The sequence below is a fragment of the Phyllostomus hastatus genome, unplaced genomic scaffold, assembly GCF_019186645.2.
Source record: "Phyllostomus hastatus isolate PE091 unplaced genomic scaffold, TTU_PhHast_1.1 phas_contig_17, whole genome shotgun sequence".
In the NCBI taxonomy this organism is placed as follows: domain Eukaryota; kingdom Metazoa; phylum Chordata; class Mammalia; order Chiroptera; family Phyllostomidae; genus Phyllostomus; species Phyllostomus hastatus.
In genome coordinates this window covers 38,267,410-38,401,976 of record NW_025333664.1, presented here as the reverse complement: position 1 = coordinate 38,401,976, position 134,567 = coordinate 38,267,410, and the positions used below count along the sequence as shown (strand labels likewise).

The window sequence follows — 134,567 nt, the reverse complement described above, 5'->3', positions numbered from 1 at the left end:
CATAAAATTTTTTTTTCAGGATAGAGTTGGAAGAGGGTATAAGAGGGATAAATGGTAATGGAAAAATACAATAAAAATAAAATTTTATTTTTATTTTTAAAAGATTTTACTTATTTTTAGAGAGAGAGAAAGGGAGGGAGAAAGACAAGGAGAGAAACATTAATGTGTGGTTGCCTCTTGTGTGCACCCAACTGGGGGACCTGACCTACATCCAACCCAGGGATGTGCCCTGACTGGGAATCGAAGTGGCGACCCTTTGGTTCACATGCCGACATTCAGTCCACTGAGACACACCTGCCAGGGCAAAAATAAAATTTTAAAAAATATTTTTGTTTGATAGCATATTGAAATCTATTTCTTTATTAAAAAACTAATATCCTGAGTTTACTCCATGTATCAAGAAATGTGTTACCTAGAGTGAAAAGAAGAAATGGTTTCCTATTCTCTTCTTTCCTGAAATTTCTTGACAACAGGATCAGCTTTTACAAGTAAACCAAAGTTATCCAGTCAAAAGGTATTTAGTAAGCATTTAGTGGGGATAGAGTGAAATAAAGCATGACCCTCATCTGTGTGTGAAGATTTGCTGTGACATTTGGAGAGACCATAGCATGCACAGAGAGTTGGGTTATGGGTTACTCATGTATCAGTCTGTGTTCATCCTCTGCGCAGTAGATCATGAGGCACCCCTAGAAGAAGGATAAATAGAACTACAACCAAGTTCAGGCATTTGTGTACAGTCAGTCCTTCAATATTGCATGTGGCTTTGACCATCTCCCACTGTATTCGAATGCCTATAATATCTTCTCAATACAACATGGTCATAAGTGCACTGAAACGCAAGACTACTTACACAATAGAAAGTCTCTCTCCAAGGCCTAACGAAAGCTAAAATTTCTTACTCAAGCACTTCTCATGTTTCTTATGTTACATCTCTTATATTTTGCCCTCTGAAATAGGAACCCACCATGACTTCACATTTAACTGAAGTGTGCATTAATCACAGTGATTTCCACATTTATACCGTTTTTGAGAACCTGGTTAGATGGCAGCACATCCAACCTCATATTCCTACATTTCTCCATTCTCTAGGGAACAGGGCAAATAGAACCATGAAACTGCATTATTTTGTTGCTAGTGTTTTTGTTTTTTTTTTCATTTTATTCCCCTCCCACCCCTCCCTCTTCCCCCTCCCACCTTCATCCCTCCAACCCCATCAGAGCAACATTTTACAAGCAAATGTGTGACTTTTTCAGCCAGGAGGTTGCTTAGAGGCTGCAGGGTAGGCAAAATTCCTGCCTCTTTGGGTTAACTGCATGTACTGAATCTAAGTCAGTGGGATTCATTTATTACGGGGAGAATCATAAAGCTGTAGTTTCATGGGTTTACAGTTTAAAAAGTTAAACCAAACTATTCAAAAACTTTGGTAAATTTTGGAAAAGAAATCACATACAGCTCACCCTGATAAACTGTGTCCCTGGGGTGAGCTCTAGTGCAAAGGCCTTGCCCTTTTCCTTATTCTCGGTCTCAGCTGGTAGCACCTAAGATATCCAAGCATCCTCCCTGATGTCAGTCAGCCTCAGCTCCTTTCTCTCTCCCACTTGTATCTAAACATCAAACCCTGTGACTGTCTTCTAAATGGTTTCTGTCTCCTTTTTCTTCTCTTTCTTCCTGCAACCACTGGCTTAGCCAAATGGTTTTGGCTGTGGTTAGTTTCTCAGTGACCCATAAGTCACCAGTGCTCACAGTGTTGCAGAAGCTCCTATCTTGTTGACCAATATGCCTAAAGGTCACTGCATTCTGAGTTCTACTCAGCTAAGACTCTAGGAGCACAAACACTCCTGGCTGCTTCTGTGGATGGTGGAACTCTCTCTGGCTCGATCCAGTAACAGAACATCTCTAGCTGGAACGAGTGCCCCAGCTTCCTTGGCTTTAAGGTTGAAGGCAAATCTCTCTCTTGCTCAGGTAGAGGCAAAGCCTCATTTTAAATTTTTCTTCAATTTATTTCTAAAGGGTGACCCATGAACTCACCCCTGTGGTTTTTCTTCTATGTCTACTGTGAATGTGTTAGACCCAGGTTTCTGCTTGTCCCTGGTCAACTACAAGGTTGAAAAGAGCCTCCTATTGCCTCCCAAAACTCCCATCCCACAGATACATTCATAAAAACTTTAGGTCCTGGCTGGTGTGGCTCAGTGGATTGAGTGCCGGCCTGCAAACCAAAAGGTCACTGGTTAAATTTCCAGTCAGGGCACATGCCTGGGTTGCAGGCCAGATCCCCAGTAGGGGGAGCTGCCAGAGGCAACCAATCTCTCATGCATGGATGTTTCTTTCCTTCTCTTTCTCCCTCCCTCCCCCCTCTCTAGAAATGAATAAATAAAATCTTTTAAAAATAAAATAAAAACTTTAGAAGTTTTCCTTTACATAAAAGACATGGCAAAAAGAAATAGGGGGTTACTTCCCAGGTTTTACTCTAAGAATGAGGCTATGGAGAGGCTGGTAGATTACTCCCTCATTCCAGACCATGGAATGGGTAAAGGAATTTAGCTTATTTCCTCCAGGGCAAAACTGATTTGGCATTAGAGCTCACCCCAGGGGTACAGTTTAGCCAACTATGTGCTGTGAAGTGGCCCAGAGTGCCACATTACTCATCCCTATGCCTCTGAGATCCTTATATCCATATTAGACTTTTTTCTATTATTTTATCTTTTGTTATATATCTGTTCAGATTTTCTTTTCTTCTTGAGTCAATTTCTTTATATATATTTATTTACATATATATTTACATATATATAATTGATTATGCTATTATAGTTGTCCTATTTTCTCCCCTTCACTCCCCTCCACCCCACACACCCCCTCGCACCCACATTCTCCTCCTTTAGTTCATATCCATGGGTCACGCGTATAAGTTCTTTAGCTTCTGCATTTCCTATAATGTTCTTACCCTCCCCCTCTCTGTTTTCTACCTACCATCTATGCTACTTATTCTCTGTACCTTTTTCCCCTTTCTCCCCTTCCCACTCCCCTGTTGATAACCCTCCATGTGTTCTCCATTTCTGTGGTTCTATTCCTGTTCTAGTTGTTAGCTTAGTTTGTTTTTGTTTTTGTTTTACGTGTGGTTGTTAATAATTGTGAATTTGCCATCATTTTACTGTACATATTTTTTATCTTATTTTTCTTAGATAAATCCCTTTAACATTTCATAAAATAAGGGCTTGGTGATGATGAACTCCTTTAACCTGACCTTATCTGTGAAGCACTTTGTCTGCCCTCCCATTCTAAATGAAAGCTCTGCTGGATAGAGAGAGCAATCTGGGATTTGGGTCTTTGCTTTTCATGACTTGGAATGCTTCTTTCCAGCTCCTTCTTGCCTGCAAGGTCTGTTCTGAGAGGTCATCTGACAGTCTGTTGGGAACTCCATTGTAGGTAATTGCCTCCTTTTCTCTTGCTGATTCTAGGATTCTCTCCTTAATTTTAATCTTGGCTAATGTAATTATGATGTGCCTTGGTGTGTTCCTACTTGAGTCCAGCTTCTTTGGGACTCTCTGAGCCTCCTAGACTTCCTGGAAGTCTATTTCCTTTGCCAGATTGGTGAAGTTCTCCTTTATTATTTGTCCAAATAACTTTTCCACTTGTTGCTCTTCCTCTTCTCCTTCTGGTACCCCTAAAATTCGGACATTGGAACGTTTAAAGATGTCCTGGAAGTTTCTAAGCCTCTCCTCATTTTTTTGAATTCTTGTTTCTTCATTGGGTTCTGGTTGGATGTTTTTTTCTTCCTTCTGGTCCACACTGTTGATTTGAGTCCCAGTTTCCTTCCCATCATTATTGGTTCCCTGTACATTTTCCTTTATTTCACTTATTGTAGCCTTCATTTTTTCATCTAATTTGCAACCAAATTCAACCAATGCTGTGAGCATCCTGATCATTGCTTTGAACTGTGCATCTGATAGGTTGGCTACCTCTTTATCACTTAGTTGTATTTCTTCTGGAGCTTTGATCTGTTCTTTGGTTTGGGCCATTTTTTTTTATCTTGATGCATCTGTTACACAGTCACAGATGCATCAAGGAGCGGAGCCTTAGGTGTTCAGCAGGGCGGGGCAACCCAAATTGCTGGGTTGTGACATTGTATGTGGGGGAGGGGTCCGAGAGGGAACAATGGCGCTTGCTCCACTCTCTGCCAGATTTCAGTCATTTCCCCCGCTTCCCACAAGCAAATTGGGCCCTTCTGGTGCTGATTCCTGTGTGGGTTGGCTTGTGTACATTCTAGGACCCCGTGAGTCTCTCCAACGAACTCTCCTATGAGGCCAGGTTTCTCCTGGCACCTCAACCCCCACAGGTGTTTTTAGTCAGTGGTGTCAGGCTTTATTTCCCCATGCTGGTACCCTGGGTTGTGCAGTCTGTCCCGCTACCCAGTTTTGCCTGGTTTATCTGGGCACAAATGCGGGACTGCCTGGTCCACCAGCTGCATTGCGCACTGTGCCTCATTCCACAATCTGCCACCTTGCTAGGTCCGCCAGCCACTGCTTTTCCCTGAGCCCTCTCTGCCCCAGCTGCCTGTTTCTGCCCCTCCTACTGGTCTGGATGAAGAGGTCTTCTTTAACTCCTTAGTTGTCAGACTTCCATACACTTTGATTTTCTGTCAGTTCTGGTTGTTTTTCATTTTTATATTGTGGTTTTCCTTCTATTGGTTGTGCAAGGAGGCACAGTGTGTCTACCTACACCTCCATCTTGGCCAGAAGTCTTGAGTCAATATTTTTAGGTCACCTTTTTTTAGAATTTGTCAATTTCATCTAGCTTATCTAATTTGTTGAACGGCATACAATTGTTCATGGTATTTCCTTATATTTGTTTTTGTTTCTGTAAGGTCAATACTCGTATTCCCACTTTCATTCCTGATATTACTTTCATCTCTCATGTTTTTCTTAGTTTGCTAGACATTTGTCAATGTTAATTTTTTCAAAGAACCAACTTTCAGGTTCATTGATTCTTTCTGTTGTTTTTATTCTCGATTTCATTTATCTCCACTCTAATCCTCATTGTTTCCTTCCTTTAGTTTAGTTTACATTTTCTAGTTTCATACGGTGGAAGCTTATGTTTTGAAATGTATATACTTATAGCTATAAATTTCCCTCTGAGCACTGGTTTTACTGCATTCCATACATTTTGGTACATTGTGTTGCCATTTTCATTCCTTTCAAAGTACTTTTAGGTTTCCTTTGTGATTTCTTCTTTGACCCATTAGATATATGAGAGTGTATTGTTTAACTTCCACAAATTTGTGAATTTTCCACTCTTTCTTCTGTTATTGATTTCCAGTTTATTTTATTCCATTGTGATTGGAAGATATACTTGGCATGAGTTTTTTAAATTTATATTTCAATTACAGTTTACATTCAATATTATTTTGTATTAGTTTCAGGTGTATAGCACAGTAGTTAGACAATCATATACTTTACAGTGGTCCCCCTGATATTCCAAGGACCCACCAGGCACCATATGTAGTTATTACATTAGTACTGACTATATTCCATATGCTGTGCTTTACATCCCCAGACTATTTTGTGTTTTGTGATTACCATTTTCTTCTTAATCTTTTCATCTTTTCCACCCAACTTCCCAACCCCCTCCTTTCCAGCAACCATACAGCCTATTCTCTGTATCTGTAAGTCTGTTTCTATTTTGCCTGTTCACTTATCTTACTCTTTAGACTTCACATATAAGTAATGTCAAATGATATTTGCCTTTCTCTGTATGACTTATTTCACTTAGCACAATAACCTCTGGGTTCACCCATGCTGTTGCAAATAGTAAGATTCCATTCCTTTTTTATGACTGAATAATGTTCCATTGTATATATGTGCCAGCACTTTTTAAGTTTTTTAATTAATTAATTTTTTTATTTTTTATTGTTGTTCAAACACAGTTGTCTACACTTACCTCCCACCACTCCCCCGCACCCCAGCCAAACCCACCTCCTTTCCTTGCTTCCACTTCTCCCTTGGTTTTCTCCATGTGTCCTTTATAGTAGTTCCTGAAAACCCTTCTCTCCATTATCCCCTCCCAACTCCCCTCTGGTTACTGTCAGATTGTTCTTAATTTCAATGTCTCTGGTTATATTTTGCTTCCTTTTTTCTTTTGTTGATTAAGTTCCTGTTAAAGGTGAGATCACATGGTATTTGTCTCCTACTGCCTGGCTTATTTCACTTAGCATAATGCTTTCGAGTTCCATCCATGCTTTCACAAAGGGTAGGCACTCCTTCTTTCCTTCTGCGGCATAGTACTCCATTGTGTAAATGTAACACAGTTTTTTGATCTACTCAAGTAATGATGGGCACTTAGATTGATTCTAACACTTGACTATTGTAAATTGTGCTGCTATGGACATTGAGGTGTATAGGTTCTTTTGAATTGGTGTTTCAGGGCTCCTAGGGTATAATCCCAGCAGTGGAATTGCCAGGTCAAAATGCAGTTCCATTTTTAGTTTTCTGAGGAAATTCCATACTGTTTTCCACAGTGGTTGCACCAGTCTGCATTCCCACCAAAACTGCACTAGGATTCCCTTTTCCTCCACATCCTCTCCAACACTTATTGTTTGTTGATTTGCTTATGATGGCCCTTCTGACTGGTGTACGGTGATATCTCATTGTGGTTCAAATTTTAATCTCTCTGAGGGCTAGTGATGCTGAGCATCTTTTTGAATGTCTCTGGGCCCTCTGTATGCCTTCCTTGGAGAAGTGTCTGTTCAGGTCCTTTGCCCATTTTTCAAATGGATTGTTTGTCTTCCTGGAGTGGAGTTGTGTGAGTTCTTTATATATTTTAGAGATCAAACCCTTGTCTGAGGTATCATTGGCAAATATGTTTTCCCATATAGTTGGTTCTCTTTTCATTTCAATGCTCTTTGGCCATGCAGAAGCTTTTAATTTGATGAGGTCCCATTTGTTTATTCTTTCCCTTATGTCCCTTGCTTTAGGGGACATATTAATGAAAATGTTGCTGTGTGAAATGTCTGAGATTCTCCTGCCTATGTTCTCCTCTAGGACTTTTATGGGGTCAACATTTACATTTAAGTCTTTTATCCACCTTGAATTTATATTTGTGTACAATGTAAGTTGGGGGTCGAGTTTTATTTTTTTTTGCATGTGGTTGTCCAGTTTTCCCAGCACCATTTGTTGAAAAGGCTATTTTTACTCTGTTTTATGGTTCTTTCCCCTTTGTCAAATATTAATTGACCATAGAGACTTACAGTTATTTCTGGGCACTCTATTCTCTTCCATCAATCCATGTTTCTGTTATTATGACAGTTCCAGGCTGTTTTGATTACAGTGGCTTTGTAATACAGTTTGATATCAGATATTGTGATCCCTCCTACTTTGTTCTTCTTTCTCAGAATTTCTGTAGCTGTTCAGGGTCATTTATGGTTCCATAGAAATTTTTTAAATGTTTGGTCATATCTGTGAAATATGTCATTGGTACTTTAACAGGGAGTGCCTTGAATCTATAAATTGCCTTGGGTAGTATGGACATCTTGATTATGTTAATTCTTCCAATCCATAAGCACTGTACATGCTTCCATTTGTTTGTGTCTTCCTTGATTTTTCTTCAGTGTTGTTAAGTTTTCTGAGTACAGGTCTCTTACCTCCTTGGTTAGATTTATTCCTAGGTACTTTATTTTTCTTGTTCCATATCAAATAGAAATTTTTCCTGATTTCTCTTTCTGATATTTCATTTTTGGTATACAAAAGTGCCTTTGATTTCTGAATATTGACTTCGTATCCCACTGTTTTGCCAAATTAACTCATTAGGTCGAGCAGTGTTTGGGTGGAGGATTTTCTATGTGTGCTATCATGTCATCTGTAAACACTGACAGTTTTGCTTCCTCTTTTCCTATTTGGATGCCTTTTATTTCTTTTTCTTGTCTGATTGTTGTGGCTAGGACTTCCAATGCTATGTTGAATAGAAGTGGTGAAAGTGGACAACCTTGCCTTATTTCTGATCATAGTGAGAAAGTTTTAAGTTTTTGCCCATGGAGTATGATGTTGGCTGTAGGTCTCTCATACATGGCCTTTATTATGTTGAGGAATGCTCCCTCTATTCCCACTTTGCTGAGTGTTTTTATCATAAATGGGTGCTGTACCTTATCAAATGCTTTTCCCACATCTATTGATATGATCATGTGATTTTTGTCTTTGCTTTTGTTTATGTGATGTGTTACATTTACTGATTTGTGAATATTGAACCATCCTTGCATCCCTGGGATGAATCCCACTTGGTCATGGTGTATGATGTTTTTAATGTATTGTTGGTTGTAGTTTGCCAGTATTTTGTTGAGGATTTTAGCATCTATGTTCATCAGCAATGTTGGCCTGAAGTTTCTGTCTTTGTTATGCCTTTATCTGCCTTTTGGATCAGGTTGATACTGGCTTCATAAAAAGACTTTGGGAGTCTTCCATCATTCTGGATTTTTTTGGGATAGTCTGTGAAGGATAGGAGTTAGCTCCTCCTTAAGTGCTTTGAAGAACTCTCCTGTGAAACCATCCAGTCCAGGGCTTTTGTGTGTTGGGAGTTTTTTTTTATTACTGCTTCAATTTTGTCAGCTGTTGTTGGCCTGTTCAGGCTTTTTGCTTCTTCTTCATTCAGTTTGGGAAGATTATATTTTTCTAGAAATTTCTCCATTTCACCTAGGTTTTCAAATTTCTTGGCATATAGTTCTTCATAGTAATGACTTACAATCCTTTGTATTTCTGTGGTATCAGTTGTAATCTCTCTTCTTTCATTTCTGATTGTGTTTCTTTGAGTACTCTCTCTTTTTTTTCTTGATGAGCCTGCTTAAAGGCTTGTTGATTTTGTTAATCTTTTCAGAGAACCAATCCTGGTTTTATCGATCCTTAGAATTGTGCTTTTAGTCTCTATGTCATTTAATTCTGCTCCAATTTTGGTTATATCCTTCCTTCTACTTGCTCTGGGCTGTCTTTGTTGTTGTTCCTCCAGTTCTTGTAAGTGCAGGGCTAGGTTGCCTATTTGAAATGTTTCTACCTTTTTTGGGTAGGCCTGTATTGCTATGGACTTTCCTCTCAACTGCTTTTGCTGTGTCCCATAAATTTTGGATTGTTGTGAGTTCATTTTCATTTGTTTCCAGAAACTTTTTGATTTCTTCTGTAATCTCATTGTTAACCCATTCATTGTTTAATCACATGCTATTTAATAGCATGAGTTTAAGTGTTTTTGAGTTCTTTTCCTTGAGGTTGGTTTCTAGTTTTAGTCATTTGTGGTCAGAGAAGATGCTTGGTATGACTTCAATTTTCTGAAATTTGTTGAGGCTTGTTTTGTGTGTACCAGGTGGTCTATCTTTGAAAATGTTCCATGTGTATTTGAAAGAATGTGTATTTTGCTTCTTTGTGATGAAAGGCTCCATGTATATTAGTTAACTTCATTTGATCTATGGTATTGTTCAATACCACAATATCTTTGTTGACATTTTTTTGGAAGATCTATCCATTTTTGACAGTGGGGTGTGAAAATCCCCTACTATAATTGTGTTGCTTTCAATATCTTTCTTGAATTCCTCCAAGATTTTCCTTAGGTATTTGGGTGCTCCTATGTTGGGTGCATATGTATTTACAATGTTTATGTATTATGAAGTGACCTTCTGGGTCTGTTTTTATGGCCCCTTTTTTGAAGTCTATTTTGTATGATATGAGTATTACTACTCCAGCTTTTTTTTTCATTTGCTGGGAATATTTGTTTCCAGCACTTCACTTTCAGTCTGTGTAGGTCTTCTGTTCTTAGATGAGTCTCTTGTAGGCAGCATACGTGTGGGTCATGATTTCTTATCCATTCTGTTGTTCTTTGTCTTTTAATTAGAACATTTAAAACATTTCCATTTAAGGTTATTATTGATAGGTACTTCTTCATTGCCATTTTTTCGTACCTGTGTTCCTCTCTCTCTCATTGTTTTCCTTCCTTTTCTTAAAGCAGTCCCTTTAGCATCTCTTGCAGAGCTTGTTTGGAGGAAGTGTATTGTTGGAGGCTTCTTTTGTCTGGCAAACTCCTTATTAGACCTTCCAATTTAATTGAGAACCTTGCTGGATACAGTAGTCTTGGTTGCAGGTCTTTGTTTCTCATTACTTGGAATATTCTTTGCCATTCCCTTCTGGCTTGGAGCATTTCAATTTAGAAGTAATCTGCTAGTCTTATGGGGCCCCCTTGTATGTTACGCATGTGTTTCTCACTTGCTGCCTTTAAGGTTCTCTCTTCGTTTTTGAATTTTGCCATTTTAATTATGATATGTCTTGAAGTGGACCTCTTTAGGTTCCTCTTGATTGGGACTCTCTGTGTTTCTTGGATTTGTGTGACTTTTTCTCTCATCAAATTAAGGAAGTTTTCCATCATTACTTTTCAAACAGGTTTTCTAGCTCTTGCTGTTCTCCTTCTGGTGTCCCTGTTATATGGATATTATTGCATTTCATGTATACTGCAGTCCCTTAACACCTCTTTGTTTTGAGTCCTTTTTCCTTTTCTTGTTCTTTCTGAGTGTTTTTTTCTACCTTACCCTCCAGCTTGCTGATTCAATCTAGCCTGTTTTTTATTCCTTCTACTGTGTTCTTCAATTTAGAGATTGTATTCTTTATTTCCTCTTGGCCCTTGTTGATAATTTCTATTTCCTTTTTCATGTTGATATAGTTTGCAGTGAGTTTATTCTAGTTTCCCTGTAGTTTTCGGTTATTCTTTGTGAGCTCATTGCACTTCTTTATAACCATTGCTTTGAACTCAATATCTGATCATTGACTTGCCTCTATTTCATTTAGCATTCTTTCTGAGGCTTCCTCCTTTCCTTTAGTTTGGGAATTGTTTCATCTTCCCATTGTTTGTGAGACTCTTCTTGTTAGTCTCTGCTTCTTAAATCGATCTGTTCTGATTCCCTAGGTCTGTGGTATGAACTTCTATGGTAGGAGACCTGTGAGATTCAGTGGTGCAGTCTCCTTGATCTCCTGAACTTGCTGCTCTTGGGCTGTTGTGTTGGCTCTCTGTATATCTTTGAGTTTTGATTGTTGTTGGGTCTTTCTTCGGTGGGTCCTTCCCACCAGCTGGTTAACTGAGGGTCACTCTGCCCACCATGTCTTATATACTGTTGTGCAGGTGTGGACAGCTTGTGCTGAAGTTGGTTTTTCCTTCTGTCCAAGGTTTTGAGGCTTCTCTTTTGCTCTTGTTCAGTTGTTTGTTCTGGATAATTTCTCCACCATTTAGTTGCAATTCCAGATTGGCCCTGTAACAGTGTGCCACCAAGGGGGACCCCAAATAGGGATTTGTAATGGGGACCAGAACTCAGGGTGTCCAGGAAATATTAGTAGAAATATATACATGACGTCCTCACCCCCACAAGTATGAGCTGGAGGATGGGACATATGGAGCAGGATCATTGAGAGCTGTTTTGCATAGCCACAGATTTGCAGCTAACCTCTGGCATGGTCATTTAACATATCTATAACCTTTAATTGGTTTCATAGATATGCTAAATAGCTGTGGCCATATTTTGAACCAGGGGATTTAAGTGACTTCCACCCAAGATGTAACTGGGAGGCAACTCCCCCTGGTTACAGCACCTGCATGAGAGCTTGGAGGTGATTGGCTCCACACAACAGGGCCGCACCTGCCTGGACTTATTATGGCAGCCCAGTAAAGGTAGAATAATATGGGAATGCTGGCAGGTGTAATTGATTGTGGTAGGAGTTGGAAATGGGGCTGCAGAGGAAGATTGGTGCTGGGATCTAGGCACAGCAGCCACGCCTGGTAGGGACCATGCAGCTTTGGCGAGAATCATACCACATGGCTTGAGGGTGCTCCCTTTTGCCACATGGCTTAGGAAGCAGGAAAGTCTTTGCAGGGAAGAAAAAAGGTGAAAGGACTCTTGCTGGTGGGCCATGAGAAGGTGCCACATGGTTTTGTATTAACTGGAGATCACAATGGTGACACAGCTGATAGTGCTGGTAATCTTGTTACAGGGTGCAGCCAAGAGGGGGGACCCCAAATGGGCATTTGAAATGGGGTCCAGAACTCAAGGTATCCAGGAGATTTTAGGATGTCCTCACCGCGCCCCCTACCCCCTTCCAGGGTATGGGTTGGGGGAAGGGACAAATGGAGCAGGGCCTTTGAGAGCTGTTTTGCATAGCAACAGCCTTGTAGCTAACCTCTGGTGTGGTCATTTAACATATCTATAGCCTTTGGCTGGTCGCTTAGATATGTTAAATAGTTGTGGCTATGCTCTGAGCCAGGAGAATAGAAGTAACTACTACACCAAGATGTAACTGGGGGGCAGGTCCCCCGAGTTAACAGCGCCTGCTTGGGAGCTTGGAGAAGATTGGCTCCAGGACATGGGGTCACACCTGCCCAGACCCACGATGATGACCAGAAAAGCTGGAGAAGACAGCAGATTGAGGGCAAGTGTGCCTGAGTGTAGGAGGAGTCGGAAATGGGGCTGCAGAGGAAGATTGGCACGGGGATTTAAACCCAGACACGGCAGCCATTGAGAAAGAACCACGCGACCTTGACAGAGTGGAGACTCCCGCAGCCCTACAAGAGAGAATCACCACGCGGCTTTAGCAGAGAACTGCCACTCAGCTTTGGCAGAGTGGTGACCCCCCACCCCCCACAGCCATTGTGCAGGGGGAGAAGCACGCGGTTTTGGCTGAGTGGGGAATCCCATGGCCCTGGGAGAGAGGACCACATGCCTTTGCCAGAGTGGGGACCCCCGCAGCTTTAGAAGGGGGAACCACCACCTGGTTTTAGCAGAGATCCCGGCGACACAGCTGAGGGTGCCAGGAACCCAGGGAGGTCTCCCAGTTGAGATGGAGTACTAACTGGGAATATCCAGAGGACTGCCTGAGCCATGGACTTCTATTTCCTTTTCCTGAGATACGGTACTCTGGACTGGGCAAAGGGGGAAGGAAGGAAGGAAGGACTGTGTCTGTTTGTGGGTGTTTTAAGGGACTTTAGGATTTTTGATAAAGACATTAGGTCACTACTTTAAGTTTGTACAGCATTAAATAAATATTTCTTTTCCTTTTCACGAATCTCTGGCATTGACAGATGTCTTTCCTCTGGCGGCAGACATAACAGACCTGGGGGCTTCTTTCAATAATAGTATATCGTCCCAGGCCCCCTTTGTTTGTTCTGTAACAATCTGAGCCACAGACTTCTACTTCTTTTCCTGAGATATGGTACCCTGGACTGGGCAGAAGGAGAAGGAAGAACTGTGTGCATCTGTGGGTGTCCTAAAAGACTTTAGTATTTTAATGAAGACATTAGTTCATTACTCTAAGTCTGTATAACTTTTAAGTAAATAATTCCTTTCCTCAAATAATTGAGAGACGTCTTTCCCCTGTTGGCAGGAAAGCAAACCTAATATAGGGCCAGGGGGACCCCCGGAGAAAAAGGGGGGTCATTTGGGTAATAGTATATCATTCATTCCCATCCCCGAGTCTGCTCTGTAACAGTCCTGGATGGAAGTTAGTGTGGCTTCCACTCACTCCTTCACCATCTTCCTTTATTATTTGTTGGTTGTTCCTTTGTTGGTGGGTTCTCTCTTCCAGCAGGAATACTGGTGTTTACAGCTCCCACCTACTCTTTTATGTGGTCAGTTGGAGGGGGAAGGCAAAATTGATTAAGACTGCAGGAGTTTATTCTACGGGATTTAAAGTACCAACATGTAAAGAAGAGATAAGAGATCCTTTGGATAAGTATAGTGTTAACCGTTATATTGCACCAAATGAGCCACTTTTTATTTAGAAAGAATGGAAAAAGGTAAGACTCTTTTTGGAGGGGGGAAGGATTGTGAGTTTGATCGAGAAAACAGTGAGCTTGTGGGAGGTCAGATTATGTGATATAGTGAGAGTAAAGGATAGAAAATATGTGTAGCTTGTGAGAGAATAGAGTTAACCACAACAGTAATAAAGTTCCAGAAGACAGTGAACTGGGCCAAGATCCAGGAGGGGTGCTGTGTAATATTTGTAGTTGTATGGAACAACAATTATTTACAATAATACTGGAACAACATTCATATGACAGAATCTATGTGATCTGAATAACAAGACTAGGAAGTACACAACCTAGAGTAGTGTGATATTGGAACACAAGTGAGGTGAAAGAAGGAAAATTAAAGATACACTATGAAAAAGAAAACAAGGAAAACCAGTCAAACAATGCAATTAAACAAACAAAATGAAGAAAACTAAACAGAAATAAGAGAAATAAAAAATACTAATAAAATAAAAGAAGTAAAAATAAAGAAAATATACAATAACTTGCAAGTCATCTGGAATAGCAAAGTGAAATTTGCCTCAGTTTCTCAGTTGTTGGGATGACCCCTCTTTGGTTCTGAGTCTGGTCCTTTCACAGCACCAGGTTTTATTGTCTCATTTGTGGGAAAAAGAAAAAAGAAAGAAAAAAAATAGTCTCCTGCTGGCTTTAAACCAGTCAAGCCAGTTTTGTTGATCTTTCTGGCTGCAACAGGCTGAGGCAGGTTGGGTTTCACTTTTCTCCCTTTCTATGGTTTTGCAGGGATGGTGCCAAGTCTGGGCCACACTCTTCACAGTTGCCTAGCCTTCTGCCTAGTTCCTCAGTTCACTGCTGCTGGGCCCCCAGTGCCCTTCTGCACCAGACCTACACCTTCAGTCCACCAGTTGTGCTGTCCTTGAGGTGCACCAATTAGGGGCACCTCACACACCACCTTCCAGCTCTTTGCTGCCCTAGGTGCTAGGGACTCTCAAAGTTTTTTTAGGGTAGTTCGGCTCCCCTACTGAGTTAAGTCTTAGGACTGCTAACTCCCTGAGCCCTGCTGCTCTCCTCTGCAGGGGGTGCCTCCTCCTTCCTCCTAGCGAGCCAGTCCAGCCCCATGGGCTAGGAGCACTGCTGCTGTGGTGTGTGCAGGTGTGTGTGCCTCTGGGGCAGTATGATGGGTGTGTGGCTTCTGTGGCTGTGGCAGCGGGGGCAGGGGCACAGCCGTGGGAGTGGTGGGGTTGGGCATGGGCCACTGGGGTGGCAGGTGTGGTTGCGCAGCATCTGCTTCTGTGGTGGTGGAGGGTGTGGTGCGGGGGCACAGCTGCAGCAGCTGTGGGGAGGGGAGGGGCATGGCTGTACCTGTGGTGGCAGAGGTGGACCCAGTCAAGGCTGTGGTGGCAGCGGGGGCACAGCTGGAAAAGCGGGGGTGACCACTGCAGGAGAATTCCTTAAATAGCCACAGAAAGCCTTTTTTTTAAAACAAATTCCTCCTGTTCAAGTGTGCCGCTCCTAACAAACACCCGGCCTCTCACAGAGCCCAACTTTCCAACCAGACCAGAGACTATCTGGGTCAGGGTCCTTCACAGTCCAACTCTTCTCCCTTCTCCAGGCGTCACCCAGCTCCTTAATTTCTCTGGTAATGACCCAGACAACATCCACAGTGTCAGCAGGTGAACACCGCCCTGTGTGTTTGCCACTTCAGCTTTATTCCCCGCAGTGACTTCAAGTATCCAGGTCTATCCTGGTGCTGCTCAAACCTCCCTGTTTGGCAGGGAAGGGAGCCGTTGACCTGGCTCTCTTCCAAGAGTCCTGAGGCAGGCCCAGCAGGCAAAGGGCCTGCAGCTGCAGCTGCCCTGGTCCCTGCGCTGGTCTCAGGGACCTTATCGTCCCAAAGCAATCAATCTCCTTACCATCTGATTTTTCAATGTCCTCTACAATTTTGGTCTCCAACCTCAATATATGGTGGGATACTGTTGGCTGTTCACTCTGTTCCTCAGAAGATCGGCTAGGTATTTCACCTGTGTGCAGGGGAAAGTGGACTCTGGGATATTTGATTTCTTTCTTGATTTCATTGTTGATACATTCATTGTTTAATAACATGTTATTTAGCTTCTGTGTTTTTGTGTATTTTCAGTTTCCTTTCTGTGATTCTAGTTCCATAGCATTATGATCAGAAAAGATGCATGATAAGATTTCAATTTCCTTAAATTTATTGAGACTTCTATTGTGTCCTAACTTATTGTCTCTCCAAGAAAATATCCCATGTGACTTGAAAAGTATGCACATTTATTGCTTCAAGGTAAAATACTCTATAGATATCAGTTAAAGCCATTTGATCTAGTGTGTTGTTTAAAGCTGCTGTCTCCTTATTCATTTTCTGTCTAGAAGATCTATCCATTGAAGTCAGTGGGGTGTTAAATTGACCTACTATGACTGTGTCTGTCAGTCTCTCCCTTTATGTTAATCTATATTTGCTTTATGTATTTAGGTATTCCAACATTGGGTACATAAATATTTACCAGGGTTATATTCTTGTATGAATGTTCCCTTTATCATTATATAGTGACCTCCTTTGCGTCTTATTATAGACTTGGCTATAAAGTCATTTTGTCAAATATAAATATTGCCACCACACCTTTCTTTCCCTTTCCATTTGCATGAAATGTCTTTCTCCATCTTTTACCTTTAGTCTGTGTGTATCTTTCAATCTGACTTCCGTCTCTTGTAGACAGCATATATCTGGGTGTTGATATCTTATCTCTTCATCTACTCTAAATCTTTTTATTGAAGCATTTAAGTCATTTACATTTAAAGTGATTATTGATAGTTACTTCTTTAGTGCTTTTTAATTTTTAAATTATTTTCCTGTGCTTTATTTCTTTTTTTCTGATTTTTAAAAGATTTTCTTCTAATAGTTGTTCAAGTACAGTTTCCTGACCTTTACTCCCACCCCAGTCCACCCACCCATTCCTCCCCACCTTCCTCCCATTTCCACCCCACCACTAGTTTTTGTCTATGTGTCCTTTATATTTGTTCTTGTAAACCCTTCCCATTCTCCCCTGAAATTCCCCTGAAATTCCCTCGCCTCACCCCTCTGGTTACTGTCAGCCTGTCCTCTATTTCAGTGTCTTTGGTTATATTTTGCTTGTTTGTTTGTTTGTTTTGTTGACTAGGTTCCTGTTAAAGTTGAGATCATAAGGTATTTGTCTTTCACTGCCTGGCTTATTTCACTTAGCATAATGCTTTACAGTTCCATCCATGCTGTTGCAAAGGGTAGGAGCTCCTTCTTTCTTTCTGCTGCATAGAATTCCATTGTGTAAGTGAACCATAGTTTTTTGATCCATTCATTTGTTGATGGGCACCTAGGTTGCTTCCAGCACTTGGCTATTGAGAATTGTGCTGCTATGAACATTGGGGTGCATAGGTTCTTTTGGATTGGTGTTTCAGGGTTCTTAGGATATAATCCTAGCAGTGGAATTGCTGGGTCAAAAGGCAGATCCATTTTTAGTTTTCTGAGAAAATTCCACACTATTTTCCATAGTGGTTGAACCAGTCTGCAATCCCACCAACACTGCACTAGGGTCCCCTTTTCTCCACAGCCTCTCCAACACTAGTTGCTTGTTGCTTTGTTTATGATGGCCATTATGACTGGTGTGAAGTAGTATCTCATTGTGGTTTTAATTTGCAGCTCTCTGATAGCTAGCAATCATTATAAAATTTTTATAATTTTAGAGATTAAACTTTTGTCTGAGGTATCATTGGCAAATATGTTTTCCCATACAGTTGGATTTCTTTTTATTTTAATACTATTTTCCTTAGCCATGCAGAAGCATTTTATTTTGATGAGATCCCATTTGTTTATTCTTTCCCTTATGTGCCTTGCTCTAGGGGACATGTCAGTAAAAATGTTGCTGCATGAAATATCTGAGATTTTCCTGCCCATGTTCTTTTCTAGGACTTTCATGGTGTCAATGGTTTATATTTAAATCCTTTCATCCACCTTGAATTTATTTTTGTGTATGGTGTAAGCTGGTTCTCAAGTTTCATTTTTGTGCATGTAGCTATCCAGTTCTCCCAACACCATTTGTTGAAGAGGCTACTTTTACTCCATTTTATGTTGCTGCCCCCTTTGTCAAATATTAATTGACTGTAGAGACTTGGGTTTATTTCTGGGCTCCCTGTTCTGTTCCATTGATCTATGTGCCTGTTTTCATGCCAGTACCAGGTTGTTTTGATTACAGTGGCCTTGTAATGTGGTTGGTATCAGGTATTGTGATCCCTCCTACTTTGCTCTTCTTAAAATTGCAGCAGCTATTTGGGGTCATTTATGGTTCCATATAAATTTTTGAAGTGTTTGTTCTACATCCGTGAAATATGCCATTGGTACTTTAATAGGTATTACATTGAATGTGTAAATTGCTTTGGGTAGTATGGACATTTTGTTGGTGTTAATTCTTCCGACCCATGAACATGGTACATATTTCCATTTGTTTGTGTCTTCCTTGATTTCTTTCTTCAGTGTTGTGTAGTTTTCTGAATAGAGGTCTTTTACCTCTTTGCTTAGGTTTATTCTTAGGTATTTTATTTTTCTTTTTGCTATATCAAATGGGATTTTTTTCTTGATTTCTGTTTCTGCTGTTTCATTGTTGGTGTAAAAAAGTGCACTTGATTTCTGAATATTGACTTTGTATCCCACTGTTTTGCCAAATTCATTTATTAGGTCAAGCAGTTTTTTGTCTGAGTCTATAAGACTTTCTATGTACACTATGTACATCTGCAAACAGTGACAGTTTTGTTTCTTCCTTTCCAATTTGGACGCCTTTTATTTCCTTTTCTTGTCTGATCTCTGTGGCTAAAACTTCCAATACTATATTGAATAGAAGCGGTGAAAGTGGACAACCTTGTCTTGATCCTGATCTTAATGGAAAAGATTTTAGTTTTTGCCCATGGAGTATGATGTTGGCTGGCTGTAGGTCTCTCATACATGGCCTTTATTATGTTGAGGAATGGTCCCTCTATTCCCACTTTGCTGAGTGTTTTTATCATAAATGGGTGCTGTACCTTATCAAATGCTTTTTCTACATCTATGGATATGATCATGTGATTTTTTCTTTGCTTTTGTTTATGTGATGTATTACATTTACTGATTTGTGAATATTGTACCATCCTTGCATCCCTGGGATGAATCCCACTTGGTCATGGTGTATGATGTTTTTAATGTATTGTTGGTTGTAGTTTGCCAGTATTTTGTTGAGGATTTTAGCATCTATGTTCAACAGCAATGTTGGCCTTAAGTTTCTGTCTTTGTTGTGTCTTTATCTGGTTTGGGATTAGGATGATGCTGGCCTCATAAAAAGAGTTTGGGAGTCTTCCATCATTCTGGATTTTTTGGAATACTCTGTGAAGAATAGGAGTTAGCTCTTTCTTAAATGCTTTGTAGAATTCTCCTGGGAACCATCCAGTTGAGGACTTTTGTGTGTCGGGAGTTTTTTTATTACTGCTTCAATTTTGTCAGCTGTTGTTGGCCTGTTCAGGCTTTTTGCTTCTTCTTCATTCAGTTTGGGAAGATTATATTTTTCTAGAAATTTCTCCATTTCACCTAGGTTTTCAAATTTCTTGGCATACAGTTCTTCATAGTAATGACTTACAATCCTTTGTATTTCTGTGGTATTTGTTGTAATCTCTCCTGTTTCATTTCTGATTGTGTTTATTTGGGTCTTCTCTCTTTTTTTCTTGATGAGTCTGCTTAAAGGCTTGTCAATTTTGTTTATCTTTTCCACGATCCAGCTCCTGGATTCATTGATCCCTAGAATTGTGCTTTTAGTCTCTATGTCATTTAATTCTGCTTTGATCTTGGTTATTTCCTTCCTTCTACTTGCTCTGGGCTGTCTTTGTTGTTTTTCCTCAAGTTTTTGTAGAAGTAGGGTTAGATTGTTTGTTTGAAATGTTTCTACCTTTTTTAGGTGGGCCTGTATCGCTATGAACTTCCCTCCAGGACTGCCTTTGCTGTGTCCCATAAGTTTTGGGTTGTTGTGAGTTCATTTTCATTTGTTTCCAGAAACTTTTTTATTTCTTCCCTAATTTTATTCTTGACCCATTCATTGTTTAATTGTATGCTATTCAATCTCCATGAGTTTGAGTGTTTTGGGTTTTTTTTCCTTGGGGTTGGTTTCTACTTGCAGTCCCCTATCATCTGAGAAGATGTTTGGTATAATTTCAATTTTCTTGAATTTGTTGAGGCTTGTTTTGTGTCCTACCTTGTGGTCTATCTTTGAAAATGTTCCATGTGCATTTGAAAAGAATGTGTATTTTGCTCCTTTGAGATGGAGGGCTCTCCATATATATCAGATAAGTCCATTTCATCTAGGGTATTGTTCAATGCCCTAGATATCTTTGTTGAGATTTTGTTTGGAAGATCTGTCCATTTTTGACATTAGAGTGTTAAAATCCCCTACTATAATTGTGTTGCTGTCAGTATTTTTCCTTAAGTCCTCTAAGATTTTCTTTATGTATTTGGGTGCTCCTATGTTGGGTGCATATGTATTTACAATGTTTATGTCTTCTTGGTGGATTCTTACCTTGAGTTTTATGAAGTGACCTTCTGGGTCTCTCCTTATAGCCCTTTTTTGGATGTCTATTTTGTCTGATATGAGTATTGCCACCCCAGTTTTTTTTCCTGTCCATTTGCTTGGAAGATTTGTTTCCAGCCCTTCACTTTCAGCCTGTGTAGGTCTTTTGTTCCGATGTGGGTCTCTTGTAGGCAGCATATATGTGGGTCATGCTTTCATGTCATTCAGCTCTTCTGTGTCTTATGATTGGAGCATTTAATCCATTAACGTTTAAGGTTATTATTGATAGGTGCATATTCATTGCCATTTTTGTACCTGTGTTCCTCTCTCTCTCTCTTTTCTTTCCTTTTCTTAAAGCAGTCCCTTTAGCATCTCTTGCAGAGCTGGTTTAGTGGAGGTGTATTCTTTTAGACTTCTTCTGTCTGGGAAGCTTCTTATTTGGCCTTCTATCTTGATTGAGTGTCTTCCTGGGCAAAGTAGCCTTAGTTGCAAATGTCTGGTTCTCATTACTTGGACTATTTCTTGCCATTCTCTTTTTGCTTGGAGTGTTTCCATTGAGAAGTCAGCCCCTAGCCTTATCAGAGCTCCCTTGTATGTTACTTCCTGTTTCTCCCTTGTTGCCTTTAAGATTCTCTCTTTGTCTTCAAATTTTGCCATTTTAATTATGATATGTCTTGAAGTGGGCCTCTTTGGGTTCCTCTTGATTGGTACTCTCTGTGTTTCCTGGATTTGTGTGACTTTTTCTCTCATCAAATTAGGGAAGTTTTCCATCAGCACTTTTTCAAATAGGTTTTCTCTCCCTTGCTCTTCTTCTTCTTCTGGTATCCCAATTATACAGATATCATTATGTTTCATATTGTCTTGTATTTCTCTTAATCCCTCTTCATTCTTTCTGAGCCCCTTTTCCTTTTCTTGCTCTTTCTGGGTGTTTTTTTCTACTTTGTCCTCTAGCTCACTGAACTGATCTTCTGCTTCATCAATCCTGCTTTTGATCCCTTCTGCTGTGTTCTTCAGTTCGGAAATTGTATTCTTCATTTCTTCTTGGCCCTGTTGATAGTTTCTACTTCCTTTTTCATGTTGATATAGTTTTCAGTGAGTTCATTCTTGTTTCCCTGTAGTTTCTGGTAATTCATTGTGAGCTCATTGAGCTTCCTGATGATCATTTCTTTGAACTCAATATCTGATAGTTGAGTTGCCTCTATTTCATTTATCATTCTTTCTGAGGCTTCCTCCTTTCCCTTCACGTGGGGCTTGTTTCTTTGTCTTCCCATTGTTTGTGAGCCTCTTCTTATTAGCCTCTGCTTCCTTAATTGATCTATTCTTGTTCCCTGGATTTATGATGTGAACTTCTGTGGTAGAATACCTGTGATATTCAGTGGTGCAGTCTCTTTCAGGTATCCTGGTGTTCACTGCTTCCCCCTACTCTTTTTTGTGATTAGTTGGAGGGGGAAGGCAAAATGGTTTAAGACAGCAAGAGAGTATTCTATGATATTTACAGTAGCAGCCAGTAGAGAAGAGATAGGAGATTTTTTTACTATGTGTAGGGTTAACCATGATCTGCCACCCAACTAGCCACTTTTTAGAAAGGATGGAAAGAAGGTAAGAGTCTTGTTGGGGAGGGAAGGATTGTGAGTTGGATCTAGAAAGCAGTGAGGTTGTGGGAGGTCAGATTCTGAGGTAAGGTGAGAGTAAAGGATGGCAAATAGGTGTATGTGTGAGAGAACAGAGTTAACCACTACAGTAATAGATTTCAGTAAACTGTGAAGTGGGCTAAGATCTGGGAGGGGTGTTGTGTAGTATTTACAATTGTGTGGAATAGGTATTATTTACAGTAATATTAGAGCAACAATCATTTGACAGAATCTATGAGATCTAGATAACAAGAATAGGGAGTATAGGACCTTGAATAGTGTGCTAATGGAACACAAATGAAGTGAAGGACAGTAAATTAGCAATACACTATGAATGAGATAACAGGGGAAACCTGTCAAGCGATACAATATAACCAGCCAAGCAAAGAAGACTATACAGAAAGAAAAGGAATACCAAAATACTATTAAAATAAAAATGTAAGAATAATGAAAAAGTGATAGTACCAATATACAATAACTTGCAGTTTAAAAAAAAAGAAAAAAATCAGAAGATGGAAGGAAGAAGAGATAAAATTAGAAAGAAAGGAAGAAGAAATGACACTAGAAAGAATGAAAAAGAAGCAAAAGGAATTGAAAGATATGAAAATAAGAATTAGAAAATAAAAAGTTACTTAAAAATAAAAACACAAAATCAAACAATCAAACAAAAAACCTCTTGTGTTCAAACTGGCCAAACCATTTTTTTCTGGTCTTGCTGGCTTCAGCAAGGTGAAGGGCGATTGGTATCACTTTTCTCCCTTCCTTTTCAGCACTCAGTCAGCCTTGTGCACTCTCTCCCCAGATCCAGTCTGGTGCCTCTCTACAGGGCCCTGGGTGTGGGATCTGGGGCCTCCTAAGCACTCTTTCCCAAGTTCACGGCTGAGGGCTCCCAGAATCCTGCAGAGCGTATGTGTGTGTGTTTTCCCCGGGTTCATGACTGTGACCTCTGGGTCTTCCACAAAACACACTCTTCTCAGGTTGCAAGCATGGGCACATCGGCAGGCCTTCCTTTGTCGCACTGGCTCCAGCGCACACTCTTCCCAGGGCTTTGTGTGGGTGCTCATAGCCCTTGAGTGATTGCCACTCAGTCCTCAGTCCCCTCTCTGTGCCTTCAAAGAACCAGGCCTCCCCTGGTGTTGCTCAATCCTTGTTTGGCCGGGAAGGGAGCAGTTGACCCAGATCTCTCCCAAGGACTCTGAGGCAGACCCAGGAGCACTGGGCCTGGGGCTGCAACCTCCCTGGTCCCCTCGCTGATCCCTGGGCCCTTATTATTCTGAAGCACTCTCCTTACAGTCTGGTTTTTCAATGTCCACTATAATTTTTGATCTCCTATTTTCATAAATGTTGTGATATTGTTGGCTGTTTGCTCTGTCCCTCCATAGATTGACTAGGTTTTTCTCCATGTGTAGGGGAAGTGGAATGCATTCCCTCCTACCACACTGCCATCTTCCCTCCTGTGTTTTATTTCTTTTTCCTTTTCTCCTTCTCCTCCTCCTTCTTCAAGCGTACCTTTTAACATTTCTTCCTGTATTGGTTTGGTGTTAACAAACTCCTTTAGCCTTTTTTTTGTCTGCAAAGCTCTTCATTTCTTCCTCAATTTTAATAGATAGCCTTGCTGAGTAAAGTAGCATTGACTATAGATCCTTGCTTTTCATTGCCTTGAACTTCAAGCCAATTGCTTCTTGCCTGAAGTGTTTCTGCTGAGAAATCAGATGACAGTAATTGGAGCTTCCTTGTAGTTAACTAACTGCTTTTCTTCTCCTTGTCTTTAAGCTTTGCCATCTTAGTTATGATGTGTCTTGGTGTGGACCTTTTTGGGTCCCTCTTGTTGGAACTCTCTGAACTTCCTGGACTTCTGTGCCTTTTTCATTCATGAAGTTAAGGAAGTGTTCAGTTATTATTTCTTGAAATAAGTTTTTGATCCCTTTCTCACTCTCTTCTCCTTCTCGTATTCCCATGATGTGAACTTTGTTATGCTTCATGTTTCCCAAAATATCTTAAACTCTCCTCATTTTTTAAAATTCTTTTTTCTTTTTGTTCTGCTTGGGTGTTTTTTGTACATTGTCTTCCAAATCACTGATTTGATACTATGCTTCTTCTAACTTACTGTTTATTCTTTCTGGTGTGTTCTTTATTTTAGAAATTGAATTCTTCATTTCTGATTGGTCCTTTTATATGGTTTCCATGTCTTTTTTTTTCATGCTGTTGAGTATTCTTATAATCACTACTGTAAACTCTATATCTGATAAATTGCTTTGCCTCCATTTCGTTTAGTTCTTCTTCTGGAGAGTTCTCTTGTTCTTCCATTTGGGGGCCTTTTTCTTTGTCTTCCCATCCTGGTGGTGTCTTTGTGTTTGTTTCTATGTATTAGATATATCTGTAAAGGCTCTGGCACAGGCCTGTGTCAGGCACTGCCTGTGACTTGCCTTGAGAAATATATTTGGAACTATCAGAGATCCAAAGCTCACGGCTCCCTCTGCTAGTCCTGTGTGTGTGCAGAAAGAACCAGGCTGCACACAAAGGCTGTTTTTTTGTTTTGTTTTGTTTGTTTGTTTGTTTGTTTGTTTGTTTGTTTTACCAGCACTGGGCCTGCAGGAGGGTCATCTAAAATCTCAGAGCTCTCAGAGATCTGCCTTCATCTGTAGGCTTTCTGTTAAGCTTAAACACTGAAATTGCCTCCAGCTGTACTCTTGTGCAGCTGGGCTTAAGCTCCACAGGTTGGGGTGAGAAGGGTTCCTGGTGCAGGGCTATTGCTTCCCCCCAGACTGATGTTGCATGGAGTGGAGTGCTCTGCCCAAGAAAGATAGCTTCTGCAGTATGGGGAATAACTCAACACAGGGATCCTGGTAGCTGATCCTTCAGCTCTCTCTTCGGAGCCACCATCCTCAGACTATTCACACATTTCTAATTACTCTGTCTTCCCTCTGCCAGAGACCACAGTAAGTGGCTGCGAACAAATTTTTTTGTGTTGGCCCTTTAAGAGGACCTCTGCATCTCTAGCTGTCACTCCCTGGTGGACAGAAACCCCTCTGCTTTCCACAGCCAGATGAACTTTGGGTTCCTTTCCAGGTTCTGTTACACTAGGTTGAGCAACTCAACTTGGGATTTAGACCCACACTACTCAGGGGAACCACCCCAGCTGCTGAAATATTTCTTCAGAACTTCAGCTGCTGCCCATGGGATCCCAGCCAGCTCTCTTGCTTCTCTGCACTGCCTACCATTCTCATTGTGGTGAGGTAGTTTCTTCCATAATTCCTTAATTATAAGGCTTCTCTGCAGCTAGTGTTCAGTTGGTAATTTAGGATGATTTTTCTATAATTTAGTTGTAATTCCAGTTTGGTTCTGGTGGGGGGGTGGCTAGGGTAGCTTCCACTTACTCCATCACCACCTTGGATCACTGCTTCATGTATTTTGAAGCTCTGTTGTTAGGTGCATATTATGCTTACAGAAAGAATCTTTGGGAAAGTTTAGGCAATCCTCTTTATTTCATTTTCTCTAAAAACTCTTTGTCAAACATACTAGCAATGACATAAATTCAAAACTCAGGAATACTGGGTGAAAACAAATCTTTAGTGGTGCCAGTCCCACCTTTAGTTCCTCTGAGTCATTTATCAGTGAGACTGTCTCTTTTTGAGAATCATATTCACAATGGTCACTTGCCGCAGCATCCTACAAATGCCCGCTTACTGCCTTACTAATGGTGTTCCAGAATGCCCTTCTATGAGGTCATGCCTTCTAAGTTCCAAGTTCCCTAGATACAAGGACCATATGTACTTCAAAGTGCATGCTTCCTCTGGAGAGGTGGTGGGAGTTTTCCAAGCTGTCAGACAGTAATGGTGATTTCCTCAACTTGCAATAGGGTTACATTGTCAAATGCTTGGTCTCATTTCCTGTTACCCTGTCCTTCTAGTAATACCGGAGTCATTCATTACTCAGTTATCCCTGAGACCTCTTTAGTGGTACTACTTAGTAGTTTTAGTAGGAACCACAAACTCACCCTCCCAGAATTTAAGCTGGGGAAAGCTATAAAGTAGACAACCTAAATTATAAGCTATAGCTAGTAAGAACACTTAAAAAATACTTTCTTTCTTTGAAATTAAGTATGTGTCATAAACTTAATGCCCACAGAACTCTGTCTTAATTATTATGGTTCTCTGGTACGCTTTCTAAATCTTGTAGAGAAAGTTTCTCATTGGTTATCAAAATTTTATTTGCTTTTCTCAGAAATTTTCTCTTCTAGATGAACTTCTGAATACAAGATGGCCTGCTAAAAATCTTATTATTTTAATTTTGTAGATCAATATGTGTGGGGGAAGAAGGAGAGAACTTTATACCTCTAAAACACACACTTTTTTTCCAGATTTCATATTTGTATCTTTTTAATTATATGTACCTTTTAAACTATCTTCAGTAAAATTTTATAGTGTTCCTTTAAATCTTCAATATTTCTTCACAGGTGAATTGCTTAAAGTATATTTTGATGTCTAAATGATGTATCTTTAATGATATTTTCTTAGTGGATTTTGAAGATACATGAGAATTTTTGTTTATTTATATGTTTCTTATGTGGTTTTTCACTAAAACATCTTTTTGTTTTTCAAAAAAATTAAGACATTTTTAAAGAGCAGATTTAGGTTTACAGAAAATGTTGGCATAAAGTAGAGAGTTCCCATCTATTTTTTTTGGCCAGCCTCATCACATGCAATTTCCCCTACTATTAACATTTTTTATTAAAGTGGTACATTTGTTATAACTCATGAACCACTATTAATACATTATTATTAACTTAAGTTTGTATTAAGATTCATTCTGTTTTTGTACAGCTTTATGGGTTTTGGCAAATGCATAATGTCATGTATCCACCATTGCAGTACCATACAGAATAGTTTTACTACCTTAAAAACCTCCTGTGATCCACCTATTCATCCCCCAAATCCCTGGTCTTATTATTGCTTACAGCTTTGCCTTTTCCAGAATGTCATATATTTGGAATCATAATATGTAGTCTTTTCAGCATGGCTTCTTTTACTTAGCAGTTTTCACTGAAGACTTAAACTTCATTTTAACTTGTAATATCTTTTCAGTTTGTTTTATCATATTTTGGAAAGATAATTTACAAAAATTGATAGATTTGTTATAATATAACTTTATAATAATTATAAACCTCATTCTTTGTCTTACCATATTTTGCCATATATAAAGTACACTTTTTTGCCCAAATTTTTGAGGAAAAAAATATGGTTGCATATTATACATGGGTAGTAGTAATTCTGTATATATATAAATGTTTTAAATTATTTTATTTATGTTTATGCATTAAAAGTGTGATTCTACAAAACAATAATGATATCTCTATGCAGAATAATACCCTGGAATACAATAATCAATTTTGTTTCTACTTATAAATAAATAAATAAATAAATAAATAAATAAATAATTGCATTAAAAAATTAAAACAAAGGGTTTTTTTCCTGAAAGTTTGGGCCTACAACGTGGGTGTGCAGTATACATGGGAGTACATTATACATGGCAAAATATGATAATTGCCTGAAAGGGATAATAACAATGCAAATTCTTCTAATAGTTTGATTGTATTATTATTTCACTTTTAATTCATTTTGGGGTGGCAGTGGTTAATAGGATCATATAGGTTTCAAGTGTACATTTCTATGATACATGAACTGTACATTGCATTGTGTGCCCACCATCCAAAGTCACCATTTTCACCATATATTTGGCTCCTTTTGCACCCTACCACCCCTACCTGTTTTCCACTGGCAACCACCATACTGTTTTGTGTATCTATGAGTTTTATATCCCACACATGAGTGGAATCATATGGTCTTAGTTTTTTATGACTGACCTATTTCACTTAGCATAATATTCTCATGGTCCATCCACGTTGTTGCAAATGCCAGTTTTCATCTTTTCTAATGGCTAAGTAGTATTCCATTGTACATATGTACCACATCTTTTTTATCCAGTCCTCTATCAAAGGACACTTTGGTTGTCTCCATGTCTTGGCCACCATGAATAATGCTGCAATGAACATAGGGGTGAATATATCTTTATGAATAAATAATTTTGAGTTTCTGAGGTAGATACCCCTGAAAAAGTACCATACTGTTTTCCAGTCTATATTTTCACCAGTAGCAAATGAGGGTTCCCTTTTTACCACAACCTCTTCAACACTTTTATTATTTATCTTGTTGATAATTGCCATTCTGACAATTGAGAGGTGATATCTTACAGTTTTGATTTATAATTCTCTAATAGCTAGTAAAGTTGAACATCTTTTCATACATCTGTTTACTATTGGTATGTCTTCTTGGGAGAGGTATCTCTTCAAGTTCTCTGTGCATTTTTGAGTTGGATTGTTTGTTTTTTGGTGTTGAGTGGTATCAGTTTTTTAATATATTGTAGATATTAACCCTTGTTGGAGCTGTTGTTTGCAAATATGATCTCCAATTCAGTTGGTTGCCTTTTATTTTGTTGTCAGTTTCTTTTGCTGTACAGCATCTTTTTAGTTTGATATAGTTCCAATCATTTATTTTTTCCCTTTACTTCACTTGCCTTTGGGGTCAAATTGATAAAATATTCTCTATGACAAGGTCCATAAGTATAGTACCTATGTTTTGTTCTATGTAATTTATTGTTTCACATCTTATATTTAGGTCTTTAATCCATTTTGAACTTTTGTACACAGGGACAACTGTAATCTAATTTTATTCTTTTACATGTGATTTTCCAGTTTGCCCAGCACTGTTTATTGAAGAGGTTTTCTTTTCCCCATTGTGTGTTTTTGGTTCCTTTGCAAAAATTATCTGCCCATATACATGTGAATTTATTTGTGTGCTCTCAATTCTGTTGCATTGGTCTGTGTGTGTTTTTCTGCCAATACCATGCTGTTTTGATAATTGTAGTTATGTAGTATAATTTGAAGTCACATAGTGTAATAACTCTGGCTTCATTAAATTTTTTTTGTCAGGATTGCTTTGGATATTTGGTATCTTTTGTGGTTCCATACAAATCTGATGATTTTTTGTTCTATTTCTTTAGAAAATGATATTGGGATTTTGATGGGGAGTTCATTAAATCTGTGTACAGCTTTGGGTAATATAGCCATTTTAACTATGTTGATTCGTTCAATCCATGAACATAAATTATCTTTACATTTTGTTGTGTCTTTTTCAATCTCTTTTAATAATGCTTTGTAGTGTTTAATATATAGGTACTTCACATTCTATGTTGTTTATTCCTACATGTTCTATTCTTCTGGTTGCAATTGCAAAAAGAATTATTTTTTCATTTCTTTTTCTGAAGTTTCATTGTTAACAGAGAAAAGCAATGGATTTTTGTACATTTATTTTGTATCCAGCAACTTTACTGTATTCGTTTATTGTTTCTAATAGTTTTTTGGTGGAGTCTTTAGGGTTTTCTATATACAGAATCATGTCATCTGCAAAAAGTGACACTATTACTTCTTCCTTCCTGATCTGAATGCTTTTTTATTTCTTTCTCCCAACTGATTGCTCTTGGTAGGACTTCCAAAACTGTAGAATAAGACTGGAAAAAGTGGACATCCTTGTCTTGTTTCTGGTTTTGGAGGAAAAGCTTTCAGTTTTTCACCATTGATTATACAGAACCTGGCACAAATAATACCCCCTTTTTAATGCTAAATATTTTATTATAAAATCATAAGCCTGTAATTCTGTAACATAACAATGTTACACTCAAGTGCAACATATGACATTTTAGGTGGAATGTTCAAGTTAAAAATTATAACACCCATATTGTTGGGTGTTGTAACACCTATAAATTATTACACCCATATTATTACCCTACCAACCATATTCAAGCAGGAGTTATTTCTGCCAGACCCTACATGTTAGTTGAGGGTTTGTCATATATGGGCTTTATTATCTTGAGGTACTTTCCTTCTATACCCACTTTATTGAGTATTTTAAATGGACATTTTATCCTATCAAATGTTTTTTCTGCATCTATTGATAAAAATCATATAATTTTATCCTTTGTTTTGCTGATGTGGTGCAACATTTGCAACATTGAGTAATTTGCATATGTAGAACCATACACATACATTGTGCCTGGGAATGAATCCTACTTGATTGTGATGTATTATATTTTTACTGTATTGCCATATTTGACTTGCTAGTATTTAATTTAGGACTTTTACACCTGTATTCATTAGAGATACTGGTCTGTAGTTTTCTTTTTGTGTGTATATTCTTGCCAGGTTTTGGTATCAGGGTTATGTTGGCCCCATAAAATGTTAGGAAGTGTTTCCTCTTTTTCAATTTTTTTGGAATAGTTTGAGGAGGATAGATATTAAATTGATTATATTATTACTTCTAGCATTTTAGGATGCAAAAATATTTCTACTAGGGTTTTGGTTGATGTCATTAATTATGATAAATGTCTTCTCTTCCTGTACTTCTAAAAATTTTGGAGTTCAGGCACAGAATTATTTTGTAAGGGATGTTTCAGCATCTATTAAACATTTTATTTAAAATCAATTTTTTATTAACTGTATTTGCTATACAGCATAGTGAATAATATTGTAATAACTGTACAGTGCCAGTGGGTACTAGATTTATTGGGGGGGGAATCACTTCATAAATTATTGGGTTGGTCAAAAAGACACATTTTTCATTTTCACCAATAACTCTATTGATTTGGATATTTTGAGTATGTCTACTCTCTCCCATGAGGTATAACATTGATTGTTCTCAATTAATGTCTCAATTTGACCATTATCAACCTCAACTGGTCTACCTGACCATGGAACATCTATCATCCAGTGGGAAACCTCCAGCACAAAATTTCACAAACCACTTTTGATACATTCTATCAGTCACAGCACCTTCTCCATACACTGCACAAATCTGTTTTTGCATCTCAGTTGTGTTTTTACCTTTCTTGTAATAATAAAGCATAATATGCTAAAAATGTTGCTTATTTTCTTCCATCTTCAATATTAAAATGGCCATGCAAAAGTTCAGCAATTTTTATTAAGTTTTTTAAAATGCATGCTGATATAACAGCTGTCACAATACAAATTGTTTTGAATGAAGTGTAATGACAACTAAACACTACTAGAGCCATCTTACGGGGAAAAAAATTGAACAAACCTTTTGGCCAACTCAGCATATAAATGTCTAAACTCTATGCTGTACACATGAAGCTAATATAAATAACATTGAATGTAAACTATAATTTCTAATGCTGCACTCTCTTTTTATTTCTTGGTAAATCTACTTGTTCTTGCCATTTTCCCCTTCCTTCCTTCCTCCTTCCCTCCCTTCCTCCTTCTTTCTTTCTTCCCTCTTTCCTTCCTTCCTTCCTTCCTTCCTTCCTTCCTTCCTTCCTTCCTTTCTTTCTTTTCTTTCTTTCTTTATTCTTTCCTTCCCTCCCTCCCTCCTTCCTCCTTTCCTTCCTTCCCTCCTTCTTTCTCTCTCTCTCCTTCCTTCCTTCCTACCTTCCTTCTTTCCTTCCTCCCTTCCTTTCCATTTCAGCATTTGTTTCTCTTCTATTGTGGTATATCTACCATTATGCTGATAAGTTGGATTTAGTTATTTTTGTTGTTCTTTTTTTTCATTTTTTTAATTTTAATCATTGTTCAAATACAGTTTTCTCCTTTTCACACCCAATCCAGTCCCCCTCCCACCCCTCCCCACTTCCCTCCCAATACTACCCTCCTCTTAATTTATGACCATGTATCCTTTAAGTTTGTTCTTGTGAACCCTTCACACTGTCCCCTTAAATTCCCTCTACTCTCTTCTGTGAGCACTGTCAGCCTGGCCTCTATTTCAGTGTCTTTGGTTATATTTTGCTTGTTTCTTTGTTTTGTTATTTAGGTTCCTGTTAAAGCTGAGATCATAAGGTATTTGTCTTTCACTGCCTGGCTTGTTTCCCTTAGCATAATGTTTTTCAGCTCCATCCACACTGTTGCAAAGGGTAGGAGCTCCTTCTTTCTTTCTGCTGCATAGAATTCCATTGTGTAAATGTACCATAGTTTTTTGATCCATTCATTTACTGATGGGCATCTTGGTTGCTTCCAGCATCTAGCTATTGTAAATTGTGCTGCTATGAACATTGGGATGCATAGGTTCTTTTGAATTGGTGTTTTAGTATTCTTAGGATAGAGTCCCAACAGTGGAATTACAGGGTCAAAAGGCAGATCCATTTTTAGTTTTCTGAGGAAGTTCCATACTGCTTTCCATGGTGGTTGTACCAGTCTGCAGTCCCAACAGTGCACTAGAAATCCCTTTTCTCCACAACCTCTCCAACACTTGTTCGTTGCTTTGTTTATGATGGCCATTCTGTCTGGTGTGAAGTGGTATCTCATTGTGGTTTTAATTTGCATCTCTCTGATAGCTAGCGATATTGAACATCGTTTCATGTGTCTTTGGATTTTCTGTATGTCCTCCTTGGAGAAGTGTCTGTTCAAGTCCTTTGCCCACTTTTTTAATTGGATTCCTTGTCTTCTTAGAGTACAGTCTTGTAAGTTCTTTATATATTTTGGAGATTAAACCCTTGTCTGAGGTATCATTGGCAAATATGTTTTCCCATACAGTTGGTTCTCTTTTAATTTTGATACTGTTTTCTTTAGCTGTGCAGAAGCTTTTAATTTTGATGAGGTCCCATTTTTTTATTTTTTCCTTTATGTCCCTTGCTCTAGGGGACAAGTCAGTAAAAAAGTTTCTTCGTGAAATATCTGAGATTTTCCTACATACGTTCTCCTCTAGGACTTTAATGGTGTCACGTTTTATATTTAAGTCTTTTATCCACCTTGAATTTATTTTTGTATACGGTGTAAGCTGGTGCTCAAGTTTCATTTTTTTTTGCACGTGGCTGTCCAGTTCTCCCAACACCATTTGTTGAAGAGGCTATTTTTACTCCATTTTATATTGCTGCCTCCTTTGTCAAATATTAATTGACCATAGAGACTTGGGCTTATTTCTGGGCTCTCTGTTCTGTTCCATTGGTCCATGTGCCTGTTTTTATGCCAGTACCAGGCTGTTTTGATTACAGTGGCCTTGTAGTATAGTTTAGTGTCCAGTATTGTGATCCCTCCTACTTTACTCTTCTTTCTCAAAATCACAGCAGCTATTCAGGGTCGTTTATAATTCCATATAAATTTTTGAAGTGTTTGTTCTATGTCTGTGAAATATGCCATTGGTACTTTAATAGGAATTGCATAGAATGTGTAAATTGCTTTGGGTAGTATGGACATTTTGATGATATTAATTTTTCCAATCCATGAACACGGTATATGTTTCCATTTGTTTGTGTCTTCCTTGATTTCTTTCCTCAGTGTTATATAGTTTTCTGAATACAGGTCTTTTACCTCTTTGGTTAGGTTTATTCTTAGATATATTATTTTTCTTTTTGCTATTTCAAATGGAATTTTTTCCTTGATCTCTGCTTCTGCTGTTTCATTGTTGGTATACAGAAATGCCTTTGATTTCTGGATATTGACTCTGTATCCCACTGTTTTGCCAAATTCATTTATTAGGTCAAGCAGTTTTTTGGTAGAGTCTATAAGATTTTCTATGTATACTATCATGTCATCTGCAAACAGTGACGGTTTTGTTTCCTCTTTCCGATTTGGATGCCTTTTTATTTCTTTTTTCTTGTCTGATTGCTGTGGCTAAAACTTCCAGTACTATATTGAATAGAAGTGGTGAAAGTGGACAGCCTTGTCTTGTTCCTGATCTTAGTGGAAAAGATTTTAAGTTTTGCCCATTGAGTATGATGTTGGCTGTAGGTCTCTCATACATGGCCTTTATTGTGTTGAGGAATGCTCCCTCTATTCCCACTTTGCCAAGTGTTTTTATCATAAATGGGTGCTGTACCTTGTCAAATGCTTTTTCTGCATCAATTGATATAATCATGTGGTTTTTGTCTTTGCTTTTGTTTATGTGATGTATTACATTTACTGACTTGCGAATATTGAACCATCCTTGCATCCCTGGAATGAATCCCACTTGGTCATGGTGTATGATGTTTTTAATGTATTGTTGGATGCGGTTTGCCAGTATTTTGTTGAGGATTTTAGCGTCAATGTTCATCAGTGATATTGGCCTGAAGTTTTCTTTCTTTGTTGTGTCTTTATCTGGTTTTAGAATTAGGATGATGTTGGCCTCATAAAAAGAGTTTGGGAGACTCCCATCTTTTTGGATTTTTTGGAATAGTCTGTGAAGGATAGGGGTTAGTTCTTCCTTAAATGCTTTGTAGAATTCTCCTGTGAACCATCTGGTCCAGGGCTTTTGTTTGTTGGGAGTTTTTTTTATTACTGCTTCAATTTCTTTTGTTGTTATTGGTCTGTTCAGGCTTTCTGCTTCTTTTTCATTGAGTTTTGGAAGATTATATTTTTTCTAGAAATTTGTCCATTTCACCTAGGTTTTCAAATTTCTTGGCATACAGTTCTTTGTAGTAATTTCTTACAATCCTTTGTATTTCTGTGGTATCTGTTGTAATCTCTCCTGTTTCATTTCTGATTGTGTTTATTTGGGTCTTCTCTCTTTTTTTCTTGATGAGTCTGCTTGAAGGCTTGTCAATTTTGTTTATCTTTTCAAAGAACCAGCTCTTGGATTCACTGATCCTTAGAATTGTGCTTTTAGTCTCTATGTCATTTAATTCTGCTCTGATCTTGGTTATTTCCTTCCTTCTGCTTGTTCTGGGCTGCCTTTGTTGTTGTTCCTCAAGTTCTTGTAGACATAGGGTTAGGTTGTTTGTTTGGAATGTTTCTAACCTTTTTAGGTGGGCCTGTATCACTATGAACTTCCCTCTCAGGACTGCCTTGGCTGTGTCCCATAAGTTTTGGGTTGTTGTGAGTTCATTTTCATTTGTTTCCAGAAACCTTTTGATTTCTTCCCTAATATCATTCTTGACCCATTCATTGTTTAATAGCATGCTATTTAATCTCCATGATTTTGAGTGTTTTTGGTTTTTTTTCCTTGGGGTTGGTTTCTAGCTTCAGTCCCTTGCGGTCTGAGAAAATGCTTGGTATGATTTCAATTTTCTTGAAATTCTTGAGGCTTGTTGTGTGTCCTATCATGTGGTCTATCTTTGAGAATGTTCTGTGTACATTTGAAAAGAATATATATTTAGCTTCTTTTGGATGGAGAGCTCTGTATATATCAGTAAAGTCCATTTCCTCAAGGGTATTGTTCAATGCCCCAATATCTTTGTTGATATTTTGTTTAGGAGATCTGTCCATTTTTGACAGTGGGGTGTTAAAATCTCCCACTATAATTGTGTTGCTGTCAATATCTTTCTTGAAGTCCTCTAAGATTTTCTTTATGTATTTTGGTGCTCCTATGTTGGGTGCATATATATTTACAATACTTATGTCTTCTTCATGGATTCTTCCCTTGAGTATTATGAAGTGACCTTCTGGGTCTCTCTTTATGGACCGTTTATGGAAGTCTATTTTGTCTGATATGTGTATTGCTACCCTGGCTTTTTTTTCCTGTCCATTTGCTTGGAAGATTTGTTTCCAGCCCTTCACTTTCAGCCTGTGTAGGTCTTCTATCCTGAGGTGGGTCTCTTGTAGACAGCAGATATGTGGGTCATTTTTTCTTATCCATTCAGCTATTCTGTGTCTTTTGATTGGAGCATTTAATCCATTTACGTTTAAGGTTATTATTGATAGGTACTTATTCATTTTCTTTTATGTATGTGTGTCCCCCCCCGTCTCTCTCTCTCTCTCTCTCTCTCTCTCTCTCTCTCTCTCTCTTCCTTCCCTTCCTTAAAGCAGTCCCTTTAGTATCTCTGGCAGAGCTGATTTGGTCGAGGTGTATTCTTTTAGACTTCTTTTGTCTGGGAAGCTTCTTGTTTGGCCTTCTATCTTGATCGAGAGCCTTGCTGGATATAGTAGCCTTGGTTGCAGACCTCTGGTTCTCATTACCTTGAGTTTTTCTTGCCATTCTCTTCTGGCTTGAAGTGTTTCCATTGAGAAGTCAGCTGTTAGCCTTATTGGGGCTCCCTTGTATGTTACTTCCTGTTTCTCCCTTGCTTCCTTTAAGATTCTCTCTTTCTCTTGAAATTTTGCCATTTTAATTATCATGTGTCTTGAAGTGGACCTCTTTGGGTTCCTCTTGATTGGGACTCACTGTGTTTCCTGGATTTGTGTGACTTTTTCTCTCATCAAATTAGGGCAGTTCTCCTTCATTACTTTTTTCAAACAGGTTTTCTATCCCTTGCTCTTCTTCTTCTCCTTCTGGTATCCCTATTATACAGATATTATTGTTTCATATTGTCTTGCATTTCTCTTAATCCCTCTTCATTCTTTCTGAGCCTCTTTTCTTTTTCTTGCTCTTTCTGGATGTTGTTTTCTACTTTGTCCTCCAGCTCCCTAATCTGATCTTCTGCTTCATCGATCCTGCTTTTCATTCCTTCTACTGTGTTCTTCAGTTCAGAAATTGTATTCTTCATTTCCTCTTGACCTTTGTTGAGAGTTTCTATTTCCTTTTTCACGTTTATATAGTTTGCAGTGAGATTGATGTAGTTTCCCTCTAATTTCTGAAAACTCAATATGAGTTCATTGAACTTCCTGGTAATCATTGTTTTGAACTCACTATCTGATGGTTGAGTTGCCTCTATTTCATTTAGCATTTTTCCTGAAGCTTCCTTGTTTCCCTTCAATTAGGGGTTGTTTCTTTGTTTTCTCATTTTTCGTGGGTTTCTTCTTTTTTCTTCTTGTTTGTTAAATTGATCTGTTCTGATTCCCTTTAATAATGGTATGAACTTCTGTGGTAGAATATTTGTGAGATTCAGTGGTGCAATCTCCTTCATGTATCCTGGTGTTCATAGCTTCCCCCTACTCTTTTTTGTGATCAGTTGGAGGAATAAGGCAAAATGGTTTAAGACAGCAAGACAGTATACTATGATATTTACTTTAGCAGCCAGTAGAGAAGAGATGGGTTATCCTTTGGCTCCTCATAGTGTTAGCTGTGATCCTCCACCCCGCTATCCACGTTTTAGAAAGGATGGAAAGAAGGTAAGACTCTTATTGGGGACGAGAGGATTGTTAGTTGGATCTAGAAAGCTGTGAGGCTGTGGGAGGTCAGCTTCTAAGGTAGGGTTGGATTAAAGATTAGTATATAGGAGTAGTGTGTAAAAGAATAGAGACAATCCCCACAATAGTATAGTTCAGAAAATTGCAAAGTGGGCTGAGATCAGGTAGGGGTATTGAGAAGTATTTACAATTGTATAGACTAGGTCTTACTAACAGTAATAGTAAAGTGACAGTCTTGTGGCAGAATGGATGAGGTCTAGATAACAAGAATAAAGAGTATAGAACCTTGAGAGGTGTATTAATGGAACACAGATGAAGGATAGTAACTTATCAACACCTTGTGACTGAGATACCATGGGGAACCTATCAAATGACAGTATAACCAGCCAAGCAAAGAAGATTTTACAGAAAGAAAAAGAATACCAAAATATTATTAAAATAAAAAATGTTGGAAAAGTGAGAAAAAGATAATACAAATTTACAGTAACTTGCAAGATTAAAACAAAGGGAAAGAAAAGCAGAAGATGTAGTGCAGGAGAGATAAATTTGGAGTGGAAAGAATAATATTAGGATGAATGGAAGAGAAACATAAGGGATTGCGAGATAAAAATAATAAGAATTGAAAAATAAAATGTCACATAAAACACAAGATAAAATCAATCAACTAACAACAGCCACAAAAACCAAACCAAACCAAACCAAACAAAAGAAAAAAAAAGAAAAAAAGAAAACAAACAAACAACAACAAAAAAAACCCTCTTGTTGGTTTCTAACTGGCCAGACCAGTTTTTCTGATCTTGCTGGCTTCAGCGGGCTGAGGGCCCTCTGAAATGCTTCTCTCTCTGCCAGCCAAATCTCACCAAGTCTGTCGGGTACCCTGGGCGCTCCTGAGCACACTGACTCTCTGGATCTCACTTCCATGTTCTTCTGGACTCCGGGGCCCTGCGGGGTTCCAGCTCTATGAGCTGAGGAGGCACCCGCGAGGTTCTGGGATTCACTGAGCCCTCCCTGGGAATCGTAAAATGGCATGCCCCTCCCCCAAACTTTTGAAATTTGGGGTCTAGGATCGCCCTAAGCTGCGACCCTTCTGGGTTCACAGCGAGCGCGAGACAGGCTCCCTGATGGTGCGCGAGCCCAGCCCTTTCCATCTCTGTGATCCCTGCCGAACGGCACTCCTACCAGATGTTGGCGCCTTTCCTGGCTCCCCTGGTTGGGCTGGCTGGAAATTTCTGAGCCACTACTGTGTGAACGCACCAAGCACCACGTCCCTCCCGGGATCACTGCACGCAATTCAGGCCTCCCTGTGGGGCGCGAGCCGAGCGCACCTGGCTCTGTGCTCTCCACCAATCTGCACTTCCACCGGGCTAGGGGTGCGGGCGCTCTTCCAGGCTGCCCCTGGTGCTGTTGGCTAGAGGCCCTCACTTCTCCCAGGTCTCTGGGCAGGTGTTCATAGTCCCTGGGCGATTTTTTCCCAGTCCAACTGGCCAATCTGTTCCTTCTAGCAACACGTTCTCCCCTGAAGTTGCTCACCCCCACTATTCGGGGGAGGGAGCAGCGACTCCCCTCTCCCGGGAGCCCCGAGGCAGACCCGGGAGCACTGGGCCTAGAGGCTGCACACCCTTAGTCCCCGCACTGATCCCTGGGCGACTTTTGTCCTGAAGCAGTCCCCTTACCATCTGGTTTTTCCGTGATCGCAATAATTTTTGATGTCCTGCTTTCAAAAGTGATTCGGTAACCTAGTCCACTTGCTCTGTTTCTCCACCGATCCGTGAGTTTCCCTCCTCTTCACAGAAGCCCAGATAAACTCTGCCTAGAGTAAAGCCGCCATCTTCCGCCCCCCCATTTTTGTTGTTCTTATTGTCTTTCTTTAACAAATGTTTTATGAACTTTCTTCCCTTTCCTCCATTCTACTCATTGATAAAATAAAATTAAAAATGTTACTTTAGAGATAATTTTGTATCTTTATTATTTTAATTTTTAGCTTGTGGATGCCCTATTAACCATTACTAACTGGGTCTGCTTTTTATTATATTAATTTGTATAATATTTTTATTTATTTATACATATTTTTGGTGGGGGTTATTTGGCTGATTTTTCTTCTAGGTTCTTGACTTATTTACACACATTTTGTTAATTTTTAGTCATTTCTTGTGTTTATTTACGGCTAAGAATTATTTTTTGAGGACACTTGGCTAATGTTATAAAATTTTAATTTAGAATGTTACCAATATCTTTATTTTTAACATTAATTTCTGGTGTGATTTATTATTAACCCAAGAGATCACGAGAAACTTCCATTAAATTTATGTTTGGATAGATTTTTTTTTTTTACTGATACTGATTTCCAATTTGTTATAGTTTTCTTAGACAGCATGGCTGTAACAGGTTCTTATATAGATTTAAAGCAGAGATTTAGATTTATAAATTTTCTTGGAAGGCCTTGGTATTCAAACACAAGTAGCTGTTTTTTATTTTTTAATTAAGATTTACATTATATAAAATTTAGCATTTTGATCATTTTAAAGTGTACAATTTAATGGCTTCTAGAAGATTCACAATCTCTTGCAATCATTATGACTATTGAACTCCAGAACATTTTTAACACCCCAAAAGGTAACCATTTATAATTTAATGGAGAGCAATTACTCTCATTTCCTCCTCCTCTTATCCACTGGCAAACACTAATATACTTCTGTATCTGTGGACTTGCCTGTTCTGAATATTTTGTATAAATGGAATGTGGGTTTCTTTCCCCTTTCATTCTGTTAATGTGTATTACATTGATTTATATATGTTGAACCAGGAATGTGCTTGGTCATGGTATAAAATCCTTTTAATATTCTGCTCAATTTTGTTGCTAGTATGCTGTGAAGAATTTTTCCATCTATACTTATAACAGGAATTGTCCACTAGTTGATTTTTTTGTAATGTTTTTATTAGACTTTACCATCAGGGTAATATTGGCCTCATAGAATGAATTTGGAAGTGTTACCTCTTCTACTTTTTGGAAGACTTTGAAAAGGATTGGCATTAATTCTTTAAATGTTTGTTAGAGCTTTGGCTGGGTAGTATAGATGGTTGGAATGACGTTCTGTATACCAAAAGTTTATGGGTTCGATTCCAGATCAGGACACATGCATAGGCTGTTGATGCCCAGTTGGAGTGCATATGGGAGGCAATCAATATTTCTCTCTCTCCCTCTCTTTCTGAAATCAATAAACATATGAATTAAAAAACATTTTTTAAAGAAAAATAATTTCTGGTAGAATTCACCAGTGAAGCCAAATTTTGGGGGAATGGGATGATGCTCCAATAACTAAGCCATCCAGCCAGGACACCGAAACAATTTTTGACCTAAAGACTGTCATGTCTGATATTGGTATAGTCATCTTAACTCTGGTTACCATTTGCATAAAATATATTTTTACCACCACTCATTTACAACCTGTTTGTGTTTTTGGACCTTAAGTCTCTCAGAGGTATCATATAGTTGAATCATTTTCTAAATTTAAATCTTTTCTATAGGTCTGTTGGTCTCTTCTTTTTAATTGGAGAGTTTAATCAATATGTATTTAATGTAATTACTGATAAAAAAGGACATATTTCTGCAAATTTTATATTTGTTCTCTACATAAATTACATATTTTTTGTTTGGTAATTCTTAAAATACTGCCTTATTTTGTGTTTAATTGATCTTTTCAAGTGTATATTTTGACTCCTCAAAATGTATATACATACACACATATACACAATATACAGAAAATATTTCAGTATATATTTTTAGATATTTTCTTCAGTGTTACCCTGGGGATTACAATTATCATCATAAATTTATAACGATCTAGTTAGAATTAATACTAACTTAAACAGTATGTAAAAATTCCTCTCCTATACATTTCTATCTCCCCTTATGTTGTTATTGCCACAAATTACATTTTTATACATTGTGTGCTCATTAACAGGTTTATTGTCAGTCTTTAGTCATTTTCCATTTAAATCACATTGGGGAAAAAAAGAGGAGTTACAAGCCAAAAATATACTAATGCTGATTTTATACTTAACTATGTAGCCACCTTTACTGGCATTAAATATTTGTATGGCTTCAAGTTGCTGTCTAGTGTCCTTTCCTTTCAACATTTCTTGGAGGACAGGCCTGCTAGTGATGAACTCCATCAGTTTGTTTATATGAAAATGCCTTAATTTATCATCTACTCTTTCTATAGAATTTTGGGTTGACCCTTTTTTCTTTCAGCACCTTAAATTTACAATCCTACTCTCTTCTGGAATTCATGGTGTCTCGTGAAAAATTGGCTCTTGCCCTGACTGATGTGGCTCAGTGGATTGGGCATCATTCAGCAAACTGAAAAGTTGCTGGTTCAATTATCAGTCAGGGCACATGCCTGAGTTTACAGGCCAGATCCCCAGTCAGGGACCTGAAAGAGCAACTGACTGCTGTTTCTCTCACACATCGAACTTCTCCCCCTCTCTTTCTCCCTCCCTTCCTCCACTCTAGAAATAAAATAAAATCTGTTTAAAAAAGAAATCTTGTCTCTTAATTTTATGGAAGATCTTATATGTGAGAAGTCTTTTTTTTCTCTTGCTGTTTTCAAGATTCTTTTTCTTTTTTAAATCATTTTAAAACTGTTATTCTACTACAGTTATCCCAATTTTTTCCCCTTTGCTCTCCTCCACCAATTCCACCCCCCACTCCCACAGTCAATTCCCTTACTATCCATGTCCATGGGTCATTCATACGTATTCTTTGACTAGTCCTTTCCCCTTATTTCCATCATTATCCCTCTCTCCCTTCCTGTCTGTCCATTTTTCCATGTCTGTGGTACTATTTGTTTGTTAGTTTACTTTGTTCATTAGATTACTCTTATAGGTGAGATCATATGGTATTTGTCTTTGACTGACTTTCTTCACTTAGCATAATATTCTTCAGTTCCATTCATGCTGTTGCAAAAGATAGGAGTTCCTTCTTTCCTACTGCTGAGTAGCATTAATGTAAATGTACCACAGTTTTTTAATTCACTTATTTACTGATGGGAACTTAGGCTGCTTCCAGCACTTGGCTATTAAATAGCACTGCTATGAAAATAAGGGTACATAAGTTCTTCTGAACTGATGATTCAGGATTCTTAGGGTATATTTCCAGCAGTGGAATTGTGGAAATGGCACTTCTATTTTTATGTTTTTGAGGAAATTCCATTCTGTTTTCCACAGTGGTTGCACCAGTCTGCATTCTCACCAACAGTGCACTAGGGTTTCTTTTTCTACACATTCTCTTCAACATTTGTTCTTTGTTGATGTATTAATGATGGCCGTTTTGAAAGGTGTGAGATGGTATCTTATTGTGGTTTTAATTTGCATCTTTCTGATACCTAGTAATGTTGAGCATCTTTTCATATATCTGTGGGCTATCTGTATATGGTCCTTGGAGAAAAGTTTATTCAGGTCATTTGCCCATTTTTTAATTGGATTGTTTGTCTTCCTGGTGTTGAGTTGAATGGGTTCTTTGTATGTTCTGGGGATCAAACCTTTGTCTGATGTATCATTGATAAATATGCTCTCCCATGTAGTCGGATCTCTTTTCATTTTGATGATGGTTTCTTTAGCTGTGCAGAAAATATTAATTTGATGGAGTCCAATTTGTTTATTTTTTCTTTTATTTCTCTTGCCCTAGGAGATATTTTGGCAATAATATTCCTATGTGGGATATCTGAAATTTTCCTTCCTATGTTTTCCTCTAAGACTTTTATAGTGTCATGACTTATATTTAAGCCTTTTATGCATTTTGAGTTTATTTTTGTATATGGTGGAAGTTGGTGGTCTAGTTCCATCTTTTTTGCATGTATCAGTCCAGTTCTCCCAAAACCATTTATTGAATAGGCTATTTTTACCCAATTGTATTCTCATGGGCCCTTGTCAAATATTAATTGACCATAGAGATTTGGGTTTATTTCTGGTTCTCCATTCTCTTCCATTAATCTGTGCCTGTTCTTTGCCAATACCAAACATTTTGATTACATTGACCTTGTAGCATAGTTTGACATCAAGTATTGTGATTCTTCCTACTATGTTATTTCTCCAGATTGCTGAAGCTATGTGGAGTCTTTTTGGTTCCATATAAATTTTTGAAATATTTGTGCTAGATCTATATAGATCTCCCATTGTTATTTTAATAGGAATTGTGTTGAATCTATAGATTTCTTTGGGTAGTATGGACATTTTAATGGTGTTAATTCTTCAAATCCATGAACATGATATATTCAACCATTTATTTGTATCTTCCTTAATTTTTTTTCTTCAGTGTTCTATAATTTTCAAAGTACAGGGTCTTTTACCCCCTTGGTTAGGTTTATTCTTAGGTTATTCATTTATTTATTTATTTAGCTATAGTAAGTAGGATTTTTTCCTAGTTTCTCTTTCTGATATTTCATTGTTGGTGTACAAAAGTGCCATTGATTTCTGAAAATTGACTTTGTATCCCACTATTTTGCCAAATTCATTCATAAGGTTGATTAGTTTTTTGGTGGAGACTATAGGGTTCAATATACGCTATCATGTCATCTGCGAAAAATGAGAGTTTTACTTCCTCCTTTCTGATTTGGATGTCTTTTTTTTTTCCTTATCTGATTGCTGTGGCTCAAAATTCCAGTACTCTGTTGAATAAAAGTGGTGAAAGTGGATACCTTTGTCTTTTTCCTGAACTTAAAGGGAAAGCTTTTAGTTTTTGCCCATTTGAGTATAATGTTGGCTGTAGGTTTCTTATTTATGACTTTTTATTCTGTTGAGGTATACTTCTTCTATCCCACTTTGCTGAATGCTTTTAATCATACATGGTTGCTGGATTTTATCAAATGCCTTTTTAAAGTATATTTTATTCATTATGATATTATAATTCTCCATTTTCTTCTCCCCTTTATTCCCCTCTTCTCTGCACCCCCATGTCCCACCAGCATTCCCCCTACCCTTAGTTCATGTTCATGAGTCATATATATAAGTTCTTTGGCTTCTCATTTGCTATACTATTCTTAACCTCTCCCTGTATGTTTTGTACCTACCATTTATGCTTATTCTCTATACCTTTCTCCCATTCTCCCCCAACCACCTTTCACTGATAACCCTCAATGTGATATTCTATTTCTGTGATTCTGTTCCTGTTCTAGTTGTATGCTTAGTTTCTTTTTGTTATCTTTTGAGTTCAGTTGTTGACAGTTGTGAGTTTGTTGTCATTTAACTGTTCATAGTTTTGATCACCTTACTTTTCTTATATAAGTCCCTTTAACATTTCATATAATAAGGGCCTGGTGATGATGAACTCCTTTAACTTGACTTTATCTGGGGAGCACCTTATCTGCCTTTCCATTCTAAATGATAGCTTTCCTGGGTAGAGTAATCTTGGATGTAGGTCCTTGCCTTTCATGACTTCAAGTATTTCTTTTCAGCCCCTTCTTACCTGCAAGTTTTCTTTTGAGAAATAAGCTCATAGTCTTATGGGAACTCCTTTGTAGGTATCTGTCTCCTTTTCTCTTGCTGCTTTTAGATTCTCTCCTTATCTTTAATCTTGGGTAATGTAATTATAATGTACCTTGGTATGTGCTTCTTTGGGTTCAAGTTCTTGGGCACTCTCTGAACTTCCTGGACTTTCTGGAAGTCTATTTCCTTTGCCAGACTGGGGAAGTTCTCCTTTATCATTCATTCAAATAAGTTTTCAATTTCTTGCTTTTCTTTTTCTCCTTCTGGCACCCCTATAATTCCAATGTTGGAACATTTCAAGTTGTCCTGGAAGTTCCTAAGCCTCTCCTCATTTTTTTAAAATTCAAATTTCTTCATTGTGTTCTGGTTGAAAGTTTACTTCTTCCTTCTGCTCCAAACCATTGATTTGAGTCCTGGTTCCTTCACTTCACTTATGGTTCCCTGTACATTTTCCTTTATTTCATTTTTCATAGCCTTCACTTTTCCCTCTATTGTGTGACCATACTCAACCATTTCTGTGAGCATCCTGATTACCAGTGTTTTGAACTTTGCATCTGATAGTTTGGCTATCTCTTCATTGCCTTATATTGTTTGGTTTTGTTTTTGGGTTTTGATCTATTTCATTTTGGCCAATTTTCTTTGTCTTGGCACAACTGTTATGCAGTAAAGGATGGAGTCTTTGGGTATTCACCAGGGCAGGGCAACCCGCTTTGCTGAGCTGTGGTACTGTATGTGGGTGGGGCACTCAGAAAGGGAATAATGGCTCTTTTCAGCTCTCAACCAGCTTTCAGTCACTTCCCCTGCTACCCACAAGCAAATTGGGCCCCTCTGGTGCTGATCCCCAGGCAGGTAGATTTGCGCACATTTTAGGACTCTGTGGGTCTCTCCAACAAACTCTTCTGTGAGGCTGGGAATTTCTTCCCCAGCTGCAACTCTCACAAGTTTTTTTAGTCAGAGGTTTTGAGGCTTTGTGTTTCCACAGTGGAATCCTGGGTTGCTTGGTCTGTCTCACTTCCCAGTTGTTCTTCCTGGTTTCCTGCACATAAATGTAGGACTGCCTGGTCCTCCAGCTACTGCCTTGCCACCTGTCTTCTCTGCCCTGGCTGCCAGTCTTTGCCTCTCCTACCAGTCCAGATGAATGTTTCTTCTTTAACACCTTGGTTGTTAGACTTCCATACAGTTCAATTTTCTGGCAGTTCTGGTTGGTTTTTTGTTTTAAAATTTGTTGTTGTTCTTGTTTTGGTTGTGTGAGGAAGCAAAGTATTTCTACTTATGCCTCCATCTTGGCCAGAAGTCATATCAAATGCTTTTCAGCACCTATTGATATGATCATGAGGTTTTTATCCTTCATTTTATTTATGCAGTGTATTAAGTTTATTGATTTGCAAATATTGTACCATCCTTGCATCCCTGGGATGAATCCCATTTGACCATGGTGTATGATCTTTTTATTGTATTAATCTGGATGGCCAAAATTTTTTTGAGGATTTTAGCATCCATGTTCATCAGAGGTAGTGGTCTGTAGTTTTCTTTCTTTGTTGTGTCTTTACCTGGTTTTGGAATTAGGATGATCCTGACCTCATAAAAAGAGTTCATGAGTCCTCTATTCTTGAAATTTTTTTTTGGCATAATTGGAGAATGATAAGAGTTAGTTCTTCCTTAAATGTTTGGTAAACTTCACCTGTGAAGCCATCTGATCCAGGCCTTTTATGTGCTAGGAGTTTTTTAATTACTGCTTTAATTTCACTAGTTATTGTCAGCCTATTTGGGCTTTCTGCTTCTTCTTCATTCAGTTTTGGAAGATTACATGTTTCTAGAAATTTGTCCATTTCACCCAGGTTGTCCAATTTCTTGGCATGTAGTTGTTCACAGTAATTTCTTACAATCTTTTGTATTTCTGTGGTATCAGTTGTAGCTTCTCTTTCATTTCAGGTTTTATATATTTGGATCCTCTCTCTTTTTTTCTTGATGAATCTGGTTAAAGGTTTATCAATTTTGTTTATCTTTCCAAAGAACCAGCACCTGGATTTACTGATCCTTTGAATGGCTCTTTTAGTTTCTATATCATTTAATACTGCTCTGATCTTGATTATTTCCTCCTTCTCCTCTGGGCTTTGTTTGTTGTTGTTCCTCCAGTTCTCGTAGACACAGGGTTAGGTTGTTTATTTGAAATTTTACTATTTTCTTTAGGTAGGCTCATATTGCTGTGAACTTTCCTCTCAGGACTGCCTTTGCTGTGTCCCATAGGTTTTGGGTTCTTGTGTGTTCATTTTCATTTTTTTCCCAGTACGTTTTTATTTCTTCCTTGATCTCATTGTTGACCCATTCATTATTTAATACCAAGTTATTCAGTCTCCATGTATTTGAATGTTTTTGAGTTTTTTCCTTGAGGTTTTTTGGTTTCTAGTTTCAATTCATTGTGATCTGAGCACATGCTTGATATGATTTCAATTTGTTTTAGTTTGTTTAGGCTTGTTTTGTGTCCTATCATGTGGTCTATCTTTGAAAATGTTCCATGTGCATTTAAAAAGAATGTGTATTTTGCTTCTTTGGGATGAAAGTTTCTGTATATATCAATTAAGTCCATTTGAGAGTGTCATTCAATGGCACAATATCCTTGTTGATATTTTACTTGGAAGATCTATCCATTGTTGACAGTGGGCTGTTAAAACCCCCTATGATAACTGTGTTATTGTCAATATCTTTCTTGAAGTCCTCCAAGATTTTCTTTATATATTTAGTTGCTCCTACGTTGGGTGCATGTATGATTACAAGGGTTATATCCTCCTGTTGGGCTACTCCCTTAAGTATTACGTAGTGACCTTCTTTGTCTCTTTTTATGGCCTTGTTTTGAAGCTTATTTTGTCTGATAAAAGTATTGGTACCCTAGCTTTCTTTTCATGTCAGTTTGCTTGGAATATATTGTCCATCCCTTCAGTTTCAACCTTTGTAAATCTTTTGTTCCGAGGTAGGTCTCTTGTAGACAGCATATTGTGTTTATGCAGATTGTGTTTTCTCATCCATTCAGCTACCCCATCTTCTGATTGGAGCACTTAATCCATTTACATTTAAGATTATTATTGATAGGTACTTATTCATTGCCATGTGTTCTATACCTGTGATTCTCTGTCTCTCTCCTCCTTTTTATAGCATTCCCTTTAGCATCCCCTACAGTCCTTGCTTGGTCTGGAAAGGTCTTTATTTCACATTTCATTTTAAATGAGTCTTACTGGAAAGAGTAGTGTTGGTTGTGAGTCCTTGCCTTTCATCACCTCGAATATTTTGTGCCAAAACTTTCTGGCTTGTAGTTTACTGTTAAGAAATCAGCTGATACGCTTATTGGAGCTCTCTTGCATGTTACTGTTTCTTTCTCCCTGCCTTTAAGATTCTCTCTCTCTTTGAATGTTGCCATTTTAATTATGATGTGTCTTGGAGTAGGCCTCTTTGGGTTCATCTTGATTAGGACCCTCCGTGCTTCCTGGAGTTGCATGACTTTTCCCTTACCAAGTTAGGGAAGTTTTCTGTCATTACTTTTTCAAAGGTTTTGTATCCTTTGCTCTTTTTCTTCTCCTTCTGATATTCTTATGATGCAAAAGTTGTTGTTTCATGTTATCCTAAAGCTCCTTTAAACTAGTCATTCTTTTGAATCTTTTGTTTTGTTTTGTTTTTCTGAGTTTTTCTTTCTACTTTGTTTTCCAGCTTATTGATCTTGTCCTCTGCTTCATCTAGCCTGCTTTTAACTCTTTCTGGTGTATTTTTAATTTCAGATATTGTATTCTTCATTTCTTTCTGGTTCTTATTCATGGTTTCTATGTCCTTTTTTATGCTACTATAACGCCCTATGATGTAAGTTCCTTATATCTCCCATAAGGCTTCTTGTAGTTCTCACTAAGTTCCTTGTGCATCCTTATAACCATTCTTTTGAATTCTGTGTCTGATTGCTTGCCTCAATTTCATTTAGCTCTTTTTCTGGTGATTCCTCCTTTACTTTTGATTGGGTGTTATTTCTTTATCTCCCCATTTTAGGTGATTCTTTTTGTTTCTGTGTGTCAGGTTGCTCTGAGTTGCCTGCCTGTCTTTGGACTTCTGTGGTAGGAATTCTGTGGGACTCAGTGGTGCAGTCTCTTTGGTCTCCTGATGTGGATGCTCTAGGGTTGCCCTTTATTCAGTTTATGTGGGCTCTCTTGTTGTACTTGAGATCTCATTATTTATGGCTCATTCATTGGTAGGTTCTCCCCTCCAGCAGGCTCACTGAGAGTTACAACCCCCACCACTGTATGCTACTGTACAGGTGCTGGTAAACAAAGCAATACCACCAGAAAACCAAAGCCACCCCAGCAAAAATACTCCCCTACCACAAAAGCAATATTAACAGCAATTGAGCAAAGATGAATAAAAGTGGAAAGAGATTAAGAATATTATAAGATGGAAGCCCTGGCTGGTGTAGCTCAGTGGATTGAGCGCGGGCTGTGAACCAAAGTGTCGCAGGTCCGATTCCCAGTCAGGGTACATGCCTGAGGGCAGGCCATGACTCCCAGCAATCGCACATTGATGTTTCTCTCTCTCTCTCTCTCTTTCTCCCTCCCTTCCCTCTCTAAAAATAAATAAATAAAATCTTTAAAAAAAAGAATATTATAAGATGGAGAAATGGGAATATGAGATGACTAAAGGAGAGAAAATTATTGTGAGAAGAGGGAGGAGAAATAATAAGAGTAGGAAATAGAAACAAGGCTAAGAAAGAGAGAAAATAAAACTTAAAATGTAAGTAAAACAGGGAAAGATGATGGCAAACTGGAGTAAGAAAAGGGAAGTGTATAATTTGAAGTTTGAAATAAAATTTAAAAAATAGTGATCCAAAGGGAACAAAATTGCAGGAAAACCACAACAGGGTTAATAACAGCTGAGGAAAGGTTAATAAAGTGAAAAGAGAATAGGAATATTCTGCAAAGGAGAAAACAGAGTATGAGATGTCTACAGTAAAGAAAAATGATTTTGAGAGGATAAAGGGAGAAGAAATAGTAAGAGTAAGGAATAGGAACAAGGTATAGCTTGAGGGAAAATATAATTTACAATGAAAATAAGAAAGGGCAGGAAGAAGGCAAAATGGAGTCAGGTAGGGGGAGGGTACAATGTGATATTTGAAATAAAAATAAAATAAAAACCAAAAATATAAAGAATAAAAAGACAAAGAACAGTGAATTAGTTGGAATACAATTGAAGCAAAAGAAGGAATATTAAAAGGCTATAAGAAAGAAAGAAAACAAAATAACACAGATTCTGAAGAAGAATAGGGTGGAATTTGTTTCAGCAGAGTTCGGTGTTTGCCTTCTGTCTTCTCATTGTAGTTCTGCCTCTGGATTTTGATCAGCTCATGGTTCCAGAGTGGGTTGTTCAACTTCTGGCAGTACTGTACCATCTGTATCACCTTTACCTGTTTCTAGAGGAGGCTTCTATTGTGATCAGGAGGGTGGGATGCCTGGGTTTCCCCTGGGAGACACTGTTCTGGATTCTGGGAAAATAATGGGTCCCAACCCTATACCACCCATCTTGGTCTGTCCCAGCTCATTTCCAGTATAGTTTCTTTTGAACTAGCTGTCCATTTCAAGGGAAGTGCCAATCTGTTTCAGAGGGTCAGCTCTTTCCTGTTTGGTGTTGATGGCAGTTCTGTGTGCCAGCTGAGGTTGGGTGGGGCCCTGATTTCCCCTTACTGCACTCATTACTTTCTCTTTTTTTAATATATTTTATTGATTATGCTATTACAGTTGTCCCATTTCCCTTCTTCACTCCCCTCCACCCTATACACCCTCTCCCACCCCCCCTTTAGTTCATGTCCATGTGTCATACTTATAAGTTCTTTAGCTTCTACATTTCTCATATTATTCTTACCCTTCCCCTGTCTATTTTCTACCTACCATCTATGCTACTTATTCTCTGTACCTCTTCCCCCTCTCTCCTCCTCCCACTCCCCTGTTGCTAACCCTCCATGTGATCTCCATTTCTCTGGTTCTGTCCCTGTTCTAGCTGTTTGCTTAGTTTCTTTTGGTTTTGCTTTAGGTGTGGTTGTTAATAATTGTGAGTTTGATGTCCTTTTACTATACATGTTTTTTCTTTATCTTCTTTTCTTAGATAAGTCTCTTTAACATTTCATAAAATAAGGGCTTGGTGATGATGAACTCCTTTAACTTGATCTTATCTGAGAAGCACTTTATCTGCCCTTCTATTCTAAATGAAAGCTTTGCTGGATAGAGTAATCTTGGATGTAGGTCCTTGTCTTTCATGACTTGGAGTACTTCTTTCCAGCCCCTTCTTGCCTGTAAGGTCTCTTTTGAGAAATCAGCTGATAGTCTGATGGGAACTCCTTTGTAGGTTACTGTCCCCTTATCTCTTGCTGCTTCTAGGATTCTCTCCTTCATTTTTACCTTGGCTAATGTAATTATGATGTGCCTTGGTGTGCTTCTTCTTGGGTCCAACTTCTTTGGGACTCTCTGAGCTTCCTGGACTTCCTGGAAGTCTATTACCTTTGCCAGAATGGGGAAGTTCTCCTTTATTATTTGTTCAAATACATTTTTAATCAGTTGCTCTACCTCTTCCCCTTCTGATACCCCTATAATTCGGATGTTGGAACATTTAAAGATGTCCTGGAGGTTCCTAAGCTTCTCCTCGTTTTTTTTGAATTCTTATTTCTCCATTCTTTAGTGTTTGGTTGTTTCTTTCTTCCTTCTGGTCCACTCTATTGTTTTGAGTCCAGTTTCCTTCCCATCACTGTTGGTTCCCAGTGCATTTTCCTTCATTTCTTTTATGGTAACCTGCATTTTTTCATCTAATTTGCAACCAAAATCAACCAATTCTGTGAGCTTCCTGATCATCAGTGGTTTGAACTGCATCTGATAGGTTAGCTATCTCTTAGTCATTCATAAGGATGAGTTCAGGGGCACTGATTTGTTCTTCTGTTTGAGCCATCTCTCTCTCTCTCTCTCTCTCTCTCTCTTTTGGTCTGGTACTCCTGTACGGTGAGGGGCAGAGCCTTAGGTGTTCACCAGGGCTGGGCACCCCAGTCATTAGATTGGGATGTTGTATGTAAGGGCAGGGTCGAGAGGGAACAATGGCGGTAGCTCTGTGTTCAGCCCTCCTCCACAATTGCGGCCTCACTGGGTCTGCCAGCTGCCACTTGCACACTCAGGGTCCACCCGCTGAGATCTTGCACGCCCCAGATGCCTTACATGCTCCCGGTTGCCTTATGTGCCCAATTCTCCCTATTCTCCAAGCTGCGACCTGTGCCTGGCTGCTCGTCTCCGCCCCTCCTACCGGTCTGGAGGAACGGGTCTATTTCAACTTCTTGGTTGTCCGACTTCCATTCAGATAAATTTTCTATCAGTTCTGGGTGTTATTTTGCCTCTAAATTGTTGTTGTTTCCATTTTGGTTGTGCGTGGAGGTACGGTGCATCCACCTATGCCTCCATCTTGGCCGGAAGTGTCCTGCACTCATTTCTGATATCTCTGTTTTGCTGGCCTCAGTGGAACAGAGCCCTAGGAACCAGTGTATTTTGTCTGCCTAATTCCAAAATGGGTCCTTTAGGCATTCCTTTTTCTCTTGTAGATATGCACCTTGAACAGGGTTCTGTCCTTCCTGTTTTGTATAGCTTACCTGTTGGATGTGGTGGGGTGGTGCTTGCAATCCTGCAGGAGGTGGGGACTGGATGAGTCCTTCCCTTCCTGGATGTTAGATGTCTGCTGATCAGGGAAAGGGGCTCTGCCTGGCTGTAAGCCAGGGGTGTCAACCTCATTTTCACCAGAGGCTACATCAGCTTCATGGTTGCCTTCAAAGGGCCAAATGTAATTTCAACTCCTTAACAGTTAAGGAGTAGTTACATTTATACAGTCCTAAAATTATTTTGGCCATTTGAAGGTAACTGTGAAGCTGATGTGGCTCCCAGTGAAAATGAATTTGACACCCCTGCTATAAATAACCTCAGGTGCTCAACTCTTGCCCATTCAGCTCATAGTCCACTGTCTTAGCAACAGACACAGTTCTGAACTCTCCACTTTGCACAGCCTCCAGCTTGCTACCTGCACTGGGCCTGGGCTGAGAAACCCCCTTGCTGTGCACCTTTCTGATCTCTCTGCCCAGCTGTATTCAGTGGGAGCAAACTGCACTTTCAGTTTTTTCCTTTTGCTGGCAGGGCAGTTGTGCATGGGATCCCTGACCAACATGCTTCAGCTCCCCTTTGAAAAGTCTTTCTGGGCACACACACTGCAGTACTGAGTCCCTGTTCAGTTTTCCATGCACACCCCCTTTCCAAAAAGCCAAAAGTCTCTCACAGTCTTGGCTTGCCATAGACTGCCTCCATCCGACCCAAGTGCAGATAGAGTCCCTCTCTCTGGCACTCTCTTGGTTGGCATTGGCCACTGCAGTATGGGTGTGCTGCTTGCTGTATGTGTGTGTAGCCTGAATCTCCCTGACTTTGTGCATCTATGTCACTTCCAGCCTAGATCTAGGGGTACTCTGCCCTGGGAAGGGAGGGGGCAACAAAGCTGAAATCTTTGACCAGGCTCTCCATGGCTGTAGGTGCCATACATGCAGTATTTCCCCTTCAACCTATAAAATCTCTGTACTGCCTGTTGTGAAGTGTTTTCTGTTTTCTTGGCTTCCAAACTTCCTATCAGCTAAGATTCCATTGAATTTCACTTTGTGGGCAGATCAGCCGAGTATCTGAATTCAGAGCAGAAGTAAGTGGACTCAGCTTCCACTTACTTGGCCACCATCTTCTTGAAATCCTCAATATTCTTTTTATTTTGATAATTTTACTACAATGTGTCTTGGTGGGATCTCTGTATTTACCTTACTTGGAGTTTATTGAGTTTCTTGAATGTGTAGATTCATGTTTTTCATCACAGCCGGGAGATTGGTCGTCATTATTTCATCTGCCCCTTTCTTGTTTTTGAGATTTCTATTATATGTATGTTGGTATGCTTGTTGGTATCCCATTGTTCTCTGAGGTTCTGTTCATTTTTCTTCACTCTTCTTTCTTTCTGCTCCTCATACTTGATAATATCAACTGACCTGTTTCAATTTTGCTGTTTCTGCTGTTGAACACCTCTTTAATTTTTCATCTGTTATTATACTTTTCAGCTCTAGAATTTCTGTTTGGTTCCATCTTATAATTTCTATATCTTTATTGATAGCCTGTATTTGGTGACAAATCATTCTCCTGGTTTTCTTTACTTCTTTGTTTAGGTTTCCTATAGCTCTTGAGTATATTTTAAGACAGTTGATTTATCATCTTGGTCTAGTAAGTCCAATGTCTGGGCTTCCTCAGGGACAGTTTCTATTAATTTATTGTTTTGTGAATTGTTTATAATTTCTTGTTTATTTGCATGTCTCATTATTTTTTGTTAAAAACTGGGAGTGTTGAATAATATAATGTGGCAACCCTAGAAATCAGATGCTGTCCCTTCCCAGGTCTACTTGTTGCTGCTTGTTATGGGTTATTGACTTTTCTAAATCATTTTTGTAAAGACTATCCTTTGTCACGTGTAGCCATCGAAATCTCTGTTCTGTTAGTTCAGTGGTCAGCTAATGATTTGACAGCTATTTCCTTAAACACCTAGAACCAGTTTTGTAGGCTGGCTCTGTGTGGGGCATTCCTTCAGTATTTAGCCTATTTAAAAGTCTGCTTTAGCCTTTATTTCTCCTTCTGTGGATCTTAAAATTCAACCACAACTTAAAGATTAGGATCTTCTCAGCTCTTTTGTGAGCATGTGTCCAGCCCTGGGCATACAAGTGGCCTTCTAGATTTCCTAGTATATATGTAGGCCTTTTTAAGCCTCCATTTCACCAAGTATCTCTTTTTCTAAATTTTACTTTTTATTGGATGTCTATTGCTTTCCTCCTCTGTTATCTCTTGCCTAAGGTGGCTGAGGTTAATATATTTACATTTAAATGCTTTCAATAAATGCCACCTGAGAAGCTGCTTCTGTCCTGGGGAAAGTCCAAGTTAGGTGAAATAAAGGCAAATCCTTACACCAATCCTTCAGGGAGTTACCAAATGGATCAAATCACACAACCACAACTCCTTAGGAAGGAAAGTCCATCTTTGTCCCTCTGGTACCAACAACCTTAACCCAGAATATGGACTACTGTCTTTATGGCTTCAGCTTAGCTGGGGGTGGAAGGTGTTAGGTGGATAAGATTTAACCATAGCACACTGTTACCAAAGTCCACAGTTTCTTTCTCTATTTAGCATTTGTTGGTTTTAAGTTAAAAAAATATATTCCAGAGTTCTGAAAAAGTTGATTCTAATCATTTTTTGCCAACTTATTCAGTACTTTTATGGAGGGGAAGAACTTTTTCAAATTTAATCTTTATTGTATTTTTTCCATTACCATTTAGTTCCCTTATACCTCTCTCCCCCATCAGTCATCATACTGTTGTCCATGTCCATGAGTCCTTTGTCCTTTTTGCTCAATTCCTCTATCCCCTAACTGCCCCCCACCCCCAAACTAGCGGTCATCCTGCTCTCCACCTATGAGTCTGTCCCCATGATGGGGCAGAGTTTTAGAGTTTCTTATTCTACCATTTTCAGTGACATCACTCCTGTATGGCTAAATTTTATCTTGTTTACAACAATTAGAAGTGTGTCATTTCCTTAAAAACAAGTCAGAAAAAATGTTAGAAAGTTTGGAACCAGAGACACTCTTAGATAATTTTTAGTATGTAAGTATTTTTATGGACTTGGTGTTTGATACTATTGAAGAAATACAAGAAAAATAAGAGACAACACTAGGCTCTAGAAAAATGAAAAAAGACTTGAGCCTCAAGCTAAAGAATAGAAACTATGTTAATAGCATATAAAGTACTCTCATTGAAATAGATGTTCAGCCTTATACATATTCAGAGATATTGACTCCCTTAGTAAAGACATTTTCAGATCATGAGGACCATTTATATTTGGATATATGGAATACATTTGTACATTTTTTTTACCAGCACTGAACCATAATTTACTGTACAAGAACTGAAACCTGTCAAACAAAAACAATCTATGATTTATGTAATTTTTGATAGAAAAATCATATTTTTCAAGCCATTTTGAAAAAACAATCTGGTTTAACATTTATACCCCAAACCTAGAGTTTGAGGCAAGTTTGAATGAAAAATTATATTTCAGGTCATTTTGAAAAAAAGTTGCTTTAAGACTCATATCCAAAAAACTTCACAATTTGAATATTGATTTAAAAATCCTCCATTACAAGGGCTATGTTAGAAAAAAAATTATGGTGGATAATTCATGTCTAAAACCCATATTTAGCATATTTGGATAAAATATTTTGTTTTTACAGTATTTTGGAAGAAAAGTATGGCATATGGTTCAGTACAGAAAAACTATCCTTTTGAACAATTTTTGGAAAATCACATGGGATATGTCTTAAAATACCCTATTTTTTTTTAAGACAAAAGCTGGCAGAGAGCTTACATCTAAAAAGCTGTATGTTGGAATTAAGTTGGGTTTAAAAAGTATCATGTTTGGGGGTCACAATGGAAGAAAGCCTGGCACAGGAATTATGTCTAACAAACCTCCCAATATTAGTCAATTTTAATAAAAAGTATCATTTTATGGACATTTTCAAGAACAATCTGGCACAGAGTTTACCAAAACCCCAATTTGAGAACATTTGGATGAAACATCACAGTTTTAGGCCACTCTAGAAGAAAATCTGGCATAGGAATTATGTCTAATAACTCTAAAATTCTATATGAGCCAGTTTCAAAATTCAAATTTCCAGGCCATTTAAAAGATAAATCTTGCATAGGACTTATGTACAAAAAATTTGAGTGAATTTGAATAAATCACATTTTCTGCATATTTTAGAAGAAAAAATTTTTCCTAAATTTGAGCTGATTTGGCTGAAAATGAAATGCCAGTGCATCTGGGAACAAATAGTTGGCATATGACTTGTTTTCCAAAACTCCATTATTTACATGAAGTTGTATTTTTAATGTCATGTTTCTTGTCCATTTGGGGGAATATTGGACATAGGATTTGTGCACCACCAAACCAATAATTTGAATAAGTTTGGATGCAAAAGTGTATTTCTCAGCCATTTTGTAAAAAAAAAAAAGTACATAGCATAGAATTTATAACCATACCACTCTAACAATTTGAGATATATATATATTTATTTAGATATATATATATTTAGATAAATATATACACACACACACACACACACACACACATATATATATGAAAAATCACATATTTGGGTCATCTTAGAAAAATCTGGCATAAAAATTATTTCCCAAAACCCTAAGGCTTCATGCATTTGGGTAAAAAATTGATTTTGCAAGACTAGTGTGGCCCAGTCTTTCTGGGCCATTTTAGAAGGAAAATCAAGTGTGTTAAGTTTCGGAACACAAATTAAATTGTTTAAATTTAGATTTTTTTAAAATTGCATTTCCTGTGCTGTTTTGGAGGAAAATTCGGCAGTAGGGCATTTGATCAAGAAACTCTGCTGATTAGTTGACTGGTGAGCTTTAGTAAGTTTTGAAATTGCAAAGTAAAAATCCTTTAACTTAGTTCTTCTAAATATATGTTGTTCTGCTTTTTTTACACCTAAAATAGCATGCTAGACATAGTGTTATATTGCCCCCAACTTCCCCCCCAATTAATATTAGAGATTCTCTCATTTAATTACATAGAGATATTTCTGTCATTATTTGACAATATAACACAACATACTGCATGGTTGACTTTTATTTAATGAGTTCCTCAATTGATGCATATTTTTTCATTACTAAAATTTGAAAATACTACTTAACTAAAAATATAAACCATTTTGCACATGAACATGTATAACTATTGAATAAATTCCATTAAGTGAGATTATGGGCTCATGGGGAATATAAATTTTTACTTTGATAGCAATCACCAAGTGGTCCACCATAGACTTGTATCAATTTATATTCCCAAGCTTAATAAGTGTACTTGTCTCCAGTCTACAACAACATGCTTTCAGATTTTGTAATTTTTGCCAATATGATAGGTGTAAATGGCATCTGTGTGGTTTTCATTTGTATTTTTACTAATATTAAGGAAACCTTCAAATAAAAAACAGACTTTCTATATTGTGATCTTCCTGCGTCTAACCAGTCTATTTTTTTGTTGCATTAATTTGTAAAACTCTATGTCTAGAAATATTACGCAGATTTCTTTGTGATATGGACTGCATTATTTCCCTCCAGTGTGTCTTTTGTTTTGGCTGAAGGTGTGGGTTGCCTTTCAGAATTTATTTCTCTGTCGCCAAACTTGACCTATTTCTATTATGGCTTCAAGATATTGAGTCAGTTAGAAAAGTCAGTCCTATATTATAAAGGTGTTACAATGATCTATTGCTGTATAACACACAATACTAAAATATACGGTTTAAGATAACAATTTTATTATCATTATCCCTCAGTTGTTTAGATTCACTGAGCTCAGCATAGTGGTTCTCATTGAGGTCTGAAGACTTGACAGAGTGGGACTTCCAAGATGGCTCAAACACATAGAGTCAGTGTCACTGTTGGCTAGCTCAGCTGTGGCTGTTGACCAGAGTGATTCCATGAGGTCTCTCTATGTGGCTTGAGGTTTTCACAGCATGGTATCAGGGTTCAAAGAGTAGAAGCTATATGGCTTCTTATGAAATAGCATCAGAAGTTCCATAATATCACTTATCCTACATTCTGCTGATCAAGCAGGTCACTAATGCCAGCCAATTCCTGGGGAGGGTAACTGGTCTCTATGTAATCATATATATATATATGAGATTATATGAGAAGGAACTGATGACATCCATCTTGGGGACTATCTTCACAGTCCACCCTCTGAACACCAGTTCATGTCTGTCCCATGTGAAATATATACTCATCCCTAATACCCTCTCAAAGCCATAATCCATTATGGCATTGGCTCAAAGTTCAGGATCTTTTTATCTAAATCAAGTCAGAGTATACAGATGATGCTTAATCTGAAGATTTATGACTGAAGAAGCATATCTAATATTCAATGTTGATTCAGGGATAGGATAATTACAGTAAATGCTTCTTTTCAACAAAATGGGGATTTAGTATGCACACAATAGGTACTAGTTCATAGAATTTCACAAATTCAGCTGGGCAAATGCCACTGGCTCTTTGTTTAGTGCACTGCCCCGGGAGTAATTCTCCATAGATTTTGTGTCTACCCTTTGAGTTATTCTTCCTTTTCTATAAAAAATGACCTGTTTGCAGCTTAGTACATTTCTAAGCCTGTCTCCCTGCCCAATGGGGTTTTTCTTTGTCCTTTTCAGCTAAGCTGGTGTTTCTGTTGCAAATGTCATGGGTTGCCCAAAATTACATCTACAGAGCTCTTCAAGTCAAGTCCCTCTTGGGTTTGGGTTGAGTGACAGAGTGTTATAGGATGATATCTTTGAAATTCATAGAAACCATTTTGTGTAGTTGAGAGAGGGTCTAGGAACTGCACATTTAAATCTTCTTAAGTCTTAAAAAGGGGTATTATACCTGCATCCTTGAGATGGTCATTAAAGATCACTTGTTTTGGGCAAAACTTTTGGACTGAAACACAATGGAGGTTATATTAATAAACTTCAAACATATATCTTCAGCCTTGTAAAACTGGAAAACTATTGAGTGTGTGTACCTAAGAGACCTTAGACCAGTTATCAGATGGCTGGCATGGAGAGTAGGCCTGCAATGGAGCGATGAGGAGCATGACTGTGAAACCCTCATATTTCAGGACTAATTTGGGAGTGTGGCTTCAAGAGTCTTAGCCCTGTTATTGGAGGACCGAGGAAAGAACAGTGTTAGAGGCCATTATATTTTTAGACTGCTGATAAGAAAATATAGCTAGGGGTGGTCTGATATAGGTGTGATTAAAGACCCAAGGCTCTAAGACTAAGGAACTGTTTGGTCATAACTGAAAGATCCCTTGGGGATGGAGTGCTTAGGACATTGTATTGTTGAGGAGGCTCCATGTCAGAACTAGGGACTAAAGCCTGACAAAAGCAAAAAAGTTAGTTAGAAGATGATTAAGCACAGAAAACAATAGACATTTGAGAGCTAAGAGGAGAGATGAAAGGGGAGCTGTCACAGAAGCTAAGAGAAGAGAGTAGTTCAAAATGAAAGTGGACTCCAGAGGAAGTCATATTTTCTGGGAGAAACCTGGAAGATTTCCTCCCCTCACCTGAAATCCCTGGACACATTTCCTAAATTCTCTCCCTATACAAGAGAACAGACTTTCTAATAAGTATACCAGTAACTCAGTTCTTATGTCTTCCAAGAAACTGAATTCTTGTGAAATAGTAGACTTAGGAATTCAAGATATCTGTACCACTCCTTATTCCCTATCTTTATAGGTGAGTAAATGAGGTATACAGAAAAAGTTACAGATTTTTAAGGAAGCAAAGTTTATTAGAACAAAAGGCCACAAAACATAAAGACTTAGCGTGAAGAAAGTAAACTAAGCCAAATGACCTTTGACCACTTATGGAATGCATTTTCCTACTCCATAAAAGTGTAAAAATTTTGATTACTTAGTCCTTGCTACCATCTTCACTTTCAAAGAGTGTAACAGGTCAGAAGATTACCCCAAATAGGTCTCAGGGTCAGTGTGGAGTGGCAGTTGGTGAAGAGATTTCATCTTACTGTGCTTATTGAGGTGAGACTTCTGGCTAAAGCCTTGCCCACATGTCTTACACACCTAAGGTTTCTCCTCCTGGTGTGTCATCTGATGTAAGATGAGGTATGACTTTTGGATAAAGCCTTGACCACACTCTCTATGTACACAGGGCTTCTCTTTTGAATGTACCCATTTGTGTGTGATTAAAGCTGACTTATTGCAAAAGCCTAGTCCACACTGTCTGCACACATAAGGCTTCTCCCTCAAGTGTTTCCTCTTGTGCCTGATAAGACCTGCCTGGTGACTGAAGCCTCGCCCACACTCCCTGCACACATATGGCTTTTCCCCTGAGTGTGTCCTCTGGTGTGCAATGAGGTTTGACTTCTGGCTGAAGCCTCGCCCGCACTCCTCACACACCATGGGCTTTTCCCCTGAGTGTGTCCTCTGGTGTCTGATGAGATTTGACTGCTGGCTGAAGCCTCGCCCACAATCCTTACACACAATAGGCTTATCCCCTGAGTGTATGTTCTGGTGTCTGTTGAGGTGTGACTTCAAACTAAAGCCTCGCCCACACACCCCACACACATAAGGCTTCTCCCCAGTGTGTGTCCGCCTGTGTGAGATGAGGGTTGAATTCTGGCTAAAGCTGTGCCCACACACTCCACATACATAAGGCTTCTCCTTTGAGTGTGTCCTCTGGTGGTTGACAAGGGTCGTCCTCTGCCTAAAGCATCGCCCACACTCCTTGCAGGCATAAGGCTTCTCCCCTGAGTGTGTTCTCTGGTGTGAGATGAGGTTTGATCTATCACTGAAGCCTAGTCCGCAATCAGTGCACACAATGGTTTTCTCTTCTAAGTGTGTCCTCTGGTGTCTAACAACAGCTGACTTCTGGCTAAAGCCTTTCCCACACTCCCGGCACACATAGGGCTTCTCCCCCGAGTGTGTCCTCTGGTGTATGATGAGGTTTGACTTCTGACTAAAGCCTCGCCCACATTCACTGCACATATAAGGCTTTTCGCCTGAGTGTGTTCTCTCATGTATAATGAGTGTTGATTTCCGGTTAAATCCTCGTCCACACTCTGTGCACACAATAGATTTCTCCCCTGAGTGTGCCTTTTGGTGCCTTGAAAGACTTTTCTTTAGACTAAAGCCCTTCTCACACACCCCACACACATAAGGCTTCTCCCCTGAGTGTATCCTCTGGTGACTAAGCAGGTTGGTCATCTTGCTGAAGCCCAGTCCGCACTCTCCACAATTGACTGTTCCAAATCCTAAGACTTCTATCCTCTTCAACAATTTGTCTGTTTCCTCAGGACTCCCCATCTGAGCAGGACTGGCCTCTAATTCCACCCCTTTGATGCCATTCCTAGAGCTCACTGGCTGCCTTTGGGGTGGCTTGGAGAATGCTGCTAAAGTTCTTTTCTTTGTCTTTTCAAATGAAGGCTTGATCCCTTCTCTCTCTTGACCTTCACTCCAGGAACCTGGATCAGAGGCTTGTTGCTGCTTTTTCCAGTCCCCCTGGCACAGATCTGCTGACAGAATGTAATTTTCTGCACACAAGCATGGGAACATCCAGGGGGCATGATTACACATCACATGCTGCATGTGTAACTTCTGACTAGAGAGATCTGGAGGGCAGAAAGCACAGAGGTGGAGTTCGGGCTTTGGTTGTCCTGCAGAGAGAAGAGTCTAAGTTAGAACTGAGACTCATTGGGGAAACCCAAGTAATTATGCTAATTCTGATGTCAAGACTCAAATGTTCTTCAAAATACTTAAAACTTAAGTGCTACCCAAATAAGACCTTCCTTTACATGACTACTTCTCTAGCCTATCACAACATCTTCCATTACATCCAGAAAATCCACTCCTAAGCCTACATATCAGACTATAAAAGCATCACAGACAGTTTTGACTTTGCAAATAGGGCCAATATGCAAGTCTTCTCCTCCCTCCACTACAATTATCTTCTAACTCACATCCATCAACACTAATGTAAGCTGTGTCCACAAGTATTTTCTTTGACTGAGAGATCTCTAACCAGAGTACCCATGTGGAAACATCATGTCTTTCCCTATTGCCCTATGAAGACAAAGGGATAGATTGCGAGAGCAGTCTGGTGAACTTCTACTAGCTAAAGAGATTATGTGTGAAATGCCTGAACTAGTTTCCCCACTCACTAACAAATATTTACTAGAAGATTACTATGTGCCAGAATTCCTACAAGGCAGCAGGTTTTCAGCAATGAGCAGTAAAAACAGCCTTAAGAGATGCTCCTTCCTGGTGCTCCTGACCAATTCAAGCCCTGATAATATCCATAATTAATTTAAATTAAAATTTCCTCAGAAATCAATATAAAAGAAAAACTTTCTTCTTATAGTACCCCTTTGTGTAGATGTTAACATTAAATGTATTGTTTCATCACAACTGGTTCTAGTCAGCTGAAGGCAATAAATGACCATACGATTTGAAAAACCAGTTACAGATCTTACCAGATCTACCTGAAGATTCTTTCCTTGATCAATGATCTGAACTTTTAAAAACCAATTGTACACCCATCTACATTCCAGAGTTATTCCATCTTATATAAAATGCTACTGTTTGGGGGGCCTTTAAAGAGGTAATTAATGTTTAAAAAAAAAGCTCATAAGGGTGGGGTTAATCCAATATGATGTCTTTATAGGAGGAGGGAGAGACAGCAGGGATGTATATGCACAGAGAAAAGGCCATGTGAGGACATAGTAAAACGGCAGCCATTTGCAAGCCAAGGAGAGAGGTCTCATGAAAAACCAGACCTGCTGACACAATAAATGTCCAAGAACTCTATGCCTTCAGAACTGTAAGAAAATAAACTGTTGTTTATGCCACCTAGTCTGTGGTATTTTGTTTTGGTAGCCTTTACTTCCTCTGCCTGGACCTTTTCTATCACTGTAGTCAAGGACCTATGCATCTGCCCCATAGTCAGCTCCTAAGTGACTCCTATGAAACCTATCAGTTATTATAGTAAATGTGAAAAAGCCACAGTCCCATTATAAAGACAACACTTCATCTGGCATAAAAACTTCATCAGTTACATGCTACTATTTTAAAATAGAATACCTAAATCACATTATTTTTTAAAATAAAAAGATGAACACAGAAATACTATACCAAAAAATACACAACAAAGTGAGTGCTAAGACTAAACAGAAAGAAAAGTTAAAAGGAGTATCATATGGAACAAAAAGAATTTTAATGTTAAAAACTTCATTAGTAAATGAGAATAAGTTGTGATGAATTTTTATACGCCTAAGTTTACTAAAGTAAAATATAAGGCAAAAATTCAGAAATAAATGGAGGATTTCAAATAAATTACAATGATATAGTGGGGCTTTATGACTCTTCCTAGTAGATAAAAAATAAGGATATAACTTGAAAAATAGAAATAATTTCTATTATATATGCTATAATCCCTTGATTATAGGACAATTAATTGTAAGACTCTCTTTTAAATGTAATGAAATAGCAAAAGAAAATTTCTTATGCAAAATAAGAAAACATATACTTCTCTGTAGATTAAACATTTATGAAATTGTTGAAAAGTATTTTAAAAATTAAAAATACATAGTTCCTTAAAGTTACCTATACTTTAAGGAACTATGCTAAACCTATACTAAACCTATATGCTAATCTATACTAAAGTTACCTATACTTAAAAATAGTCCCAAGTAGAAACAAAAATTCCCAGAAACCCTTGTCCCAATCTCTCCAATTCTATCCCCACTAAGGTAATCACTAGTTATGGTAAATAACAATACAGACTTCTATGTTCACATAAACATAATGGTATATGGTCTTTCATATACTTCTCTTTTTTAACAAAGAACTGAACAACACTGTTCTGCCATTTTTTCATTTAAGAATATATCCATTAAGTGTCTGAGTTATTCTGTTAAAGAAGGTACAAGCAAATCTGCTTATCATTAATCAACAGATAGGAAACAGCAGCAGAAAATAATAAGAGTAAATGCAAATGTCAAAACCACAAAATACAATATCTGAAATGAAAAATGCACTGGCCAGAGCTTAACAGCATATTGAAAAAGACAGGAGACAGTAAACTTGCAGAAAGATCAATAGAAATTACCCACTCTGAACAACAGAGAGAAAAAAAGATTTCAAAATATGGGTCCATAACCTGTGGGACAATGTCAAAAGGACTAATACACATTTAATCGTAGTCCCAAAGAGAGAATGGAGGAGAGAAAAAAAAAACATGTGAAGGAATAAATGGCTGAAAATTTCCCAAATTTGGTTCTAGCCATAAATTTACAGATTAAAAAATCTCAGTGAGCGCCAAGTAGGAAAAATATAAAGAAAAGCATGCCCAAACAGTCCCATCATAGTCAAATAGTTGAGTACCAAAAATACATAGAAAAGTTTGAAAGTAGCCAGAAGGAGGAAAAAATATTACAAAAGAACAAGGTAACAATTGGAAATGACAGCTAACTTCTCATCAGAAACAAGAGAGGCCAGTACAGGGGAACAGCATCTCAAAAGTGCTGAAACGATATATAAAACAATCTAAAATTCTATATGCAGTGAAAATATCCTTCAAGACTGAAGGTGAACTGACAGATCTCAGAAAGTTAAGGGGTGGGAGTTACTAGAAGAGATTAGCAAAAGGACATATATGCAACTTTTTGTCAAGATGGTGGTGTAGGCAGATATGGCTTGCCTTTTTCACTACATCAAAATTACAACTAAAATATACAGCAACAATCACTCAGAACTGTCAGAAATAAAGTTGAATGGAAGTCTGGTAAATACAGAATTAAAGAAACCACATCCATCCGGACTGGTAGGAGGGGCACAAACACAGAACAAGCTGGTCCTACACCCATGTGAGGTGGATAAAAGTTCAGGATTCAGGAGTGAGGAGCCCCAACCCCACCCCTGGCTCTCCAGCCCAGGGTTCCAGGGCCAGGAAGATATGTCCCCCCAACTTCTGGCTTCAAAAACCAGTGGGGACTGAGTTGGTGGAAGACACTGCTTGAGTCCCAAGCAGTTCCTCTTAAAGAACCCACACACAGACTCACCTACGTAGACTCAATCCCTCTGAAGTCCAGCACTGGGGTAGCAGCTTGAAAGGCACCAGTGGCACAGTGGGAGAAACTGAAGTTCCTGGCATCAAGGCGAGCAGAAGCCATTGCCCCTTTCCTAAACACTACCCCAACAAAGCCGGCATAGTCATGCTATATCTGAGACTCCATCAACCTGGCTAATACAGTTTGACCCACCTTAGAGATTCCCAGAGACTCCACCCCACCCAACTTACCAGGCCACCCAAGCTGCTTTTCCCTATGAATGGCTGGTTTTGGCTCATTCTTCACAATTTCCTAAATCCTCTCAAAAAAGGAACAGCTGGCCACAGTGAGCCCCAGGTGCAATAGCAGCAGCCAGCCTAGATAACAGCTTGGCTTCACCTGGGAATCTCTAAGCCCAGCATGAGCAGCAGCCATCTCAATCTGCTTTGTAGCTCAGGAATGGTGGTCCTGGACAAAAAACAGGTGGGGGCTGACCCTGGCTGCACCATCCAGGAAACCCCAGAGCCTGTGTACACCATGGACAGCTACAGACCATGTCAGAGCACCACTGCCCTGCGCCCGTGCAGATGATCCTCCCCAGAGAGCAGAGCTTGGTGGTAAGTGGTCATAGACAATCCTTGCAGCTCCCACTGACCTGCCCATAGCAATCAAGGCTGACCTATAAGAGGATAGTGTATTCAGCCCATATGAAGGATGCACCTCAAGTACTCAGCTTGGGTGATAGGGCAGGCTGTGTCACTGCACCCTACAGAATACCTACAACATTAAGCCATACTACCAAGACATGGAGTCAAAGAAATTCTATCTAATACACAGAAAAAAACACAAAGGGACAGAAAACCATGGCCCAAATGAAACAGCAGATCAAAACTCTAGAAAAAGAGCTAAATGAAATGGAGATAGCAATTTATCACATACAGAGTTCAAAACAATGATTTTAAGGATGCTCAAGGAATATAGTGAGGACCTGAAAAACATAAAAAAAGATCCAGTCAGAAACGCAGGATACATTAATTGAAAAAAAGAATAATTTACAAGGAAGCAACAGTAGAGTAGATGAGGCCGAGAATCAAGTCAATAATTTTGGAACATAGGAAGTAAGAAAACAACCAATCAGAACAACAAGAAAAAAGAATCCAAAAAAATCAGGATAATATAAGCAGCCTCTGGGACAACTTTAAGAGATCCAACATTCACATCATAGGTGTGACAGAAGGAGAGGAGAAAGTGTAAGAAATTGGAAATCTATTTGAAAAAAATTGTGAAAGGAAACTTCCCTAACTTGGTGAAGGAAATAGACATGCAAGTCCAGGGAGCACAAAGAGTCCCAATTATGATGGATGCAAAGAAGCCCACTCCAAGACACCCCATTTAAAATGCCAAAGGTAAAAGATAAAGAGAGAATCTTAAAAGTAACAAGAGAAAAGCAGTTAGTCACCTACAGGGGAGTTCCTGTAAGATTGTCAGCAGATTTCTCAAAAGAAACTTTGCAGGCTAGAAGGGATTGGCAAGAAATATTCAAAGTCATGAAAAGCAAGGACCTACAGCCAAGATTGCTCTACCTAGCACAGTTATCATTTGGAATCAAAAGGCAGATAAAGAGCTTCCCAGACAAGAGAAAACTAAAGGAGTTCATCATCACCAAACCATTATTATATATGAAATGTTAAGGAGACTTATTTAAGAAAATGAAAAGATCAAAACTATGAACAATAAAATGGCAAAAATACATATCTATGAACAAGTGACTCTAAAAAAGTAAACTAAGCAAACAGGAAGAACAGAGACAGAATCATAGATATGGAGACCATTTTGATGGCTGCCAGACAGAAGGGTTGTGTGGGGAAACAGGTGAAGAGGTAAGAGGATTAAGGAGTACAAATAAGTAGTTACAGAATAGCCACGGGGATATAAAGTACAGTATAGGAAATGTAGTAGCCAAAGAACTTATATGTATGACCCATGGACATGAACAAGGTGTGGAGACTGCCTGAGGGAGTGGGGGGGTGCTGGATGGAGGTGGGAAAGGGGGTGAAATTAGGAATATACTATAATAGCATAATCAATAAAATATAATTAAAAAATACAAAAATCTAAAAAAGAACATATATGCATAGCCATGGACACAGACAACAACGTGGTGAAGACTGGGGTAGTTGAGGGCTAGGTGGAGGGAATCAAAGATGGGGAGGATGGCAGACATCTGTAATCATGTCAACAATGATAAAAAGACTGAAGAAGAAATAAAGACACATTTAGAAAAACAAAATATATGCAAATATACTGCTACCTCCAACACAAGGAATGCTAAACAAATATTTTAGGCTAAAGAAAGATGATACCTGGTGGAAACTCAGATCTCCAGATTAAAAAAAGAGCAAACAGTATTGAAAATGGTCAATTATTGCAATGCATATAAAAGAATATTTTCTTCTTAATAAAAAATACATATTGTACTAGGGAATTTACAATGTATGTAGGTGTAATAAAATGACAACTACAGAATAAAGGATGTTGGGGGGTGGGGCAAATGGAAATACGCAATTGCAATGTTCTTACATCTTTATATAAAGTGGCCAAAACGAGCAAAATAAGAAAAATTAGGGCTATATACCATAATTCCTTAGAATATGGGTCAGCAAACTTTTTCTTAAACAGTCAGAAGCAAATAGTTTAAGCTTTGAAGGTAAGAGGTAAAATTGAGGATATTACATAGTCACTTATATAGACATTTGAAAATGCAAAAACTATTTTTGGCTCACAGTTTTTTAAGAATTCCATTTCAATTTTTCAGTTGGACTTTAGCCTTTCTCTTTCCCCTCCTGCCCCCTGGGCTTGCCTTATTTCTTTAGCTCACTCTCTTTTGTCTTGTTTTTTTCCTTCCCACATTCTTGCTTAATTTTTTTTAAAAAACAGTAACAAAAGAAAGAAGCCTATGAATATGGAAGAAAACTGAGCGGGGTAGAGAGGGAAACTCTAGTAGAAGAAAGGCTTCTGGTGCAGAAAGACATACCAGGAAAGCCCAGTACTGGTGTAAGAATGAAGGTCTGGAAGGATTATGCCAGGCAATGCAAGTGGCAGCCTGGAGGTAAGAACATTCCCTCTCCAGCACTTGAGTAATGCCTCCTCTACCCAACCCCTGACCTGCCCACAACTCTATGATCCATTTGTTAAAGAGTTCCCACTCACCCAGACAGGTGGCTGGTGGGCATTTTCTCTCTTCTCTCCAAGTTTCCTTCCCTTGCTCCAGTTGGGTGATGAGTTTTGGTTTAGAAAATGGAATTCCTGCTCAGAGGAAAAGAAAACAAGGTGGCTGCAAGTTATAGACTCAAGGGCCAGTCAGAAGGCAAGATGGCTCCTTCAAGCATACCCAAAAATGCCCAGCAGCATGAATTGGAATACTAAGGCTTACCCAGTGAAACCAGGTTGCTGTAGTTTTCCAGCATCACTTCCCTGTACAGGGACCTTTGAGCAGGGCTCAGAAGCATCCACTCCTCCTGGGTGAAATCCACAGCCACATCCTTGAATGCCATGTGTGCCTGTAACACACAAAAAAAGCCCTGCTCATCAAGGAGCCAGCCTTGCCTATGACACACAGTGAGGGGTACAAAGAAGGTTTCCCTAGTGAAGATAGGAGAGATATCTAGGTCCTGCCTTTGACTGTGACCCTGGTGCTGTGTGTTCCAAGACCTTTAAACCTCTGTTACTATCCAGTCAGCAGCATTTGAGAATCTACAAATTCAAGATCCTGGGAGCTGTTTGGAGAATATATGCAAAAAGAATCCCTCTCAGGAACTTTAAATCTAGGCAGAGACAAGAAAAGACAACACAAAAATTAAACAATAGTAAAGCATAACAGACTTTATGAGTTTTAAGAATTTAAAAGATTTATAACCAAATGAATCAATATTATATCATCTGATTGACTAAAATTCATATTCAATAATAACATAGACTAAACTACAGTTCATCCTTCCTCTAAATCCCATTGTCCCCAAGCCTTCTCAGGCCTGAAAGGCCCAAGTGGGAAGTGGTGAACAGGAGGGAATTGAATCATACTGCCTAGGTTTGAGGCTCAACTCTGCCATCAACTAGTGCCTTTCTCACTTCTGAAATGTGGATAACAACAAATTTAGAGCCTCACACTGTGGATGCTCACAACGGACCTTCTTGGACACTCAATCTACAAATTCATTTCTACACCCCATATCACCCCCTTCCCACTTCTACTCATACTCTTAATACTATTTCAGAATGGAGGGCACAATGGAATACACACATCAGGAAAGATTTCATGAGTGGCCCAAGAACTTGGTCTTGAAGGATGGGCCAGAATCACAGCAAGATAAGGGAGGGAGAGAAGTGGACACTGAGAATAAAGGAGGAGAGGAAGCTACAATCTGGACAGGGAGGACTACCTGAAAGAAATACAAGGCACCTAAGTGGTAAAATACAGCATATGGGAAGTATAGCAAGCAGTCTGTAGTGTTTTTATTTTTACTGTAAAATATATACAACAAAAATTTTACTATTTTATCATTTTATTTTAAAGTATATTTTATTATGCTATTACAGTTGTCCCAATTCTTTCTTCCCCTTTATCCCCTCTTGCCCTGCACCCCACCAACTTCCAGCATCCTCCCCACTTAGTTCATGTCCATGGGTTGTGCATGTAAGTGCTTTGTACTATGGACTATACTATGCTTAACCTCCCCCTGTCTATTTTATGTCTATCAATTATGCTTCTTATTCCCTGTACCTTTCCCCCCATTCTCCCTCTCCTCCTCCCCACTGATAACCCTCCCTGTGATCTCCATTTCTGTGATTCTGTTCTTGTTCTAGTTGTTTGCTTAGTTTCTTTTTGTTTTCATATGTTAGGTTCAGTTGTTCATATGCGTGAGTTTGTTGTCATTTTACTGTTCATAGTTTTTGATCTATTTCTTAGATAAGTCTCTTCAACATTTCATATAATAAGGGCTTGGTAATGATGAACTCCTTTAAATTTACCTTACCTGGGAAGCACTTTATCTGCCCTCCCATTCTAAATGATAGCTTTGCTGGATAGAGTAATCTTGGATGTAGATCCTTGCCTTTCATGATTTCAAATATTTTTTTTCTAGCCCCTTTCAGCCACATCTTTTGAGAAATCAGCTGAGAGCCTTGTGGGTACTCCTTTGTAGGTAACTCTCTCCTTTCCTCTTGCTGCTTTTAAGATTCTCTCCTTATCTTTAATATTGGGTAATTTAATGACGATGTGCCTTGGTGTATGCTTCCTTGGGTCCAACTTCTTTGGGACTCTCTGGGCTTCCTGGAAGTCTATTTTCTTTGCCAGATTGGGAAAGTTTTTCCTTCACTATTTTTTTCAACTAAGTTTTCCATTTCTTGCTCTTCCTCTTCTCCTTCCAGCACCCCCATGATTCCGATGCTGAAACACTTAAAGTTGCCCCAGAGGTTCCTAAGCCTCCCCTCAGTTTTTTGCATTCTTGTTTCTTCATTCTGTTCTGGTTGAATGTTTATTTTTCCTTTTGTTCCATACTGTTGATTTGAGTCCAGGTCTCCTTCCCTTCACTGTTGGTTCCCAGTATATTTTCCCTTATTTCATTTTGTATAAGCCTTCATTTCTTCCTTCATTTTGTGACTAAGCTCAATCAATTCTGTAAGCATCCTGATTAACAGTGTTTTGAACTCTGCATCAGATAGGCTGTCTATCTCCTTGTTGCTTAGCTCTTTTTCTGGAGTTTTGATCTATTCTTTCATTTGGGCCATATTTCTTTGTCTTGGTGCACCTGCTATGTTATAAGGGGCAGAGCCTTAGGTATTCACCAAGGCCAGGCAACCATCTTTGCTGCATTGTGGTGCTGTCTGTGGGGTAAGGGTTAGAGAGAGAACAATGCCGTTAGCTTGCTCAGCTCTAGCCCCACTTTCCAACCGACTCTTCTGTGAGACTGGGAGTTTCTCCCTCCTGTGCAACCCCCACTGAATTCTACATCCAGAGGTTTTGAGTCTTTAGCTTCCCCGTCAGCCAACCCCCACTCCCCCCTGGCATGGTCCACTGCCTCTCTCTACCCGTCTGCCCATCTGCACCCCTCCTTATCATTCTGGATGAATATTTTTTAAGTCCTTTGGAGTTCCATTTAGTTCGACTTTCTGGCAGTTCTGGTTGTTAACTGTTTTTAAATTGGTTATTATCCGTCTTTTGGTTGTGCAAGGAAGTGAAGTGTTTCCACCTACACCTCATCGTGTCCAGAACCTATATTTATCATTTTAAGTGTACATTTCAGTAGAATTAAGTATATTCACACTGTTGTAAAACCATTGCCACTATCCATCTCCAGAATTCATTCATCATCCTGCACCAAAATTCTGTAGTCATTAAACAGTAACTCCCTCCTCCCCTGCAACCCCACTAGCCACCACTTTGACTTTTTATGTCTAGGTATGTGGCTATTCTGTGTACTGCAGATAAGTGGAAACATACAATAGTTGTCCTTTTGTGTCTGGATAATTTAATTTCACTTGGCATAATGTCTTTAACATTCATTCATGTGGAATCATGTACTCAGAATTTCCTTCCTTTTCAAGGCTAAAAAATATTAAATTATAGGCATCTATCATCCATCAATGGGCATTTGGTCTATATCCACCTTTTAACTATTGTAAGTAACAGTACCATACACACTGGTATATAATTATCTGTGTGAATTTCAGCCTTCAATCCTTTTGGATTGGATATATACCCAGTAGTGAAAGTAACATATTAAATGGTAATCTTATATTTATTTTTTATTAACTATTATACTGTTCTTCATAGCGACTGCATTGCTTTACATTCCCAATCACAGTGCAAAACTGTTCTAATTTTTCCACATCCTTTCCAACAATTGTTGCTTTCTGGGTTGTTGTTTTTTTTTTTTTGATAAGTCATCATATTGAGTGTAAAGTGGTAACTCATTGTTGTCTTGATTCACATTTCCCTAATGATTAGTGTTAGTTAGCATATTTTCATGTGCTTATTGCACATCTGTATATCTTCTTTACAAAAATGTTTATTAAAGTTCTTTGCTCATTCTTCAATTGCAATGTTCAGTTTTGTTGTTGTTGTTGAGTTATAAGAGTTCTTTGTATATTCTGGATGTTAATCACTTAAGTGACTGGCAAATATATTCTCTCTCTTTAATGCATAAGAGGTTTTAATTTTCAAATCCAATGTAATTTTTTTTCTTTTACTGCCTGGGCCTTTGGTGTAATATTAAAGAAATTATCACTAAATCCAACTTCATGAAATTTTCCACTATGAGTTTATAGTTTATATTTCCCCTAAGAGTTTTATAGTTTTCGCTCCTACCTATTTAGGTCTTTGACCCATTTTGAGTTAATTTTTGTATATGGTGTGGGTTGATGATCCCATTAACATCCTTTTCCATTAAGGTATACAGTTTTCCCAGCAATATCTATTGAACAGAGTGTCTTTTCCACATTGAATAGTCTTCCTATTCTTGTCAGAAATCATTTGACCACTATTGAGGGTTTATGCCTGGGCTCTCTCTTATCTTCTAATCTAATCATCTGTATCTGTCTTTATCCCAGTATTGTATAGTTTGTATTACTATAGCTTTGTAATAAATTTTGAAACTAGGAACTGTCATCCAAATTTGTTATTTCTCAAGACTATTTTGATTATTCAAGGTCCCGTGAAATTCCTAATGAATTTTTAAATGGATTTTTCCATTTCAGATAAAAAGGAAGTCATTAGGATTTTGATAGGGATTACATTGCATTGGTTTGGGTACTACTCTCATCAGCAATATTAAGTCTATTTAAAGACATGTGCCAATAAACATCTGTCTTTCCATTTATTTGTTTTCTTTAATTCTTTCAGCAATGTTTTGTAGTTTTCAATGTACAAGTCTTTCACCTCCCTGCATAAGTTAATTTCTAAGTATTTTACTCTTTTCAACATAATACAAGATTTTCTTAATTTCCTTTCAGATTATTCATTGTTAGTGTATAGCAATGCAACTGATTTTTACATGCTGATTTTGTATCCTGCTGCTTTGTTGAATTATACATTAGTCCTAACAGGGTTTTTTTTTTTTTGAGGGGGGTGTATCTGGAATCTACATAAGATTTCTACTACATAAGACCATGTCATCTGCAAACAGATATTTTTATTCTTCCTTTCCAATTTAGATGCCTTTTCTTCCTTCCTTCCTCCCTCCCTCCCTCTCTCCTCTCTCTTTTTCTTTCTTTTGCATTTGCTCTGATTAGAACTTCCAAGTACTATCACTGACAGAAGTGGTAAAAGTGGGCATACTTGTCATATTCCTGATCTTTACAGGAAAAGCTTTCAGTCTTTCACCATGAAATATGTTACCTGTGAGTTTTTCATACATGGTCTATGTTATGTTGAGGTAGCTTCCTTCTATTACTTGTTTGTTTTTGAGTATTTATCATAAAAGTGTTGAATTTTGTCGAATATTTATACATTAATAGAGATATTCATGTGGTTTTTGTCTTTCACCTTTTAATGTGGTGTATTTACTGATGTTCACATGTTGAACCATCCTTGAATTCCAGGAGTAAATTCCAATTGATCAATTGGATTCTTTTAATATGCTATATAATTCTACACAGTGTAATATTATCTCATAATGTTTTAATTAAAGTCTATTTTGTCTGATGTTAGTGTAGCCACTCTACTCTCTCTCGGTTATTATTTGCATAAAATATCCTGTGCTATACTCTTACTTTCAACTTATGTCTTTAGTTCTAAATTATTTTATAGATAGTATATGCCTGGATCATGATTTGTTGTTGTTGTTATCCATTGTACCAAATTCTGTCTTTTGATTAAAGAGATTAATCCATTTACATATCATGTAGTTTCTGGCAAGGAGAGACTTCTGCCTTTTTGCTACTTGTTTTCTACATGTCTTGTAGCTTTTTTGTCCTTCATTTCTTATATTACTGTCTTTTGTATTTAGTTGATTTTAGCACAACTTTTAAACTTATTTCCTTTTGTGTATATTCTATGTCTATTTTCTTTGTGGTTATTGTGGGAATTAAATTTATCATCTTAAAGTTATTCACTCTAAATTGAATTTATGTCAGCTTAACTTCAAATCGCATACAAAATTCTCCTATACAGCTCAGTCCTTACCTCTTGTTGGTTATTAAAGTCACAAAATTTTACCTTAATGTGCTGTTTGTCCAAAATCAGAGTAATTGTTTTTTGAAAATATTTTTGACTTTAGAGAGAGGGAGGGAGGGATTGCAAAGAGGGAGAATAAAACCAACAATTTGTTGTCCCATCCATCTGTGCATTCGGAAACTAATTGTTTTTTAATGCATTAGTCTCTTATATCATATAATAAACAAAAGGTACAGGAAACCAAAGTGACAATAACACTAGCTTCTATAAATGCCCATTTATTACCTTTACTAGCAAACTTTATTTCTTCATGTGGCTTCAAGAAACTGTTTAGTGTCATTTTATTTCAACCTGAAAGACTCCCATTAGCATTTCTTACAAGGTAAACATACTTTTTGTTTTTTCGGGAATGTCTTAATTTTTCCTTTACTTTTGAAGGATAGTTTTAATGGATATGGAATTCTTGACATTTCCCCTCAGCACTCTGAATACATTAATCTACTGCCTTCTGCCTATCAAAGTTTCTGATTAGAAATTTGATATTAGAGGACCTTTCATGAAGCAAGTTGCTCCTCTTTTGCAGCTTTAAAGATTCTCTGTTGCCTTGGGCTTTGAAGGGTTTGACTCCAATGTATATAGGTGTGGGTCTCATTTTATCCTACTTAGAGTTTTGTGAGCTTCTGGGTTCTTTTTTATGTTTTTTTCTTTGATATTCCCATTTTGTTCTTAATTTTTTTCTTAACTTTGTTCATGTCTTACTCTAGCTCTGAAAATCTTTAAGACAGCTGTTTTAAAGTATTTGTCTGTACACCACCTGGCCTATATCAGGCATGGTTTCTGATTTATTTTTGTTCCTTTGAATGGAGTATACTGTCCTGTTTCTTTGTATGCCTCATGATTTCTTCTTTGAAACCTGGATAGCTGAATCTTATTATCTAGCAAATCAGGAACTCAAGATTCTCCAAAATTTTGCTGGGTTTTAAAGTTGTTATGGGGTATTCTCCATGCCAGGGTTCAGCCTGAGGTGTAAACTTATGTTTTTTTGTCCTTTCTTACATATTTTTGATCCTGCAACATTCCATGGGCATGCATGGTTTCTTTATGAATTCCCTTGTATATGCATTTGTTTTTGAAAGTCCTAATCCTGATATGTGTGGCCCCTAAAATGGTAAAGTAAAGACGGGGAAGAACCCAGGGTCTGGTTCTTTAAATTCCCTACTTCAGCCAGTGAGGGTTGTAACAATGTTAGCTCACCTCTATTATCAAAAGCAGCAATGAGCAATCAAAACACAGAACCTCAAAACTTAGAGAACAAGGTCTTTACTGCCCACCCTGGCTACCACAAGCCATATGCAAGCTGTTCCAGGAACACATGAACAGCTCTCTACCATGGTCTGAGGGGGGGCGTTATGGGTAGCAACTACTGCACTAAGAGCAGATTTTTTTTGTTGTTGTTCCATGCCTTCCCCTGGAAGCTGTGAGCACTCATCCAGACTCCAGAGTTCCAAAATAGTTACATCACAGAGATTCTGCTGATAAAACTGCTGCCTCCGTGAGGAGAAAGATTCCCCATGCTTCCTACTTTGTTTCCCCTGATGTTACTCTCAAGTTCTGAAGCTGAGCAAAAGGATGAGACTTTATCCTGTACTGCAGAATTATGTTTTTCAGAATTAACTACTTGGTGACCAAGTCACGGATTGAATAGGCTACAGGTAAGTTAAGTCACACCTCCAGAACTAGAACTGGACTCTGCTGGGTACCAGTGAGACAGTCTAGACATGAGAAGTTAATGTGTCCATCCCATGACAGCGTGGAAATGCAGGAAACATTCACTATTACCCTGGCTTTCTGGGACCCTGTAGACATTTTCCCTGGTATCTCTAATACAGGAGTCCCCAAACCCGGTCAGTGGAGGGTACTCATCCACAGCCTGATAGGAACCTGGTGGTGAGGGAAGCTCACCTGAGCTCTGCCTCCTGAACTGCCCCACCAAGCCTTAGCTCCACCTCCTGCCCCTCCTCACCCATGGAAAAACTGGTCCCTGGTGCCAAAAATGTTGGGGACTGCTACCCTAAAGGATATCTCAGAAGGTGGATCTGGGTAAGGAAAACAGAAATGAAAGGGTGTCAGGTGGAAATGCTTTCCTCAGGAAGGAGCATGGTCTGCTTCCCAATCATATAATTTGAGGAGGGGGTGACATGATAGGGAATGTAGCAGTCTGGTTCTCTATATGGCCCTGGAAAAACATCCAGAGTCAGCCCTTTAGCAGGTTCAGCCCCATACTCTCCTGATCCCAACAAACTAAATGCAGAAAGACATTTTTGAGGCTATTTACTTGACATAAGATGATGCTAATGCATCATTATTAATTTGAAGTGTTGTATAAATGGTACTGGTGTTTGTTTTTCAAAGAAATGCATATAGAAATATTTATGGATGAACATGATTCATGAAGTTACTTTAAAACATTTCAAAAAAATGGGGGAAAAATGAAACAGAACTGCTACATGGTAATGACCATTAAAGCTAGGGCTTTCTTATACTATTCTTGCCTCTTTTGAACATGTTTTAAATTTTTCCATTAATAAAAAATTATTTAAAAATTCTTAAACATGGCCAAGAGTGGCCAAAAAAACAAGAAACTAAATGCAATAAATATGGTCAAATATTAAGAAGTGTAAATCAAGATATACATAAGGATGTTCATTATGCTATTGTCTCCTTTTTTGAGATTTTTTTTCATTAAAAGTCAAAAGTATAAAATTTTTCATTGGTAGCCAGGACAAAGAAAACACTGCATTGAGAACAAAACCCGTGAAACCTAAAGCAATAACTAAGGACGAAATCTGGTCAGAACAATGAATTATCAGTTTTGAAATAAGGAATTGTGACAACTTAGATCAAACTCACAAATATTATGATTTGGATGAAGAAATCAAGAAAGAAAAATAAAACTGCAAATCATTCATAAGGGAGGTCAAAAGACTTTTCAAGAAATATATGTATTTTTAATGTTTTAGTAAATGTGGACATCAAATTTACGTCTTTTCTGGTGGGTCTTTGGGGTTCTTTGATTCTAATTTAGGAAGAAAATATATCTTGATATTTACCATGAATAAGTCTGTTGACAAACAACTCTCAAATATCCCTCTCCCATCTCTGTTATTCATTTGAGAAACAATGAGTCTCTTTAATGTATCAGAGATAGTACTCAGAACAAAAACAGATATATAATAAGAATCAGATTTGTAGAAGAAGGAGAAGGAGAGGAAGAAGGAGGAAGAGGAAAAGGAAGAAGAAAAGGGGGAAGAAGACGAGGAGGAAGAAGAAGAGGAGGAGGGGAAGAGGGAGGGAAGAGGAGGGAGAGGGGGAGTGGAAGGGAGAGAGGGAGGATGAGGAGGAGAAAGAAGGGGGGAATAAGAAAGGAAGAAAGGAAGAAGAAATTTGTTTTGTGATTTAATTTCTTTATATTTAATGGTATCTTGCTGCAGTCCAGCTGCAGCTGGGTCCAGGTGTTCCTGAAAGGTGGATAAGGCATCGGCGATGGGAAACAGATGACAACATGCCTCAGAGGATGGTGATGCTCTGTTCCATTAATTACAAGTACAAGCAGGTTTTTATACTTTTATTTTTAGCAGTGATTAACATTTGCGATTAGGTGAAGCAGGAAAAAATTAATACAAAGGTAACCAAGAAAAATACAAAAGTTTCCATAGAATCAATTATATTAAACAAAGATTATTTTGACCAGGAGAGCCATAAATCAGACAATTAGAAATAGCTGTATGTGCAAAGTTTGAAGGTCTTATTGTTTATTAAAGTTCTCAGAATTTGTCATCTGACTCCCTGGTAACTGTTTTTACATGCTTAGTTTGTAATAGCTAACCAGCTTTTCTTATTGCTTTGCCTGTCTAATTCTATTTGATATATATTTCTATTCAAGGTAAAGGCGGGGTTGTTACTCCAACAACTTTTAGACATTCAGGGGCTATTTTATTAGAGGGGATTTTGTTCTTTGGTCAAGAAATTATTTTATACAACTTCATTGGAATTATGCGAATCAATAAACCTGAGATACAGGTGTCTAACAATCCCACCACCTTTTGGTCACCAAAACAAACATGTAAGGAGAGATAAACAGGAAATCCAGCTACAGTAAAACTTTTTTGTTCCTTAATTAATAAACACCAGGGAGGTCTGCTTCGAGCTAGCCTTTCCATGAAATTTAGACTATTATAAGGCACTTGGACTCCATCCTTATTGACCATTCTAATGCCATCCTCATTATATGCTCCTGTATAAGGCAATGGGGGATCTGGAACGCTCTGGAGACTATTAGTTCCTATTGGGGGATACCATAATTTGCCATTAATCCAATATGCTACCCAGGGGTATCCCTGGCTGTGGATAGGGGTCTATATAGTTTTTTCTTGTTTTCTTGAAAGACTCTTTGTATCTATGGGTAAGGAACAGGCGTGGGAAAGTCCGCCAATAATTCAGCCTGTTGTAACTGATTCATGAATTCTTTTATGGGAACAATCAGGGATAATTTCTTACTCAGGTTTATAAACACCTTGTTTAAAACAATTGGGCATGATTCAATAGTCTAGGGAAAACTAGTTGTCCCTTCAGAATTTCCCTCAAAGTTAATCATTGACTCACTTCAAGACTTTTTCTCCTCATGGCTTGTTCTTATGGGAATCAGGGTACAAAGTCAGACCATGATCAATATTAGCAAGGAAATTATTAAGAGCAATCCCCAGGAAAATTATCGTCCCCCTTTGTATGACACACACTCTTCCAGGAAGATGGATTCCATGAATTCCCTCTTTCCACGTTCGGACCTTGTCAGAAAACGTGGTTGGAAGAGGGCGTGGTAGTATCTGTAATATGTTAATTAGTGTTAGGCTCCAGAGCAGTCTAAAGATTCTAAAGTAACAAAGTTCAGTCTCTTTCTGCACCCTGCCCCAGACCCATCCCCACCCCTAGGGTAACTGCTGTTAACTGTTTCATGACTACTCTTTGATTTATACCTTTATCTCTTCATTTTCATTCATATTAGTGTTATTTGCAAATAACATTATTTTCCCATAAATAAAAACCATCTGCATTGTTCTTTGACTTATTTTCCTTTAATATCTTTTTAAATAACTGTCATACTATTTCTATCAGCAGACCACATTTGTTTTAAAAAAAGTATTCCTCTGTCAATGGACAGATTCTAGTGTTTATCACCAAAAAGATGAAGAGCAATACCTTTTTGCACACGTTAGTATTTCTGAATGAGTGATAAAGGACTGGAATTACTGGACTTAATACTGAACTCATGTTTATACTATCAAATTGTCCTCCAAAGGCATACCAATTCACAATCCCAACAACCATATATAAAAGTGCCCCTTTCCAAACTTAATAATATATAATTCCATCAATGTATAAGATTAAAAAACCCAACTAATTGTTTTCACTTGCCTTCAACTCCTGAAAATAGGAATAAAGCAAAAACAGAAAGTGAGGAAAACAGAAGAATGCCTTTTAACAGAATAAGAAATAGAAAGTAAAAACCAGTACCATTAGATTCTGATACTAGTAAAATAGCCTGTATCAAACTAACCCTTTTACTAACTATAAATTCTAATCAAAATATAAAGAGCAACTAAATGAAGACATTGCAACCAAAAGCAATCAGAAACTAGAAGGGATATAACCCCTCAAAGAAGAGATGCACAGTAAGTGAGAGTTATATTTAACTGGCTTTTCATCTTAAAATGAGGATACTTACCAGTCCATGTGGCAAACAGGGAACAGATTAAGAGTCTGTGGCTTTCAGACTTCCTGGAAACTGTATGGCAATACCCTAGAAGCATGGGAGCAACAAAGGATGGAGTGCTAAATCTACATATAAACTCTTAAAATTTTTGGTTGACTACTTTGTCTGAATACATAAGTAAAAACAAGGAGCTCAAGTGGGTAACAACTGGAAAGTTACAGGAACTGTGCAGATTTCAGCTACTGTTCACCACAACAGAGAGAAAGTTTGAGAGAACAAGTTTAAGAACTTGAGTCCAATCAAGTAGGAGAAAAGTGCTAAATACAATAGTTCGGTTTCTACTGAGACAAAAGTGAACTATATAAAAACATACATCCTTTCAGCATTACTAGACAGAATGTGCTAATTTCAAATTACCTGTAAATAATTACCTATAAAAACAATATAATAAAAAGCAAAAAATGTTAAATCAGTGAATTATCTCCCACACTCCCTACATTAAGCCATTAGGGAGTAGAAGATCAGTTTGGGGGGAGGGGGGCGGGTGCAGGTGGGAAACTACATGAAAGAGAGAAGGGAGACACTAACAGCAAATTTAAAGTTGATTGAAAACAACCATCACTGAATGTGAGAAAATACTTTTAAAGTTTTCTGATAGGTGAGAGTACCTAGTAACTACAGGGAAAGTACTTAAAAGTGCAGACAGAATGACAATAGGAAGTGTTGAAAAGCTAAAGTCCAAAAGAAAAAGGGATTACAAGGTAAAGGTGAAAAAAACAAGTCAGGGGGAAATTCAGATTTGTACAAAACAGAAGCAAACTTAAAAACTTAAAAATGAAATCCAGTAAAGGGACCATACTTGCTATACTGACTGAAGAGTTTTCTTCAACTAGAAAATTCAAAAAAACTAGATCTGACAGTTGTATACAGAAATACAAATGAATATAGAATAGTATACTTGAAACCTATATAATTTTATTATTCTATGCCACCCTAATAAATTCAACTAAAAAAAGTAGATGTGCAGTCTTCATCTACAGAAAACCAAAACAGAAAATAAGAATCCAAAATTCAGCTAAAGAAAATTCCACTGAAAGAAAAAAGTACCCCCCCCCCCAAAAAAAAAGCCATAACAAAATCCTCCAAGCTGAATAAGTATCCTCAACATTTGGGGGATATGAGAAATCATCTTGAATCAAAAATTCAAGTCTCTGTGAGGTAAAGGATGTTAAGTAAAATTACTGTGGTAATCATTTTGTGATACATACATGTATCAAATCATTATGTTGCATACCTTTAATACAATGTTCTATGTCAATTACATCTTGATTTAACAAAACAAAACTCAAAAGCTAAGAACAGAAATGAACAAAAACTAAAGAAACAAAATGAGTTGACAACATCAGGAAGAAACAAAAAAAAAAGACAATACTATATGAGAAATGAAAGCAACTACGGTTGAGTGGCTGGACACTCAAAGAGCCATTTAAAGGGCCAATGCATAAATTTTCATATGCAACCATTTACCCTGGGCTCCAGCAGAACTAGGGGCAGAGTGGACTAGGGATGCTTGAAGAGAGACTTGGGGGTGGTGGCTTTGGGGAGAGAATTGAGAAAGCAGCCACCAGGATCCTGGTGCTGATTCATCCCCCATACTGTAGGAGCCACTTGCTCAAGCAGAGCAGTGCCCTCCTAGTGCCATCAGCCTAAGTGGAAGCAATACCATCGCCCCCAAGTGATACTCTGCCCCAATGTGTGGTGCTTAAGCCTGACGGTTGATCACAGAGTGATCAGATTAACAACTGAAGAAGTCAGCCACAGACAATAGATCTCTAGTAGTCTGGAACAGGCAGCCTAAGACCAGACTGGAATATCACCTGACATAACCAGAGGCAGATCCAGAAAGAAAAAAACAGTGGTAAATTCTAGATGCTACCAAGACAAAATCCACCATGGTCTTCTCCAACATCTGTGATATTTTCTTTCCTGCATAGTTTTTTAACATTCATTTCTTGTCCTTCAACTTTGTGCATATTAAGTCACTAGATTTTATATTATAGTTTATTAAAATTCTCATATTTTTCTCCTCCCTTCTCTTATACCATTTTACCTTTTTCTTTCCTCTTACTATTTTTGTTTTAAATTTTGTTTTCTTTCTTGCTACAACTTGTTTCCATTCTACACTCTTACTGCTTCTCCCACATCCAGCCTCTCAAAACCAATTCTCCTGTCAATGGTCATCTCACTTCCTTTTTCCTGCTCTTAAAATGTCTGCATTCTCTCCCACTTTTAGCAATCCCCGCTTGTTGCTTGTAGATAGGGTAGCTGTTGTTGCATTTTTTCAATTTTATATCTAGATCTTCACTATCCTTATATTTCAAATCTTAAATTCTACTGTTCCCCTTTTCTACCTCATTCTGCCTTCATCCTGCCTGTTCTTTTTTGTCTTAAAATTTAACTTTTCCCTACCTTAGCCTGTTTTTTTTTCTATTTTTTCTTTCATCCTGCCCTTTCTCTTTTTCATCTCAAATTTTAATTTTTCCCTTTCTTAGCCTGGTTTTCATTCCTCACTCTTAGTTTTCCCTCTCCCTCTATCATCTCGAAATCACTTCTCTTTCCTCTAAACACCTCTTAAGCTTTTCTTTCTTTCTTTTTTCCCTCCTGTTCCCATCCTATATATTGATCTTAGCTCAATTGTTGTTGACAGTGCTGTGGTGGATCTTTTTCTCTAATTTGTTTCCTAGTTTTTTTTTTATTATTTACTACCTTTTCCCCTTTTTCTTTCTCTCTCTCACTTTATCTTTTTAATTTTCTCTTTAAACCTAATACTACACACTTCCCTTCTCTTACTCCATTCTACCTTCTTCATTCTCTTTTTTATTTACAATGTAAACTTTACCTTCTTCACATTGCTCAGATTCCATACTCTTATTAGTGCACTTCCCTCTACCCTCTCAAAATCATTTTTCTTTCAGTTAGTCATCTCATATTTGCTTTTCCTTTCTTATAATAGTCTTAATCTCTTTACAGCCTTATTAATACTGGTTCATTTGCTGTTGAAAGGGGGACTGTGGGTGGCAGTTATTTCTGTGGGTATGGGTTTGTTTCCTGGGCAGTGTACTTGTTCTGGCAGGGCCTGTAAAATAACATATAAGGTGTTGTGAATGGAAAGAAGCTCAGTCAGTCAGCTGAAGGAAAGGACACACCAAAAAAAACCCCAAAAACAATTAAAACCCAATTACATCCAGAGATCCAACATAAACAGCATAAAGGGAATCCCATGAGCATCAAATTCAGATCAGGAGATGGCACCATAGAATGCCACAGGTCTCCTACCATAGAAGTTCACACCACAAAGAAAAGAAGTCAAAGCAGATCAATTTGAGAAGCAGAAACAAACAAGAAGAGTCTCCCCTAAAATGAGGAGACAAAGAAACAACCCCTAATCAAAAATGAAAGGAGAAATCCCAATAAAGAGTACTAAATGATATAGAGGCAAGTAAATATCAGACATTGAGTTCAAAACAATGGTTAAAAGTAAGTTCAATGAGTTCATTAACAATTGCAAAGAACTATAGGGAAGTTACTGAAGGAACTTACTGAAAACTACATGAGCATGAAAAAGGACATAGAAACTATCAATAAGCGCCAGGAAGAAATGGAGAATACAACTTCTGAATTGAAGAACACACGAGAAGTAATCAAAAGCAGGCTAGATGAAGCAGAGGATTGAATCAATGAGTTAGAGGACAAGATAGATACAAATTCCCAGAAAGAGCAAGAAAAGAAAAAGAGACTCAAAAATAACAAAGCGCAGTTAAAGGAGCTACAGGACAACATGAAATGTAATAATATCCATATGATGGGGATATCAGAAAGAGAAGAAGAGGAGCAAGTGATAGAAAACCTAAATGAAAAAGTAATGACACAACACTTCCCTAATTTGATGAGAGAAAAATTCACACAAGTCCAGGAAGTACAGAGGGTCCCAATCAAGATGAATGCAAAGAGGCCCACCTCAAGATACCTCACAATTAAAACAGCTAAATTCAGTGACAAGGAGAGAAAAGTAAAGGCAGCAAGGGAGAAACAGATGGTAACATAAGAGGGAGCTCCAATGAGGCTAGAAGCTGACTTCTCAACAGAAATAGCACTGAATGGGTAAGAAAAATATGACCTGCACATAACGCTGCTTACAAGAGACCCACCTTAGAATAGAAGACCTGCACAAACTGGAAGTGAAGTGTTGGAAGAAATATTCCAAGCAAATGGACAGGAAAAAAAAAGCCATGCTTGCAATACTTTTATCAGACAAAATGCATTTTAAACAAAGGCCATAAAAAGATACACAGAAGGACACTTTATAATATTCCAGGGGAGAATGCATCAAGAAGACATACACATTGTAAACATATATGCTCCCAACATAGGAGTATCCAAAAATATAAAGAAAATTTTGGAGGACTCCAAGAAAAATATAGACAGCATGGCAGGGGATTTTAACTCTCCAATGTCAACAATGGATAGATCTTCCTAACAAAATATCAACAAGGATACTGTGGCATTAAACAATGCCCTAGACTAAATGGACTTAACTGATATATATAGAGCCTTTCATCCCAAAGAAGCAAAATACACATTCTTTTCAAATGCAGATGGAATATCTTCAAAGATAGACCACATCATAGGACACAAAACAAGCCTCAATAAATTCAGGAAATTGAAATCCTATCAAGACTGTGCTCAGACCACAATGATTGAAACTAGAAACCAACATCAAGGAAAAAACTCAGAAACAGGCAAATTAAAGGAGAATGAATAACTTGTTATTAAACAATGAACAGGCTAACAATGAGATGAAGGAAGAAATCAAAAAGTTTCTGGAAACAAATGAGATGAACACACAATAACCCCAAACTTTTGGGACACAGCAAAGGCAGTCTTGAGAGCGAAGTTCATAGCAATACAGGCCTACCTAAGTATTTCTAATAAAAAATATAGAAACATTTCCAATAAACAACCTAACCCTACATCTATAAGAAGTGGAGAAACAACAAAGCCCAGAGCAAGTAGAAGGAAGGAAATAATCAAGATCAAAGCAGAATTAAATGACATACAGACTATAGAACAATTCAAAAGATCACTAAATACAGGAGCTGGTTCTTTGAAAAGGTATTCACAATCGACAGGTATTTAACCAGACTCATCAAGAAAAAAAGAGAGAACCCAAATAAATAAAATCAGAAATGAAAGAGATTGCAACCGACACCACAATAAAACAAAGGATTGTAAGAAAGTACTACGATCAACTATATGCTAAGAAATTTGAAAACCTGGGTGAAATGGACAACTTTCTAGAAACATACTGTCTTCCAAAACTGAATGAAGAAGCAGAAGAAAGCCTGAACAGACCAATAATAGCTAGTGAAATTGAAGCAGTAATTGAAAAACTCCTGGCACAGAAAACCCTGGACCGGACAGTTTCACAGGAAAATTTTACAAAACATTTAAGGGACCACTAACTCCTATCCTTCTCAAACTATTCAAAAAAATCCAAGAAGGAAGACTCCCAAACTCTTTTCATGAGGCCAGTATCATCCTAATCCCCAAACCAGGTACAGACACAACAAAAAAGAAAACCACAGGCCAATATCACTGACAAATATAGATGCTAAATCATCAAGGAAAGAAAATATTGGCAAACCACATCCAGCAACAGATTAAATAGATCATATACCATGATCAAGTGGGATCCATCCCAGGGATGCAAAGATGGCAAAATATTGGCAAATCAATAAATGTAATATAATTACATTTTAAAAAGGAAAGACAAAAATCACACAATCATATCAATAATGCTGAAAAAGCATTTGATAACGTACAGCCCATTTATGATAAAAACACTCAGCAAAGTGGGAGTAGAGGGAGCATACCTCAACATCATAAAGGCCATATACAAGAAACCCTCACGAGCATCATACTCAGTGGGCAAGAAATGAAAGCTTTCCCCATAAAGTCATAAACAAGACAAGGGTGTGATTTCACCACTTCTATTTAACATAGCAGTGGAAGTTCTAGCCACAGCGATCGCACAAGAAAGAGAAATAAAAGGCATTCAATGGAATGCCTTTGGAATGTATGGAATGGAGGAAGTAAAACTGTCATTGTTTGCAAATGACATGATAATATACATAAAAAACCCTACAGACTTCACCAAAAAACTACTCGACTGAATGAGTGAATTTGGCAAAACAGAAGGATACAAAGTCAATATTCAGAAATTGAAGACATTTTTGTATACCAACAATGAAGTATCAGAAACATAAATCAGAAAAAAAAATCCCATTTGCTAGAGCAACAAGAAAAATAAAGTACCTAGGAATAAACCTAACCAAGGAGTTAAAAGACCTATACTTAGAAAACTACACAACACTGAAGAAAGAAATGAAGGAAGATACAAACAAATGGAAGCATATACCATGTTCATGGATTGGAAGAATTAACATAATCAAAATGTCCATACTACCCAAAGCAATCTACAGATTCAATGCAATCCTTATAAAATATCAATGACACATTTCACAGAACAAACATTTCAAAAATGTATATGGAACCATAAATGACCCTGAATAGCCTCAGCAATTTTGAGAAAAAAGAACAAAGTAGGAGGGATCACAATACCTGATATCAAACTATATTATAGTCCACTATAATCAAAACAGTCTGGTACTGGCATAAGAACAGACACAAAGATCAATGGAAGAGAATAGAGAACCCGGAAATAAACCCATGGCTCTATGGTCAATTAATATTTGACAAAGGGGGCAGGAGCAAATGGAGTGAAAATAGCCTCTTCAACAAATGGTGTTGGGAGATCTGGATAGGAATATGTGAAAAAAATGAAACTCAACCAACTTACACCACATACAAAAATAAACTCAAGAAGGATAAAAGACTTAAATATAAGTCATGACACAATAAAAGCCCTAGAGGAGTATAAAGGCAGAAAAAATTCAGATATCCCACACAGCAATATTTTCGCCAATATATCCCCTAGAGCAAGGGACATAAAGGAAAGAACAAACAAATGGGACTACATCAAGTTAAAAAGCTTCTGCACAGCTGCAGAGAACATCGACAAAATAAAAAGGGAACCAACCATATGGGAAAGCATATTTGCTAATGATAGCTTGGACAAAGGTTTGATCTCCAACATATATATAAAGAACTCTTATGACTCAACACCAGTAAGACAAACAATCCAATTAAAAAATGGGCAAAGGACCTGAACAGACACTTCTCCAAGGAGGACATACAGAGGGCCAATAGGCATATGAAGGATGTTCAACATCACTAGACATCAGAGAGATGCAAATTAAAGCCACAATGAGATACCATTTCACGCTGGTCAGAATGGCCATCATTAACAAATCAACAAGCAAAACGTGCTGATGAGGATGTGGAGAAAAGGGAACCCTAGTACACTGTAGGTGAGAATGCGGACTGGGCAGCCTCTGTAGAAAACAGTATAGAATTTCCTGGAAAAAAAAATTAAAAATGGAACTGCCTTTTGACCCAGCAATTCCATCACTGGGATTATACCCTAAGAATCCTGAAACACCAATTCAAAACACCTATGCACCCCAATGTTCATAGTAGCGTTATTTACAAAGGCCAAGTGCTGGAAACAGCCTAAGTACCCATCAGTAAATGAGTGGATCAAAAACCTGTGGTACAAATACACAATGGAATACTACACAGCAGAAAGAAAGAAGGAACTCCTACCCTTCATGATAGAATGGATGGAACCACAGAGTATTATGCTAAGTGAAATAAGCCAGGCAGTAAAATACAAATACCACATGATTTCATCTGTAAGTGGGACTTAATCAACAAAACAAACAAGCAAGCACAATAGAACCAGAGACTATGGAAATAAAGAACAGTGACCAGAGGGGAGGGTGCAAGGGGGCATAACAAAGGAAAAAAGGAGAAGGGTCAAATCAAAAAACACGTATATAAAGGACCCATGGACAAGGACAATAGGGGTAGGGAGTGGAGGATTGAATGCGGGAGAAGGGGTGTGGACAGGGCAAGGCTAGTAATGGAGGAAAAATGGGTGCAACTGTAATTGAACCATAAAAAATTTTTAAGAAAGAATAAAATGTCAATAAACACATAACTATTAAAAACTGACAGTAACCAGAGAGGAGGAGGGAGAAGGATAATAGGGGATAATAGGGAAAGGCCCATCAAGGAACATAACATGTATAAAGGATGTATGGACAAAGCCAAAGGGGGTAGGTTCGAGGGTGTGAAGTGGGGATGGGTGGGGAGGCGTGTGGTGTGAAAATGGAAACAACTGTACTTGAACAACAATTAAAAAATCAAAAAGAAAAAATCACTTTAAATGTAAATGGATTAAATCCTCCAATCAAAACACAGAGTAGCTAAATGAATAAGAAAGCAAGACCCATATATATGCTGTCTACAAGAGACCCAACTCAGGATGAAAGACACATACAGACTGAAAGTAAAGGGATAGAAAAAGATTATTTAATGCAAACAGAATTTTTTAAAAAAGGTATTGTGATGCAAAAGGGTATGTAATGTGGAATTTTTTTTAAGAAGTATTGGAAGTAATACTTATATCAGACAAAACAGACTTTAAAACAAAGGCTAACATTGCATAATGATAAAGAAATCAATCCAACAAGACAAAATAACCTCTGTAAACATTTATGCACCCAAAACAGGAGTACCTGAATACATAAAGCAAATACTGATGGACATAAAGGGAGAGATCAACAGTAATAAACTGACATTAGTGGACAGATCCTCACACAAAAAACCAACAAGAAAACAGAGTCCTTAAAATGACACACTAGACCAGGTGAATTTGGTATTTTCACAGCATTATATATACTAAAGCTGCAGGATATACATTGTTTTTCAAGTACACATAGAACATTTTCTGGGACAGACCACATATGAGACCACACACACACACACACACACACACAAAATGCCTCAGTAAGTTTTAAGAGTTAAATAATTTATTTCAAGCATATTCCTCAACCATGATAACTTGAAACTAGAAATCAATTACAGGAAAAAAACACACAGACACATAGAGGCTAAATAACATATTACTAAACAGTGAGTGGGTTAACAATGAGATGGAAGAAAAAATCAAAAGATACCTTGAGACAAATGAAAATGAAAACAAAACAACCCAAAATCTATAGGACACAGTGGAAGTAGTTCTCAATAAACAAGAAATATCTCAAACAACCTAACCTTATACCTAAAGCAATAAGAATAAAAGCCCAAAATTAGTAGAATAAAGGAAATTATTAAGATCAGAGTAGAAATAAAATATAATCTAAAAAAGACAATGCAAAAGGTCAATGAAACCAAGAGCTGGTTCTTTCAAAAGATAAAGAAGATTGACAACCCTTTAACCAGATTCATTAAGAAAAAGAGAGAGAGGAACCAAATATAAAAAATCAGAAATAAAAGAGGAGAAATGACAACTGACACCACGAAAATATAAAGGATTATAAGAAAATATTACAAACAACTACATGCCAACTTATTGGACAACCTAAAATAAATGGATAAATTTCTAGAAACACAATCTTCCAAAACTGAATCAAGAAGAAACAGAAATATTGATCAGCCTGGATCCAATCAACAAAATTGAAGCAATGATAAAAAAATAGCCAACAAATAAAAGTCTTGGACTAAATGACTTCACAGGTAAAATTTACCAAACATTCAAACAACTAACACCTAACATTTTCAAACTATTTCAAAAAACACAAGATGAGAAGACTCCCAAGTTCATTTTGCAAGGTTATAGCATTATCCTGATTCCAATACAAGATAAAGATACTACAAAGAAAGAAAATTACAGGCTAATAGACCTGATGAATACAAATGCAAAAATTTCTCAATAAAACATTAGCTAACCAAATTCAGCAATACATTAAAAAGATCATACATCATGATCAAATGGGATTTATCCCTGGAATGCAAAAATGGTTCAACATCCAAAAATCAATCAATCAGATATATCACATAAATAAAATGAAAGATAAAAATCACATAATTATAACAATAGATGTGGTAAAAGCATATAATAAAATCCAGCACCCATATATGATTAAAACTCTTAGCAAAGTGGGAATAAAGGAAACATAACTCAACATAATAAAGGCCATATATGACAAACCCACTGCCAGCATCATATTCAATGGGCAAAAACTAAAAGCATTTCTCTTAATTTACAAACAAGACAGGGATGTCCACTTTCACCACTCTTTTTCAACACAGTAGAGGAAGTTGTAGCCACAAAAATCAGACAAGAAGAAATAAAAGACATCCAAATTGGAAAGGAAGAAGAAGAACTGTCATTATTTGCAGATGACATAATACTGTATATAGAAACCCCTAAAGACTCCACAAAAAAACTACTGGAGCTGATAAATGAATTCAGTAAAGTAGCAGGATACAAAAATGCATCCAGAAATTAGTTGTATTTTTATGCACCAATAATGAAGTAGCAGAACGGGAACTACAAGAACAATCTCATTTGCGATTACATAAAAAAGAAGTAAGATTACTAAGAATTTAACTAAGGAGGTTAAAACACATGTCCTGGAAAAAGTCTAAGATGCTGAAAATGAAACAGAAAAATACAAATAAATGAAAAGTATAAATATATCATGTTCATGGATAGGAAGAAATAACCATTAAAATGTCCATACTGCCCAAAGCAATCTATAGAGCCAAGGCAATTCCTATCAAAATACCAATGGCGTATTTCACAGAACAAGAACAAATATACCAAAAATTTATATGAAACCAAAAAGACCCCAAAGAACCTCAGCATAAGAATAAAATTAGAAGGATCACAATATCTGATATCAAACTATACTACAAGGCTGTATTCAAAACAGCATGGTACTGGTATAAAAACAGACACATTGATCAATGAAACAGAATAGAGAGTCCAGAAATAAGCCCATACCTTTATGATCAATTAATACTTCACAAAGTTGACAAAGAACATAAAATGAGATAAACAGTCAATTCAATGAATTGTACTGGGAAAATTGGACAGACACATGCAAAAAGATAAAACCAGACCACTTCCTTACAGCATACAAAAGAATAAACTTGAAATGGATTAAAGACTTAAATGTAAAACTTGAAACCATAAAAATCCTGGAAGAAATATAGGCAGTAATATCTCTGACATTTCTCTTAGCAATATTTTTTTCCTGATATATCTACTTGAGCAAGAGAAACAAAAGAAAAATAAACAAATGGGACTACATCAAACTAAAATGTTTTTGTACAGCAAAGAAAACCACCCAAGGAAAAATGAATAGACAACAAACTGAATGGGAAAATATTTTGTCAATGATACATCTTTAAGGAGTTAATATCTAAAATTTATAAAGAACTCAAACTTAGCACCAAAAACAAACAATCCAATTAAAAAAATGGGCGAAGGACTTGAATAGACACTTCTCCAAAGAGGACATACAGATGGGCAATAGACATATGAAAAGATTTTCAGTCACTATTATCAGAAGTGCAAATTAAAAGCACAATGAAATTATTACCTCACACCTTTCAGAATGACTAGCATCAATAAACCCATAAATGATAAGTGTTAGCAAATGTATAGAAAAGAACCCTAATGCACTGTTGCTCCTAATGCAGATTGCTTCAACCACTGTGAAAAATAGTGTAGAAGTTCCTCAAAAAATTAAAAATGGATTTGCCTTATGACCTAGTGACTCCAGTTCTGGATATATATCTGAGGAAACCCAAAACACTAATTCAAAAGAACACATACACCCCTTGTTCATTGCTACATTATTTACAATAGCCATGATATGGAAGCAACTCAAGTGCCCATTAACAAATGAGTGAATAAAAAAGCAGTGGTACATACATACAGTGGAATACTACTCAGCCATAAAAGAATGAAATCTTACTATTTGTGACATCATAAATTGACCAAGAGGATATTATGCCAAGCAAAATAAGTCAGACAGAGAAAGACAAATACCATAGGGTTTCACTTGGATGTAAATTACAGCACAGGAAATGTAGTCAATAATTTTATAATAACTATGCATGGTGCCAGGTGTGTACTTGAAATATTGGGTGAACCCTTTTGTAAAGTATATGCCTGTCTAACCCCTATGCTGTATAACTCAAAGTAATATAAAATATCACTGAATGTAAATTGTAATTTAAAAAAAGATTATCATTCAACCCTTGTGTATTGCTGGTAGGAATGCACTATGGAGCAGCCAGTATTGAAAATGGTACAGTGGTTTTTTAAAAAATAAAAATGTAATTATCATATGGTGTACCAATTCCACTTCTGGGTATATCCTCAAAAGAAATGAAAGCAGAACTTCAAATATAATTGTATATACATGTTTATAGCAGCATTAAAACACAGCTAAAACACAGAAGCAATTCACATCTCCATCAACAAATGAATGGATAAACAAAATCTGATACCACACCCACACACCCACACACAATAGGGCATTTTTTAGCCTTAAAAAAAGAAATCCTGACACATGCTTATGGATGAATCTTGAAGACATTATGCTAAGTAAACTAAACCTGACACAAAAGAACAAATATTATATTCTCCCACTTATGAGGTACCTAGAGCAATCAAACTCACTTAGCCAGAAAGTAAAATGATGACAGAGAGAGTGTAGGGGAAGGGGAAACATGGGAGTTATTGTTTAATTAGTCCCAAGTTTCAGTTTGAAAGAATTAAAAAAATCCTGGAGATGGAAAGTGGAGATGGTTGTACAATATGAATGTACTTAATGCTACTAAACAATGCACTTAAAATGGTTAAAAACAGTAAATTTTATGTTGTATATACTTTACCATCTATATTTAAAAATACATGGCAAAAATATCATTCAAAGCAAAGCAGCAATGTAGCTAGATTTACAAGAAACTTAAAGAGATTATGAACCAAAGATTTTATATTCGCCCACAAGCCACATCTATAACTCAGAGTACAACCACCCAGCTGATCTTGGTAAATCCAAGGAATCGTGAGAGATTATAACATACTGGTTCTTATAAACCACTAAGTTTTGAAGTTGTTTGTTGTGCAGCAATCAATAATCAGAATCTTTCCAGACATACTGTGCCTCCTCTATCCTGTTTGCTTGATTTCTTCTTTTCTTTTAAAGATTTTATTTATTTAGACAGGGGAAGGGAGGGAGGGAGAGAAACATCAGTGTGTAGTTACCTCTGGTGTGCCCTCTTTTGGGGACATGGCCCACAATCCAGGCATATGCCCTAGACTGGGAATGGAACCAGCAACTCTTTGGTTGGCAGGCTGGCACTCAATCCACTGAGCCACACCAGCCAGGGCTCTGTTCTCAGCTTTCTTAATGACAGAAGCATCTTTCCTATCATCCACATGCCTTATCAGGTACCATGCCTATTTGCCTACCTGCAATATCAAATCAATTACCAAGGCCAACTGATTGCACCTCTGAGAACTCTCTGAATTCTTTTGCATCACATCAGCTAGCAATAGTCCCTCCTGACAGAGTCTCTGGGAACTATCTCCCAACATCCCAGTTGGCTTCATCCATTCTTCCCAGAGTAGCTCTATATTCACATTTTGAATTAGTCATTGTTTCAATGATTAAGCTCCTACTGTGAGATAGGCTCTATTTTATTTTTATTTCATGTACTTTATTACACATAAATGAAACATACATCAAGCATCTAACTTTGCCCTTATATTGAAAGAGATGAAAAAAAGTGAGACCCTCAAATGACCTTTCATTTTAAATATTACAGCAGTTTCCTAATGTAAATTGTCTTCCCTCTAGACTTAAAAAAAGTACACTGATGTTAAGGAAACTCATGTTTAAAAGTTGTTGTTTTTTTATGATGCTAATAAAATAGCATTTTTTGAACCCTCACCCCAGGACAGGTTTCCACTGATTTTAGAGATAGAGGAAGAGAGGAGAAGAGAGACAGACAAATAGCAATGTAAGAAACATGGATCAGCTGCCTCCAGAACATTCCCCAATAGAAGACTGAAGCAGCAACCCAGGCATGTGCCCTGACTGGGAATGGAAATGGTAACCTCTTGCTGCATAGAATGATGCTCCAACCAAGACACAAGGTCAGGGCTAAAATAGCATTGTTTTATGTCATAGTAGGACAATGACACTGCTTAACTGAATAGAAATACTCTCTCTATATTAATTTCCATATGTCTTGCAAATGATACCTGAAAGGAAAATAAATTCAAACAGAACCAGAAATCCTGCTCCAGAACCAAGAAGCAAAGCAGAATATGAGTATGAAAAAGTCTAGATCCCATTGCATCTATTCAATTTGAATGAAATGAAGATAAAGACAAACTTTGTGGTGGTGCTTTTTTTTTGTTTTTGCCTTGGTTTTAATCTACTGCATTTGATTTTTCAGAGCAAAAACATCCACTTTCCACAGCCAGCTCCCTGTTGGCCAAAAATAATGGCAAGAAACATGGCTTCGGTTAGGAGAGATTTAACTAAATATTTTTTAACTCTCTAAATACCTAATCATAATATTTCTAGTAGAACAATGGGTGACTAGATTTAATTTGACCCATCTTCTTTTTTCACATTTCTCTACTATCACTGAGTGAAGATCCTTTAAATTCTTTAAGAATTTGGGCACAGTTTGACCTTCCTAAACCTCAGTTTTCTTGTCTGAAAATGTGAATTATCTGTAACAGGTACCTACCAGTTACTGACTACAGTAAATGCTCAACAAATAATAGCTATTATCACACTTATTGATCACAAAATGACAGCAAGTGTCAAGTTTAGTAAGATACTGGTGATTACCTGCACAATATCTATCTCCTCCTAGATAACATAATTCAGAGTTTGTTCTGCTTTCTTTTTTTCTTAATTCAGTTGTTCCAAAGTTCATTAGTTTTTTTTCTGTACGATGGCTCTTAGTTGTCTAACTTCTTTTGAAACAATTTTGTTAGATTTTATTGTGACAGATGAAATATCAGCATGCATTTAAAAAAAAAAAAACAACTATCAGCCCTGTCTGGTGTGGCTTAGTGGATTCAGTGCCAGCCTGCCAAACAAAGGGTCGCTGGTTCAATTCCCAGTCTAGGGCAGGTGCCTGGGTTGCCAGGTCCCCAGTGGGGGTGGGGGGGCGCATGAGGGGCAACCACACATTGATATTTCTCTCCCGCTCTCTGAATAAACAAATTTTAAAAACTATCAGAATTGGTGAATTTTTGTGTAGCCATTTTAACACTGAAGATGGAGAAAATAAACAATATTTTCAGCATATAATGCTTTATTATTTCAAGAAAGGTAAAAACACAATTGAAACACAAAAAAAGATTTGTGTGGTATGTGGAGAAGGTTCTGTGACTGATGGATGTATCAAAAGTGGTTTGTGAAGTTTCATGCTGGAGATTTCTTGCTGGATGATGCTCTACAGTCGGGTATACCAGTTAAAGTACAGCGATTAAACAGAGACATTAATTGAGAGCAGTCATTATACCACATCAGAGATAGCTGACATACTCAATAAAGTAATTGGTGAAAATGAAAAATGTGTCTCTTATTTCATGGAAAAAAATACGGATTTTTGGGCAACCTAATATTTTCAATTATAGTTGACATGCATTGTTACATTAGTTTCAGGTATACACACAATTGATTAAACATAACATAACTTACTAAGTGATCATTCCAATAAATCTCATACTCATCTGACACTGTATATAATTATGAGAATAATACTGACTATATTCCCTATGCTGTACTTTACATCCCCATGGCTATTCTGTAACAACTAACTTTTTACTTCATAATCCCTCCATCTTTTCACCAATCCCACAACCGCCCTCCCATCTGGAAACTATCAAAATGTTTCCCATATCTATGAGTCTGTTTCTATTCCACATCTTAATTTTGCTTTTCAGATTCAATTGTTGATACATATGTATTTATTGCCATTTTGTTATTCTTATTTTTGACCTCCTTCTCTTCCCTATCCACCTTCAAGAAACTCTTTAACATTTCAAATAATACTGGTTTGGTGGTTTAGTTTTTTCTTATCTGGGAAGCTCCTTATCTGTTCTTCAATTCTAGCTTTGTTGGGTAGAGTAATCTTGGCTATAGATCCCTGCTTTTCATTACTTTGAATATTTCTTGCCAATCCTTTCTGGTTCACTGTTTCTGTTGAGAAACAGCTGACAATCTTGGGAGCTCCACTGTAGATAAAACTGCTTTTTTTATTGCTGGTTTTAGAATTCTTTGTCTTTAATTTTTTGGCATTTTACTTATGATGTGTCTTGGTATGCACTTCTTTGGGTTCATCTTGTTTGATGTGCTTCTTGGACTTGTATATGTATTTCCTTCACCAAGTCTGGGAAGATTCCATCATTATTTTTTCAAGTAAGTTTTCAATTCCTTGCTCTCTCTTTCTTCCTTTCAGTACACCCATGATGCAAATGTTGGTATGTTTGAAGTTGCCCCAGAGGCTCCTTAAACATATCCTCATTTTTTGGATTCTTTTTTCTTTTTGCTATTCTACTAGGGTCTTTTCTGATTCCTTATCTTCCCAATTTCTGATTTGATCCTCTGTTCATCTACTCAACTGTTGATTCCCTATCATTTCAGTTAATGTATTCTTCAATTCTGACTGGTTCCTTTATATGTTGTCTTGTTCCACTTTTATGTTTCCTATCTCTTTGTTGAAGTCCTCACTAAGTTTATCAACTCTTCTCCTAAATTCATTGAGCATCCTTATTACCATTGTTTTGAACACTGTATCTAGTAGATCGCTTGTCTCCATCTTGTTTAGTTCTTTTTCTGGAGCTTTGTTCTGTTCTTTCACTTGAACATGTTTCCTTATCTCCTCATTTTGGCAACTTCCCTGTATTTGCTTCCATGTTATTAGGTAGAGCTGCTACATTTCATGGGCTTGGTAGAGTGTCTTTAGGTAGTAAGTATTCTGTAGGGTCCAGTGGCACAGCTTCCCTGATCACCCAAGCTGGGCACTTGAGGTACACCTCTGTGTGGGCTGCGTATCCTCCTCTTATAGTTGAGACTTAATTGCCTTTGGCACATCACTGGGAGGGACTTATCCCCAAGCCGGTCAGCTGCAAAGACTGGCTGTGACCGCCAACCAAAGACCTTTAACCACCATGGAAGATCAGCTGTGCAGGGGCCTATCCCACAGAGCAGGACTTACTTCAGTGGGGCTCTAGTGCCAAGTCTGCCCCTTGAGTACATTGCCTATGGAGTGGTTGGGTGGTGGTCTTTCAACTGGTCTGAAGCTGTCCATATTGGGTGTGCTAGCTCTGGGGCCTCCACAGAGGTGCAGGCCAACATCAGCCACTGTTTGTGTTCTGCCTGGGTCCACCTGGCATGAGCTACAAAGTGATCTGCAGATGGTTGCTACTTGTGCTGATCTTAGAGGTGCCCAGGCAAGGCCAAGCCTGTGAACCAAGGCCCACTGTTGCTAGTGCCAGGCCTAGGGTCATTTAGTGAATGGCACGGGGCATGCTGAGGCAAGTGCTGCTTAAAAGATTTTAGGAAACACTAAAGCATGAGTCAAGACAGGCCATTTGTATGCAAAAGCCACTGGAAACAGCTTGGGTGGGCCTAAAAGTTGGGTGAATAGGGCCTCAGAGAATCACCAGGCTGGGGCAAACAGTGTGAGTCAGGTTGATGAAGTCTCAGATACGGCATCTGCCTGCCTTCCGACGGGGGAGGGCTCATCAAAGGAACAATAGCCTCTATCAGCACTTCTCTCTGGGAGAAAGCTGTCCCCCCAGCTCTTTGTCTGATACCAGATTACTCAAATGTCTTGGGTGCCTTCTGAGGTGCTGCCCCAGCACTGGAGCTCAGATGGAGTGAGTCTGAGTAAGTCCATGCACGGGCCCTTTAAGAGGAACTGCCTGGGATTCCAGAAGACTCTGTCTCTCTCAGCCTCAATCCCCAATGGCTTTTACAGCCAGAAGTTATTTCCTTAGGGGGGGACCTCTGCAGCCAAGATATACGCCCTGATTTTTATCCGCTGCACATGGGTGTGGGACCAGCCTGTTCCGTATCTCCGCCCCTCCCACCAGTCTCAGTGTGGCTTCTTCTTCAATTCCCTAGTTGTAAGACTCCCATTCAGCAGATTTCAGGCAGTTCTGAATGATGCTTGTTCTATAGTTTAGTTGTAATTTTGATGTTGTTGTGGGAGGAGGCAAGGACCACATTCACCTATACCACCATCTTGACTAGAGGCCTCTAGGCTCCATTTTAGACAGGATTCAGAGGTTAACAAAGATAAAAACTTTTGTCCTTATTGATATTAAAGTCAAGGGGGAGGGAGATGGACATATTAATAAATAAAATACATCAGTAAGTGATGAGTGAGATGAAGAGAAATATAGCAGCAAGGCAAAAAAAGAAGTAAGAGAAGTTGAGTAGGTTTTGGGATTTTAAATAGTATTTAGGGAAGGCCTCACTGAGGAGGTGACTGAGTAAAATTCTGAAAAGTATAAGGAAATGAGCCACATGAGTAACTTTGAAAAAAGAGCAATGCAGACAAGAGAACAGCCAAGGGAAATGCCCTGATGCAAGAGTCAGCCTGGCATGGTAGAGAGACAGTTCACTAAGCTGCTGTGGTGTATCTAAGACAAAGTGGTAAAGATGGGGTTCAAGGGTAAATGTGGGGGGAGATCTTATCTAGTCTTGTAAGATACTGGTTTTGACTTTGAGACAAGAAGCCACTAGAGCATTTTGAGCATGACATGATTTTACTAACACTTTAAAGATTCCTGCAGTTGCTGTTTTTAATTAATATCTTGGGGGCCAAGGGAAGAAGCAGAAACCACTCAAAGGCTATAAACATCCAGGTAAGATGGTGGCCTTGACTGTGGTAGAAACAGCAGAGGTTGGAGATTGTTAAGAGTCTGGATCCCAGATTTGCTTATTGGGGATAGAGGGTAAGAGCAAGGAAGAAGTCAAGTATAACTCCAAGGTTTTGAGCCTGAGCAATCTGAAGGAAGGAGTTGCCATGTCTCTGCTCCCTTTTAGAGCTAAACTCCTTGAAAGAATTGTCTATACTCCACTAGGGTGAACAAGTTTGGAGGAGGTGATCAGTTTGCTGTTGGAGACATTAGGTGCCCATGAGATATCTAAGCAGAAATATGAAGTAGACAGTAAGAAACTAGAATTTGGAGTTGAAGGTAGAGAGGTCTAGACTAAGCCTCAGAGAGATGGCATTAAAAGCCTTGACATTGAATAGAGACTCCAAGGAGAGAATGTAGCTGGAGAAGATGAAAGGTCTAAGAAATTAACCAGGACCTTTCACAGTGAGGATTTGGGAGAAGAGAAGCTCACAAAGGAGACAGAGGAGAAACAAACTATGAGGTAGAAAAAGCTGGAAACCAGAAGCAACTATGTGAAAGGTACTTTAAGAAGGAGGAAGTATGCAACTACATAAAATGTCACTGAAAACTGACTCTGGCATCTAGTCACAGGGAAAGCACTGGTGACCTCGACAAGAGTATTTTTTAGTGGGTGAGCTAAAAGTCTCACTGCAATATTTAAAGGACAGTGGAAGGGTAGAAATAGAGACAGCAAGTATAGACAATTCTTTCATGGAGTTTAGCTCTAACAGGAAGGAAAGACACAGGGCAAGAGTTGGAGGGGCAAGTTACGGTTAATGCTGTCCTGAAAACCCTTGAGTGGGCCCTTTCTCCCCTTACATCAAGTCCACACTCACTAACTTGTGATTTACGGTTCACTCCAATAATGCCAAGTGTACACTTTACCAATCAGACTCCCTGTGTGAATTTTCCTCCCAACCAGCAAAGATAACTCATGTCTTCACACTGTATCACCCAGTTAGTCTATTCAGGTCCCAGGTACTGTATCAGTGACCCAAAACGAACAAGATGAAGTGCCCAACCCACAGAGAACCACCTCATAGTTCAGTGGGATAGTCAGACAGTAATGATGCAGCTTGAGAGCTGTGGAGTCCTGATGCATCAAGTGTTCTGCTGCTGAGAGAGACTGGGAATACTGCCTAGGAAAATCCAGGAATGATCTACAGTGGGATCACATTGGTGCTCAATCAGCAATAGTTTATGCTGAAGCAGAGACATGGAAAAATAAAAGCATACCATGGAATATATTTCCATGCAGCTGTAAAACAAGATCTGACAAGAGTGGGTATAGGGCAGGAGACTGAAAAGGTGACTTGGAGGAGAAGTTGGAAGCAATAATAATAATTCTAACTAACAATTTCTTAGTATTTCCTACATACCAGGCACTTTAACCTCATCACAAATGTTACCACAACCAAAATCCTTATGAAGTGGACACCACTGATAATCCCCAAGTGTTATCACAACCAACATCCCTGTGAGGTGGACTCCACTGATAACCCCCATTTTACAGATGAGGAAAATAAGGCTCAGAGGTAAAGTAACATGTAATGACTGCACAGCTAGAATATGGTGAAGCTGTGATTTGAACTTGGGCAGTCTGACTTTGCAGTTTGAACAGAAGCTAAACAAAGTATTAGGTCTCTTTCTAGCAGGTTAAATGGCAAGTTAGTACATCATGCTCTGCAGACATTTCAGTCAACAGACCACATATATGTTGGTGGTCCCATTAGACTATAGTGGAGCTGAAAAATTTCTATTGTCTAGCAACACCGTCATAGCACAATGCACTACTCATGTATTTATGGTAATGCTGGTGAAAACAAACCTATTGTATTGCCTGTCACATAAAAGTGTAACACATAGTTATGTATCATACAAGTATTCGATCATGATAATAAACGACTGTTACTAGTTTATATATTTCTACACTATACTTTTATTGTTGTTTGAGAGTATATGTACCTCTTTCTACTTATGTTAAAAAAAAGTTTGCTGTGAAACAGTATGCCATGTTATGCTAGCAGCAGCCTCATACCTCTCATGCTTACTGCATTTCTTGAGTGCATCATTTTCTCTTGTGCTTGACTTACTCTCATGTTGTTGTATAAATTTAGTGTAGCCTAACTATACATTATTTGTAAAGTCTACAACAATGGACAGTAATGCCCTAGGCCCTCAGATTCAGTCACCACTCACTGACTCACCCAGAGCAACTTCCAATCCTGCAAAATCTGTTTATGATAAGTGCCTTATACAGGTGCACCATTTTTTATCTTTTTTTACTATATTGTTACTGTATTTTCTCCAAGTTTAGAATGTTCATCTACACAAATATTATTGTGTTACAATTACCTGCAGCATTCAATACAGTAACATGATGTAGAGGTTTATAGCCTAGAAGAAACAGAATATACCATACAGCCTGGTGTGTAGTAGGTTTATACAATCTAGATTTGTGTAAGCATACTCTATAATATTCACACAATGACAAAATCACCCAACAACACATTTCTTAGGATGTATCCCTATCATTAAGCAGTACATAATTGTATTTATACTTTAGGAGCCCAACTCAACAGGTGGGAGAAAAAGGGACAAGAAGGTAGAAAAGAAACAGGAAGCTAGGGTTGTATAGGAGTAGAGACAATGGGGAGGAGGAATCTAGGGATACCACTTAGGTGTAACTGAGAGGACACAATGGCCAAACAAATGGGAGGTAGCTTTGGAAAAAAAGAGGCAAGGAAAATTCAAGAGGCCCAGCTTGCACCACCAGTAGCAGTTGCACCTATTAATCTAGATCAGCTAGATCAGAAGAAATGGGAGGAAAGAGAGGCAGAGACAGAGATAAACACCATGCTAAATTCCAGATATGTCTTCCTCTTGTACTTCTGAGGAGGGCTATTCTGACTGAGAAAAAAAAATCAAACAATTGGGGAAAGAAATACTAATTTTGTTGGGTGTAACAATAAAACTGTGATTGTGTTCAAATAAGTCCTTATGCTTTAGAGATGTCTACTAAAGTATTTTAAGGTAAAATGATATGACAATTTGCTGGGGCACTAGATGGAAAAAGGAACAGAATATTGATAACTTCACAAGAAGACAAGCCCTGGAAGTGAGCAGTCTGAACAAATGCTGAAAGAAGAAATGCTGGAGCAAAGACGAAGAGGTTATGAATGAGGACACCAGGTCTGAAAAACAGTCCCTATGAAAATCATCACCCTTACAATAGGCCTTGTTTCCTAGGGAAACCAGCTGAGGCTCTGATCACTGGATGGGATACAATAGGCTACGAGATTTCAAAATTGAGCAAAGGATACCCACCAGCAGTTCAGCATGCAAAAGGTAAGTAGGAACCTACCTGAAGCTGAGCTGTCAGGAGCCCAGGAGTCCTCCCTTTGGAGGATTAGACAATCCTCTCTAGGTAGGCAGGAGCTGTAGCAGAGCAGAACGAGAACCAAAGGGTTCAAGAGAGTCTCTGGATACCCTCAAGATAGGATAGGGCTTCCTCTTCCTTAAAAGCATTAGGAATGGACTTGTCACATTAGAAAAGACTGTGGGCAGCTTGCTGGGAACAGAGCTGATATGTGGGCTGTGAACACTGCCTGCCCAAACATGCTACTGACACTGACCCTGAGCTGATCCTCTCTCAGCACTGCTCTTAATAAGTAAGTTAATATCTATCTGGCACTTAGTACATAAGAGACTGCTCCAGGAACTGTACAAGTTTTACTTCATTCTATCCTCACAACCCAATGAAGTATGATTTATTATCTCCATTTTACAAATAAAAAAAATGAGGCACATTGAGGTCAGTCTCTTGACCAAGGGGACAAAGCTATAAAGTGACAGAGCCTGGATGGAATCTGGCTGTGGAGGCCAGATTCCTGCTCTTCAACAGGGAAGTGATAAGAAACCACTATGGGTTGTAAGGGTCCTCAATGTATCAGTTTGAAATGAAATCAGGAGTGGTCACAAGGTGATAAACATTGAATCTGGGTGATGGGTCTATGCAGTTCTATCTACTTCTGTCTTAAATTTCTCCGTAATAAAAAGTTAAAATGAAACTTAAAATCCCAAAGTCTAGCCACACATGAGATGTGGGAATCTGTGATTCCTGTGGTCAGTGACAGTCCTCCGGATCTTTGAAAAACTTGCCCAGTGGGCCCCAGCCCCACTTCTTCCTTCAAGGCCCGAACCCAGGGGCAGCCTGCCAAATTGAGACCCTGATATCGCGCCAAAATGACCATTCTAACACATGGTCCAAATCAGGGATGTTTGACCAAGCTTGCCAACCCCTCACGCCGCCTCAGCAAAGCAGAGGGGTAGTGGTGCTGCCCAGCAAAACCCCAGTGGAAGGCCCCATCCCACCACATGAAGACAACGGGGAGGTACTCAGTTGCCTACTTACTCAGTTCCTCAAAACCCCCGGACTTGTGACATAAGAGACCCCCCTCCTCTCCCGACATCGTTATTTCGGCCAAGGCTGAACATGTCCTAACACACAGGAACTCTAGCATGAGATGCCGGAGCACAGCACCCACCACCACTGGGCTTCAAGGCTGAGCTTCACCCAGGTTGGAGATGCGCGCCCAGACCCCCAAATAAAACATCCGGTAGAGCACGGCCTGAGCCACGACAGCGCGTCCCCACCACTACCTCCTCACCCCGCCATCTGCGCCATCCTCAGCCCTAGCCCACAGACAAGCCTTTTAGACCTACCTTGTAGAGCAGGAGCACGGCTGAGGTAAAGGTGCCGCGGGAGCCTCACTCACCAGCGCCACCAAAGAACAAGGGGTCAATCCAGTTACCAGCTGGGGAATCTAGCTACTCCAGCAGCGCGGCGAAACTACACTACCCAAAATCCGCGGTATGACGCGAGGACCACACCTCCCAGGATGCTTGGCGCACCCAGAGGCGCGCAGACAGCCAGCGGCTCCAAATGGCTTCTGAGGAAGGCTTTTCTGTATAACTTGGTTCGGTCGCAGAATTACCACTGTGGTATTTGGATTTCCCCTCTTTTTTCTTAAAACCACGTTCACAAAACATGTACGGGGCCATGGGTACAGCTTTCCGTCGTGTCTGCAGCGCTTCTCTAACCCCTTCGCTCTAAAGACTTCACTCCCCAGTGATGCCTGAAATGAATTCCGTCTCTGGCAATGGGCCTGACCCTCGGCGCGCAGAAATGACGCGTCAAAGGAGGCTACTTTTAGGATTCTGGGATTGACAAAAAGGTCTGTGGTAGTTCAGCAGTGAATTTCTCAGCTCCTGCTGCAGATTACAGAGCTGTGCCAGGTATCCCTTGAGCGCCGGATAGATGTGGTCTCGTCCAATTCACGTATCTTTTTAACTCCATTAAACCCATGGCGAGACCGAAGCTGGGAGAGGGGGTTCATCATAGCAAATTAGACCCTAAGTCTGAGCACACGTGCTCTACCGGAACACTCCATTCCGGGTATCCTAAGACCTTATTCCTCTGTTAGATTCCGCAGAATTATGAGCAAACTCACTTCTCTCCTGGCGAATAGGAACAAGCTGAACCCGTTGTCGACTTGGCCGTCTGGATCTTTTGGGGGAGCTCTGGCTGAGAACAGGGCTGCGTTCTTGGACACCTCAACTGGGGAACTGGAGAGCAAGCCCCATTTCACTTTTGGGAGGGGGCCTTTACAACCGGACATCCTCTCACTTCTATTTACCTTATTTAGATAGGTTTTCTGAAACTTACGCTTTCTCTAGGAAGACCAAGAAAATTTCTACGTGTCCCAGAGAACCAGGAAGAGACGAGAATTTTTTTTTCTAAAATTTCTTCTTAGCTCTCGCAGGATTAATCCATTCCCTCTTACCGCCAGGCTGCTTTGTAGTGAATTCAATTCAGCCCTGGCCATGGATGAGTGCCTAGTTTTACTTAGAACCGTCTCACGACCTCTTTCACAGCCCCAACTGACTCAGTCATTTGCCTAAAAATTAGCTGTTGACCCATAAGGGTTCAGAGTAACCGTGCAGAGGCGCCCGTGTTTAAGTGTCCAGTGATGCCTGCTGTATTTTATGTGAAACGCAGAGGTCTCAGGGTCCTGGTAATAGAGACCAAGGACGACTTCCAAGATAAGGGCGTAGCTGAGTTCCAGTGAGGCCCATGGGTGAGAAGAGTTGGAGAAAAGCCAGTCTCCGGGTCTGAGCCACTGTGATGGTGGTTTTCAGTAGCAAATGGCGTTGCATCTGGTTGATTTTCTGTGCATATAAGTGAGGATGTCATCTAGCTATACACGGGTGGAATACAGATGTTTGGCTTAGCCAGCCTCGTGTTTCATATCTGAAAGAGTTAGCATTTAATAATTAAGGGTTTCCACATAGAAATCTAGATTGCCTGCTTTCTAAAAATCCTTCTTGCTTCTTCATCTCCTTCCCTATAGTACTTTCCACCCCACTCTACCCCACTCCACACCCCATCTGGAATACCTTGCTTGCTTCCCTGACGCTTCTAAACCCTATCAATCCTTCAAGACCAAATTCCCAGCTATCATGAAACCTTCCCTGATCTCTATCCTGTGGTGACTTCTTGAAATTCCTCTGACCCTGGCTACACCTGAAAGCTTTTATTTATTTCTGTTTAAAATTTTTAAATATAATTTAAAAACTTTTCACAGTGAAGATTGTATTGATGATGGTGTAGTATTTGCTGGTCTCAAACTTCCACAGGGAGATGTCCATGGTGATCTCTCTCTCTCTCTCTCTCTCTCTCTCTCTCTCTCTCTCTCCCTTGTTTGTCCAGCACCCAGACGCCCTTGCCCATCTCTGCTGCTTCCTTCTTGCACTTCTTGATGGTTCTCTTATTGATAACCCCATACTTGTAGATAAGATGCCCAGTGGTGGTGGACTTGCCAGAGTCCACATGGCCCATGATAATGATATTTATGAGGGTCTTCTCTTTGCCCTCATGGCAGTGGATTCACTAATCACTCTGAAGAAAAAGAAGCAAAGCTGAACCAAAAATCAGCAAGAAACACAGCAGCTGTGTACTGGAAGCTTTTAAAAATACAGTGCCTGAACACTACCTCCAAGAGATTTTGAGTTTGGGGAAGGGCCCTAGCATTCATTATTCATAGCAAAGCTGCTTTCACCTCAAGAAAGGAAAGTGACATGTGATAATGTAGAGGAAAAACCTGCTTTAGAAAATCAGTTGTTGGTTTGTTGTTGCTGTTACTGAAATGCATGTATATCATCTGGGATCTTGAAAACATAGATTCTAAATCAGCATGCCTGGGATGGAGCTCAAGCACCAGCATTTCTAACAAGCTTCCAGATGATATTGACTAAGCTTATTCTCAAAACACACTAGGTAGCAAAGATTTAATCCATTCGGGGGCTCAGATACTTGAAGTTAATAGTTACTGTATTTTGCTGTGTATAATGCACTCCCATGTATAATGTGCACCCAGGTTTTTGGCCCAGAATTTCATTTTAAAAATCTTTTGCTTTAATTTTTAATTCAATTTTTAATTTATTTACATTTAAATACTTGTTTTTCATATAATAAAAGAATTTTAGCATATATTTTTGAACATGGATATTGTTATTTCTTTCCAGAGTTACACTTTTTTATTGTATTTTATTGATTATGATATTATAGTTGTCCTAATTTCCCTCCTTTATTCCCCTTCTTGCACAACCCCTCCCACCCGCCTTACTCCCACCCTTAGTTCATGTCCATGGGCCATACTTATAAGTTCTTTGGCTTCTACATTTCCTATACTATTCTTAACCTCCCATTGTCTGTATTCTACCTACCATTTATGCTACTTATTCCCTGTACCTTTCCCCCATTCCCACCCTCCCCCTCCCTGCTGATAACCCTCCATGTGATCTCCATTTCTGTGATTCTATTCCTATTCTAGTTGTTTGCTTAGTTTGTTTGGGGGGTTTTTTTTGTTTTGTTTTTTTTATTCAGTTGTTGATAGTTCTGAATTGATTGTCATTTTACTGTTCCTATTTTTAATCTTCTTTTTCTTAGATAAGTCCCTTTAACATTTTCTGTCATAAGGGCTTGGTAATGATGAACTCCTTTAACTTGACCTTATCTGGGAAGCACTTTATCTGCCCTTCCATTCTAAATGATAGCTTTGCTGGATGGAGTAATCTTGGGCGAAGGTCCTTGCCTTTCATGTCTTGGAATACTTCTTTCCAGCCCCATCTTGCCTGCAAGGTTCCTATTGAGAAATCAACTGATAGCCTGATGGGAACTCCTTTGTAGGTAACTGTCTCCTTTTCTCTTGCTGCTTTTAGAATTCCCTCCTTATCTTTAATCTTGAGTAATTTAATTGATGTGCCTTGGTGTGTGCTTCCTCAGGTCCAGCCTCTTTGGGACTCTCTGAGCTTCCTGTAAATGTATTTCCTTTGCCAGATTGGGGAAGTTCTCCATCATATTTTCAAATAAGTTTTCAATTGCCTGGTCTTCCTCTTTCTGTCTGGCACCCCTATGATTGGGATGTTGGAATGTTTAAAGTTTGCCCTGGAGGTTCTTTACCAGGTTCCTAAGCCTCTCCTCATTTTTTTGAATTCTTGTTTCTTCACTCTGTTCTGGTTGAATGTTTATTTCTTCTTTCTGGTCCAAACTATTGATTTGAGTCCTGGTTTCCTTCCTGTCATTGTTGGTTCCCTATACATTTTCCTTTATTTCACTTTTCATAGCCTTCACCTTTTCCTCTATTTTGTGACCATATCCAACCATTTCTGTGAACATCCCGATTACCAGTGTTTTGAACTGTGCATGTGAGAGGTTGGCTATCTCTTCATCGCTTAGTTGTATTTTTTCTGGAGTTTAATCTGTTTTTTCATTTGGGCATTTTCCCCCCCTAGGCACTCCTGTTAATGTAGTAAGCGGTGGAGCCTTAGGTATTCACCAGGGCAGGCCAACCCATGGTCACCCAGTGGGTTGATAGTGTGCCACATACCGTGCATAGGAGGGGTCCAAGAGGGAACAGTGCCACTTGTGCAGCTCTCTGCTGGCTTTCAGTCACATCCTCTACTACCCACAAGAAATTGGGCCCTTCTAATGCTCATTCCCAGGTGGGTGGATTTGTGTACTTTCTAGGACTCTGTGGTCTCTCTCCAGTGAACCCTCCTGTGAGGCTGGGAGTTTCTCCTGCCATCGCAACCCCCACAGGTTTTTTCAGTCAGAAGTTTTGAGGCTGTATTTCATTTCATTGGAACTCTGGGTTGCAAAGTCTGTCTCATTACCCAGTTGTCCCTCCCAGTTTATCTGCATGCAAATGTAGGACTGCCCACTCTGCCAGCCGCTGCTTTGCTTGCCCCAGTCCTGCAGCTGCCTCCTTGCCGAGAGTCCTCCCTGCCTGGCTGCCCATCTCTGCCCCTCCTGCTGGTCCGGATGAATGTTTGTTTTTGTACCCCTTGGTTGTCAGACTTCCATACAGTTTGACTTCCTGTCAGTTCTGGTTGTGTGTTTTTTTGTTTTTAAATTTGTTGTTATCCTTCTTTTGGTTGTGGGAGGAGGCACAGTGTATCTACCTATGCTTCCATCTTGGCCTCTAGAGTTACACTTTTAATGCATAAGCATAAATAAAAGATTTAAAAACATTTATATAGATATTGAATTAGTAGTACTACCCATGTATACTGGGCATCCTTATTATTCACTCAGAAATTCAGGCAAAATAGTGAGCATTATACAGCAAAATATAGTACGTCAACTAACTCCAAATTCCTAAAACTGAGAAAGAGTATGGCCATATATTCTATCTTTACATGTAATTTTCCTATATTTAAAGCATCTTTAGTCCTGACCAGTGTGGCTCTGTCCTGTGAAGGGAAAGTTCACTGGTTCCATTCCCTATCAGGGCACATGCTTGGGTTGTGGGTTCGTTCCCTGTAGGGGAACGTAAGAGAGGCAACCAATCAATGTTTCTCTCTTACATTGATGTTTCTCTCCCTTCCCCTTTCTCTAAAAATAAATAAATAAAAATCTCTTAAGAGAAATAGGTTAGGAATTCTATATTTGCTTGTAAACCCCATAATAGCCAGACCAGGGCCTAGACTAGACAAATTATGCTGGTTCGATAGAGATCATTTAGCTTGGGACATTTGGTCCCAATTGGTTATATGATCATGGGCAAGTGCTTGCCCTCTCCAGGTTGGTCAAGTTAATGGTTTTGTAATTTAAGCAATAGCATCTAGATATTTATTTTCCTTCCCTTCTTTGGGGCAGCCTCCCTGCTCCCTTAATTCAAGCCATGACCAGAGCTGGAAACAATGAGGAGAGCTGGGTTTGTTACAGAAGGCTGTTATGGCCTTTAGGAATGTGACTGTATTTTAGGAAATGTGGAGGCTATGGAGTCCTGCACAGAAGAACCTATACAAAGAGGTGATGCTGGAGAACTACAGCAGGCTGGCCTCACTAGGTAACAATGGCTTCCCTTACAACTTAAAATCTGACCCACTGAGCAGCTTAAATGCAGAAACGGCAAAGGGTGGAGCAGCTGCCAAGCAGAGCTGACCTTTGCCTTTGGAGTGGACTTGACAACAACAATGTCCTTTTTTATGTGCCTCATCCCAATCCCTTAGGAGAGTCTTGGGGGGGCGGGGTTGGTACAGTTGAGAGTAGAGGGGTGTGTGTGTGTGTGTGTGTGTGTGTGTGTGTGTGTACATTTCAGGTCTGTTCTTCAGGCTGGATTCTCTTCCTAGATATTCTTGTTTCAAGTGGGGGGGGGGCGGACTTTTAGCCACCCAACAAGCAATAGACTTACTGTGCTGTCTTGCTAATCTGTGCCTCCCTTCCTCTACTCACTCCCTTTTCCACTGGTTAGGGTTTTCTCTTCAGAAGGTCCTTTATGCCACATTCTGGCCTTCTCTTACAGTTTAGTTCTGAGTTCTGAAATGGCACCTTAAACCCAAATCATACAGTCACTGCCTTTTCTTTACCTAGAAGCAGGAATTCCATTTTTTCAAACCAAAACTCTTCTCTAAGCATGGATGAACCAGGAAAACATCATGTTACGTGAAATAAATCAATCCCAATCCCAGAAAGACAAATACTATATGGATTCTCTTATCTGAGGCATCTAAAATAGTAAAAAATATAGTGGTAGACAATAGAATGATGGTTACCAGGATGCTGGGGAAGGGCAATATGGGGAGTTGTTCAATGGGTATAAAATTACAGTTATATAAGATGAGTAAGGTCCAGAGATCTGCCAAATAATAAAGAGCTTATAGTCAACAATAAGGTATTGCATATTTAAAAATTTGTCACGAAGGTAAATCTCATGTTACATACAATCACACACAGAACACAGGGAAGCTTTTGGAGATGAATGTATTTATTACCTAGTTGTGGTGATAGTAATATAAGTGTGTACATATGTCCAAACTCACCAAATTGTATTCACTAATTATATGCAGTTTTCTGTATACTAATTATGCCTCAATAAAGTTGAATGGAAAAGATTATTAAGGTCATAGCTGCATTAGGAACTGTAAGTAAGCATTGGATTTGTCACACTTTCTCTGGAATACCAATGAGGTATGTACTTTTTATTAGGATAGTCTATTTTAAAAACCATCAGCTATTGTAATAAGATTTATCCATTTAAAAAGTTAATTTATGTTTTTTAATCACAAAAAATATACCTCACAAGTAAATACAATAGGATATTTAATAACAGTTTGAGGTAAATAAGTTCATTTAATGGATTAAAAGTTTTAAAGGTATGTGGTTGGTATTACTCTTCCTTGAAAATACAACATGAATATTTCAGCTATACAGTATTTTAGCTTTTCCATAAAGCCTTGTTATACATAATTGTGTTAATATTAAATTATAGGACATAACTAATAACAAATAATATTTAATGTCCAGGTTGAATTAATTACACCTTTAAATTCTAACCTTAGGCATATTTTGTGATACTGACTTCTTGATATCTGATAAATACATTTATGGAATGTACCAAATTTACTCTGGTTGTACCCCTCCTGGCTTGAGATATTCATGCCAAGGTGTGATCACCACACAATGCTGGTTTTGGAGGCAGGAAGAAATCTACCCCTGAGGAATGTTTTTATGTCATTATTCAGTTTAATATGACTATACTCCTTGCTGAGATCTCAAATGACTTAATCTCTCATCAATGTGACTGTTGAAATACAGACCTACCAGAAGGCATTGGAGATAACTGGTTTCCACTGATTTGTGTCCAGGTATCCCCCTAGGTTTTGAGTGCTTCCATTGAGTAAACTACCTGTGATACCTGTCCCTTTGATGGAAATTGTGACCATGAAATCAGTGTCTACTATACAAACTCAACAGAACAGCTTTAAATCATTTGCTGCAAAGATGCCGGACAAGGAATTACCTTGGGATATTTATGGATCAAACCATCTGGCATTTATGTGTTGGCTATAACTTTTGTTTGTATTTGGATAAATGCTCATGAATGATAAAGTTGAAGAACAAGCCAGTTGATTATCTCAGGTAGGAAAAACACAACTGTCAAATTTTCTTTTACATGATATGTTGGCCAAATAGGAAGTTGGCTGAAGGATCCTCTATGAATGTTAGTTAGGTTATTTTTATCCTTATTCTTAATTGTTGCTGCTGTCACATGTATTGTTACTAAAATATTAAATACTTTGACAGAGCTACCAACCTATCAGTTCAAACCACAGGTGATTCTGTATCAAAAGGAAATTGAAGTGACTGATAAAAAAAACAACAACAAAGAAATCCAGTGAGAATGACACTGAAAACAGTGTGGAGCTGTAGAACTGAAACCTAATAGTTCAGCTATTTTTGTGGTCACGCTATCATTTTAAGAAAAGAAAGGACCAAAAGGAGGGACAGTAAATGGAAAGTATTTCATTTACAACAACACTTACTTAGAAGATAATAAAGCTGAATTCTGTCTCCCTGCAGCTAAATCTGTTAAAGAACCATGGACTTTAATGACCTCATTAGGCCAAAAACTTCTAGGATTCAACTCAAGAATTTACCTTGACCTCTGAAAAAGGGAACCTCTTTTAACTAATCATGTAACAGTTCTATGGATCTATCTAATCTATTCAGACTGCTAACTTTCAATCCTGGATGAACAGCCACAATAAAACACTCATTTTACTTTCTAACATTTTAAAACGTGTGAAATTTCCCCCTCAATGAGCAGCAATTTAGGAAGTTTTTTTCAGTACAGCACATAACAAACTAAGCTTTTTTTTTTCTTAAGCCCTAGTAGTTTTTTGTTTCATGTTAGAAACAAAACAATATTTTATATGAAAATCATGATACTGTGCTAAATGATTTACTACTAAAAGGACAAAAAAAGTAAGAAAATAAAACTTTCAACCTAAGTGAGAAAAAAATAGCAAAAAGAAACAAAGTTATAAATAAGCTTCAAGTAAAACAGACAGTGAAATTGTGATAAAACTTTTGAAATGGATAGAATGCCTGATACAGAGTGAGAGCTCAGTACCTTTTAGCTAGAGTTAATTATTGTTGTTTGTGGGAGGGTTCCACCCACAGCCACCACAGGTGAGAATAAGTCTACCAAGACATGATCTGCTTGGGGAGGAAAGGTGACCAATCTCTCAAAGGAGAAGGGCCAGGAACCTATTCCTCAGTGGACTTTTATTGGGCTTAATTTACATAGTAATACAGGGCATATATGTAAAGCTCATTAATCATTGTCAGGCAGTAATGATCAAACAATAGATAACATTCAAAGAACTCGAAGGGCTTATTTTAAGTCAGGGTCAGATAGCTAAAGGGCCATAAAACATTGGGGAAACAGACTCAACTAAGCTTGGACTCTTATCATTTAAATTGAGGGGATTAAACCCTGGGCTGGGATGGGAGTAAAAGGCAGAACACTGTATTTGAACAACAATTAAAATAAAAATAATAAAATGAAAGTATAAATAAATAAATAAATAAATACGTACATAGTATTAGTAAAGTAGGTTTCTTAGGATTTTATACATTCTCTCTTAGGTCTGATTGGCCCAGGGAACCCGCCCATTCTAGCATAGGACCACACCCACCTCCGGCATGTTTCAGGCTTAAGTCAGGCAGGGAAAGTAAGGCAGCCAAGAGATTAGGAAACTTCTTGGCAGACAGAATGAGGACTCAGGCTGTGTCAAAGCCAAGGGGTGAGGGTCCATCACCCCCTTTTGGGTATAGTCCCCCAAGTCCTTCCCTAAGGGCCCTTTTGTGACCATGCCTGTCTTAGGTTGTCCCTCCCTTGAGGAATCTTATATGTCATTGGCTGACTGGTCAGGCTTGGGGCCAAGCAGGGTGAAGTAAAGTGGGCAGAGGCAGCGCCTCTGCCAGGAAGATAAGCTTTGTCTCCAAGGTCTTTTTACTCAGCTTTAGCCTTGGGGGATTACAGCTTCTGAAACCAGGCAGAGTGTTTCCCAACAACTTTTTTTACATTCCCCTCTAATTTCCAGCTTTTTACCAGGTGTTTTTTTTTTTACAAACTTTATTGCACTTTTGTTCCTGATAGTGTGTGGTTTGCTTAGAAAAACATGTCAATGAGTAGAATTTTTTAATTTGGAAAGAAATACTGTATTTTTCAGACTATAAGACACACTCCCCCCCCCCCCAATTTGGGAGTAATAATGGTTGTTAATGCTGCTGTTGAGTTCTGTTTACATTTATGTTGGTGAAATATTATGTTATTTATGTTATTAAATATTTTACCACTTTTTTGCTTCAAAATTTGCTTTTCTATTTTCCTCTAAAACCTATGTGTGTCTTATGGTTCAAAAAATACGGTACTTTTTTATGGGGAGTGGTGGGGAAAAGGCAGAAAAATTGTACTTGAATAATAATAAAAAATGTTGAAAAATTTTTTTAAAAATTAAAAAAAACTTTTTTACACTTTAGATTTTTTTATTTCAAAATATTTTTAAACTTAACAGAAAGTTGCAAAAGGAGTACTCAGAACACCAATACACACTTTACCCAGATTTACCTTTTGCTAACATTTTGCCCCAGGTTCCCTTATTCGCCCAGGTGAGCAAGCTTTCTTTCTCTTCAACTTTCTCCACCTCTCTCTGTCTCTCCTTCTTCCTCTGCCTCTCCACATTTCCTCCCCATATATACATATATTTTATATTTTTAATTTTATATATATACTTTTTTCCTGAACCATTTGTAGGTGGCACACACCACTGATGCCTAGATATGTCAGTGTTTACCATAGTAGTTACCTGGTTTAGTGAATTTAACCCCAATGTAATGCTTTTACATAACTTGCCACCCATATTCCAATTTGACAGTTGACCCAATGATGTGTTTCGTTATGGTTACAAAGCTATGTCCTTCTGATGCCAGCACTCCTTCCATATTTTCCAGTTGGCACTAGGCATTTAAATAGGATGCAATTTTAAAAGAGAAAATACAGTACTTCCAGGTAGAAGTGAGAGATGAATGTGCAAACTCCTGATAACATTGTCACTGGACCTATTAAGAGATGCAGAGAGCTGAAAAGACAGAGAATGGAGCATTAGGTGGGGAGTGGCAGAGGCAAGTCTGCTGAGGAAAATTGGGGCTCCATGAACTTTCTTACTTGCCTGGCTGAGGTGTCCAAATTCAATCCTGCATATTTGTGAACTTATGAGATCATAACAACACAAAACTTAATTGCTGAGAAAAGGAAATTTACTGGTATATTAATTTTTAGTTAAATACTGCATCAGTGTGCTCATATATTGCTATTTTCACAAAAGCTGATTGTCCCTTAATAAGTTAATTTTTTTTATCATATTTACAATTAAACAAGACTGAGAGCATCATAATCAGATTTAAATAAAACAATAACAACATAGCAGTGAGGAGCAGACGGAAGAGATTAGGAGCAATAAGTAGATAAAAAGTAAGGGACTGGTGGTAGCTCTGGTAAAGATTAGTGAGATTTATTATTGATGGGTAATTGGGAGTCATCAGAAAACCCACCTTATGTAAACTAGAGCTTCTCAGAGTTGATTATGCTGGTGATCCTGATAAGATGCAGATTGTGATTTCAGGACCTGAGCTCCCCAGTAAGGGAGATGCAACTGGTTGAGGCCCATGCTCAGAGTGGTCATTCTCAAGGAGTCATGTAAATGACAGGGAGATGCGGATAAAGTGAACTTCAAAAGGAGCAGGCAAGTGAAATCTGTCCTGGAAATAGGTTGACAAAATACCATGGTCTTGATGAAGATTCAAAGTGACTACCTAATGCTCCTGTTGGAATTTTGGTCCCTAGTAGTTCTGCAAGGTCCCAATGACTCAGGTGTGACTCCATCTCAGGTAACAGTGACAATTTTTTAAGCTCTTTCAGGAGCCAGTTACTGTGCTTTACCCACATGTCATTAAACCCTCATAACATCAAAATGGTGATTACCCCCTTTTATGTATGGAAACACAGAAGCTTACTGCTGGTGGGTAATTTGCCCAAGGTCATGTAACCAGGAAGTTGCAAAACCCAAGCCTGAACCATTGTCTGGCTTCAAAACCTACTCTTACCACAATTAATTAAGTGCCCACCACACACCATGCATAGGGCTCATTAAATGGATGTATTGTACCCTCTGCCCTCCCTCAGCACAAACCAATGGAGAGAAAAATGTGTCTGCAAGTAATTGCCATCCTACCATGCTAGTAGAGAAATATACCACAAAGGAATTAGCTTTCTACTATGTATCCTTCTTTGGTTAGAACTTTAATAATTTTTTTTTTACAAAGTAGAATCTTGAAAGTTGAATAAGCTGGGGTAACATTATATTGAAAGATAACAAATGATTGAATCTACCTTAATTCTTTTCCTCCCAAAGTTTTACCATGGAAAAATTTCTAACATAACAATTGGGAGAATCATATAGTGAATAGCCAGATGCCCACCACAGTGAACATATACTGTATTTTTGTCACACACCTCTGTTTGTTATCCCTCTATCCATCCATCTAATTTTTAAATACAGCTCAAAGTTTGAGATATCACTTCACCCCTAAACACTTCAGCATGCATATCATTAACTAGAGTTGGAGTGTTGCATGGGCACACTCTTCACACCAAGGTACACACATCAACACATTTGATCAAGGAGCATCATATTCCTTGTAAGAGCAGAGTAACCCCAGAGTAGGAGATTCAATGGCTTAGAGCAGTTGGCCCCAACCTGGAGCTCAGAGTTACCTTTGAACCCTTATTATTATTTTTAATGATACATTTAGTTTCCATAAGGCAGCACAGACTGACAAAAATAGCTCTCCCTCTTGGCTTTTATCTGTTATATAATTATAATAGCTAACATTTCCAGAATATTTGTTCTTTCTCAGTCATTGTTTTAAGTAGTTTACACATTATCAACCAATGGTCATTGGCACCAATTCAGTGCCAACAGGAATTACCAATTTTGGATGCAGTGAAGAAGGAAACTTTATTCAGTTCAAAACAGCTTAACTGTGATACAGCATGGTTGTGTAAACAACACAGCCACAAGGCAGCCCTGGGATCAGGCAGCCCTGTGGCCATATGGCCTTGGTGCTAGGACCCTTTCCAGCTGGATAGCTCTGCTCTGCTCCTCACTGGTCTTCCATGCTTTGCTCTGTGCCAGTCTTCTTTGTGCTGTGTCATGCTGATCTTCTCCTTTCTGCTCCTGCAAGACACCTTTGGTGTTTCAGCTCAGCCAGGGACACACAGTCTTTAGCCTTCAGTGGAAAGGAAAAGTATGCTCTCAGAGCCAGAGGGAAACTGGTTCACATGTACAGAAGTTCCTGCCCTTGACCCCTAGTTGGTCTATCCTCATGAAAATGAGGACTCCAAATCCTCCCAGTTTGGCCCAAAAAAAGACACTGTCCTGATTGGTCACAATAGAGCTGCTCTGGTTGTTTGGAGCTGTGCAGCTCCAGTGTGGACTGGGAAAGCCTTAATCCTGTTGGTTGAAATATGATCCCAGGAAGCCCTTTATAAAGGGGAGTGAAGGCAGGAAGTTCAGTGCAGGCTTTTTCCTGAAGTGCAGTTTGTGTGAGAGGCACCTATGTAGAAATGGTTGCTAGGCTCTGTGTTGTTGTTATTTTGAACCCAGTGGGCCACCACGAGCACTTCTTACTAGGTGGCTTCTTTCTCAGGATTCACAAGATGTAATTTCATTTGATAATATTACTCAGTAGCATAACCTCTCATAGTAGCTGTGTCTGTACTTTTAAAGGGGAAAAAACACATTGCCCTCTAACTGTGTACATTATTTGGTAGGTTAAAAACATTAATAATATGAGGACTATGGAGGGAATGTCTATTAGGCTAAAAAGAGGCAAGCCTCTCTTTAGTTATTAAGAAAAATGATTCCTGGGGAGCCCTTGGACCCCCCAAATAATAGTTTATTTAAAAAATAATTTTTAGAAAAGATTCTCAGTATGGCTAGCTATCAGAGAGATGCAAGTTAAAACCACAATGAGATACCACTTCACACTTGTTAGAATGGCCATCATAAACAAAGCAACAAGCAAGAAGTGTTGGAGAGGTTGTGGAGAAAAGGGGACCCTAGTGCAATGTTGGTGGGGTTGCAGATTGGTTCAACCACTATGGAAAACAGTGTGGAATTTTCTCAGAAAACTAAAAATGGATCTGCCTTTTGACCCAGCAATTCCACTGCTAGGATTATATCCTAAGAATCCTGAAACACCAGTCCCAAAGGACCTGTGCACCCCAATGTTCATAGCAGCACAATTCACAATAGTCAAGTGCTGGAAGCAACCTAGGTGCCCATCAGTTAATGATTGGATCAAAAAACTATGGTTCACTTACACAGTGGAATTCTATGCAGCAGAAAGAAAGAAGGAGCTCCTATCCTTTGCAACAGTATGGATGGAACTGGAAAGCATTATGCTAAGTGAAATAAGCCAGGCAGTGAAAGACAAATACCATATGATCTCACCTTTAACAGGAACCTAATCAACAAAACAAACAAACGAGAAAAATATAACCAAAGGCACTGAAATAGAGAAGAGGCTGATAGTGACCGGAGGGGTGAGGGGAGGAAATTTCAGGGGAAAAGGGGAAGGGTTTATGGGAACAAGTATAAAGGACACATGGACAAAAACTAGGGAGGATGAAATGGGAGGGAGGTGGGGAGCACTGGGGTGGTGGGCTGGGATGGGAGTAAAAGAAAGAAAACTGTACTTGAAAACCAATTATAATAAAAAAATAAAAAAATAATTTTAAAATCACATTAAAAATATAAGTGGTTCACAATGGAAGGTGAAGGTATAAGTAATAAGAAGTGGGCATAATAAATTTATGATAAGTCATTCTTAATTTTAAAATGCATATATAAATATATTACTGTGTTTTTAACTCTTTTGCAACTCTTTTGCATTATTCACTTAAAAAAGAAAATCAAAGCCCTGGCTGGCGTAGCTCAGTGGATTGAGCACGGGCTGCGAACCAAAGTGTCACAGGTTCGATTCCCAGTCAGTGTACATACCTGGGTTGCAGGCCATGACCCCCAGCAACCGCACATTGATGTTTCTCTCTCTCTCTCTATCTCCCTCCCTTCCCTCTCTAAAAATAAATAAATAAAATCTTAAAAAAAAAAATCAAGCAATATAGAACTGCATGAAGAAAGAAATCAGAGTGTGTAGGAAGTTGGCGATGAGGTAGGTGGGAGCAGATTCCACTTCCTCCTACACATGGGAGAAAAACCTAGCCGATCTATGGAGGAACAGAGCAAACAGTCAACAGTACTCCAGCATATATGACAATAAGAGGCCAAAAATTGTAGTGGACACTGAAAAACCAGACAGTAACAGGAGTGCTTCAGGACAATAAGGTCCCAGGGACCAGCTCGGGGACCAGGGTGGCTGCAGCCCCAGGGTGCAGCCCCAGGACCAGTGCCCGCTGGGTCTGACACATGGTCCTCGAAAGAGAGGAGGGTCAACTGCTCCCTCCCTGGCCAAACAAGGTTTAAGCAGCACCAGGAGAAACCTGATAGCTTGAAGTCACAGAGAGGGGAATACGGACAAAGTGGCAAACACAGAGGGGCTGTGATCACCCCCAGAGTCTGTAGACACCGGCTCAGGAGTTTAAAGTCTTGCAGTGATGGGCCCTGACCCCGATAGTCACCAGTCTGGCTGGAGAATTGGGCTGAACAGAGGGGAAAGCTTGAGGAGGAGAAATTTCTCAAAAAGAAAAACTGTTTAGGGAATTCTTCTGCAAGAGCCACTCCGGCCTCCTCGCCACCCAGTCTGGCAGCGATCCCGAGGTTGCACAGAAGTTTGCGGGGAAGGCCCTGTGCACTCCCATAGCACTGGGAAGAGGGCAAGCCCAAACCCAGGGCACCAAGGCACCCCAACCCACAGCAGTAACCCTGGGGAAAGAGTGCTCTGAGGAAGACCTGGATCCCACACCCAAGGTGCCAGGGAGAGGCATCAGGCTAGCTCTGGAGAGATTGCTTTACAAGACTATCTGAGTACAGATCCAGAAGGGTGAAAAGCCATACCAATCGCCCCTCAGCCTGCTGCAGCCAGCAAAACCAGAAAAACTGGTTTGGCCAGTTTGAAACCAACAAGAGGTGTTTTGTTTTGTTTTTAACTAATCTTTTATTTTTTTAACTTTTATTATTGTTTTATCTTTCAGTTCCTCTTCCTCTCTTTCCTTCTTTCTTGTTTTATTCCTTCTAACTTTCTTTCCAATTTTATCTTCTTCCTCCCTTCTTTGGCTTTTTTTTTAAATACCCACACGTGAGACAAAAAAAAATCTGGAATTGCAAAAGAACCAGAGTTGGACCCAAAGAAGGGGCATCCCAATAGCTGAGACAGTGAGACACATTTCACTTTGCTACTACAGAGAACGTGCAAGTTATTGCATATTTGTACTATTATTTTCTTCATTATTCTTACATCTCTTATTTTAATAGTATTTTTGTATTCCTCTTCTTTCTGTATAGTCTTCTTTGCTTGGCTGGTTATATTGTATCATTTGACAGGTTTCCCCTGTTCTCACTTTCATAGTGTATTGCTAATTTACTGTCCTTCACTTTGTGTTCCATTAGCACACTACTCAAGGTCCTATACTCCCTATCCTTGTTACCCAGATCTCATAGATTCTGTCATTTGATTGTTGCTCTAATATTGTTGTAAATAATAGCTATTCCATACACTTGTAAATACTTCACAACACCCCCCACCCCCCGCAAGATCTTAGCCCGCTTCACAGTTTCCTAAACTCTATTACTGTAGTTGTTAACTCTATTCTCTCACACACTACACCTATTTGCTATCCTTTACTCTCACCTTACCTCAGAATTTGACCTCCCACAACCTCACTGCTTTCTAGATCCAACTCACAATCCTTCCCTCCCCAACAGGAATCTTATTTTCTTTCCATCCTTTCTAAAAAGTGGTTAGTTGGGTGGAAGATTACAGTTAACACCATACATAGCCAAAGGATCTCCTGTCTTCTCTACTGGCTGTTACCGTAAATATCATAGAATACTGTCTGGCTGTCTTAAACCATTTTGCCTTCCCCCTCCAACTGATCACAAAAAAGAGTAGGTGGAAGTGGTGAACACCAGGATACCCACTGGAATAGGAAGCCCAACAACAAAGGAACCACCAACAAATAACAACAGAGGAAGGTGAAGGAGGAAGTAGAAACCACACAAACCTCAATCCAGGACTTATCTGGAAATATAACTAAATACTGGAGAAACTACCCAATACAATCAACTGAACAAGAGCAAGAAAGAATCCTCAAAGCCTTGTACACATGGAAGAACCAGTTTCCACACAACATGCCCTCACCAGCACATCAAAATACAAGAAGTTGTGGACAGAGTGACCCTCAGTGAACCTGATGGTGAGAAGGACCCACCAAAGAAAGATTCAACAGCAATCAAAACTCAAAGACAAACACAGAGCCAACCTAAACGACAGCCCAAGACCAGTGAGCTCAGAAGATCAAGGAGACTGCACCACTGAACCTCACAGGTATTCTACCACAGAAGTTCACAGCATAAACCCAGGGAGCCAGAACAGATCAATTAAAGAAGCAGAGGCCAACAAGAAGAGTCTCACAAACAATGAGAAGACAAAGAAACAATCCCCAAGTGAAGGGAAAGGAGGAAGCCTCAGAAAGAATGATAAATGAAAGAAATAGAGTCAACTCAACTACCAGATATTGAGTTCAAAGCAATGGTTATCAGGAAGCTCAATGTGTTCCCAATGAGTTATCAGAGACTACAAGGAAACTACAACAAACACACTGCAAACTATATCAACATGAAAAAAGAAGTAGAAACTACCAACAGGGCCAAGAGTAAATGAAGAATACAATTTCTGAACTGAAGAACAGAGCAGAAGAAATCAAAAGCAGGATTGATGAAGCAGAAGATCAGAGCAGTGAGCTAGAGAACAAAGTAGGAAAAAAAAAACACCCAGAAAGAGCAAGAAAAGGAAAAGAGGTTCAGAAAGAATGAAGAGGGATTAAGAGAAATGCAAGACAATAGGAAATGTAATAATATACGTATAACAGGGATACCAGAAGCAGAAGAAGAAGAGCAAGGGATATAAAACCTATTTGAAAAAGTGCTGATGGAAAAGTTCCCTAATTTGATGAGAGAAAAAAGTCACACAAATCCAGGAAACACAGGAAGTCCCAGTCAAGAGGAACCCAAAGAGGCTCACTTCAAGACACATCATAATTAAAGTGGAAAAATTCCAAGACAAAAAGAGAATCTTAAAGGCAGCAAGGGAGAAACAGGAAGTAACATACAAGGGAGCCCTGATAAGACTAGCAGCTGACTTCTCAATGGAAACACTCCAAGCCAGAAGAGAATGGCAAGAAATATTCCAAGTAATGAGAACCAGAGGTCTGTGACCAAGACTACTTTACCTAGCAAGGCTCTCAATGAAGATAGAAGGCCAAATAAGAAGCTTCCCAGATAAAAGAAGTATAAAAGAATATACCTCCACCAAACCAGCTCTGCAAGAGATGCTAATGGGACTGGTCTAAGGAAACGAAGGAAGAGAGAGGGAGGGAGAGAGAGAGAGTAATGGAGAGAGGGAGAGAGAAGAACACAAGTATGAAAGTGGCAATAAATAAGTACCTATCAATAACCTTAAACGTAAATGGATTAAATGCTCCAATCAAAAGACATAGAATAACTGAATGGATGAGAAAGCATGACCCACACATATGCTGCCTACAGGAGACCCACCTCAGAACAAAAGACCTATACAGACTGCAAGTGAAGGGCTGGAAACAAATATTCCAAACAAATGGACAGGAAATAAAAGCCGGAGTAGCAATACTCATATCAGACAAAATAGACTTCAGAAAAAGGGCCATAAAGAGAGAACCAGAAGGTCACTTCATAATACTCAAGGGAAGAATCCACCACAAAGACACAAACATTGTAAATATATATGTACCCAACATAGGAGCACCCAAATAAAGAAAGAAAATCTTAGAGGACTTCAAGAAAGATATTGACAGCAACACAATTATAGCGGGGATTTTAACACTCAACTGTCAAAAATGGATAGGACTTTCAAACAAAATATCAACAAAGATATTGTGGCACTGAACAATGCCCTAGATGAAATGGACTTAACTGATATATATGGAGCCCTTCATCCCAAAGAAGCTAAATACACATTCTTTTCAAATGCACATGGAACATTTTCAAAGATAGAACACATGATAGGACACAAAACAAGCCTCAACAAATTCAAGAAATTGGAAATCATATCAAGCATTTTCTCCAGCCACAAGGGACTGAAACTAGAAACCAAACCCAAGGGAAAGAACACAAAACACTCAAAATCATGGAGATTGAATAGCATGCTACTAAACAATGAATGGGTCAAGAATGAAATTAGGGAAGAAATAAAAAAGTTTCTGGAACCAAATGAAAATGAACTGACAACAACCCAAAACTTATGGGACACAGCCAAGGCAGTTCTGAGAGGGAAGTTCATAGTGATACAAGCCTACCAAAAGAAGATAGAAACATTTCAAATAAACAACCTGACCCTATGCGTACAAGAACTAGAGGGGAGGGGGCAAAGAGAGCCCAGAGCAAGTAGAAGGAAGAAAATAACCAAAATCAGAGCAGAATTAAATGGCATAGAGACTATAAGTACACTTCTAAGGATCAATGAATCCAGGAGCTGGTTTTTGAAAAGATAAACAAAATCACAAGCCTTTAGAAGCAGGCTCATCAAGAAACAAGGAGAGAGGATCCAAACAGACACAATAAGAAATGAAAGAGGGGAGATTACAACTGACACTACAGAAATACAAAGGATTTTAAGAAATTACTATGATGATCTGTATGCCAAGAAATTTGAAAACCCAGATGAAATGGACAAATTTCTGGAAAAATATAATCTTCCAAAACTCAGTGAAGAAGAAGCAGAAAGCCTAAACAGACCAATAACAGCAGATGACATTGAAGCGATAATCAAAAAACTCCCAACACACAAAAGCCCTGGACTGGATGGTTTCACAGGAGAGTTCTACAAAGCATTTAGGAGGAGCTAACCCCTATTCTTCACAGACTATTCCAAAAAATCCAAAATGATGGAAGACTCCCAAACTCTTTTTATGAGGCCAGCATCATCCTAATCCTAAAAACAGATAAAGACACAACAAAGAAAGAAAACTTCAGGTCAATATTGCTGATGAACATAGATGCTAAAATCCTCAACAAAATATTGACAAACCACATCCAACAATGTATTAAAAAGATCATACACCATGACCAAGTGGGATTCATCCCAAGGATGCAAGGATGGTTCAATATTCGCAAGTCAGTAAATGTAATACATCACATAAACAAAAACAAAGACAAAAATCACATGATCATATCAATAGATGTGGAAAAACATATGATAAGGTACAGCACCCATTTATGACAAAAACACTGAACAAAGTGAGAATAGAAGGAGGATTACTCAAAATAATAAAGGCCATGTATGAGAGACCTACAGCCAACATCATACTCCATGGGCAAAAACTAAAATCTTTTCCACTAAGGTCAGGAACAAGACAAGGTTGTCCACTTTCACCATTTCTATTCAATATAGCACTGGAAGTTTTAGCCACAGAGATCAGACAAGAAACAGAAATAAAAGACATTCAAATAGGAAAGGTTGAAACAAAACTGTCACTGTTTGTGGATGACATGATAGTGTACACAGAAAATCCTGTAGACTCCACCAAAAAACTGTTCAACCTAATAAATGAATTTGGCAAAACAGTGGGATACAAAGTCAATATCCAGAAATCAAAGGCATTTTTGTACACCAACAGTGAGACAGCAAAAGCAGAAATCAAGAAAAAAATCCCATTTGATATAGCAAAAAGAAAAATAAAATACCTAGGAATAAACCTAACCAAAGAGGTAAAAGACCTGTATCCAGAAAAGTATACAACAGTAAGGAAAGAAATCAAGGAAGACACAAACAAATGGAAACACATACTGTGTTCATGGATCGGAAGAATTAACATAATAAAAATGGCCATACTATCGAAAGCAATTTGCACATTCAATGCAATACTTATTTAAATACCAATGGCATATTTCACAGTCATAGAACAAACACTTAAAAAATTTATTTAGAACCATAAACAACCCCAAATAGCTGCTGCAATTTTGAGAAAGAAGAGTAAAGTAGGAGAGATCACAATACCTGATACCAAACTGTACTTACTACAAGGCCACTGTAATCAAAACAGCCCGGTACTGGCATGAAAACAGGCACATAGATCAATAGAACAGAACAGAGAGCCCAGTAATAAACCCAAGGCTCTGTGGTCATTTAATATTTGACAAAGGGAGCAGCAACATAAAATGGAGTAAAAATAGCCTCTTCAACAAATGGTGTTAAGAGAACTGGACAGCTATGTGCAAAAAAATGAAACTTGAGCACCAACTTATGCCATACACAAAATAAATTCAAGGTGGATAAAATATTTAAATATAAGCTGTGACACCGTTAAAGTCCTGGAGGAAAACATAGGCAGGAAAATCTCAGATATTTCACGCAGAAACATTTTTATTGATATGTCCCCTAGAGCAAGGGACATAAAGGAAAAAATAAACAAATGGGATCTCATCAAAATAAAAAGCTTCTGCATAGCTAAAGAAAACAGTATTAAAATAAAAAGAGATCCAACTGTATGGGAAAACATATTTGCCAATGATACCTCAGACAAGAGTTTAATCTCCAACATATATCAAGAACTTACACAACTCCACTCTAAGAAGACAAACAACCCAATTAAAAAATGGGCAAAGGACTTGAACAGACACTTCTCCAAGGAGGACAGACATACAGAGGATCCCGAGACACATGAAAAGATGTTCAATATGGCTAGCTGTCAGAGAGATGCAAGTTTAAACCACAATGAGATACCACTTCACACTGGTTAGAAGGCCATCATAAACAAAGCAACAAACAACAAGCAAGAAGTGTTGGAGAGGTTGTGGAGAAAAGGGGACCCTAGTGCAATGTTGGTGGGGTTGCAGACTGGTTCAACCACTATGGAAAACAGTGTGGAATTTTCTCAGAAAACTAAAAATGGATCTGCCTTTTGACCCAGCAATTCCACTGCTAGGATTATATCCTAAGAATCCTGAAACACCAGTCCCAAAGGACCTGTGCACCCCAATGTTCATAGCAGCACAATTCACAATAGTCAAGTGCTGGAAGCAACCTAGGTGCCCATCAGTAAATGAATGGATCAAAAACCTATGGTACATTTACACAATGGAATTCTATGCAGCAGAAAGAAAGAAGGAGCTCCTACCCTTTGCAACAGTATGGATGGAACTGGAAAGCATTATGCTAAGTGAAATAAGCCAGGCAGTGAAAGACAAATACCATATGATCTCACCTTTAACAGGAACCTAATCAACAAAACAAACAAATGAGAAAAATATAACCAAAGACACTGAAATAGAGAAGAGGCTGACAGTGACCAGAGGGGTGAGTGGAGGAAATTTCAGGGGAAAAAGGGAAGGGTTTACAGGAACAAGTATGAAGGAAACATGGACAAAAACTAGGGGTGGGGTGGAAATGGGAGGAAGGTGGGGAGGAATGGGTGGGCAGGCTGGGCTGGGAGTAAAAGACAGAAAACTGTACTTGAATAAATATATATATGAAAGAAATCACACAAAATTCCATCACCCAGACAAAATATTCACTAACATTTGGTGAATGTCATTTACAGATATGAGTAATATCTTTATGAATAACAGAGATGGAATGATATATAATTATGGCTGAAATCTAAGTTGTGTACTAGGAACATTATATAGGAAAATTAATTGCAGGATGTCAGAGGAATGGTGAAGTGAGAAATCCCCTTGTCCTCTCCCCTTGATGTTTCAATAGCCCAAACAACCATATCTTAACAAAAGCTTCCCTGCTGAAGACACAAATATGCTTCAGTGATCTGTGCTTTAAGACATTTAAAGGTGGGCAAGGGGCAAAAAGGCAAAAGGGGAATGGGGCTGATATGAGCCAGGGATGCAGCCTAGTAGGTGAGAGCTCACTGCTGGGCTTAGCTGGAAAAAGGGAGGAATCTGGTTATTGTAAAGACACCCTTCAACCAGGGGCAACAGAGACTGGGTGGGCACTTCTGCAGGAGTGAGCAGTCCTGGGCAAGAACACAGCATGAGAGAAAGGTGTCAGTTGTCAGGCAATTGGCAATTCAGACACTGAAACAAAGCCATAAAGCCTGGCTGCCTCCCCTTCACCTCCCAGAGTTCCCCACCCTTTGCCCATGGTGTCTGTTGTGAAGCACTTTAACTATGAGCTAGAAAAAAGATCTTGTAGAATTACATCTATCCCTGAGCAATGGGTACATACACTTTGTTGTCAGCCCCAGGATCAGGACAGAAGAGGGCCACATTACTGGGAGGACAAAACAGCAAAGAACATGGAGGGATCCCCCAGCCCACCCCAATGCATCACATAGCTACACTGACTGCAGAGGCTGCAGGAGGGAGGGCTGGGATCTCACAGTGTTAACAAACAAACAAACAAACCCCTTGTTATTTAGAACCACCTACTGGAAAAAAACAGACCTCCTCATGTTAATCTGCTAAAGCAGTGACATACACACATTGATGCCCAGTCAGAGAAGGAATTCTTCAAGTACCATGAATAGCTAATGCAGTAAGGCAGCTTAAAAAGAAAATAAGAAATCCCCATGAAACAAAAGTAAGGACATGGAAATATATGACATAAATTACAGAGAATGCAAAATTACAGTTCTGAAAATATTCAATGAGATGCAAGAAAATATAGAAAGGCAATTTAATGAACTCATAAAACAACTTAACAAACAAAACAAGTACTTCACCAAAGAGACTTAAACTTTAAAAAGAAACCAAACAGAAATCCTGGAAATGAAGATTTCAATTAAAGAGATGAAGAATTAACTAGAGAGCATAGGAAAGAAAGCATACCAAATGGAGGAAAGGATTGATGATATTGAAGATAGACATCTAGAAATAATGCAGAGGGAAGAAGAGGGAGACTTGAGCATTAAAAAAAATGAGATAACTGTACAAGAACTATCTAACTCCTTCAGAAAGAGTAATGTAAGAATAATAGGTATACCAGAAGAAGAAGAGAGGGAAAACAGAGTGGAAAGTCTATTCAAACAAATAATTGATGAGAGCTTCCCAAACCTATGGAAAAAATTAGATCCTAAAATACAAGAAACAAACAGAACACCTAGTTACATTAATTCAAAAAGGCCCTCTCCAAGACACATTGTATTAAAACTGTCAAAAAATAATGATAAAAAGAGGAATCTCAAAGTAGCCAGAGAGGAGGGAAAGTAACCTATAAAGAAAGCCCATTAGGTTATCATCAGACTTCTCAGCAGAAACTCTATAAGCCAGAGGAGAGTGGAACCAAATATTCAAGCTACTGAAAGAGATAAATTACCAACCAAGAAATATACATTCAGCAAAGTAATCCTTTCAATATGAAGAAAAAATAAAACTTTTCCAGACATACAGAAACAGGGATTTTATCACTGTAAGACCTTCATTGCAGGAAATACTCAAGGAGATTATTCTACCTGAAACAAAGAATATAAGGTCACAAATCTTTGAGTAAGATCACCAACTAACTTACATAAACAGGGATAATTTGTGAAAAGCAAAACATAAAATAGAAGGGGAAAAGGTCTGAACTGACAAAGGACAATGGAGGCCAGAGGCATTCAAAAGACAAAAGACTACTGTATCTATGAAACTTTCTTTTTCATTATATGAATTCAATGGTAACCACACACACACACACACACACACACACACACACACACCCCAAACTCAGACACTTGGCATAGGAAAAGTGGAAACAGAGGAAAGAAGTATGGAATACCACCAAAGAAAACAACAGAAGGAAACACAAAGGAAATTAACCAATGGAGGCACATAGCTACCATAAAACAAAAGATAAGATGGCTATTTAAAAAACTCACATACATCAGTAATTACCCTAAATGTAAATGAACTGAATTCACCAGTAAAGAGGCACAGAAGAGTAGATTGGATCAAGAAAAAACCCCCAACCATATACTACCTTCATGAGACACATTTAAGCTGCAAAGATGAAGGCAGATTCAAAGTGAATCTCCAACAAATTAATATCCACAGAAAATCAGGTGCAACCATACTTATATCTGACAAAATATATTTCAAATTAGCAAAGATAATGAGACAAATATGGACATTTTATAATGATAAAAGGAACACTACATCAAGAAGATATACAATTCCTAATGTATATACACCCAATCAGGGAGCACCAAGATATATAAAGCAACTACTAACAGAATTAAAGAGAAACAGACCAAAATGCAACCATAGCTGAGGACCTTAATACTTCATTGACAGCTCTAGACAGCTCATCCAAACAGAAAATCAAAATAGAAATATCTACCTTAAATGATACATTAGACAAGTGGAAATAATTGACATCTACAGAGCCTTCCATCCCACAACATCAGATTATACATTCTTCTCCAGTGCACATGGAACAATCTGAAGGACAGACCACATGTTGGGTCACAAAACTAGCCTCAATAAAATATGGATGAACAATTCTAAACAAAATACTAGCAAATATAATACAACAATACATTAATACATCATGATCAAGTGGGGTTTAGTCCAGAGGCACAAGGATGGTTCAACATAAAAAATCAATCAACACAATACACCACATTAACAAAACAAAGGAAAAATTATATGATCTTATCAACAGATGCAGAAAAAAGCATTTGATAAGATATAACATCCATTTATGATCAAACTTTCAATAAAATGGGTATAGAAAGTACCTCAACATAATAAAGGCCATATATGACAAACCCTCAGCCAATATCACACTTAAATCTTTTCCTCTAAAATCAGGAACATAACAAAGATACCCATTCTCACCACTCTTATTCAGCAAAGTTCTGCAAGTCCTAGCCAGAGCAATCAGGCAAAAAAAAAAAAAGCACACAAATTTGGAAGAAAGAAGTAAATGTGTCACTTTTTGAAGATGGCATGACTCTGTAAATAGAAAACCCTAAGGACTCCGCCAAAAACTACTAGAAACAATAAGCACAGTAAAGTTGCAGGATACAATTTCCATGTACAAAAATTCACTGCTTTCCTATGTGCTGATAATGAAACTTCAGAAAAAGAAAGAAAACAAAAAAAAAACAATTCATTTTGCAACTGCAACCAAAAAGAATAAAATACCTAGGAATAAACTTAACAAAGGGTGTGAAGGATCTATACACTGAAAACTACATAGCATTATTAAAACAGACTGAAAAAGATACAATAAAATGGAAAGATAGTCCATGTTCATGGACAAGAAGAATCAATTAGTTTAAGTGGCCACATTAACCAAAGCAAAATACAGATTAAAGCACCCCCTCAAAATCCCAGTGTCCATTTTTAAAGAAGTAGAAAGAAATCATCAGATTTGTATGGATCCCCAAAAGGCCCAAAATAGCCAAATCAATCCTGAGAAAGAAGAATGAAGCCACAGGTATCATACTACTTGACTTTAAATTATACTACAAAGTGAAGTCTGGCCAGATGGTGGTATAGGTAGATATACTTTGCTTCTTCACACAACCAAAAGAAGGATAACAACCAATTTAAAAACAAAAACAACCAAACTGCCATAAAATCAAACTGTATGGAAGTCTGACAACCAAGGAGTTAAAGAACAAACATTCATTCATGGTAGGAGGGGTGGGAAAGGGAAGCTGAGGTGGAGAGGACCCTGGGACAGGAGTGGGTGAGGCAGAGGCTGGTGGACTGGGCCATCCCATATTTGTGTGCGGATAAGCTGGGAGGAGCAACTGGGAAGGGAGACAAACTGTGCAACTCAAGGTTCCATCATGGGAAACTAAAGCCTCAAAATCTCTGAGTGAAAAAAACCTGTGGAGGTTGTGACAGTGGGAGAAACTCCCAGTCCCACAGGAGAGTCCATGGGAGAGATTGATGGTCCTAGAATGTACACAAATCCACCCACCCAGGAATCAGCACCAAAAGGGCCCAATTCACTTGTGTGAAGTGAGGGAACTGACAGAAAGTGGGGTGAGAGCCAAGCAAGCCTGTGAGCAGCATTGTTCTCTCTGATCCTTGTTGGAAACCATCATGCCTGGTTTTAGGAGCTATAACCTTGCCAACAGGTGAAAAGGCCCCATGGCTAGGGAACCTTGGGACCATAAGCCACTAAGGATACAAAACTTATCCTTCCAGCAGGGGTGCAGCCTCTGCCCTCTTTACTTCACCCTGCTTGGACCCTGGAGGATGGCTGGATAGTCACGGACAAGTAAGATACCTCAGGAAAGGAATCTAAGACAGGCACAGTTGTGAAGGGCCATCAGGGAAGAACTTAGGGTATTATGGAGGAGGTACAAAAAAGACCCTTACCCCTCGGCTTTGTCATAGCCTGAGTCTTCATTCTATCTGTAAAAAGTCTCCTAATCTCTTGGCTGCCTTGCTTCCGCCACCTGATTCAGGCTTGAAACCATGCCAAAGTGGGATGCAGCCCTGTGCAGGGACATCACTTTCTGGGAGAGACCAGACCTGAGAAAGAATGCATTAAGTCCTGTGAAACCTGCTTTGCTAAGAATGTCCTCAAGCTATGCATACTAAATGTTTAGGGTACAAGCACAAAGTAAGTTTGTTTTCCCAGTTTTAATGGCCTATTGGTGTCACCCTGTCTACCAGACCCTAACTCAAAAGGACCCCCATGATCCTACCAATGTTATCTGTTAACCTTACTTTCTTTCTTTGATAGTTACTATCTGACATTGATTGATAAGCTTTACATGCATGCTATGTATATCTATACAAACTGAACTCAGTAAAAGCCCATTGAGAAAAAGGCTCCAGGCCTTTCTCAAGGAAAGGAAAGAGTTACCTACAAAGGAGTTCCCATCAGGCTTTCTCCTCTGAGAGATTGTCCAGACTTTTCTCCCCAAGCAGACCATGTCTTGGTAGATTTATTCTCATCCTTGGTGGCCAGGAGAGCTCTGCTGCATGGAGTTTGCCCCTAGATCCCTCCTCTACATACAGCTCCACAACAGTCAAGTGGGTTGCCCCACCCTGGCAAATACCTAAGACTCAGTCCCTTGCAATGTAACACGTGTGCTGAGATTAAGAAATATGGCCCAAATGAAAGAACAGACCAAAGCTCCAGAAAAAGAACTAAGTGATGAGGAGATAGACAACCTATCAGATGCACAGTTCATAACATTAGTAATTAGGATGGTCACAGAAATGATTGAGTATGGTCACAAAATAGGGGAAGAAATGAAGGCTATGCAAAATGACATGAAGGAAAATGTACAAGGAACCAACAGTGAAGGGAAAGAAACCAGGACTCAAAGCAATGATTTGGAACAAAAGAAAGAAAGAAACATACAACCAGAACAGAGTGAAGAAACAAGAATTCAAAAAAATGAGCAGAGGCAGAGGAAACTCTGGGATAACTTTAAGTATTACAGCATATGAATCATAATCATAGGGGTGCCAGAAGGAGAAGAGGAAGACCAAGAAATTGAAAACTTATTTGAACAAATAATGAAGGAAAACTTCCCCAATCTTTTGAAGGAAACAGACCTCCAGGAAGCCCAGGAAGCCCAGAGAGTCCCAAAGAAGCTTGACCCAAAGAGGAACACACCAAGGCACATCATCATTAACTTACCCAAGAATAAAGATAAAGAAATAATCTTAAAAGCACCAAGAGGAAAGGAAAGAGTTACCTACAAAGGAGTTCCCATCAGGCTATCAGCTGATTTCTCAAAAGAAACCTTGCAGGCAAGAAGGAGCTGGAAAGAAGTATTCCAAGTCATGAAAGACAAGGACCTACATCCAAGAATACTCTATCCAGCAAAGCTATCATTTAGAATGGAAGAGCAAATAAAGTGCTTCTCAGATAAGGTCAAGTTAAAGGAGTTCATCATCACCAAGCCCTTATTATGTGAAATGTTAAAGGGACTTATCTAAGAAAAAGAAGATAAAAAATATGTACAGTAAATGACAACAAACTCACAATTATTAACAACCACACCTAAAACAAAAAAAAAATAAAAAAAAACTAAGCAAACAACTAGAACAGGAACAGAACCACAGAAATGGAGATCACATGGAGGGTTAGCAACAGGGAAGTGGGAGGAGGAGAGAGGGAGAAAAGGTACAGAGAATAAGTAGCATAGATGGTAGGTAGAAAATAGACAGGGGCGGGTAAAAATAGTATGGGAAATGTAGAAGCTAAAGAACTTATAAGTATGACACATGGACATGAACTAAAGGGGGGAATGTGGGTGGGAGAGGATGTGCGGGGTAGAGGGGAGTGAAAGGGGGGAAATGGGACAACTCTAATAGCATAATCAATAAAATATTTTTTAAAAGATGATAAAAATATGATCAATGAAATGACAACAAACACAACTATTAACAAATGAATAAAAATGGGGAAAAAACAACAAAAACAAAAAATAAGCAAACAACTAGAACAGGAACAGAATCAGAGAAATGGACATCACATGGAGAGTTTTCAGTGGGAAAGGGGAGGGGAGGAAGAGGAAGAGGGAGGAAAAGGTACAAGGAAGAAGAAGCATTATTGGCAGGCATTAAATAGATGGGGAGAGGTCAAAAATGGTATAGGAAACAGAGAACTCAAAGAACTTACATGTACAACCCATGGACATGAACTAAATGGGGGGTGGATCTTTGAGGGTTGGGGTGCAGGGTAGTGGGGGAAGGGAGAAAATTTGGAAAAACTATAATAGCATAATCAATAAAAAATACTTAAAAAAAAGAAACATCAGGGTCAGAGAGAAACATCAATCAGCTGCCACTGAACATGTCCTGACGGGGGACCAAATTGGCATACTAGGTATGGGCCCTGACCAGGAATTGAACCTTTGACTTGTCACTTTACATGATGATGCCCAACCAACTAAGGCAGACCAGTCAGTGCTGGGCAAATGCTTTTTGACGAAGGAGCCAAAAATATACAACAGAGAAAAGAAAGCCTCTTCAATAAAGGTGCTGGGATAATTGGAAAGCCACATGCAAAAGAATGAAATTAGATTACAGTTTGTTCTCTTCTACAAGAATTAATTCAAAATGGATCAAAGACCTAAATGTAAGATCTGAAACAATAAACTACATAGAAGAAAACAGAGGCACTAAATTTATGGACCTTTGTTGTTGAGAACATTTAATGAATTTGACCCCAAAGTCAAGGGAAGTAAAGGCAAAAATAAATGAATGAGACTATATCAAATTAAAATGCTTCTGCACAGCAAATGGGATTGATTATCCCTATATTATGATTTACAAATAATCCAAATAGAGTTTTCTCTTTTCTTTTTTGCTATTTTCCTTGGTTAACTGTTTGAAAACTCCCTTTATTTTTCATTTTACAACAAAACAAAAAATCAAATGGAAGATGATATTTGCAAACAACAGTTCAGACAAGGAGCTAATATCCAAAATTTATAAAGAACTCATACGACTCAATACCCAACAGAGATTCCAATTAAAAAATGGCAGATGATCTGAACAGACACTTCTCCCAAGACATACGAAGAGCTATCAGATACATGAAGAGATATTCAACTTGACTAGCTATTAGGAAAATGTGAATCAAAACTACAATGGGACAGCACCTCACGCCTGTTAGAATGCCTATTATCAACGAAATAGGTAATAACAAATGTTGGGGAGGTTGTGGAGAAAAAGGAACCCTCATCCACTGCTGGTGGGAATGTAAACTGGTAAGCCACTATGGAAAACAGTACAGCAGTTCTTCAAAAAATGAAAAATGGAGTTAGCATATGACTTAGCAATCCCTCTTCTGTTTATTAACCAAA

At 38.5% G+C, this 134,567-nt stretch overlaps 1 protein-coding gene across 1 annotated transcript; it reads right to left on the bottom strand.

The window, feature by feature from the left end:
* Nucleotides 1-59,923: 59,923 nt before the first annotated feature.
* Nucleotides 59,924-104,182, bottom strand: ZNF133 (zinc finger protein 133). The gene is made up of 5 exons (XM_045833599.1): nt 103,873-104,182; nt 102,512-102,585; nt 68,651-68,777; nt 68,428-68,523; nt 59,924-61,827 (listed from the first exon to the last, which is right to left on the bottom strand). Exons 3-5 carry the CDS (start codon nt 68,769-68,771, stop codon nt 60,236-60,238), a joined length of 1,809 nt encoding a protein of 602 aa, XP_045689555.1. The 5' UTR covers nt 68,772-68,777; nt 102,512-102,585; nt 103,873-104,182; the 3' UTR covers nt 59,924-60,235.
* Between the last annotated feature and the right edge of the window lie 30,385 nt (nt 104,183-134,567).

Bases quoted from the DNA above. Each gene is read 5' to 3' on its own strand.
- ZNF133 (XM_045833599.1), bottom strand. From the start codon at position 68,771: ATGGCATTCAAGGATGTGGCTGTGGATTTCACCCAGGAGGAGTGGATG. The intron at 68,524-68,650 runs GTAAGCCTTAGT...TCCTCTGAGCAG, and splicing joins CAGCAACCTGGTTTCACTGG to GAATTCCATTTTCTAAACCA. The intron at 61,828-68,427 runs GTGAGTGGGAAC...TTCTCTCTGCAG, and splicing joins CCCACCAGCCACCTGTCTGG to GACAACCAAAGCCCGAACTC.